This window comes from Oncorhynchus clarkii, chromosome 23 (genome assembly GCF_045791955.1).
Source record: "Oncorhynchus clarkii lewisi isolate Uvic-CL-2024 chromosome 23, UVic_Ocla_1.0, whole genome shotgun sequence".
Taxonomy (NCBI): Eukaryota; Metazoa; Chordata; class Actinopteri; order Salmoniformes; family Salmonidae; genus Oncorhynchus; species Oncorhynchus clarkii.
Window position 1 is genome coordinate 24,936,216 of NC_092169.1, and position 135,874 is coordinate 25,072,089.

At 42.2% G+C, this 135,874-nt stretch overlaps 3 protein-coding genes across 9 annotated transcripts; all 3 read left to right on the plus strand.

Annotated features, from left to right (window-relative positions):
• Positions 1–15,260: 15,260 nt before the first annotated feature.
• Positions 15,261–25,176, plus strand: LOC139381933 (CREB3 regulatory factor-like). 6 transcript variants are annotated; one of them, XM_071125809.1, is made up of 10 exons: positions 15,261–15,307; positions 15,907–15,984; positions 16,892–16,914; positions 17,154–17,270; positions 20,358–20,579; positions 20,954–21,515; positions 21,813–22,002; positions 22,253–22,326; positions 22,648–22,773; positions 22,872–25,176. In XM_071125809.1, exons 3-10 carry the CDS (start codon positions 16,906–16,908, stop codon positions 22,988–22,990), a joined length of 1,419 nt encoding a protein of 472 aa, XP_070981910.1. In that variant the 5' UTR covers positions 15,261–15,307; positions 15,907–15,984; positions 16,892–16,905; the 3' UTR covers positions 22,991–25,176. The 6 variants fall into 6 exon arrangements, with proteins under 6 accessions (XP_070981910.1, XP_070981911.1, XP_070981907.1 ...); XM_071125810.1 differs by having other exon boundaries at positions 17,158–17,270; XM_071125808.1 differs by lacking the exon at positions 15,261–15,307 and adding an exon at positions 15,618–15,667.
• Positions 25,177–30,479: 5,303 nt separating this feature from the next.
• Positions 30,480–73,475, plus strand: LOC139381384 (pyridine nucleotide-disulphide oxidoreductase domain 2). Its single transcript, XM_071124867.1, has 16 exons — positions 30,480–30,693; positions 51,052–51,071; positions 51,198–51,291; positions 51,509–51,582; positions 53,590–53,745; positions 53,975–54,128; positions 54,281–54,342; positions 61,821–61,918; positions 62,035–62,176; positions 62,433–62,567; positions 65,588–65,660; positions 70,269–70,422; positions 70,573–70,727; positions 70,922–71,028; positions 71,964–72,084; positions 72,612–73,475. The coding sequence occupies exons 1-16, from the start codon at positions 30,576–30,578 to the stop codon at positions 72,680–72,682; spliced, it is 1,734 nt and encodes a 577-aa protein (XP_070980968.1). The 5' UTR covers positions 30,480–30,575; the 3' UTR covers positions 72,683–73,475.
• Positions 73,476–82,847: 9,372 nt separating this feature from the next.
• On the plus strand, positions 82,848–132,128 carry LOC139381830 (uncharacterized). 2 transcript variants are annotated; one of them, XM_071125636.1, is made up of 15 exons: positions 82,848–83,044; positions 100,678–100,751; positions 103,193–103,270; positions 105,247–105,303; positions 105,460–105,651; positions 105,959–106,084; positions 112,602–112,647; positions 112,755–112,845; positions 114,686–114,827; positions 115,006–115,110; positions 116,731–116,821; positions 119,035–119,068; positions 129,010–129,190; positions 129,370–129,491; positions 129,944–132,128. In XM_071125636.1, the coding sequence occupies exons 1-15, from the start codon at positions 82,984–82,986 to the stop codon at positions 130,077–130,079; spliced, it is 1,536 nt and encodes a 511-aa protein (XP_070981737.1). In that variant the 5' UTR covers positions 82,848–82,983; the 3' UTR covers positions 130,080–132,128. The 2 variants fall into 2 exon arrangements, with proteins under 2 accessions (XP_070981737.1, XP_070981736.1); XM_071125635.1 differs by having other exon boundaries at positions 82,854–83,044; positions 116,731–116,896.
• The last annotated feature ends 3,746 nt before the right edge of the window (positions 132,129–135,874 follow it).

Here is a 135,874-nt window from a genome sequence, read left to right on the forward strand (position 1 = left end):
GCACACTCAGGATCAGGGCAGGCAGAGGTCAGTAATACAAGACAGTGAACAAACAGGGACAGGGGTCTGTGAGACAGAGGTTTGATCCTAGACACATGAAAAGTGAAGATGTATACGGAGGGTGCAGGGCAACAGAAGACAAACAGCAGAGGGGCTAAGAATCTTAGAGATGGGGAAAGGGCCGATAAAACGGGGGGAAAGTGTACGGGACTCCGCCCGAGACGATAGCGGGGAGGAGGGGTCTGGTGGCGGTCTGCCTGTTGCCGATTTGTGGAAGTGGTCTTGGGAGGAGCGTACTGGGCTCTCTTCTAGGTACGGCGAAAGTGGCGGATGAATATCTGGGCCCAGGGTACGCTGATCTCTGCCTCAGGGAAGAGCAGGAGCTGATATCCCATGGAACACTCCGAAAGGCGAGAGACCAGTGGCCGAGCAGGGAGAGTGTTTTTTTTGGCGCATTCCACCCACACGAGTTGCTGGCTCCAGGTGGTGGGGTTGGCGGAGACAAGGCAATGAAGAGCTGTCTCCAGGTCCTGATTGGCTCGCTCCGACTGGCCGTTGGACTGGGGGTGAAAATTGGAGGACAGGCTGGCCTACAACTCAATGAGGGTGCAGAACACCACCAGACGAGAACTGAGGACCGCGATCGGAGACCATGTCTACCGGCATTCCATGGATCCAGAAAACATGCTGCACCATGAGCTGGGCCATCTCCTTGGCGGAGGGTAACTTTGGAAGGGGAATATAATGGGAGGCTTTGGAAAACCTATCCACCACCGTAAAGGATAGGAGTGTTGCCATCTGATGGAGTGAGACCAGTGACGAAGTCCAGGGATATATGGGACCAAGGGCGCTGATGAACAGGGAGTGGTTAAAGGAGGCCAGCCGGAGCTTGCCGCAGCACAGGCGGTGACATACGTAGAGACGTCAGGAACCATGGTGGGCCACCAATAAATATCAATCCGGGAAGAAGAAGGGTGTGGGTGTGTTTCATGATTAACTACTTAAATCTAATTTTAGACCTTGCAGTGAAATGCTTACTTATGAGCACCTAACCAATAATGCAGTTTTAAAAAATACAGATAAGAACAATAAATAAATGTAACAAGTAATTAAAGAGCAGCAGTAAAATAACAATAGCGAGACTATATAAAGGGGGGTACCAGTACAGAGTCAATGTGTGGGGTAATATGTACATGTAGGTGGAGTTATTCAAATTACTATAGACAATAATAACAGAGAGTAGCAGCGGTGTATAAGGGGGGGGGGGAGCAATGCAAATAGTCTGGGTAGCCATTTGATTAGGTGTTCAGGAGTCTTAATGCTTGGGGGTAGAAGCTGTTTAGAAGCCTCTTGGACCAAGACTTGGAGCTCCGGTATCGCTTACCGTGTAATAGCAGAGAGAACAGTCTATGACTAGGGTGGCTGGTGTCTTTGACAATTTTTAGGGCCTTCCTCTGACACTGCCTGGTACAGAGGTCCTGGATGGTAAGAAGCTTGGCCCCAGTGATGTACTGGGCGGTTCGCACTACCCTCTGTAGTGCCTTGCGGTCGGAGGCCGAGCAGTTGACATACCAGGCAGTGATGCAACCAGTCAGAATGCTCTCGATGATGCAGCTGTAGAACCTTTTGAGGTACTGAGGACCCATGCAAAATCTTTTCAGTCTCCTGAGGAGGAATAGGTTTTGTCGTACCCTCTTCACGACTGTCTTGGTGTGCTTGGACCATGTTAGTTTGTTGGGGAAGTGGACCACACAACCAGGTCTCTTACCTCCTCCCTATAGGCTGTCTCGTCGTTGTTGGTGATCAGGTAATCAGCAAACTTAATGATGGTCTTGGAGTCGTGCCTGGCCGTGCAGTCATGGGTGAACAGGGAATACAGGAGCGGACTGAGCACGCACCCCTGAGGGGCCCCTGTGTTGAGGATCAGTGTGGTGGATATGTTGTATGCTACCCTTACCACCTGGGGGCGGCCCAACAGGAAGTCCAGGATATAATTGCAGAGGGAAATGTTTAGTCCCAGGGTCCTTAGCTTATTGACGAGCTTTGAGGGCACTATGGCATTGAACGCTGAGCTGTAGTCAATGAATAGCATTCTAACATAGGTGTTTTTTTTGACCAGGTGGGAAAGTGTAGTGTGGAGTGCAATAGAGATGGCATCACCTATGGATCTGTTGGGGCGGTATGCAAATTGGGGTGGGTCTTTGGTTTCTGGGATAATGGTGTTGATGTGAGCCATGACCAGCCTTTGAAACCACTTCATGGCTACAGACGTGAGTGCTACTGGTCGGTAGTCATTTAGGCAGGTTACCTTAGAGTTCTTGGGCACAGGCACTATGGTGGTCTGCTTGAAACATGTTGGTATTACAGACTCAGACAGGGAGAGGTTGAAAATGTCAGTGAAGACACTTGCCAGTTGGTCAGTGCATGCTCGCAGTACACCTCCTAGTAATCCGTCTGGCCCTGCGGCCTTGTGAATGTTGACCTGTTTAAAGGTCTTACTCACATTGGCTGCGGAGAGCTTGATCACATAGTCTTCTGGAACAGCTGGTGCTCTCATGCATGTTTCAGTGTTATTTGCCTCGAAGCGAGCATAGAAATAGTTTAGCTCATCTGGTAGGCTTGTGTCACTGAGCAGCTCTCAGCTGTGCTTCCCTTTGTAGTCTGTAATGGTATGCAAGCAATGCCACATCCGACAAGCATTAGAGCCGGTGTAGTACTATTCAATCTTAGTCCTGTATTGACGCTTTGCCTGTTTGATGATTCGTTGGCAGGCATAGTGGGATTTCTTATAAGAAATCCCGCTCCTTGAAAGCGGCAGCTCAGGCCTTAAGCTCAGTGCGGATGTTGCCTGTAATCCATTGCTTCTGGTTGGGGTGTACGTACGGTCACTGAGCGGATGACGGCGTCATCGATGCACTTATTGATGAAGCCAATGACTGATGTTGTGTACTCCTCAATGCAATTGGAGGAATCCTGGAACATACTTCAGTCTGTGCTAGCAATCACAGTACTCATGGTGTGATTGTGATAACATACAGGAACTCAAGTCCTTGTGTTCACCTGGCCTAGAATACCTCACAATCAAATGGCGACCATATTACCTCCCAAGAGACTTCTTTTCGGTTATAGTCACAGCCGTGTATATTACTGCAACGGCCCTCAAAGTACTTCACTGGACTTTATGCCAACTGGAAACCACATATCCTGAGGCCGCATTTATTGTAGCTGGGGATTTGAACAAAGCAAATTTGAGGAAAACGCAACCAACATATTGACTGCAGTACTCGCGCTGCTAAAACACTCGACCACTGCTACTCCAACTTCCTGGATGCCTACAAGCCCCTCCCCCAAATCTGATCACGACTCCATTTTGCTCCTCCCTTCCTGTAGGCAGAAACTCAAACAGGAAGTACCCATGCTAGGGACTATTCTATGCTGGTGTCTGACCAATCGAAATCCATGCTTTAAGATTGTTTGGATCACACGGGTTGTATCTGAGAATAACACTGATGAGTACACTGATACGGTGACTAAGTTTATCAGAAAGTGTATAGGAGATGTTGTACCCACTGTGACTATTAAAACCTACCCTAACCAGAAACTGTGGATAGATGGCAGCATTCTGGCAAAACTGAAAGCTCGAACCACTGCATTTACCATGGAAAGGTGACTGGGATTTTGGCAGAATACAAACAGTGTAGTTATTCCCTCCGTAAGGCAATCAAACAGGCAAAACATCAGTATAGAGACAAAGTGGAGTCTGTGGCAGGGTCTGACACAAACACTGACGCCTTGCTTCTGGACAAGCTAAACACCTTCTTTTCCCGCATTGAGGATAACACAGTGCCACTGACGCGGCCCGCTCCCAAGGACTGTGGGCTCTCCTTCTCCATAGCCGACGTGAGTAAGACATTTAAGCGTGTTAACCCTCGCAAGACTGCCGGCCGAGACTGCATCCCTAGCCGAGTCCCTTTAGAATGCGCAGACCAGCTGGCTGGAGTGTTTAAGGACATATTCAATCTCTCCCTATCCCAGTCTGTTGTCCCCACACACATCAAGATGTCCATCATTGTTCCTGTACCCAAGAAAGCTAAGGTAAATGAACTAAATGACTATCGCCCCGTAGCATTCACTTCTGTCATCATGAAGTGCTTTGAGAGGCTAGTTAAGGATCATATCACCTCGACCTTACCTGACACCCTAGACCCACTTCACTTTGCTTACTGCCCCAATAGATCCACAGACGATGCAATCTCCATCGCACTGCACACTGCCCTATCCAATCTGGACTAGAGGAATACCTATGTAAGAAGTCTGTTCATTGCCTGTAGCTCAGCATTCAACACCATAGTACCCTCCAAGCTCATCATTAAGCGCGACACCTTGGGTCTGAACTCTGCCCTATGCAATTGGGTCCTGGACTTCCTGACGGGCCGCCCCCAGGTGGTGAAGGTAGGAAACAACATCTCCATTTCACTGATCCTCAACACTGGGGCCTCACAAGGGTGTGTACTCAGCCCCTTGATGTATTCCCTGTTCACCCATGACTGCATGGCCACGCATGCCTCCAACTCAATATTCAAGTTTGCAGACGACACAACAGTAGTAGGATTGATTGCTAACAATAACGATACAGCTTACAGGGAGGAGGCGAGGCTCTGGGAGTGTTGTGCCAAGAAAATAACCTCTCATTCAATGTCAACAAAATAAAAGAGATCATCGTGGACTTCAGGAAACAGTAGAGGGAGCAACCCCCTATCCACAGCAACGGGACTGCAGTGAAGAAGGTGGAAAGCTTAAAGTTCCTCTGCGTACACATCACTGACAAACTGAAATGGTCCATCCACACAGACAGTGTGGTGAGGAAGGAACAACAGTGCCTCTTCATCCTAAGGAAGCTGAAGAAATATGGCTTGGCACCTAAAACCCTCAAAAACCTTTACAGATGCACAATCGAGAGCCTCCTGTCGGGCTGTATCACCACCTGGTATGGCAACTGCACCGCCCGCAACTGCAGTGCTCTCCAGAGGGTGGTGCGGTCTGCTCAACGCATCACTGGGGGCAAACTACCTGCCCTCCAGGACATCTACAGCACCCGATGCCACAGGAAGGCCAAAAATATCATCAAGGACAACAACCACCCGAGCCACTGCCTGTTTACCCTGTTATCATCAAAAAGGTGAGGTCAGTACAGGTGCATCAAAGCTGGGACTGAGTGACTGAGAAATAGCTTCTATTTCAAGCCATCAGACGGTTCAATAACCATCACTAACACATTAGAGGCTGCTACCTTTATACATAGACTTGAAATCATTGGAGATAACTGAGGCGATTCGATGAGGAGAAATTGCATGGACTCACTGTGGTTACCTGACACTCACAGGGCAATAGTTACTGTATTGTGGGTGACTCTGCCAATAGAGCTCCCATCCAGTGCTCTGACCTCCATGGGAATGGAGAGGAGTTGAGTGGGGATTCTCAGCTCTGACACCAGGGTAGTGTCCATAAAACTCTGGTCAGCCCCAGAGTCCGGTCACCCCATAGCAGGATGGCATAGCGAGGGGTACGAGTACTTGGAGATTAGAATTCTCTGTATGGCCCACCAGCGTCTTACTGATGAGCCTGGTCTTTTAGTTGACAGGTAGAAATTAAATGACCGGTAGAACCACAATACAGACATCTCTTGGCGTTCAGTCTGCTTAAATGTTCAGCAGGAGACAATCTAGCTCTGCCAAGTTACATAGGCTCCGGAGGAGGTGAGTCAGCAGACCTCGGTGATTCCCGAGGGAACTCGGGTAACCTCGGATTCTCTTGGTAATGGAGACAATAGGGACTTTCGGGATTACTCGGAGGGTGCTGTACTGCAGCGCCAGCTGTGACATCAGAGACTCTGGGTTCGCGCCCAGGCTCTGTCGTAACCGGCCGCGACCGGGAGGTCCGTGGGGCGACGCACAATTGCCCTAGCGTCTTCCGGGTTAGGGACGGCTTGGCCGGTAGGGATGTCCTTGTCTCATCGCGCACCAGCGACTCCTGTGGCGGGCCGGGCGCAGTGCGCGCTAACCAAGGTTGCCAGGTGCACAGTGTTTCCTCCGACACATTGGTGCGGCTGGCTTCCGGGTTGGATGCGCGCTGTGTTAAGAAGCAGTGCGGCTTGGTTGGGTTGTGTATCGGAGGACGCATGACTTTCAACCTTCGTCTCTCCCGAGCCCATACGGGAGTTGTAGCGATGAGACAAGATGGTAGCTACTAAAAAACAATTGGATACCACAAAATTGGGGAGAAAAAGGGGGGAAAAAACAAGAAAACGCAGGTATAAGTACATAGGGGAAAACGGGAGACACCTGCTGGGGGGTGGAGACAAGCACAGGACAGGTGAAACAGATCAGGGTGTGACAGGTAAGTCTCTAAGAGCTTTGCACACCTGGATTGTACAATATTTGCACATCATTTATTTATTAATTCTTCAAGCTTGCTTGTTGATCATTGCTAGACAGCCCTTTTCAAGTCTTGCCATAGATTCTAAATCAAAACTGTAAATACACCACTCAGAACATTCAATATCATCTTGATAAGTGTATATTTGGCCTTGTGTTCAGGTTATTGTCCTGCCGAAAGTTACAGTTGTATCCCAGTGTCTGTTGTAAAGCAGACTGAACCAGGTTTTCCTCTAGGATTTTGCCTGTGCTTAACTCTATTCCGTTTATTTTTATCCTGAAAAACATCCTAGTCCTTGCAGATGACAAACATACCCATAACATGATGCAGCCACCACTATGCTTGAAAATATGAAGAGTGGTACTCAGTGATGTATTGTGTTGGATTTGCCCCAAACATAACATTTTGTTTTCAGGACATGAAGTTAATTTCTTTGCCACATTTTCTGCAGTTTAACTTTAGTATGCATGTTTTTTAATATTTGTATTCTGTACAGGCTTCCTTCTTTTCACTCTGTCATTTAGGTTAGTATTGTGGAGTAACTACAATGTTATTGATCCATCCTCAGTTTTCTCATATCACAGGCATTAAACTCTGTTTTAGCCGTTTTAAAGTCACCATTGGCCTCGTGGTGAAATCCATGAGCAGTTTCCTTCCTCTCCAGCAACTGAGTTAGGAAGGACGACTGTATCTTTGTTGTGACTGGGTGTATTGAAACACCATCCAAAGTGTAATTATTAACTTTAGTAAGCTCAAAGGGATATTTAATGTCTGCTTTTTAAAGATCCATCTACCAAAAGGTGCCCTTCTTTGTGAGGTATTTGAAAACCTCATTAGTCTTTGTGGTTGAATCTGTGTTTGAAATTCACTGCCCGAATGAGGGACCTTAAAGATAATTGTATGTTTGGGGTACAGAGATGAGGTAGTCATTCAAAAATCATGTTAAACACTATTATTCCACACAGAGTGGGTCCATGCAACGTATATAACAGAGTCCATGCAACTTATATAACCTGTTTAACTAATTTTTACTCCTGAACTTGTTTAGGCTTGCAATAACAAAAGGGGTTGAATACTTAATGACTCAAGACATTTTAGCTTTTCATTTTTAATTAATTAGTAAAAAAATTCTAAAAACATAATTCTACTTTGACATTATGGTGTATTGTATGTAGACCAGTGACACAAAATATGTATTTAATAAATGTTAAATTCAGGCTGTAAGACAACAAAATGTGGAAAAAGTCAAGGGGTGTGAATACTTTCTGAAGGCACTGTTTGTGCATCAATTCAAAACACAACTGGAACTTTACTGACACCTGCTGGGTGAAGACAGACATTATTGGCATTCAGTCGGCCAAACAAAGCCGATTGGTACAGTTATATACTAATCATGATCATGATCATGATGATCATGATCATTACAGAAACAGGGCCAGAGGGCCAGAGCTGAACGGGGTGTGTAGAGGAGTTCAATGGATGCCCTTGGCTAACTTTAAATCAAAATAATTATCTTCTGTATAAAGCTTTGGTGAAGATAGGCCTAATCAGAATAAGATGGCAGTTAGAACATATGAATGCATTTGCTGCAGGGCTGGACTACCGCATTTGGGGACCCAGGGCACCAACCTCCAGGGGGCTCCCCCCCACCCCCCTTTAAGAAAACAGGTTGGGTGAGGGAGAATGAGACTGAGAGAGAATTTCGCTGTTTTTAAGCAAATTTCCTGTAATTCTACACATTTTGACTGACCAGGTGAATCCAGGTGAAAGCTATGATCCCCTATTGATGTCACCTGTTACATCCACTTCAATCTGTGTGTAGATGAAGGGGAGGAGACAGGTTAAAGAAAGATTATTAAGCCTTAAGACGATTGAGACATGGATTGTGTATGTGTGCCATTCAGAGAGTGAATGGGCAAGACAAAATATTTAAGTGCCTTTGAACGGGGTATGGTAGGAAGTAAGAAGTGCAAGACTGCTGGGTTTTTCATGCTCGACAGTTTCCCATGTGTATCAAGAATGGTCCACCACCCAAACACATCCAGCCAACTTGACACAACTCTGGGAGTCATTGGAGTCAACATCAGTCAGCATCCCTGTGGTACGCTTTCAACACCCTGATGAATTGAGGCTGTTCTGAGGGCAAAAGGGGGTGCAACTCAATATTAGTGGGGTGTTCCTAATGTTTTGTACACTAAGTGGATATCAAATATTACCCAACTACAAGTTGATGTGCAAAAACTTTTAAGTCTACATTTCTTTTCAGGGCTAGGTTTTATTTAAATGTTACCACCCATCAGTATTGCATTGTTTATTAATCAGACACACCTGCAAGTTTCTTCCTCTTCAAGAGTTGTGACCTAAAATAGGTCAATAGGTCAAGTTTAACTTCTTTTTGAGCTAATTGCGTGCCATATTTTTGCATTTTGGAACTCCACTCCCCCGTTACCTCAAGATGAATGGTTTTGACCATTCAAATCTACTGCAGATATCTACTGCAGCCCTCATCCTCCACATACAACACCCGTTCTGCCAGTACTTTCTTTTAAAGGTCCCCAAAGCACACACATCCCTGGGTCGCTTGTCTTTTCAGTTCGCTGCAGCTAGTGACTGGAACAAGCTGCAACAAACATTCAAACTGGACGGTTTAATCTCAATCTCTTCATTCAAAGACTCAATCATGGACACTCTTACTGACAGTTGTGGTTACTTTGCATGATGTATTGTTGTCTCTACCTTCTTGCCCTTTGTGCTGTTGTCTGTGCCCAATAATGTTTGTACCATGTTGTGTTGCTACCATGTAGTTGTCATGTTGCATTTCTGCCATGCTGTGTTGTCATGTGTTGCTTCCTTGCTATGTTGCTGTCTTAGGTCTCTTTTTATGTAGTGTTGTGTTGTCACCCTTAAATATATATATGTCTTCATTGGGGCGGCAGGGTAACCTAGTGGTTAGAGTGTTGGACTGGTAACTGAAAGGTTGCAAGTTCAAATCCCTGAGCTGACAAGGTACAAATTTGTCATTCTGCCCCTGAACAGGCAGTTAACCCACTGTTCCTAGGCCGTCATTGAAAATAAGAATTTGTTCTTAACTGACTTGCCTAGTTAAAAACATATTTTTTTAAACTACAGTGGAAATAACTTATGATGAACTTCACAGGGTGGTGAAAGCGCACAGTGATCTTGATGCTCTTTTCCAATAAATATTGAGGGTCTGATCTTGGTGACATGATGATCGATGCTTGACTATCATTTGACAAATAACCTTACTTTGCTACCTGACAACTTTACGGTTTTTACTTTTTCATTGCCGTTTATATTTTTAGTTTTTCCCATACTCAACTTTTTTTCATTCAACTTTTTGACCACCATTTCATTACGTTTGCAATCGCAACAAATAATCTGCTCAGACCCCAACCAAGGATCATCAAAAGTTGTGCTATAAATTCTCAAACAACACAAAGATTCCTAGATGCCCTTCCAGACTCCCTCTGCCTACCCAAGGATGTCAGAGTACAAAAATCAGTTAACCACCTAACTGAAGAACTCAATTTAACATTGCACAATACCCTTGATGCAGTAGCACCCATAAAAACAAAAAACATTTGTCATAAGAAACTAGCTCCCTGGTACACAGAAAATACCTGAGCTCTGAAGCAAGCTTCAAGAAAATTGGAACGGAAATGGGGCCACACCAAACTGGAAGTCTTCCAACTAGCTTGGAAAGACGGTACCGTGCAGTATCGAAGAGCCCTCACTGCTGCTCGATCATCCTATTTTTCCAACTTAATTGAGGAAAATAAGAACAATCCTAAATGTATTTTTGATACTGTCGCAAAGCTAACTAAAAAGAAGCATTCCCCAAGAGAGGATGGCTTTCACTTCAGCAGTGATAAATTCATGATCTTTTTTGAGGAAAAGATCATGATCATTTGAAGCAAATTACAGACTCCTCTTTAAACCTGCTTATTCCTCCAAAACTCAGTTGTCCTGAGTCTGCACAACTCTGCCAGGACCTAGGATCAAGAGAGAAACTCAAGTATTTTAGTACTATATCTCTTGACACAATGATGAAAATAATCATGGCCTCTAAACCTTCAAGCTGTATACTGGACCCTATTCCAACTAAACTACTGAAAGAGCTGCTTCCTGTGCTTGGCCCTCCTATGTTGAACATAATAAGCGGCTCTCTATCCACCGGATGTGTACCAAACTCACTATATGTGGCAGTAATAAAGCCTCTAAAATCAAGAATCTAAAATATAAAACATATTTTGATTTGTTTAACACTTTTTTGGTTATTACATGATTCCATATGTGTTATTTTAGAGTTTTGATGTCTTCACTATTATTCTACAATGTAGAAAATAGTACAAATTAAGAAAAACCCGGGAATGAGTAGGTGTGTCCAAACTTTTGACAGATACTGTATTTAGGCTACTAGGCTATGCTTGGCTACCTTGTAACAGAGATTTTGAAGGAATTCAATACATTCTATACCGTCTCTGCCTACCAAAACATGCACATTATTTAAAAATGAGTGAATTATCAACATGAGGTAACCCACGAATCACACAGTAAGTACGACCAATTTAAAATAGAACCCAAGAGCAGAAATGTCTGGAGAAACAGGGCGGGGTCAGCGGTGGGAATGGTCGGCGCGTGCTGACCCTGCTGAAAAAAAGTTTTCAATCGTGGGGCTTTCCAGGAATGTGCGGTTCGCCTTCAAAATTAAAGTTCCTCATTAATTGTGATATAAACGGATACAAATAGTGGAATCATGCCATATTTGGACTAGATAATGTTAAACAAGGTTGGGATGTTGTTACCTAATTTTTTATGGAATACAATAATGAATTAGTTTGACAATAAACCGAAAAAAACGGCTCTTATTGCAGTACTGTATTTTGTGCGTATTAAATATTCATATTGCACTGTACAGCCTAACCTATGTATTGTGCACCAATGAAAATGGGGGTATCAGCCTACTCAGTGACACCCACAGAACATAACTATTTAGAGTTTACACAAATATTAATGTCTTAGCTATTATTGCAGGACTTCGACTGCGGAAAATCACTTTTCTAGTCAGTCTATTGTGGTTATTGAACATTCATATTGAACTCTACAGCCTTACCTATGGATTGTGCACCCATGAAATGGGGTATCAGCCTACACAGTGGCACCCAAAGAACACAACTATGTGTTCTACAGCTGCACCATTGAGAGCATCTTGACTGACTAAATCACCACTTGGTATGACAACTGCTCGGCATCCGACCACAAGGCGCACTGGGGCCGAACTCCCTGCCATCCAGGACCTCTATACCATGTGGTGTAAGAGGAAGGCCCTAAAAATTGTCAAAGACTCCAGCCACCCAAGTCATAAACTGTTCTCTCTGCTACCACACAGCAAGTGGTGCCGGAGCACCAAGTCTGTAACTAAAAGGCATCTGAACAGCTTATACCCCCAAGCCATAAGACTGCTGAACAATTAGTCAAATGGCTACCCGGACAATTTACATTAAACCCCTTTATTATTTATTTATTGATATTAATTGTTTTGCACTGGCTCTATGCACACTCACTAGACTCTACCCACACACTCACACATACAACACTGACACACACATGCATATTGACGCCACACACACACACATAGACAAACTCTACATACGCTGATGTTACTATTTTTATTATCTATCCTAATTGCCTAGTCACTTTTACCCACATGTACATACTGTATTACCTCAATTACCTCAACAACCTTGTACCCCTGCACATTGACTCAGAACTGGCATCCTGTTCCCATTGATCATCCTTTAAATGTTTCTACAACTCCACCTGTGGTAAATTCAATTGATTGGACCTGATTTGGAAAGGGAAACACCTGTCTATATAAGGTCCCACAGTTGACAGTGCATGTCAGATCAAAAACCATGCCATGAGGTCAAAGGAAATGTACGTAGAGCTCCGAGACAGGATTGTGTCAAAGCACAGATCTGTGGAAGGGTACCAAAAAAATGTCTGCAGCACTGAAGGTCCCGAAGAACACAGTGGCCTCCATTCTTAAATGGAAGACGTTTGGAACCACCAAGACTCTTCCTAGAACTGTCCGTCCGGCTAAACTGAGCAATCGAGGGAGAAGGGCCTTGGTCACGGTGATGACCAAGAATCCGATGGTAACTCTGACAGAGCTCCAGAGTTCCTCTGTAGAGATGGGAGAACCTTTCAGAAGGACAACAATTTCTGCAGCACTCCACCAATCAGGCCTTTATGGTAGAGTGGCCAGACGGATCCCACTCCTCAGTAAAAAGCACATGACAGCCCACTTGGAGTTTGCCAAAATGCACCTAAAGACTCTTTGACCATGAGAAACAAGATTCTCTGGTCTGATGAAACCAAGATTGAACTCTTTGGCATGAATGCCAAATGTCACGTCTGGAGGAAACCTGGCACCATCCCTATGGTGAAGCATGGTGGTGGCAACATCATGCTGTGGGGATGTTTTTCAGTGGCAGGGAATGGTGGGTCCCCCAGGACAGGGGGCTGAGGGCCTAGCAGGCCTGGAAAGGGCCTGACAGGGCAGCGGATTTGGAACCTACTACTAAGACTGAAGACTGCAAGCCAGGTATGGTGGGAGGCTGTAAACCTAGCTGAGCAGGGAACTTATAGCTAAGCGCTATAGCCAGGTGGCTGGGTGCCTAGTGGGACAGGAGACCCAGGGCCTAGAACTAGGGCAGGAGGTTTGGTGTGTAGCCCTGAAGGAGCTGACTGCTTGCCGACTGATCAACTGAGGCCAGAGGCTGCTGACCTAGTTGGGCAGTGAACTTATAGCTTGATGGAGCAGTGAACTGAGGGCCGACTAGAGTTGGAGACAGCGAAACTATAAGGTTGGAAGCCTAGTGCTGATAACTTTGGACCTGACAGAGAAAGCGACTCTGGACTCAACAGGGAAACTGACTCTGGACCTGCCAGGGAAACTGACTCTGGACCTGCCAGGGAGGAAGGGAACTGTGTTGGACCTCTGCTTTAGCTGCAAGCTGTGGCTCCAACCTGGGGGGCTTGGGCTCTGGGCAAGGAACAGGGAGGGGCTCCTGAGGGATAACAGGTGGCGTCTTTGTGGCTGAAAGTTCCAGGATAGCAGACAGTTGAACCTTGGGCATCTGCCTCAACTAGCAGGGACTCCTCAAAGGGAGTAGAGGACTACTCTGAAACGGCAGCCAGAACAGTTCCCATGGCAGCGACTGACTGTGGCTCCACGACTGGACAGGGAGTCTCCTTGAGGTGTCTCTGACTTGAGGTGCACGGGTGGAGCCGTGGAGTACGTCCAGGTGCAATGATTGGTAGGAAATGAGATAGGTGACAGATCTGAAGGCCAGTCAGGTTCAGAAGGTCTTTTTTTAACAATTTTTTACAGCTGCTCTGAACGACCAGTTGAAAAATGGGGAGGGGTTGGGTTGTGGGCTCAAAATGCACCACTGCTCTTGAAAATACACCACTCATTGCTTCATGCTACAACACGCCACACCCATCAAACAGAGGAAACGTAGACTACCTGAAAGTTTGTTTAAGAACGCTGAATGATACTTTTGGGAAACGTGTCATTCAGTACAACCCGTTATGCAACATAGCAAACGTTCAATTGAACTGAACAAACCCCAGAACTGACTTTCTCATAGTTGTTCTACAAAGAAATGACCAAGCGTGGTTACTTTCTGAACTGATAAGAGTTAGTTTACAGTAATACAGAAATGATTGATATTTCAGTTGCGGTTGGGATATACTGACCAATTATCAGGAAAGTTTGGGATGTAATTTCCCTTAAAAATTCACCAGAAACAACATTTTCACAGTTATTTCTTTAAAAAAAAGTAATGCCCCTGGACCGCCCTAGACGGGTGCTGACCCTGAAACCCACTGACCCAGACCCACCCAATATGACAAAGTTACGCCCTTGAGTATAGCCGAGATGATGAGATTATCATGTACAACAGTGTGACATTATTTTTATTTGTCAAACGGCAGCCAAGCATCGATCATCATGTCACCAAAATAAGACTGTCAATATTTATTGAAAGGAGCATCAATCTCATCACTGTGTACTTTCACCATCCTGTGAAGTTAACCATAATTTATTTAATATGTAATAAGCTGCATGCTTTTCATGATGTCATTACATTTTTTTATTCAACATGTACTTCACTCACATAAAAAGGTTGGATGGTAATTGAAATAATATTTTGGACGATCGTGTGCATGCTTACAGGAGACTTTTGAAGTAGCCTAATCAAACTAAAGCATTGTCACTGGTTGTGTTTATGCCACATATAAAAGGCAATACATTTTGAATTAAACATTCAAATCACATGGCTTTTGCGCCATTTTGTACTCAATTTGTACTCGCCAATTTTGTACTCGCTTGAAAACAATAATGCAATTATTCATTGCATTGTGGTGTTGTAAGCTAGTCTAGGTAGAATAATTGTATTGTTCCTAAACAAGATCAATAGGGAGTTATTTAAGCTGCATGTCTTCACTGTTCTTTCATGCGCAATGATGCACCTGGCCTATCAGCTATTCCTATTTGTTCTTGTGACTTCATATAGACAATTGATGCAGTTTGAATAATTGTATGTGAGGTATTAGTTAGCCTATTGCAGATCTGGACCAACGATCCACCTACCACTATTGTCACCCCCCCCACACACACACAACATATTTCGAAATTTCCCTTACATTTCAGACATATCTGCTTCCACAAATTATATGACTGGTGTTCTCGTTTAATTTCCTTCCTTCCTTACTCTTCGTTCCTGAGAACAAATCCTACACTCTACCTTCACAGCTGATCCTGGATGGAACCATTTGGGATGTGAGGGGAATTATTTATCAAAAAGTTACACATTACCACGTTTAGAGGAAATATAGACTAGCATAATGAAATCTTGAACATGACTATGTTATTTTGATAACAGTAATGCAATACATGTTAACAACATACGTGTGTATTCATTAGAAATAACGAAAAAATTTTCCTTGTTGCCCTATGGCTAGACCATTCCAAAGCCAGCTGTTCATAACAATGACCAAATAATATTTAGCGACGATAGCCGTCTAGAGGACCACATTTCATTTATTTCAATTCGATTAATTTCTGCGGACTTGTGGAGAAGTAAATCGGTCTACAGAGATATATGTAACTTTGTACTTTTGACTGATGGAACAGTTGACTGTAAGTAGCCTAGCCTACTACAGCAAAGGTAGACATGGATCGAGCAATGTCCCTGTAGCCTAGTTAGGGTGGTTTTAATTTGTTGCGGCTCTTATGCCACTCAATGCGACTGATGACCTCTTCCTGTGTTCTAAACAGTAGCATCCCATGTTATAGATGTGTAGGACTTATAAAAATGGAATAGCGTTAATATGTTGCATCATATTTAGTGGTCAAACGTTTAACCTATTTTCTGTCAGAATCGCGGGACTGCGCGTTGACAGATGACGGGTGCGCGCTTCAACATAGGAAAATGTGACACACCGTCCATGCAGGAGGTAAGACAGCTGTTCGTTTAAAATAATGCATTTTCGTATCTTGAGTTTCAGGGACATTGTCAGGGTGATATTTTTTTTTGCCAAATTTGGTTTTAAAGGACTTGAAGGACATACAGCTAGATTTGGGTCTATGTATGAGAATAACAGTCAGTTTATTGTGAAAATATTCATCCGACAGCTGTCAAGTACAGAGGTTGCTATTGTCTTATTTCTTGGAAATAACTAGGCACCCCTCTCTTTCTTCCTCTTTTATTCACCACTTTAGAGTTCAACGGAACATTCTAGAATGCACTGAACAATTCCTTAGAGATATTTATTTATTGTGTGTGTGTGTGTGTGTGTGTGTGTGTGTGTGTGTGTGTGTGTGTGTGTGTGTGTGTGTGTGTGTGTGTGAGAGAGAGAGAGAGAGAGACAGTGAAATGACTGATTATTACTATTTTAGGGATCTGGGGCACAGGAGGTTGGCTGTGGATATTAGAGAGTCTTTCCTCTGCTCGCTCGCTTGCTCTGTGCTTATACAATGGAAACAGCAAACCTATTTTTTTCCTAATAGTTGTTTTAACAGTCCTGATAGTTGTTCAGAAAGTATGTGAACAATCATAGTATACATACATTATAATAAGTAGTGGTTCTTGATTGAATGACTCTCAAACTGTATGTAGCAGATCATCCCTTCTTTTCTCTACCAGCAATAAATACATTTTATGGACGCTATATGGTCTTGCTAAGGCATATGTCTTACTGCAGTGATAATTCAGCTGCTCTGTAACATTTTGTTAATGTTAAAGCTAACTCTCTGTCAGTCTATTATGAGATGATGTGAACTCTGACCTCTTGCGGTTTGTGTACTGATGATGAGGAAGCTAACTGTTCTAAACTGCTAACCCTTCCTTCTGCCTCTGACCAGGTCCAAGCACCACCATGCCTCAGGTACACAGCCTTGTTATACTTTGTTGTATTATACATTATACTTCATAATATAAAGATACTCCCATAGAAATAGAATGTATTTCTATGGATACTCCATGTCTAGTTGCTAGGTTACTGATGTAATGGGGGCTATTGTACAATATGAGAACTGATAGTCATCTGTCTTTCCCTCTCTCTTTATCTTTCTCTCTCTGGCCTCCTGCCCTTCTCTCTTTGTCTTTCCCCCACTTGCTCTTCAGCCAGGTAGCAGTGGGATGGAGCCTTTCTTTGGTGAGGCGTATGGGACCCATGGGTTATCAGTGACTTCAGAGCCATTCACCGTCTCTCCTACAGGGGGCAGCATAGAGTCCGATCAGGTAGGTGCAGGGGAAAACATTTTATTTTGGCCACGAGTCCTCTTGTCGTGTGACCCACATCTGAATCAGTCCCAAAATTACAGCAACCTTTGGAAGTGAATACTAGATAATACTAAACAATTGCAAGTGTCTTCAATTACATTTTTAACCTCTTCCTGACCAAGTCTGTAATACCCACGTTTCAAGCAGACCACCATAGTCCCCGTGCCCAAGAACGCCAAGGTAACCTGTCTAAATGACTGTCGCCCGTAGCACTCACGTCTGTAGCCATGAAATGCTTTGAAAGGCTGGTCATGGCTCACATCAACACCATCGACCCAGACACCCTGGACCCACTCCAATTCACATAACGCCCCAACAAATCCACAGATGATGCAATGTCTATTGCACCCCACACTGCCCTTTCCCACCTAGATGAAAGCTATAGCTATGTGAGAATACTGTTAATTGACTACAGCTCAGTGTTCAACACCATAGTGCCCTCCAAGCTCATCACTAAACTAAGAACCATGTGATTAAACAACTGCCTCTGCAGTTGGATATTTCACTTTCTGAAGGGCCGCCCCCAGGTGGTGAGGGTAGGCAACAACACATCCGCCAAGCTTACCCTCAACAAGGGGGCCTCTCAAGGGTGTGTGCTTAGCCCCATCCTGTACTCCCTGTTCACCCACGACCTTGTGACCGCACACGACTCCAACACCATCATCAAGTTTGCTGACGATGCGACAGTGCCTGATCACTGGTGACGATGAAACAGCCTTTAGGGAGTAGGTCCGAGACCTGTCAGCGTGGTGCCAGGATAACATCCTCTTTCTCAAGGTCAGCAAGACAAAGAAGCTGATCGTGGACTACAGGAAACGGAGGGCTGAGAACGCCCCCATTCACATCGCTGTAGTGGAGGCGGTCAGAGCTTCAAGTTCCTCTGTGTCCACATCACTAAGGACCTATCATGGTCCAAACACACCAACACAGTTTTGAAGAGGGTATGCCAACACCTCTTCCCCCTCAGAAGGTTGGAGAGATTTGTCATGGGCCCTCAGATCCTCAAAGTTATACAGCTGCACCATTGAGAGCATTTTGACTGGCACGTGACGAATAAAAATCGCGTAGCGTGTAAAAAGCGTCTGTCCTCGGTTGGAACACTCACTATGAGTTCCAAACGGCCTCTGGCAGCAACACCAGCACAGTAACTGTTTGTCGGAAGCTTTATGAAATGTATTTGTATTTGGCCGAGCAGCCGCACACAAGCCTTAGATCACCATGTGCAATGCCAAGTGTCGACTGTAGTGGCGTAAAGCTCACCACCATTGGATTCTGGAGCAGTGGAAACATGTTCTCTGGACTGATTAAATAATGGTCTGGGGCTGTTTTTCATGGTTCAGACTAGAGGTCGACCGATTAATCGGAATGGCCGATTAATTAGGGCCGATTTAACAAAAATCGCTTTAACGGAAATCGGTATTTTTGGACGCCGATTTAAAAATAAAAAAAATTGATATTTTTTAAAATCTTTATTTAACTAGGCAAGTCAGTTAAGAACACATTCTTATTTTCAATGACGGCCTAGGAATGGTGGGTTAACTGCCTCGTTCAGGGGCAGAAAGACAGATTTTCACCTTGTCAGCTCGGGAACCAATCTTGCAACCTTACAGTTAACTAGTCCAACGCAATAACGACCTGCCTCTCTCTCATTGCACTCCACAAGGAGACTGCCTGTTACGCAAATGCAGTAAGCCAACGTAAGTTGCTAGCTAGCATTAAACTTATCTTATGAAAACAATCAATCATAATCACTAGCTAACTACACATAGTTGATGATATTACTAGATAGTGTATCTAGTGTGTCCTGTGTTGCATATAATCTGACTGAGCATACAAGTATCTAAGTATCTGGCTGAGCGGTGGTAGGCAGAAGCAGGCGCGTAAACATTCATTCAAACAGCACTTTCATGCATTTTGCCAGAAGCTCTTCGTTGTGCGTCAAGCATTGCGCTGTTTATGACTTCAAACCTATCAACTCCCGAGATGAGGCTGGTGTAACCGAAGTGAAATGGCTGGCTAGTTAGCGCCAAAGGTTAATGAAATACAAATGGTATAGAGGGAAATAGTCCTATAATTACTATAATAACTACAACCTAAAACTTCTTACCTGGGAATATTGAAGACTCATGTTAAAAGGAACCACCAGCTTTCATATGTTCTCATGTTCTGAGCAAGGAACTGAAACGTTAGCTTACCTAGCACATATTGCACTTTTACTTTCTTCTCCAACACTTTGTTTTTGCATGATTTAAACCAAATTGAACATGTTTCATTATCTACTTGAGGCTAAATTGATTTTATTGATGTATTATATTAAGTTAAAATAAGTGTTAATTCAGTATTGTTGTAATTGTCATTATTACAAATACATTTTTTAAATTTAAATCGGCCGATTAATCGGTATCGGCTTTTTTGGTCCTCCAATAATCGGTAGCGGCTTTTTTTGGTCCTCCAATAATCGGTATCGGCTTTTTTGGTCCTCCAATAATCGGTATCGGTATCGGCGTTGAAAATCATAATCGGTCGACCTCTAGTTCGGACTAGGCCCCTTAGTTAAAGTAAAAGGAAATCTTAATGTTACAGCATACAATGACATAGACGATTTTGTGCTTCCAACTTTATGGCAACATTTTGTGGAAGGCCCTCTCCTGTTTCAGCATGACAATGCCTGTGCACAAAGCGAGGTCCATACAGAAATGGTTTGTCGAGATCGGTGTGGAAGAACTTGACTGGCCTGCACAGAGCCCTGAACTCAACCCCATCGAACACCTTTGGGATGAATTGGAACGCCGACCTGGAGCCAGGACTAATCGCCCAACATCATTGCCTGACTTCACTAATGCTCTTGTGGCTGAATGGAAGCAATTCCCTGCAGCAATGTTCTAACATCTAGTGGAAAACCTTCCCAGAAGGGTGGAGGTTGTTATAGCAGGAAAAGGGGGACCAACTCCATGTTAACGCCCTTGATTTTGGAATGAGATGTTCGACAATCAGGTGTCCGCATACTTTTGGTCATGTAGTGTATGTTTTGTCTCTGTGCTGTAGTGTGTGGTGGTGATGTTGGGGCCCCCAGCCCTGTCCCTGTGTCGAGGCCAGCAGCGTGGATGTGAGTTACTCAGTGATCTCTTAGAAGACTCTACCACTGATGACACACACACCTCCGAGCGTCGCTGGGATGTCTCGGCCCTAGATGACATTACACGCTATACCAAAGGCAGCCCAGAGAGGACTCCACCGAGCTGCGAACGCTCTTCCGTCTCACCTGAGGTAGGGGTTACTTATAACCGTAGATTACCCAGATTAACTTCATCACTGACCTTATCCATTAGATCGCTGGAAGTCACTCCTTAGGAACTCTGCATTTGGGGAATGTAAATCTAAGTCACCCTGGTTTAACGCTCGCACACATCGCACTGATTGTGGCTCTAGCGTTTGTCTGCCGAATGTTAAGAGTGCTGTGTTTTAGGGACCACCTGGTGTAGATGTCTGAGTGCCAACATTTTTCACGTGATTCTACATGTAAAATTGGTGCGCACTCGGTTCAAAAATTACGTTCAGAGATACTAAGTACTCTCGGCCAGCAAATGCTATTGTTGTGTCTGAGCCCTTAACCTCTACCTACTCTGTTTTGCTCTCCACAGGGAAGCAGAGAAGAACCATGGTTATCCCCGAGACTAGAGGGCAGGCAGCTGAGGAAGGCTGGACACCACCCCCTGACTGGGAGAGATCCAGGGCCCTGGAGCCAAGAGGCTAGAGGGCAGGAGAGTGAAGATAGGAAAGGGCTGCATCAGGTGGTTCAGGAGGAGAGGGTATCACTTCCTGTGGATCTGGAGGTCCACAGTGAAGAACATAACTACTCTCTACAGAGTGAGCTAGACACTGAGTCTAGTCAAGGAACAGACTGTGATATTGGAGAGGAGGAGAAAGGGGAAGAAGATGAGAAAGAGGAGGGGAGAGAAGCCATGGAGGAAGTGATGGAAAAGGAGGAGTTTCAGCCCCATGTGAGACCAAAAAAACGCTGGTGTTACTGGGAATGTAGTCTCTACAGTGAGGCAGACCTGGGGAGAGATGGAGAAAGAGATAGCAGGAGAGCCAAAGGGAGAGATGAGGGAAAGGATGAAGAGAAAGATGGAGTGGACATTATCTGGGGCCCTAGCACCCTACCCAGCACCATGTGCCTGATAGGGGGGACCTCCACCAATGGTGAGACCCCAAGGCCCACAAATGTACAATGGAATGAAAGATGTAAAACATTCGACATTAAATTGAGAACATATATGTCCATTTCAACAACCACGGTGTTGGAGACCCAACACTCTGGCAGTGTTAATTTATCAACACTCATTCGGTGGGTCACATATACACACTAGGAAATTCAGATGTAAAATGTACTGTCAGTTGCATATTGAGTGGTTGGTGAAGCATACAATTACATTTAGTAATTTAGCAGATGCTCTTATCCAGAGTGACTTACAGACAAAAACCCTGTGTGTTCCCTAGGTAAGCAAGGCCAGAGGAAAGCCCGTCGTACAGACGCCAGTGACCTAACCCCTAGCCCTGTGAAGCTACAGAGCCTGGGGGAGCAGCTCCACACACTCAGCTCTGCTCTGGAGGGCATGACTCCTGTCAGTGACCTGCCTGTTACTGCCAGGGCACCAACACGAAAGGAGAGGAACAAACTGGCCTCCAGGTACACATACACCCCGGGACACATGCATGCACACTGACTTTCCTGTCTAACTATAGAGACCTCATTTTCTGGTGGCTTTTCCACGCAGCACTTTCAGACGTCCATTTGATTTGCACAGCAGGATGTGTATAGCTACAGTAAGTGCTAGTGAGGGTGAGTGTAGTGGAGCATAAGTCCTGGCGATAGGTTGGTAAACTTCTCTCTCTCTCGCTCTCTCTCTCTCTCGCTCTCTCTCTCTCTCTCTCTCAAGAGCGTGTCGGCTGAAAAAGAAAGCCCAGCATGAGGCCAACAAAATCAAACTGTGGGGGCTAAACCAGGAGTATGGTGAGTATTTATGCCGATCATAATCGGTGACCCACCTAAAGCTGTTGTTATGGGGTCTAGTGGTGAACCACGGTGTAAAAATGTGTTTCTAGCCAGGACCATGTTTCAAGTAGTTGAAAAGTTCGTAATTAACCATTGGATTGCTAGACGTTCGTGTTAATTAACCATCTGTCTTATGTAACCATACCAAACGTAACATATCATACTAATTTGAGTGTCCCGTATTTACATTTACTGTGTTACATCTGGTCCTAAAGACCAGGCTGCCATTTTAGCTCCTTCAGTCAATCCTTCATGTCTCTGATGGTGTAATTTCTTCAGATTGCCTGCTGGGGGCGGTGCTGCAGATAAAGGAGCTGATCCACCAGAGAGTGGAGAGCAGAGAGGAAGAGACAGAGCGAGGCGCTCTGAGAGATCGACTGGAGGACATTCTGAAGGAATCAGCTGGTGAGTATGTAGATTGTTTGCACTTTCATGGGACCCTGTTAGTGTATGTTAATTGTGTGGATGTTTATGTGCTTCCATGTCTGTGTGTGTGTGTGCAGGGCCACGTGTAGCAGGTCGAGGCAAAGTGTTTGTAGATAGGATCTTGAAGAACCATGCCGGGGGACAGAGCACCAGAGAGACTCAGGGAGAAGGAGGGTCATCGGACCCTAGCCTCTAACCTCTTCTCCCCACCAGAGTCACTATCCTGTCCGCTTCTCCCTTCACTTCGCACTTTCTGACATGGAGAGGTAGGACAGATAGACGGACACACACACAACTCTTAGGTAGATAGGATCTGGGTGAACTGTCTTGTTAGGCTTGCACTGTATCTTGGTCTCTAGCTGCTACAGTATAGTTGATGAGTGTCTCAGAACGGTAACATATGGTGTGTGTGTTTGTGTATAAGGGAGTGTGCATGATTCCAGTGTATTTATTGCATTATGTACTGTAGTATACCCCATTGTGCCTAAAGGAAGACACTGTGTGCTGCTAGCTAGTTGTAGTTATACACTATGTATTCTCGGAGAACAGGGAGAGGAGTGACAGTGAATATGGTGCTTATAACAGTGGACACGATGAGTAAGCTGTTTAGCTTGACGTCCATTTAGAATTGTACTGTAAACCAAAAGGGCATGGATAAACAGACAGACGAGGGACGACTTTGGCATCATGTGAATGTTGCACAATGGTTCTCAAAGATGCTGCTTGCATGGTCGTTTTATGTCTCTGCTATCCTTTAAGGTAAATGCTATTTTTGTCTATCTCTACAGATCCTCTTTAAAACTGCTATCATAATGTACTGTACTGCTCTACAGATGAACCTGTGTAGAAAGGATGATAATAATAACCTTAAACCAGGAATGCGCAACTCCGGTCTTCAGGAAGGCAATGTGTTTACTGGTTTTAGTTTTTTCCTGCAAATCAGTGACTGACTTCTACCTGGGAAACCTGGGCCCATGTTCACAAAGTCTCAGAGTAGGAGGCTAGTTTTTTCCTTTTAGATCATAATGGATGGGATTCCATGGACAGGGGGGACCTGATCCTAAATCTGCTCTCCTACTCTGTGACACTTTTTTTGACATGGGCCCGGGCGTGTGTTCTCTCAGCAATGAGCGATATTAATTGATAAATTAAGTGCCACAGGAAGATAAGACAACCAGCGGACGCTGCTGCACCCCTGAATACCAGAGTTGTCCATCCCTGTCCTAAACCCACAGTACTGTAACTGTTAGATTCAAAGATTTGGATCTCTCTATCTAGGTCTATGGTACTTTGTGTAGCCTGTGCCTTTGAATGCTCTTTGAGAGTAAATACTAACACGCACAGAACCACATCTCTCTTTGCCTCTCTTTGTGCTACTAATATTTCTATATAATACAATATAGAAAACACAACTTCATCTGTGGTAAAAAATACTAATTTTATAACCCCTACAAACCTGAACGTTTACTATTCTATCTTTGCAAAAATGGAAGTGAGTACATCTTTCCTGCTGTGATTTCTGAGAGGAAAAGCATAGTGTACCCATTTGATGTGTAGTCTTTATAATCAATGGACCTAGAGCTTTCCTGCACTCATAGTCCTGTCATTGTACTTAATGTACTTGAATGTAGGAGCACAGTAGTCTATTTACTTGAACGATGGAGCACAGTGAGAAGTACAAGTTCCTGCTATAGCTTTACTAACACTGCAGTAGTCATGAACTGCCCTGCCACAGATGGCAATAATCCTCAATTGAATGGACGCTTGATCATATCCTCAATTAATCTCAAACAATAATTCCAAATAATAATGGAACATTTCATGACTGCCCACAAAAGTATTATGTCTTAACATGCATGCATAAACACACATGAAAAGAAGTGACATGTATGTTAACATGTCACAGCACAGGAACCATATAAAGGATCATAACAAAAAATGTAGTATCTTGCACATTTATTGAAGTTGATTTTCAAAGAAGTACTGTATATTGTGATCAAGGGAAAATATTGATCAGGAATGGATTTGTCTGGGAAATGACCATGTATGGAGTCATACGTCCTAACAGACCCGAGGCAGTCGTTTCAGAAAGCTGTGTATTGTCCAGTTATCTGCTAGGATAGTTAATCCCAGTCTTATTCAAGCTTTAGCCTATTCATCTGAGCTTGCAGTAGTTCTTATGTAATAAGCCATTTTGTTATGTGTGTTAACCCCTTTATGAACCATTTATTAGCTCTGACTGTGCATGAAAAATAAACAAACTAAAAAGATAGTGTTTTACAAATAGAACACATTGTTTTGTTCAGTCTGTGTAAATGTATATTTTACTATGTTGAAGCTGCTGCTATAGTATGTCAATAAAAATCTATATTCTTAAAATACCAAGTGTTTTATGAGTTGATTATATGATGTTTGCGCATTTCATACTATTTATACTGAATTGGAAAAAACAATGGGCTATGATCATCTTCAACAGGGACATCAATGTGAAATATGTCTGGAGTCTGGTCTGTATGCTGTATCATGTGAACTGTAAATGAGATATTATTTTGCATGCTCAGCAAAACCACACACACATAAAGGTACAACGGGTTCTCGTAGACATCGACCAGGTCATCAATGAAGATGGAGAAAACAAGTGGGCCGAGAATTTATCCTAGTGGTGCAGAGGCATTAGTGGGAGAAAGTTCTGAGGCTTGGCCAGACAATACAACTCTGCTAGATCTGTTGTAGAGGTAACTGCAGCCATGTCAGAAGCTGTCCAGATACCCCCTTGGAGCAGAGTTTGGTACATAGAGGGCCTAACCTCTGCACTATGGTGTTGGGTACATAGAGTTGGGGTATCGGCAGTTTGAGACAGTTCAAGGTTGAATTGTAGTGGTCTTGAGACTTCTGCTAGACTTTATTAATGCGTCCACATGTTATCTGGTACACGGGGTGATGGAAAGCAGATAGATTAGCAAATTCAGTTAGGTTAGTAACTTCAGTTAGGTTGGCAAATACATTGCAGTGCAGGGAGTGATGCTGTGTAAGGAAATGAGCTCCAGTTCTTCTCTCCTTGAGGAATATTTATCCTGTCCTGTCTGCGGCGACATCTTTAAGGATCCTGTCCTCCTGACGTGTAGCCACAGCATTTGTACAGTCTGTCTGCAGGAATGCTGGAAATATAAGGAATCTCTGGAATTTCCAGTTCACAGGAAAATTAGCTTATTATAGGAATTACCTCTCCCCAACACGGCTCTGAATAACCTGTGTGAGGCCTTCTTACAGGAGAGGAGTCCAAGAGCTTCAGCACGGTCCAAGGTGCTCTGCAGTCTGCACAGCGAGAAATTTAAGCTCTTCTGTCTGGAGGACAAGCAGCCCATCTGTTGGGTGTGTCGAGGGTAAAATAAACATACATCTCATGACTGTATGTCTGTAGATGAGGCTGCGCAGGGGCAGAGGGTAAGATAGGCATTGAGAAAAACATAAATGGGAATATCTCTCACTCTGTTTTCAACCAATACATTATAAACAAACACTTGGGGGATGTTTCCCGACACAGAATAATCCCAATCCTGGACTAAAAAGCATTTTCAATGGACATTCCCCATAGAGAACAAATAGTAATGGTGTCTTTTTGTAGGCACTAACAGAGGCTAACTCCGCCATGGCACGTTGGGCAAAGTCTATGGTGAAATTAATGTTGGAGGTGTTTTTGATGAAAGACGAAAATAAGGTCTGTGGTAAACACAGGTTTACAAGATCTTATAAATTTTGTTCTATGAGAATCTTCACATGCTAAGGTCACTTTTTGTGCATTTTTTGCCGTACATCCCAAAATTCCATGCTTTTCTCAAGTAACTTCCCCCATAGCAAAGCCCAATGAACCAGAGGTAGAAAATACTAACGCATTTCAGTTTTTTAGGACTAAAAACTGGCGAGCTCTATTGAGCTTGTTTCTTAGTCCAGGACTAGGCTTAATCAGTGTCTGGGAAACCGCACCTTGAACTACTTTTGTTGTCTGAATGAGTATGGTAGGTTTAAAATTCGATTTTGCTACATTCATTTCCTTTACTTGTTTTTAAATGGGAAATGTAATTATTGTGATCCTGGCATAATAGCTATTTTGTGTCGCAAAAGCAACAGGATTTTACCTGCTACACTGGAAGCAACATTTTTGGCCAGTGCAAGGTTTTATTAAAATTAATAGGAGTCTCTGCATAATGCATAGCGTAGCAAGCCAGTGAGTGCACATGGGGGCTTCTGACACTGAGATTTGCAGAAAGGAGTTCAAACAATACTCTCCTGTAAAATGAAGAGATTGTCTCCTCAGTGATGTTCTGTTTCATTTCAGGAGTAACTCCAGACTGCCCTGTAGCTCCTTCAGGAGAAGATGAAGGTCTTCAATGAAGTTAAACAAACCTGTGATCAAACAGAATAGCATATTAAGGTACACTGCCTTCGGAAAGTATTCAGACCCCTTGACTTTTTCCATATTTTGTTACGTTATTGCTTTATTCTAAAGTTGATTAAATACAAAAATGTCCTCAGCAATCTACACACAATACCCCATAATGACAAAGTGAAAACAGGTTTTTGACATTTTTGAGACTCGAAATTGAGCCCAGGTGCATCCTGTTTCCATTGATCATCCTTGAGATGTTTCTACAACTTGACTGAAGTCCACCTGTGGTAAATTCAATTGATTGGACATGATTTGGAAAGGCACACACCTGTCTATATAAGGTCCCACAATTGACAGTGCATGTCAGAGCAAAACAAAGCCATGAGGTCAAAGGAATTGTCCGCAGAGCTCCGAGACAGGATTGTGTCAAGGCACAGATCTGGAGAAGGGTACCAAAACATTTCTGCAGCAGTGAAGGTCCCCAATAACAAAGTGGCCTCCATCATGCTTCAATGGAAGAACCACCAAGACTCTTCCTAGGGCTGGCCATTTCAGTGGAGATACTACTACTACTTTTTGATAAGCGGTTTAGCTAAAAAATATGTCCATTATTATCGGCATACAGTCCCCAGTTATTGGCCACCTTACTCTTTTGTTCAATTACAAGATATATCCATTTAATTCTGTTTAAAAAAGAGACACCAACCTCGTATCCAAAGTATTTACTAGATGGTTGACTAGTTGGCTAGTCTTTGAGTTAAAAAAAAGACTTGCCTGTCAACTTTTAATTTCATTTCTTCACCAACATCTTCTTCAGTGTTTTATCCAAATAATGCTTCATTATTTGTTTTACAGATTAATCTTATGTTTTGAGAAAGTAGATAACAGGTTAATACTAACATATACATTTGAAGTCGGAAGTTTACATTCACCTTAGCCAAATACATTTAAACTCAGTTTTTCACAATTTCTGACATTTAATCCTGGTAAACATTTCCTGTCTAACATCAGCTAGGATCACCACTTTATTTTAGGAATGTGAAATGTCAGAATAATAGTAGAGAATGATTAATTTCAGCTTTTATTTCTTTCATCACATTCCCAGTGGGTCAGAAATGTACATGCACACAATTATTATTTGGTAGCATTGCCTTTAAATTGTTTAACTTGGGCCAAACGTTTCGGGTAGCCTTCCACAAGCTTCCCACAATAGGTTGGGTGGATTTTGGCCCATTACTGACAGAGCTGGTGTAACTGAGTCAGGTTTGTAGGCCTCCTTGCCCGCTCACGCTTTTTCAGTTCTGCCCACAAATTTCCTATGGGATTGAGGTCAGGGCTTTGTGATGGCCACTCCAATACCTTGACTTTCTTGTTCTTAAGCCATTTTGCCACAACTTTGGAAGTATGCTTGGTGTCATTGTCCATTTGGTAGACGCATTTGTGACCAAGCTTTAACTTCCTGACTGTTGTCTTGAGATGTTGCTTCATTATATCCACATAATTTTCCATTCTTATGATGCCATCTATTTTGTGAAGTGCACCAGTCCCTCCTGCAGCAGAGCACCCCCACAACATGATGCTGCCACCCCCATGCTTCACGGTTGGGATGGTGTTCTTCGGCTTGCAAGCCTCCCCCTTTTCCTCATAACATAAAAACAATTCAAACATAACGATGGCCAAATTTTTGTTTCATCAGACCAGAGGACATTTCTCCAAAAAGTTTGATCGTTGTCCCCATGTGCAGTTGCAAACCGAAGTCTGGCCTTTTTATGGCGGTTTTGGAGCTGTGGCTTCTTCCTTGCTGAGCGGCCTTTCAGGTTATGTCGATATAGGAAACGTTTTACTGTGGATATAGATACTTTGTACCTGTTTCCTCCAGCATCTTCACAAGGTCATTTGCTGCTGTTCTGGATTTGATTTGCACTTTTCGCACCAAAGTATGTTCATCTCTAGGAGACAGAACACGTCTCCTTCCTGAGCGGTGTGACGACTGCCTGGTCCCATGGTGTTTCTACTTGTGTACTATTGTTTGTACAGATGAACGTGGTACCTTCAGGTGTTTGGACATTGCTCACAAGGATGAACCAGACTTGTGGAGGTCTACAATGTTTTTTTCTGAGGTCTTGGCTGATTTCTTTAGATTTTCCCATGATGTCAAGCAAAGAGGCACTGAGTTTGAAGGTAGGCCTTAAAATACATCCACAGGTACACCTCCAATTGACTCAAATGATGTCAATTAGCCTATCAGAAGCTTCTAAAGCCATGACATCATTTTCTGGAGTTTTCCAAGCTGTTTACAGGCACAGTCAACTGAGTGTATGTAAACTTCTGACCCACTGGAATTGTGATACAGTGAGTTATAAGTGGAATAATCTGGCTGTAAACAATCGTTGTGAAAATGACTTGTGTCATGCACAAAGGAGATGTCCTAACCGACTTGCCAAAACTATAGTTTGTTAACAAGACATTTGTGGAGTGGTTGAAAACCTAGTTTTAATGATTCCAACATAAGTGTATGTAAACTTCCGACTTCAACTGTAGATGAAAGGGACTTCATCACTCACTGGAGACCTGAAAAGAACCTCACTCAGAGAACTGTGTATGTCAGTGTGTGGTTAGACAGCCAAATCCTTAAAATAGACCATAGAAATACCAAGCTAGTTCTGGGACAGTTGAAGTTGTACCAAAGGTTTTTATGCTCCTTGTTCTATATGTGGTTGTACTCTACACAAAACGTATTTTAATATGCTAGGTAAAAGTGTAGGCATACTGTCTTTATAAGAAAGTCAATATGATAGCCTATATACAGTAGAAAATGTTTGGTCTTTATAACAAACACACCCATCTAATCCTGGTTTCGAACCTGGTGTTCTGTACCACCAATTAACCCTTTTGTATTTTCCTTTTAACTTTGTAATGTAATTGTGGCATGAATCATTCATGCTGATATGAAAATATAAATGCATTTATCATTTTTACATTCCTATTAGCGTTTAAGCATTGCATTTTCGAACTGGCACTGATCACCCTCAATAGGATTTTATTGATGTAACAGTGGATAAAGGATTGGTCACACACTATTGTAGGAGAATGTATAAATACAATCCAGTTTAAATACAGTATAATAATAGAAAATCAACATTAGTAGAACTATAAGAAAATCAGTTCAGTCAGTTCAATTAATTGAAGTTTCCCCTACATGCTGATCAGTTTATGAGCTTTTATATAAACGGTTGGGATCTGGATTGGGCAATAATAAACTGATCCTGGATCTGTACCTACGGGAAACTATGCTCAAGTAGGTGGAGCTTGTACGAGTTCAGTTCGGGCTACAGAGTTGCGTGGAGCAAGGAAGAAAAACGAGGAATCCAGGAAAAGTACACCCAAGTTTGTCATGGCTGCGACGGTGTGGACAGGCCGTACTCGGCAGGCAGTGACAACCCTAGGGACGGTGACAAGAGCCAGTCACTCAGCTGTCAAGTCCCACTACGACGCGGTGATCATCGGAGGAGGTAGGGGGACAAGGGAGACTGGCAAAAGCTGCACCGGGCTGCATAGTGAATGACGCGGGCTTTCCGATTCTAGTGCGACGGTTACTTTTTTTCACGCCGCTTGTGCAATTTTATTGACACAAAGTTGCAGGAGCGCTATACTTGTTCAATGTTGCTGATCATTTGTACGTTTTGTTTAACGGCTTTCTTAACGGTACCCAAAACTTTATTTTATGAAAAAGTAAGATAGGCAGGCTACGGTAACACAACACTGTTATAGGCTAATTTGGAGTCGTTGGCCTCCATCTATGCATTGTTATTTTAATGCTTTGTTAAAAACAACCCAATTTTGGATGATTTTGTTACCCAGTGTTGGATAAATATTGGACACAACACACACTGGATTATTTTTACCCAGCTAGTTGAGTTGCGTGAATAACCCAAAATATTCACATATCTCCCTCACTAACTTTAAGCACCAGCTGTCAGAGCAGCTCACAGATCACTGCACCTGTACATAGCCCATCTGTAAATATCCCATCCAACTAACTCATCCCCATACTGTTATTTATTTATTTGTTTTGCTCCTTTGCACCCAGTATCTCTACTTGCACATTCATCTTTTGCATATCTATCACTCCCGTGTTTAATTGCTAAATTGTAATTATTTCACTACTATGGCCTATTTATTGCCTTACCTCCTTTATCTTACCTCATTAGCACACGCTGCATATACGTTTTCTGTTATTATTGACTATATGTTTGTTTATTTCATGTGTAACTCTGTGTTGTTGTTTTTGTCTCACTGCCAAAATTCAGTCAACCTTTTTTTTTTTCAAACTTTCTCATATGTCAACTAGAAAAGTATTATTTGGGCATCTTACCTAAAAAAAAGTCTGTGAAAGTAATTACACACACACACACACACACACACACACACACACACACACACACACACACACACACACACACACACACACACACACACACACGTACCTCCATAAAGTATTCATACCCCTTGACATATTCCACATTTAGTTGTGTTACAGCCTGAATTCAAAATGGATTAAATATATATATTTTTTTCTCACACCCATCTACACACCCTGTAATGACAAAGTGAAAACATATTTTTGCAAACTTATTTAAAATTAAATACAGAAATATCGTATTTACATAAGTGTTTACACTGAGTCAATACTTTGTAGAAGCACGTTTTGCAGCGATTACAGCTGTAAGTCTTTCTGGGTAAGTCTCTAAGAGTTTTCCACACCTGGATTGTGCAACATTTCCCCATTATCTTTTTCAAAATTCTTCAAGATCTGTCAAATTGGTTGTTGATAATTTCTAAACAACCATTTTCAGGTCTTGCCATAGATTTTCAAGTAGATTTAAGTCAAAACTAACTTGGTTACTCAGGAACATTCACTGTCTTCTTGGTAAGCAACTCCAATGTAGATTTAGCTTTGTGTTTTAAGTTGTAGTCCTGCTGAAAGGTAAATTAATCTCCCAGTGTCTGGTGGACAGCAGACAATACAAGGTTTTCCTCTAGGACTTTGCCTGTGGTTAGCTCCATTTTTTTATCCTGAAAAACTCCCCAGTCCTTAATGATTACAAGCATACCCATAACATGATGCAGCCACCACTATGCTTTAAAATATAGATATTGGTAGTCAGTAATGTTTTTTATTGGATTTGCCCCAAAAATAGCACTTTGTATTCGGGGCAAAAAGTGAATTGCTTTGCCAATATTTGTTTTTCGTTTGTTGCAATGTTAGTTTAGTGCCTTGCTGCTAACTGGATGCATGTTTTTGAATATTTTATACTTTACAGGCTTTCTTTTCACTCTGTCAGTTAGGTTAGTATTGTGGAGTAACTACAATGTTGTTGATCCATCCTCAGTTTTCTCCTATCAGAGCCATTCAACTCTGTAACTATTTTAAAGTCACCCGTGTTATCATGGTGAAACCCCTGAGTGGTTTCCTTCCTTTCCGGCAGCTGAGTTAGGAAAGACACCTGTATCATTGTAGTGACTGGATGTATTGATACACCATCCAAAGTGTATATAATAACTTCACAATGCTCAAAGGGATATTCAATGTCTGCTTTTTTACATTGGTATCCATCTAGCAATAGGTGTAATTTGAGAGGCATTGCTACCTATTCTTTGTTGTTGAATCTGTGTTTGAAATTCATTGCTCTGCTGAGAGACCGTACAGATAATTGTATGTGTGGGGTACAGAGATGAGGTAGTCATAAAAAATGGTAATGGTACAGGACGGCAGGCAGGGTCAGGTCAGGCAGAGGTTGGTAATCCAGAGGTAGGGCAAAGGTACAGGACGGCAGGGTCAGGTGCAGGCAGAGTGGTCAGTCAGGCGGGCTCAGATATCGTTTTCTGAAACGACCAACCAACTTGACAGAGCATCAGTGGCGACCTGTCATTCAGGGCCGGTGGGGCAGACAAATATTTTATTGAGTTAATAAAGCCACATACAAACATGGTCTCTTTCTTAAGGCAGCTCCAAAATGCAGGTGTTTCAGCCTAGCTCAGTGATTTCTGTGTGGAGGGGTAGCCAGCGGAATATACAGAGCGTAGGCTTTGGTAATCATCTCTAGTTGCGCTGAGATTGGCCCAGTGTTCTGTTGCTCATGGGGACACTATGTCACCGCATAATCTATTAGGAGTGCTAGGCAGTTCAAACTCCCTTTGGTACTGCCATAGATTGATGGCAAATCACGTTCTATCTACCGTAGCTTTGATTGGACTGATCATGTTACTTTCAAAATCTTAGCTCGGAAGCTAAACAAGCAGTGATCATCATGAATCATGTCGACAATCTACTGGCAAATCCTTTTCAAGCCTTGTCATATGAAGATAAATTATATATAAAAGGTATCTGTGCTCATTGGCCATTGGACATAAACATTACACAATAAGTCGGAAAAATCGCAAATTCAACAATGAGTGGTTTGGAGGGAATCAGTGGCTAACTGCAAGCGTTGCAAAGCAATCACTATTTGTCTTCCCCAGACTGCTAGTCGATGGAGAGGGTGTGTGGTAGAGGTCGACCGATTAATCGGAATGGCCGATTAATTAGGGCTGATTTTTAATTAGGGCCGAACACATTCTTATTTTCGAATGACGGCCTAGGAACGGTGGGTTAACTGCCTCGTTCAGGGGCAGAACGACAGATTTTCACATTGTCAGCTCGGGGGATCCAATCTTGCAACCTTACAGTTAACTAGTTCAATGCAATAACGACCTGCCTCTCTCATGGTGCACTCCACAAGGACACTGACAGCCTGTTACGCAAATGCAGTAAGCTAAGGTAAGTTGCTAGCTAGCATTAAACATATCTTATAAAAATTATAAACAATCAATCATAATCACTAGTTAACTACACATGGTTGATGATATTACTAGATATTATCTAGCGTGTCCTGCGTTGCATATAATCTGACTGAGCATACAAGTATCTAAGTATCTGACTGAGCGGTGGTAGGCAGAAGCAGGCCCGTAAACATTCATTCAAACAGCACTTTCTTTTTGTTTTGCCAGCAGCTCTTCGTTGTCCGTCAAGCATTGTGCTGTTTATGACTTCAAGCCTATCAACTCCCGAGATGAGGCTGGTGTAACCGAAGTGAAATGGCTAGCTAGTTAGCGCGCGCTAATAGCGCTGAGCCTTCTAGTAGTTGTTCCCCTTGCTCTGCATGGGTAACGCTGCTTCGATGGTGGCTGTTGTCGTTGTGTTGCTGGTTCGAGCCCAGGGAGCAACGAGGAGAGGGACGGAAGCTATACTGTTACACTGGCAATACTAAAGTGTCTATAAGAACATCCAATAGTCAAAGGTTAATGAAATACAAATGGTATAGAGGGAAATAGTCCTATAATTCCTATAATAACTACAACCTAAAACTTTTTACCTGGGAATATTGAAGACTCATGTTAAAAGGAACCACCATCTTTCATATGTTCTCATGTTCTGAGCAAGGAACTGAAATGTTAGCTTTCTTACATAGCACATATTGCACTTTTACTTTCTTCTCCAACACTTTGTTTTTTCATTATTTAAACCAAATTGAACATGTTTCATTATATACCAAATTGATAGGCTAAATTGATTTTATTGATGTATTATATTAAGTTAAAGTAAGTGTTCATTCAGTATTGTTTTAATTGTCATTATTACAAAAAAAAAAAAAAAATAGGCTGATTAATCGGTATCGGCTTTTTTGATCCTCCAATAATCGGTAAAAAAATCATAATCGGTCGACCTAGTGTGTGGTCCAAGTCTGGGTTGAAGGATTTAAAACATCTGTCTGAAATGGTCTCTTCATCAAGCTTAAAAGGACAAACATTCACTCACAACACCATGGGCCAGTAAAGGTAGAATAAATTGGCCATGCTGTCAATCCAGCATGACTTCTGCCGTGTTTAAAACAACTGGAAACTCGGAACTGGGAAATCTCAGACTTTAGTGAGCTCAAGACAACTGGGAACTCAGAAAACAACTAGCTCCAACTGGGAAAATACATTTTGAGCTGTCATCCAGCTCGGAATTCCAAGCCGAGACCACGGGCCTCTTACGAGCTCCGACCTGAAGATCACTGATGTCATGATCCGACCTTGTTTTTTTACGAGTTCCCCGTTCTCAAAGAATCTTTGATGCCACAAGAAGGGTAGCCGCACCACCTTCCTGTTCAAGTGAGCACAGCACAACAACTGTCAGTCCAAAAATGTCTTGTATGCTACTGTATAAATGGGCTATATGCTTTTCTTCACAAGGAGGTTATGTTATATAATGTTGTTGGGTCTGTAACCATGTTTGCCAGTGACAGTCTCTTTTCAATAAAAATAAAATGTTCAGTAATAGACCCGTGTATTTACAGTTGATATTGCGAGGGTGGTTTTGTTTGCACAATGCGCTCTCTGTGAGTCGGTATATTGTCTATAAAAGTGGATCCTTAGGATTGTATTTTCCTAGGCCTAATAAAATACTTAAAATGGTAGGTTAACCGCGTCTCTGTCTCTGTGTGTCTCTGTGTCCGTCTCTGTCTGTAGTGACTTAAAGAAGAGTAAAGTTAAATTCATCAAGATGTTGAGGCCTTATCTGAAATAACATCTATGTGAATTTCTGTCGGTGTCCATTTTGAAAGAGCTGACGGAATAGGCCTTATTCGTTGCAGCTTGTTTGCTTGCACTTGCTTACATTTAGAACTACAGTAAGTGTTAATGATATAAGAACAAACATTAAGAATTTACTGAACATCAATGTAACGTCTGTGTATGGTTCAAATGTTAACTCATGTTGGCGTTCGTTATTATTGAAGGACAAATCGGTTCTTATCGACTTACACAAATCCACAAGGTGTCAGTAGAAACCACATTTGTTTAAGCAAGTCAGCTATGGTTTAAAAAGTCAGTAAATGAGGTTGAATAAACTGTTTCGTTGCTAGATGATAGCCACAGGTGTAGCTGTGGTAATGAGTCACTCCATGGTGCTGAAGGAAAGCCCCGCTGTCAGACAGCTTTAGGCCTAACAGTTTGTGGGCACTGTTTGTCACCCTTATAGGGCAATTAATGTATTGTTTAGTGTTGTTGTTGTTTTTTAGCTTTGCTGGCATGCATCTTAAACAAATGGTTGAGTTTGCCCCACCAAGATTTACATGCTAAAATTGCCACTGCAGAGCATGAATAATAAATAAAAAAGTTCAAATATTGTACAATCCAGGTGTGTAAAGCTCTTAGTGATTTACCCAGAAAGACTCACAGCTGTAATTAAATAAAATCAGTTAAAAAAAAAACATGGATAAGAATAAGAGAAAAGTAACAAGTAATTAAAGAGCAGCAGTAAAATAACAATAGCGAGACTATATAAAGTGGGGTACTGATACAGAGTCAATGTGCGGGCGTACCGGTTAGTTGAAGTAGTATGTACATGTCGGTAGAGTTTATTAAAGTGACTATGCATAGATGACAAAGGTGATTATATCATTAACATGTATTGACTCAGGGGTGTGACATTTCTGTATTTAAGTTTCAATAAATTTGCAAAAATGTCTAAAAACATGTTTTCACTTTGTCATTATACGGTATTGTGTGTAGATAAGTGAGAGAAAAAATCTCTTTAATCAACTTTTAATTCAGGCTGTAACACAAAGTGTGGAATAAGTCCAGGGGTATGAATACTTTCTGAAAGCACTGTAAAGTAGAAACAAAAAGTATGATATACTGTATAGTCAAATGTACTACTATGATGATGATTATTATGTAATTCTGTTAGGTTCTAAATTCTGGTTCAATAATCTATACGGATACCAAAGAAAGCTCAGGCTAGAATTATTCACCTGACTGGGTTATGCAGCTGCAAGAACACATACAAAGTTACAAGCACATGTATTCATAACCTCCGACTAGGCCCCCCCCCCCTTCCCAGCTAGAACCCCCTTCGATGTCTAGAATGAACAATCAGTCTTTATTGCTGGGCAGGTGTTCTTACTCCTCCACACCTTTCACAGATTTTCATATCAGTCTGGAGAGGCCTTGAGTTAGGGAGTACACATTCTTGCAGTCCACTATCAAAAGTAATGTGAGCATTACATTGTGAAAGGCAATTACTTTATACAGAAATGTATTACAATGTGAAACATGTATTTCTAGATGAAACAATGATTAAGTTTGGTGACAAAGTGACTATGATTTTGTGTGTTGCACTCAGTCAATTGAAAATGTGGTTAAGAGTTTTGAAACAACTGCCTTTTTTGTTTTGAGTTGTGTAAATGTACCATATACTTGTGAAAATTTCACCAAAGCGATAAAAACTAATAGTAGATATTGAATATCACTTGACATTCAACATTTTAAAAAAATCCAATGGCAGGTTGTGAGCATGTTGAGAAGTATTTCAGTGTTAGTTTCATTATCCTTATACAGTACATAAGTAGGACATTTAATAGTAAATAAGGGTATTGTAAAGCAGTTGGCTACAGTAAAAACAGAGCACAGTGTTGTATGCCATTTCTGCCCGATGCAACATTGTACAACATCCCCTTTTCTACTTGACTTGTCAACTGATACAGTATCGCCTGTCTCTGTGTGATAAGAGACAGGCAATAATACCCGAGAAACCAGTGTTTGGAGGATATATTGGCATGGTGGTGTTAGTGCCGAGACGAAGTCCACTCATTATCTGAATTTCATTGATACACCGGCTTCTCCAAACACCGGCTTCTCCAAACATTTATTCATACTATTCCATCCTTCCACAATTAGGGCTGTTGCGGTGACTGTTTTACCGCCACACAGGCGGTCATGAGTCATGAAGGCAGTCAAATACCCATTGGTTCATTCTAAATGTTCCGTTACCATGCTGACAATGTTCTTATCCCTTGCTTTCTAGCTAGCCAACTTTGGCTAACAGAGTCATGCAAACAGTGCAGCCAAAATACCACCAAAGTAGCTGCATTTGTGTTGTTGTTTTTTTTCCACAATGATACAGCCATAACAATGAGCTAATGAAGCGCAATTTTGCCTGCCGTGGAACATTTGCTCTCTCGCCACTGTTGAAAGGAGCTAGCCAACTACACAGCTAACACAATCACTTAAAACTTAAGATGGAAAGACAGCAAACTAGCTGAATTTAATTTAATTTGACCTGTTTTTCTATTGACATTTCTTTGTACACATCCATAACAATGATGCTGATTCATGATTTTGACTGGCTGAGAAAAGTTGCCTGCCTGTCTCTCGTCCAAACTCCCGACAAGTTCATTACTATGAGACAGCTAGAGATCGAATTTCAATATTGAAACAATGTTGCAGATGTCAGAGAGACAGAAATGTTTCTATAAATCTCCTCTGTTGAAAACCAAACGCCAGTCTAAAAGAAATGGGAGATCATGTCTATTTGCTTTTTAGAGTGGAGCTCAAGTTTATAAATTGCCTTGCTTTGCTGATGAGACAGTGGATTACGCAGTGAGATGTTACAGTGAATATGCATTTCAACGTCATAGCCCAGGTGGTGGTAAGTTGTGGAATAGGTTTAAAATAAACGCCTGAAACTAGATCCCCCTACATAACTGTCCTTAACGAGAAAAAAATCTGTTCAAATCAGATTTATTTATATAGCCCCTCTTACATCAGCTGATATCTCAAAGTGCTGTACAGAAACCCAGCCTAAAACCCCAAACAGCAAGCAGTGCAGGTGTAGAAGCACGGTGGCTAGGAAAAACTCCCTAAAAAGGCCGAAACCTAGAGAGGAACCTGGCTATGAGCGGTGGCCAGTTCTCTTCTGGCTGTGCCGGGTGGAGATTATAACAGAACATGGCCAAGATGTTCAAATGTTCATAAATGACCAGCATGGTCAAATAATAGTAATCACAGTGGTTGTCGAGGGTGCAACAGGTCAGCACGGCCAGGTGGACTGGGGACAGCAAGGAGTCATCATGCCAGGCAGTCCTGAGGCATGGTCCTAGGGCTCAGGTCCTCTGAGAGAGAGAAAGAAAGAGAGAATTAGAGAGAGCATACTTAAATTCACACAGGACACCGGATAAGACAGGAGAAATACTCCAGATATAACAGACTAACTCTAGCCTCCCGACACATAAACTACTGCAGCATAAATACTGGAGGCGGAGACAGAGGTTCTCTTCTGCACTGTTCAACCAATCCAGTATATATGGCGTGTCGCCTTGTTAACGTCCAAAAGCGGAAGTCACAGGCTCTCTTTCCATTTCCCCTGAAAATTGTAACATCCGGTTGTTGGGGCATCTGCAGAGACTACTTGTGGAATAGACACTGGCTGGAATGCGGTTTTAACCAACCAATCAGCAACCAGTCTTTCCACTTTGGCCTATTGAAACACACTGGCTGATAGAGAATTATGATGTAGTATTTACAGCCACATCCATATATGATTTGGTTTTGCCTTACAACATAAATTGATGTCAGATTGATACATTCATGAGTTACACATATAGAAATCTACAGTGTTCAGCAGTTATCAATCTACATACATTAACTAGTGTCGTGTCTTTACTATCATTAAATTGAAGACTTTTAGTTTTTATCAAAGATTCTCTGTAATTAGTAGTACGCGATCAACTGATAAATCATGTAACTGTAATTAACTAGGAAGTCGGGGCACCAAGGAAAAATATTCAAATTACAAAGTTATCATTTCCCAAAATAACTTTTCAGATATTTTATCTGATCAATTAGTCTTCGAATTAATGAATTATTTACTTTACCTCACGTTAGTCTCATTCCAAACATCGTAAATTGTTGGTTATCTGCACAAACCCAGTCTTCACTATGAGTCGTCCATACATCAATTGTCTTAAATCATTTATTTATTACCAACTAAGTAATTCACAGAAATGCATAAACAAACAGTAAATATGGTTACAAGAAATTATAGGAGAATGTGTCCTAGTGGGCTAAACCGGCATGGCGGCTTGTTAGACAAAAGGGGAAGTGGGGGTCGACAAAGAAGTCACTACAGAGTGATAATTATAACAATTGAAATGCTAATCCTTTGCACATGAACGCTCACTTATTAGGGAACAATTGCAATCAATCAATATATTTACGCTCAGTGTGTCGTCGGGATCTTTGTTGAAAAGTTTGTTTCTGTTATAGAATTTTGTCCCTCTCTCTCTCTGTCTTGGCTAGAGGGGATAGTTTAGAGTGACATTCATTCAGTGTTTATAGAATGGATGTTTCGGCGGTTGTCGTTCTTCGCGTTCAATGATACTGAATTCCTAGCTGCAGACTAGTAATTAATATCAAAGACTTGTTCTTATTCTGTCGGTATCGATAGTCTAAGAGTTTAGCCACATGGTATGGTTAAAAGATTCAGCAATTGTCTACAACCTTCGTCCTCTCCTAATGGAGAAAAACATGATCTGGTGATAATTTCCCAAAGTTGGGTTTTATTCAGAATTGCTGGCTGATCCAACTTTGATGTAATTTCCTTAAAACAAGTCAAAATGAGGCTCAGTAGTGTGTGTGGCCTCCACGTGCCTGTATGACCTCCCTACAACGCATGGGCATGCTCCTGATGAGGTGGCGGATGGTCTCCTGAGGGATCTCCTCCCAGACCTGGACTAAAGCATCCGCCAACTCCTGGACAGTCTGTGGTGCAACGTGGTGTTGGTGGATGGAGCGAGACATGATGTCCCAGATGTGCTCAATTGGATTCAGGTCTGGGGAACGGACGGGCCAGTCCATAGCATCAATGCCTTCCTCTTACAGGAACTGCTGACACACTCCAGCCACATGAGGTCTAGCATTGTCTTGCATTAGGAGGAACCCAGGGCCTACCGCACAAGCATATGGTCTCACAAGGGGTCTGAGGATCTCATCACGGTACCTAATGGCAGTCAGGCTACCTCTGGCGAGCACGTGGAGGGCTGTGCGGCCCCCCAAAGAAATGCCACCCCACACCATGACTGACCCACCGCCAAAACGGTCATGCTGGAGGATGTTGCAGGCAGCAGAACGTTCTCCACGGCATCTCCAGACTCTGTCACGTCTGTCACATGTGCTCAGTGTGAACCTGCTTTCATCTGTGAAGAGCACAGGGCGCCAGTGGCGAATTTGCCAAACTTGGTGTTGTCTGGCAAATGCCAAACGTCCTGCACGGTGTTGGGCTGTAAGCACAACCCCCACCTGTGGACGTCGGGCCCTCATACCACCCTCATGGAGTCTGTTTCTGACCGTTTGAGCAGACACATGCACATTTGTGGCCTGCTGGAGGTCATTTTGCAGGGCTCTGGCAGTGCTCCTTCTGCTCCTCCTTGCACAAAGGCGGAGGTAGCGGTCCTGCTGCTGGGTTGTTGCCCTCCTACGGCCTCCTCTATGTCTCCTGATGTACTGGCCTGTCTCCTGGTAACGCCTCCATGCTCTGGACACTACGCTGACAGACACAGCAAACCTTCTTGCCACAGCTCGCATTGATGTGCCATCCTGGATGAGCTGCACTACCTGAGCCACTTGTGTGGGTTGTAGACTCCGTCTCATGCTACCACTAAAGTGAAAGCACCGCCAGCATTCAAAAGTGACCAAAACATCAGCCAAGAAGCATAGGAACTGAGAAGTGGTCTGTGGTTATCACCTGCAGAACAACTCCTTTATTGGGGGTGTCTTGCTAATTGCCTATAATTTCCACCTGTTGTCTATTCTATTTGCACAACAGCATGTGAAATTTATTGTCAATCAGTGTTGCTTCCTAAGTGGACAGTTTGATTTCAAAGAAGTGTGATTTACTTGGAGTTACATTGTGTTGTTTAAGTGTTCCCTTTATTTTTTTGAGCAGTGTACTATGTGGCCATGTGGCAGGGTCTTCTCAGGAATTTACGACCTCTCTCTGACCACAGCAGCCTAGTTGAAGGAGGCAAGGGGGAGGCAGGGAGAGGAGGATGGGGCTTGCTATACCCAAAGAGGGCAACGCCATGACACACCCCCCCTGGTGGTTTGGATCTTGTTTGTCCTGCAAGTTACAAATCAACATAAAATCATGAACATATGATGTCCTGTTTGTAGATCATTGTTGCAGTCCCCTCTGGTTGTTGAACTTGGTAGGCTTCTCTGAAAGCGGAGCAGTCCACCACAAGGATGGCAGTTGATGCCCGGTTGTTGATCGCCTTTGCGGTCCCTTCTAGGGATGTACCTTGGTAGGTTCCCTGGAAGCTGCAAAGTACCCCAGGGAGGGCCAGGGGATGTCCTGGTTGGTGATCGCTGTTGTGGTCCCCCCCCCCCCCCCTCTCTGGTGGTTTACCTTGGTAGGCTCCCTGACAGCGGGGCTTGCCGCCACAAGGATGGGCCGTGGATGTCCGGATTTGGGGTCGCCATTCCGGACCCGTCATCTGGTCGTCGTCCAGACTGGAAGATCTGGGAGGTAACTTAGGCAGATGTTAACAACGCACGCACACACACTCATGAAATATATATAATTATATTCATTCCCCAATGAGTGGCGTTGTGGCACTAAGTGATGGTTGTATGGGAACTTTGTTTATGGCTCTATCACTTCCTAAGTGTCAAAGGAACTGAACTGAAAAGGAATGAAAGCATAAACAAAAGATATACAAAATATAGTTCTCACACAAAAATCATCTAATTGGACTGTTCTGGTAAAATTACTATCATGGCATTGTCTCTAATGCCATATCTAGGGTTTTCCTACTTGGTGTGTTGCTTAGGCACTATCCTAAGTTGATCAGTTTATGGCTGTAGGGCACTAGTTTTGGGCAGTCTACCGGGATGACCTATGGACTTCTGGGAAGAAAACTGGTGAGTGCTGTAGAGTCAAAGGCCTAGAAGTAAATGTTCAACTTTACTAAGGCTGGTATTTTGCTTGGACCCTTAAGTGATCCTAGCATAAATCCTAATTGGATGTTCCGTTGTGCACATGAATGGAGCATTTTACTAGTTGTATTGTAGTTGAACCTACACATGGCAAGGAATGATTATTGTTGCCATTTGGTTTGGAGGTGGACAAGTCCACTGGACTTCCTTTACGACCAGTGTGGTACACCTCAGTACTATCTTAGATGTGTTCTAAGATAATCCCCGTCTAGGGGCATGTCTGCTCCTCACTGTTCTCATAGGGGAGTTTACAACTGGATTTGATTTATGCTCTGGCGGCCTCGTACGGTGTTGTCTGTATGCTCGACCCCCCCACGGCCTCGATGAGGCTGATCATGGGTCTGGGCTACTATTCCCCCCCTTTGTGTCTCGGGACCCCCCCCCCACCAGCGGGTGGTGTTGGTGTCCGAGGCGCAAACGAAAAGGTCGGACCCTATGTACGAGTTGTCAGTGGCCGCGTTATGAGAATGGCTGTAACCTTTCAACCAAATCTCCTTGTGTTTCAAAACGCTCAGTGGCTGTCGAGGCATGTCAATCACCACCGCGTCCGCGTGTGGCAACCTATTCAGTACCTGCGAACTGAGACGAGGATATCGGTCTGTGATATCGCAAAGTGTTTCACCAGTGGGAGTCATCGGGTCAGTTGCTGGACTGACGCCATTAGTATCATTGTAAGGGGTGACAGTCCCCAACAAAGTGGAAGGTGTATCATCGGAAGCAGAGTATACTCTGCGCATCAATGTTTTTCTTGCTGAGACGGCCGCAATGCTTGCGGAAGTGTCCGAAGGGCAAGAGGAGTTCATCTCAACTACCGTATTGCACAACTGCAAGGAGGAGGGAAGATGCGTATTCACAGAGACAGCTGGCTCGAAATCATGAAAAGAATGGTCAATCAGGTTGGCTGATGGAATGTGTCGCGATAATAATATCTCCTTGGATCGGATTCTGCCCCAAGAGGTTTCTAAACGTCTTTTTCCCAAGGGGTGCTTTCGACAGATACCCCTCGTGAATGACTGCGTTGCAGCTAGCGTTAGGGGAAGACAGTGTGGTCAGTGGAGAAGGCACTGTGGCCTGTGACCATACCTGGTTGGTTTTCCAATCCATCAATGGCAGTAACCGATCCATCAAGTCTGCTCCATGTAGCAGGGTTACAGTTTCGAGGCTGGTAACATACACAGGGTGAACGAGCGATACGTCCTTGAAGTGTAGTTTCAGCATGACTCTCAATGTGAGAGACGAGGTAGTTTGAGTGAACCCTCGAAGTGTAGGGTCGCATCATTCCATTTTTAACCAACGTTTAGTTGGCTTCAAAGCCCTTTTGAGATCGTAAAACAATGTTTGAGAGATGAGTGATATTGTCGCACCCGAATCAATTAGCGCATGACAAGTTAAGCAGTCCTCCAGGACTGTTTCCAGATATGGCCGTTTAGATTTGTGGTTAGTGGACATATTTCCCACAAAGTGGAGTGGTCGTTTGCAACGACGTGATGTGCCATTGCTGTTCATGGTGGAAGCAGATTGACATTTCCGATTTTGAGTGGGCTTGGCTTTAACGAAGCGTTTTACCTTTTTCTTCGCAACTTTTGTATCAGAGTCTATAGACAAAGCCCGGGGGCTTGTTTCTTGATCAAGCGGGCCCTGGATAGGGTCTTGAATGAGAGCGGGAGAAATTTGAACTTTAACGTCCTTGAATTGGGTGTTAATTCCTGCGGACCTGGTGTCCGGTAATTCCTTGTCTAGTCCTTGTGACTTATCTTCTACCCTTTTCTCAAATTGTTCTCGCTTTAGTTCTTCCCGTAGTGGAACTTCTGGAGAACATTGATCTACGTTTTGATCGTCCTTCAACCCTTTGTTACCCTTGTGCTCTGACACTTTTTGTGGGCTGGGTGCAGGAACGTAGTGAACAGGTCGATTGTAGCGGTAGTCATGTTGATGGCGACATACTTTACAGTTATTTCGACCGCAGAGGTTATTGGAATCATGGTTTCATGGTAGAAACTGTTGTTGTGCGTCATCTCTCAACGCTTAAATACCTGATAATGCACCCTCTAAGTGGGGTGAGTGCTCCTGGTCAAACTTCAAAACCGAGTGGTCAGGGCTCTTAGCGTTGTGAACTTTTGATGCCTCAAAAGCTGTGCTTGCAAGCTCTCTGAGTTGTAAGATAGGCAAGCCAACGTGGGCGGCAGGGCCCAAGTAGGTAATGAAGGTAGGATACATGTTCGACAGGAACATTTGTTTAAAAGGTAACAGGTCTTCCAAGCCTGTTTCAGTGAGTAGGCCAAAGTAAACTGAACGAAGCCTATGATTGTAAGCTTGTGGGTGTTCTTTCTGAGCTTGTTTGATGGTGTTAGCCAGTGAGCTATCGTGTTTGCAAGTCGCAGAACCACTGAATTCTAATTTCAAAGCTGTGGCAAGTTTAGCGTAGTCATTTAGCACGTGTTGCTGTTGTAGACGAATTAACCTTGTCAAGTGTCTATTCGACGTTCGCTTCAACAGGTAAACCCTGTCAGAACACGTAGCATTCGGGTAGCCATCCAACGCGTCCTCTATGTCAGCTAGGAACGTCTCAGTATCGTTTGGCTGACCTGGAACGGGGTCAAAGGAGGGGAAATTCTTGATGAGTTTGTCGATGTATTCCGCGCCAAGCGGGCGGAGAGGGTTGGCTTCATTCTGTGGAGAGATTGGGGCCGAAAGGCCAAGAGGAGAAGCCACGTCTTGTTGTTGTTGGCCAAGAGGCGCAATATTACTCAGAGCCGAATGGCCAAGAGGAGAAGACTGAGGGACACATGAGGGAGGCAAGGTCTGAAACCTATCGTCTTTACTCCTGTGAGTACAGGGCTCCGGTTGCTTGGATTGGTTGTCACACTGTAGAGCGCGACCATTCTGGACTTCCTCCAGATGGTACCTAAGGGTGGTATTCTGCTGCATTGCAGAGTCCACTGAGGCACTTAGAGTACTGATTTTGGACACGTGAGTGTCACACTTGCTCCTTTCGGTCTCAAACTTATCTATCATGGTTTGCAGATAGAGGTCTTGAGTACGGAGCGAGAGATTTAGTGATAAGATTTCCTCCGCTTGCTTAGAAATCAATATGTCCACCTTCATCACCTGAGTTCTCTCATCATTCATTTGGTCAGCGACTTCAATGAGTTCTGCTGATTTGTCATCCAACTTTGTCATTGTGTTCATTAACTGATCGTCTTTGGTCTGCAGCGTTTTGAGTAGAACCGTGTTACTTTGAGTAACGTTCAACAAAACTGCATGCATTTTATCAAGTTGAGCGCTCCTGTTTGTAGATAACTATTCAGATTTATCTAGTTTGGCGTGAACATCATCGTATTTAGTTTTGGCTAAATCGAGTTGTTCCTGTAGCATTTGATTTTGTTCCTGTAGAAGACAATTTTGTTGAAGAGCTTGTGCTTGTTCATCATCATACGTTTTTGCAATTACATTTAATTGTTCAGTTTTCAAGCGCAGTTCCATAGCTAGCAGAATTTATCAATTTTCTGCATTTGTCATTGGTTTCCCGGTTCTCTCCACCTGTCCCTTTATGTCTACCATTACCTGCGGTTGATTTTGGAAAGCGTTGTTGTCTGCTTTTCCACTAATGGCATAATTAGGGTTGGTATCGCTGCTGAGGTCAGAGATCAATCCATTTGCGGGTGGAAGTTCACTAATTAGCGGGCGAGTGGGGACTACCCCCTCTGATAGCTTGCACATTATTAGAACATTTTGAAAGGAAAAAATGTTTGGTTTTGGAATAGCTGCAAAGACGATTTTAATCTATTTATAGATGTTAATGAACCACCAGTACTGGACAGTACTGTGGAAATTGGACGTGAATGAATTTGCAAAAGCAAATTGAATGAATCAATGATAATGATTAAATCATACCTGGATAGGCTATCTGGGAATTAAACTTTAAATTAACCTGGGAAGTTGGTTCAATTTAGAAAGGTATGTTCGACAATTTAAATAAATAAATTGAATGAGACAATAATACCCAAGCAATTAGGTGCAAATGTTAGGTACATTTACCACTGTGGTACACTTTCCCCTCAGGCCAAAGCCATATGGGATTCCCGCTGGAGGCGGGACTGATTGATTGTGCTTTACAGAAGCATATTTTACTGATTGATCAAATTTAATGAATAATCAAACCTGAATAGGCTATCTGGGAATTAAACTTTAAATTCACCTGGGAAGTTGGTTCATCTAGGTTACTATTGCAAATTTTAAGCTGTCTCATTTAATTGGAAGAACCTAGAAAGGTATGTCCAACAATTTAAATAAATAAATTGAATGAGACCCATGCAATTGAGATTGCTGGATTATTTTAACGTGATCCACGTTTGGATTTCCAACACTTCTTTTAAGAGAAGTACTTTTTAAAATGTTTTTTTATTTTATTTCACCTTTATTTAACCAGGTAGGCTAGTTGAGAACAAGTTCTCATTTGCAACTGCGACCTGGCCAAGATAAGGCATAGCAGTGTGAACAGACAACACAGAGTTACACATGGAGTAAACAATTAACAAGTCAATAACACAGTAGAAAAAAGGGGAGTCTATATACATTGTGTGCAAAAGGCATGAGAAGGTAGGCGAATAATTACAATTATGCAGATTAACACTGGAGTGATAAATGACCAGATGGTTATGTACAGGTAGAGATATTGGTGTGCAAAAGAGCAGAAAAATAAATAAATAAAAACAGTATGGGGATGAGGTAGGTGAAAATGGGTGGGCTATTTACCAATAGACTATGTACAGCTGCAGCGATCGGTTAGCTGCTCAGATAGCAGATGTTTGAAGTTGGTGAGGGAGATAAAAGTCTCCAACTTCAGCGATTTTTGCAATTCGTTCCAGTCACAGGCAGCAGAGAACTGGAACGAAAGGCGGCCAAATGAGGTGTTGGCTTTAGGGATGATCAGTGAGATACACCTGCTGGCGCGCGTGCTACGGATGGGTGTTGCCATCGTAACCAGTGAACTGAGATAAGGCGGAGCTTTACCTAGCACGGACTTGTAGATGACCTGGAGCCAGTGGGTCTGGCGACGAATATGTAGCGAGGGCCAGCCGACTAGAGCATACAAGTCGCAGTGGTGGGTGGTATAAGGTGCTTTAGTGACAAAACGGATGGCACTGTGATAAACTGCATCCAGTTTGCTGAGTAGAGTGTTGGAAGCAATTTTGTAGATGACGTCGCCGAAGTCGAGGATCGGTAGGATAGTCAGTTTTACTAGGGTAAGTTTGGCGGCGTGAGTGAAGGAGGCTTTGTTGCGGAATAGAAAGCCGACTGTTGATTTGATTTTCGATTGGAGATGTTTGATATGGGTCTGGAAGGAGAGTTTAGAGTCTAGCCAGACACCTAGGTACTTATAGATGTCCACATATTCAAGGTCGGAACCATCCAGGGTGGTGATGCTGGTCAGGCGTGCGGGTGCAGGCAGCGAACGGTTGAAAAGCATGCATTTGGTTTTACTAGCGTTTAAGAGCAGTTGGAGGCCACGGAAGGAGTGCTGTATGGCATTGAAGCTCGTTTGGAGGTTAGATAGCACAGTGTCCAAGGACGGGCCGGAAGTATATAGAATGGTGTCGTCTGCGTAGAGGTGGATCAGGGAATCGCCCGCAGCATGAGAAACATCATTGATATATACAGAGAAAAGAGTCGGCCCGAGAATTGAACCTGTGGCACCCCCATAGAGACTGCCAGAGGACCGGACAGCATGCCCTCCGATTTGACACACTGAACTCTGTCTGCAAAGTAATTGGTGAACCAGGCAAGGCAGTCATCCGAAAAACCGAGGCTACTGAGTCTGCCGATAAGAATACGGTGATTGACAGAGTCGAAAGCCTTGGCAAGGTCTATGAAGACGGCTGCACAGTACTGTCTTTTATCGATGGCGGTTATGATATCGTTTAGTACCTTGAGCGTGGCTGAGGTACACCCGTGACCGGCTCGGAAACCAGATTGCACAGCGGAGAAGGTACGGTGGGATTCGAGATGGTCAGTGACCTGTTTGTTGACTTGGCTTTCGAAGACCTTAGATAGGCAGGGCAGGATGGATATAGGTCTGTAGCAGTTTGGGTCCAGGGTGTCGCCCCCTTTGAAGAGGGGGATGACTGCGGCAGCTTTCCAATCCTTGGGGATCTCAGACGATATGAAAGAGAGGTTGAACAGGCTGGTAATAGGGGTTGCGACAATGGCGGCGGATAGTTTCAGGAATAGAGGGTCCAGATTGTCAAGCCCAGCTGATTTGTACGGGTCCAGGTTTTGCAGCTCTTTCAGAACATCTGCTATCTGGATTTGGGTAAAGGAGAACCTGGAGAGGCTTGGGCGAGTAGCTGCGGGGGGGGGGGGGGGGGGGGGGGGGGGCTGTTGGCCGAGGTTGGAGTAGCCAGGCGGAAGGCATGGCCAGCCGTTGAGAAATGCTTGTTGAAGTTTTCGATAATCATGGATTTATCGGTGGTGACCGTGTTACCTAGCCTCAGTGCAGTGGGCAGCTGGGAGGAGGTGCTCTTGTTCTCCATGGACTTCACAGTGTCCCAGAACTTTTTGGAGTTGGAGCTACAGGATGCAAACTTCTGCCTGAAGAAGTTGGCTTTAGCTTTCCTGACTGACTGTGTGTATTGGTTCCTGACTTCCCTGAACAGTTGCATATCGCGGGGACTATTCGATGTTATTGCAGTCCGCCACAGGATGTTTTTGTGCTGGTCGAGGGCAGTCAGGTCTGGAGTGAACCAGGGGCTATATCTGTTCTTAGTTCTGCATTTTTTGAACGGAGCATGCTTATCTAAAATGGTGAGGAAGTTACTTTTAAAGAAAGACCAGGCATCCTCAACTGACAGGATGAGGTCAATGTCCTTCCAGGATACCCGGGCCAGGTCGATTAGAAAGGCCTGCTCACAGAAATGTTTTAGGGAGCGTTTGACAGTGATGAGGGGTGGTCGTTTGACTGCGGCTCCGTAGCGGATACAGGCAATGAGGCAGTGATCGCTGAGATCCTGGTTGAAGACAGCGGAGGTGTATTTGGAGGGCCAGTTGGTCAGGATGACGTCTATGAGGGTGCCCTTGTTTACAGAGTTAGGGTTGTACCTGGTGGGTTCCTTGATGATTTGAGTGAGATTGAGGGCATCTAGCTTAGATTGTAGGACTGCCAGGGTGTTAAGCATATCCCAGTTTAGGTCACCTAACAGAACAAACTCTGAAGCTAGATGGGGGGCGATCAATTCACAAATGGTGTCCAGGGCACAGCTGGGAGCTGAGGGGGGTCGGTAGCTGGGGGGGTCGGTAACAGGCGGCAACAGTGAGAGACTTATTTCTGAGTAATTTCACCACCACCAGTGATGCAGAATGCTGAAATCAAAGGGCGGGACTTCCGTTGCGCATGGTGCAGGAATTTAAACATTAAGTACAAGTACAATTACCACGATCCATTGAGGTCATATAGAGAGCAGCTGTTGCTTCAAAAGGTATCTCTACCTGAAAATACAGTATCTAAGTTATTGATAGTTGGTATTAAGTAGTCATAAAAGTATGCCTTATTTTGAAGAACTACAACATAGTGATTTTGTCAGACAGCAAAAGCAGCAGCTCTGTAGAGGTGAGATTACTTGGAATTAAATAATAAAGTAATTAAATAAAACAAATGTAATATGCACAACAACTGAAATATCTTATTGAAGAAATGTTATTAAATGATGGTTAATAAGTGATAAGCAGTAATGGGCATCACTACCATCATGGAACTTTTATTGTTTTATTCTCATAATGCAAAGTGCATTTAATGTTTAAATTATCAAAACTAAAATTGAAAAACCGTGATTATTTTTAAATAATCGAACCGAAACTGACCAAATAAACACTAATCGATCAGCACTAGTGGATGAGAAACAATGGACAGGAGCCAAATTAGATTAATAGTTTCTGCAAATGTAGATTTTGTCAATATATTGTTATTATCTTTATAAACAGATGTTTGACACTCATATCATTTTTCATTGTAGGACACAATGGACTGGTAGCGGTAAGTGGATATTTGCTTATCCAAATATATCCATCTCCATGAATGTGTGACATATCTCACTTAATTTGCGTGTGTGTGTCTACATGCATTATGTTAATAGTTGTGGGTGGGTGTGTGTATTCACAGGCAGCCTATCTGCAGAAGGGTGGGCTGAAGACAGCAGTTCTGGAACGCAGACATGTTCTGGGAGGGGCGGCAGTGTCGGAGGAAATCATCCCAGGTGAGGTTCACTCTCTCTGGTGACAGACTCCTGCTACAGAGGGTCCCTCTGGAGGTCATGGTAGTGCAGCAGGGTGTTCAGTAGAGTCAACACAGACACTAAAAGAGTAGAAAACCTGCTCTCACATAAAAAAAATGTGTGTTCTTATTGTAGAAGCTCAAGTTGTTTACTATGTAGTTAATGTGTTTCCTTTTCATGTCTGTATGTCTGTCTGCAGGTTTCCATTTCTCCCGGTGTTCCTATCTCCTCAGCCTGCTCAGACCACACATCTTCAGAGACCTGGAGCTCAAGGTGAACGACCAGCAATCATACTTGATATATCAGTGATCTTCTATGTAACGTCTATGGTGACCCACAGGGTTTGCATGCTTTTGAAAGAATGAACTGATCATTATGTCTTTGAATATTTAAATCAATCAGGTGTGGTACAGTGGCTATCACAAGTATTCACTCCCCTTTCATCACATTGTATTGTGTTACAAAGTGGGATTAAATTAATTTAATTGTCGTTTTGTGTCAACGATCTACACAAATTACTCTATAATGTCAAAGTGGAAGATGAATGAAAAATAAAACAGTAATATATCTTTATTAGATAAGTATTCACCTCCCTGAGTCAGTACATGTTAGAAACACGTTTGGCAGGGATTACATCTGTGAGTCTTATTAAGTTAGTCTCTAAGCGCTTTGCACACATGGATTCTGCAATATTTGCCCATTATTATTTAAAACATTCTCAAAGTTCTGTCAAGGTGTTTGGGATCATGGCTATACAGCAAGTCTTGTCATAGATGTTCAAGCTGATTTAAGTCAAAACGGTAACTAGGCCACTCGGGAACATTCCCTGTCTTCTTGGTAAACAACTCCAGTATAGATTTGGCCTTGTTTTTTAGGTTATTGTCCTGCTGAAAGGTCTGATGTAAAGCAGACCGAAGCACATTTTTCTCAAGGATTTTGCCTGTGCTTAGCTCCATCCCATTTCTCTTTATCCTAAAAAACTCCCCAGTCTTTGCCGATGTCAAGCATACCCATACCATGATGCAGCCACCACCATGCTATTCTGTGTATTTTATTATTTTTTATCTGTCATTTAGGTGATTATTGTGGAGTCACTACAATGTTGTTGATCCATCCCCAGTTTTCTCCCACCACAGCCATTGAACTCTGTAGCTGTTTTTAAATCACCACCATCCCTGAGCAGTTTCCTTCCTGTCCTGCAGTCCAGAAGGCCAACTGTATCTTTGATGTGTCTGGGTGGTTTAATACATCATCCACAGCATACTTATTAACTTGACCTTGCTTAAAGAGATATTCAAAGTCTGCTTATTTTTATTGTTACCCATCTACCAATCACTGCCCTTCTTTATCAGGCTTTCGAAAAGCTCCCTGGCTTTGTAGTTGAATCTGTGCTTGAAATTCAATAATTGACTGAGGGACCTTACAGATTAGTACAGTTAAAGTCGGAAGTGTACATACACTTTGGTTGGAGTCATTAAAACTCATTTTTCAACCATTCCACACATTTCTTGTTAACAAACTATAGTTTTGGCAAGTCGGTTAGGACATCTACTTTGCGCATGACACAAGTCATTTTTCCAAAAATTGTTTACAGACAGGGACCACGCAGCCGTCTTACCTCTCAGGAAGGAGGTGCGTTCTGTCTTCTAGAGATGAACGTACTTTGGTGGGAAACGTGCAAATCAATCCTAGCTGGAGGAAACAGGTACAAAAGTATCTAAAGTAAAATGAGTCCTATATCGGCCGCTCAGCAAGGAAGAAGCCTCTGCTCCAAAACTGCCATAAAAAGCCAGACCACGGTTTGCAACTGCACATGGGGACAAAGATCGTACTTTTTTGGAAAATGTCCTGTGGTCTGATGAAACAAAAATTGAACTGTTTGGTCATAATGACCATCATTATGTTTGGAGGAAAAGGGGGAGGCTTGCAAGCCAAAGAACACCATCCCAACCGTGAAGCACAGGGGTGGCAGCATCATGTTGTGGGGGTGCTTTGCTGCAGGAGGGACTGGTGGACTTCTGACCTAAGACAGAGATATTTTACTCTGATTAAATGTCAGGAATTGTGAAAAACTGAGTTTAAATGTATTTGGCTAAGGTGTATGTAAATGACCGACTTCAACTGTATGTATGGGGGACTTATTATGTATTATGTGAACTTATTATGCAATTTTGTTAAGCCAGATTTTACTCCTGAACTAATTTAGGCTTGACAAAATGTGAAATAAATCCAAGGGGGGTGAATACTTATGATTCCCACTGTATGTGTGTGTGTGTTCAGAAACATGGACTGAAGTTGTACATGCGGGACCCCCATGCCTTCACCCCAATGTTGGAGGGAGGGGTAAGGGGTCTCCCCCCTCGGTCTCTATTGCTGGGCTCAGACCTGGCCATGAACCAGAGGGAGATCGGCAAGTTCTCTGAGACAGACGCCAAGGTGGGTAGCAATATAAGATAGACAGCTTACTGTACAGATGCTGTTTATTGTAGATGTTAGCTCACTTAGCTCTATTAGCTAGTACTCAGTAGGCTACAGTAAAAGGAGGAAATGTAGGGGAGTAGTGATTGTTTCCCCCTCTCCTTGTTATGTGATTAACAGTAACTCTTTCTGTGCCTCTCCCTTTCCCGCTCCCACTCTCCCTCTTTGCCCCCCCCCCCCCCACCAGGCGTACCCAGAGTTTATAACCCACCTGGATAAGTTAGCGGTGGCCATCCACCCCCTCTTGGACTCGCCCCCAGTAGACATCGCAGGGTTAACCGGGGGGGCCCTGAGAAGGAGGATGGCAGCACTGAGGAGTGCCTTGCCCCTTGTCCAATGTGGTACTAAGTTGTTTTCCTACATGTTTGTAGGGTGAATAAACACAGCTGAAATGTTAAATAATGACTGTATTATTTATAATACAATACATCTGTTTTTTTATTTTTCAATATATTGCATAATAATACTCACCTTTTCTGTTGTGTGTTTACAGGCTTGAAACTGGGCAAGAACATTCCAGACTTCTATGAGATCATAACTGCACCAATAATGAAGGTTGATAGACCACCTATATCACTTTGTTTCCTTCACTTATCAACACTTCCATTTAGACTGTGATTAGTAGAATGATGTGAGTTGGCCTACTCACACTCTCCAGTACCACCCTCTTGCTTAACAGGCATGGTGTCCATTCAGACTGAATTTCTGCTCGGTAACTCCTGTGTTCCCTTTCAGTATATACTATGGGGAGTAAACAACCAATCATATTCACCTGAAGTAAACTAAAATCACTCCCAACGGGCCAATGGATGCAGAGTTTGCCCTCGGAAGCTCTGCCTTCCTGGCTATAATACCAGGGGTCGCATTAATTTCCTAGATTCTCAGCTCTTTAGCTCGCCTGAAGGAAGAATATGCAACGCAATTGACAAACTTTTCAGGTGTCGATCCAGCAGGACAGCTACTCTCAGACCCTGAAGTATTACGACAGCTCCTCTGGTGCTTTGTTGGGCCAGCCCTGTGTGATGAAGGTCACCAGCTTGGAGAGAGTGGGGTCGTCTGCTGATGCCTTCTGGAGCTCCTGCAGTGTTGGAGTGGAGTGGGGAAATCCCCTCGGCAGGGAGGTGAAATCACACAAACTCAATGGCAGGTTGGAGAAAAAACACTTTTCTCCATTGAGAGTGAGGTTGTGTTTTTGCCAGTGCAGTGAACACACTGTGTAGGTGCTCATCATGGACCCTGATGGTAGGCCTGTGAACAAAGATATCATTGAGGGAGATGGCCACCCCGGGATCCCTGCGAAAAAAGACGTCAAGATCTTTTGGAAGCAGCTGGGGGCAGAGCTGAATCCAAATGCCATGAGCTTGTAGCGGAAGACCCCTAAGTGGGTGATGAACGCTTTGAGGTTGTGGCTGCTTCAGTGTAGCAGCACCTGTAGGTATCCCTGGAGCTGTAGAACAGGGCAGTGAACTCTTCTGCAGGGGGTATTTGTCTGGGATGATGACCCTATTTGCTGCTCTAAGTTCCACACAGGTGGAATGATCTCTTTTTTACCACCACCAGCTTTGCGATAGAGGGGGATGCATCAATAGCCTCGATGATGTCTTCCTCTAGCTGGCACCGGAGCTCGGCATCGTTGTCTGCATGCAGGGCCAGTGGGACACAGCGTAGAGGTTGTATGACGGGGGTCTCTCCACTTGAGGGTGGGGCGACGGCGTGTATAGGGTCTGAGCAGAGTGGTCCGTGTCAGTGAGAGCAAGAGGCTGGAGAGGGGAGGCTAGATTTGCAGCAGATCCTGCAGTGGACTCCGCTTGGAAAGCTAACTGGAGTGCCTTTGCCAGTGACAAATCATCAGGTTCAAGTAACAGTCTTTCACGTACTTTCTTGTTGTTTGTATGCTCGATTAGTTGGTCATGTACCATTTCCTCCTGCAGTGCCCCAAATTTACACTAGCTAGCTAAGCCCCATAGATTTGCCACACACTGGTGTACAGACTCACCAGGCAGCTGATGGTGCCGTCGGAACTGAAACGGATGGAGACGGGCACTTTGGGGTGTAGAGAAGTGTGTCTCCTTGAGAGCCACAGCATCAGCAAAACCCGAGTGTCCCGAACACATGCTGTCCCTCTGCGCAGTGTAGCACCAGTGCTTTTAGCCTAGCGTCACTCACGTCTTGTAAGCCCAGTGCAGTAATGTATGTTTCAAAAGATGGAATCCATTGAGTCCATGGAACCGGGGGCTCACCAGGCAGAGCGAGGAAGGGAGAGGGTGGTGGTAGGGAAACCTTCAGCCATCCTAGTAGCCAAAGGTTTGAAGGTTAGAAACAACCACAGGTGTTAGAGCTAACTGTATTTGTTTAATCATAACGTCAACTGAACAATACAGAACGTGGGGTGTAGTAACATAACCCTAGGGTCAACCACTGTAACAATAACATCTTGCATGACTGTCCTACTGTACAGTCATGACAATTATCACTTGTGAATGATGTATTATCACTTGTGAGTGATGCCCAGCTTGTGCAGTAAGGCAAGAAACAGCGCATGCCTTTTTTGGGGTGATTTTTATTTCAAAGCATAGTCACACATCATGTAGCCTAGCCCATAGACCTATATATGTTTTGATAAGGTTTGTATCACAACTAAAGTGGCCAAATAACTCCAAACGTAGTGTATAAGCCTAATACCCCCTGGAACATGGTTAGAGGTTAGAGAGCACATAGCCTACAGAACCTAGTGAAATGTGTTCTTATAAACTCAGTAATTGCGCAATTGCGTGTGAAAACAGAGTTTTGACTGGACACTATCCTAGCATTCCCATGCTGTGGTATTTATTTCATTTTCATCATTTAACAGATGCTCTTATCCAGAGAAACTGAGGTTCTCTGGGCCTTGCTCAAGGGCAAATCAACAGATTTTTCACCTAGTCAGCTTGGGGATTTGAACCAGCAACCTTTCAGTTACTGGTCCAATGCTCTTAACCACTAGGCTACCTGCCTAGTCAAATCTTAAAATTAAGCACATTAATCCGCTTTAGAGGCGTCACAACAGACCCGGGTTCAATCCCGGGCTGTGTCATGATTGGGCAGCGCACAATTGGCCCATGATTGGGAAGCGCACAATTGGCCCAGTGTCATCCGGGTTAGGGGAGGGTTTGGCCGGGGGGGCTTTACTTGGCTCATCGCGCTCTAGCGACTACTTGTGGCGGTTGTCAGTTGAACAGTAATTCCTCCGACACATTGGTGTGGCTGGCCTCCGGGTTAAGCGGGTGGGTGTTAAAGAAGCTCAGTTTGTAATGCTCATGTCCGTTTAGCACAGTTCCAACTAGAGGTGGAAGAGAGAGCCCAAATTAGGCGAGAGACTCTCCAGTTGGAGATGTGTAAAATTGAGGCAGAAAAAGAACGAGAACGAGAACAGAGGCAGATGATGTTTAAAATGCGCCAGATGGAACTGGAGGCAGAGACAGCGAGGCTAGCCTTCGTTCCTACTGTGCCTGTTAGTGAGTCGTCCTCACCTGCTGTGTCCTCAAACACGTTTGACATTAGTAGGCAGATTGCCTTAGTACCTTTGTTCAGAGAGTCGGAGGTTGACTCCTATTTTTGTGTATTTGAGCGTATAGCCGTAGCATTGAAGTGGCCTGAAGAGGTATGGTGCCTATTACTTCAGTGTAAATTAACTGGTAAAGCCCAAGAGGTTTTGTCAGCGCTACCTCTAGAGGACAGTTTGAATTATGAAGTGGTCAAAGCTACTGTTCTTCGTGCCTATGAGCTTGTGCCTGAGGCATACCGACAGAGATTTAGGTCTCATAGAAAGTCTAGTAAGACTTATGTGGAATTTGCTAGAGACAAGGGAAATCTGTTTGATAAATGGCATGCTGCTAGTAAGGTAACTGATTTCAACTCTCTCCAGGAGTTAATCTTGTTGGAAGAGTTTAAAAATTGCTTACCCGAACGCATTGTAGTTTATCTAAACGAACAGAAAGTATCCTCCCTGGCAGAAGCGTCTGTATTGGCAGACGAGTTTGTGTTGACGCACAAGAGTGTGTTTTCGGCTCAAACTGAGAGTAGAACCACTGAGTTTCCTACCTTTAGCCCTAGTCGACCAGCAGTGGTATATCAAGCACGCCAGAAGACTGAGCGTTCCTGTTTCTATTGTCATAAAGTGGGACATATGATTAATGATTGCTTCCTGCTTAAACGCAAACAAGGGATGCCTCTTCGTGCCAAGCCGCCAACAGGTGTTGCTCTAATTCGTACGGTTGTGAGGTCTGCAACAAAACAGGTGCCTCAGGGTAACTGCAGTTTGAAAGTCTCAGTCCCCGACCGCAGTTATGAACCATTCATTTCCGAGGGGTTTGTGTCCCTAACGAATGACGAAGCGTCTCAGCGTCCGGTTAAAATCCTTAGAGATACTGGTGCGGCGCAGTCGTTTATATTGTCTGATGTGTTGCCCTTATCTGACGATACATACTGTGGTTCCAGTGTGTTAGTGCAGGGTATTGAAATGGGTTTTGTCCCCGTGCCATTGCACTTTGTGAAAGTACACTCTGAGTTAATCAGTGGAATATTCAGAGTGGGGGTACGTCCTATGTTGCCAGTGAAAGGTGTGACCTTTATAATGGGTAACGATATTGCCGGAGGAAAGGTAGTACCCGTATTGAAAGTATTGGATAAAAGTGACCACTCTCTCTCGAATGAGTTGGCACAGAGTTATCCACATGTGTTCCCCGCTTGTGCTGTCACTCGTGCTCAGGCACTACAAGAGGGTGACGTGATAGATTTGTCGAACACTGTTCTGTTCAAAGAGGATGATCAAGAGGATGGATTGTGTGATACCTCTGAGAAGCTGATCACCTCTGACAAACAGCCCAGGAAAGAATTAAAGAACGTTGAACTTATTGCTGATGCAATACAGTTACCAGTCACTCGTGAGCAGCTGATTGCTAACCAAAAGGTTGACAACAAACTTGCTAAATGTTTTACTAGTGTTGTCTCATAAGAAGAGGTGAAGAAGAAGAATGTGGCTTACTTCATTGATGGTAATCTCCTCATGCGTAAATGGAAATCCCATGTTGACGCGGGTGGAGATTGGAATGCTGTTTACCAAATAGTGATTCCTACAGCCTTTCGACAAAATGTGTTATCCCTTGCTCATGATCACCAGTGGTCTGGTCATTTAGGAATCACAAAGACGTATGATCGGATCCTTCGACATTTCTTTTGGCCGGGTTTAAAACAAGATGTGGCTCAGTCCTGTCGGACATGCCACTCCTGTCAGATAACAGGAAAACCAAATCAGGTTATTCCTCCCGCTCCTCTTTGTCCCATACCTGTCATAGGTGAACCATTCGAGCATGTGGTCGTTGATTGTGTCGGACCGTTACCGAAGACAAAATCTGGTAACAGTTTTTGTTAACGATAATGTACACAAGATGTACTACAAGATACCCCGAGGCTATTCCTCTGCGAAGGATTACAGCCCCTTTTCCTGCTCCCCCCATTACCGTGTGTTCATAAATAAACCCTGAGTTTGACGGTATTATATCAGTTGTCGTGGTTATTACGTTCACACTTTTACTTTGTCACAATTATAATTTGCATGAGTTATGTTACGCGTCTCATTACCATCCCCCCCTAGACTGTCGGGCCAAAAGGGATTCGTAACAAAAAAACGTAATGTTTTGGAGGACACGTGACTCGACCTTCGCCTCCCGAGCCAATTGCGGAGTTGCAGACAAGATCAAAATTGGCGAGAAAAAGGGGCTAAAATATATATATATTTTTTATGATAATGCAACTTTCTAATAGAGAATTACATGCATAATCGCATTTGCAGACTTATGTAAGATTGCCTATTATTCCTAATGTGATGAGTAGATTGGATAGTCATAATTTAGGCTAATACTATAACTCAATCACTGTTTGCAACAAAAATCAAATGTTCAATGATGGCTGAGCTCATGTAGCATAGAGCAGGCCTAGGCTATATCAGATACATTTCTTCTTTCTTTGCATGGGAAAAATGTGGCCTTTTAAAAACACATTTCATGCAATTCTACTACACTTTATATGACTGGAGACATTAGCAGAATATGTTTTATAGGACAAATTATAGGGTAGCCTACTGCTGACGATGACAAAAAGATACATAAAAACGACGTTGTCCATATAATAGGCCTACGAGAAGGGGCGATACTAATCGAATATGACATCCATCTAAACTGGAGGAGGAAGTTATTGTCCAAAAACAAACTTTTAAGTAGCACTGACCCAATAATGATAAATAGTGCATATGTGCAGTGTGCTTTCACTGGGGATATTGCAAATGCTCTCCGCCGGTGCCAATAAGATAGGCTATACTTTTTGTTCACTCAATTAAATTGAGAATTTAAGACAGATGAGTCTTTTCATTGTTTTCTCTTTACAGCAACAACCATTTTCTTTCCAAAATATGTTTTCCCACATTGTATTTTGAAATATTGCAATATGCCTGGCTTAGCCTTTATTTTTCACAGACAGTCGCAACTCAGCAATAATTTGCCCAAATTGCATTCGCTGCCTTTCCTTCTGGCTATAGGCAATTGATTTTAAACAATCCACAAACCTTACTTAAAAAAATAAGAATCAAATCAAATGTATTTATATAGCCCTTCGTACATCAGCTGATATCTCAATGTGCTGTACAGAAACCCAGCCTAAAACCCCAAACAGCAAGCAAGGCAGGTGTAGAAGCACGGTGGCTAGGAAAAACTCCCTAGAAAGGACAAAACCTAGGAAGAAACCTAGAGAGGAACCAGGCTATGTGGGGTGGCCAGTCCTCTTCTGGCTGTGCTGGGTAGTGCTGGGTAGAGAAAAGTACAGGCCTCTCTCATCTTTTTAAGTGGGAGAACTTGCACAATTGGTGGCTGACTAAATACTTTTTTGCCCCACTGTATACCGAGTGACTGACTGAAAGGGAGTATACATTTATGAATATAACTACTGTTCCCTAAAGGAGGGAACGAGGTATAACATATTTTGGGCCGCACCTTCAGATGATTTGAGCTCGCTGAAGAGCAGTAATGAATTGAGAAAATGAATGCGAGCCCCGGTATCATAGCTAAGAAGGCGGGGCTTCCGAGGGCACGCTCCTTACCCATTGGACCGTTGGGTGTGATTTCAGTTCTTCCTGTGAATATGATTGGTCGTTGAGTCACCCATAGTATGTTATACCTAGTTCCCTCCTTCAAGGATCAGTAGTTATATTAATAACTGTACGTTCTACTCTGTTTCTCAGATCCTAAACCAATGGTTTGAGTCAGAGCTGTCTATATATATAGCCCAGGAATGGGCCAAAATTCACCCAACTTATTGTGAGAAGCTTGTGGAAGGCTACCTGAAACATTTGAAAGAAATAAAAGCTGAAATAAATCATTCTCTCTACTATTATTCTGACATTTCACATTCATAATCTTAACCTTAACCTGATCTAAGATGGCAGTGTTGGACTAGTAACTGAAAGGTTGCAAGTTCAAATCCCCGAGCTGACAAGGTACAAATCTGTCATTCAGCCCCTGTTCCTAGGCCGTCATTGAAAATAAGATTTTTTTCTTAACTGACTTGCCTAGTTAAATAAAGGTAAAATAAAAAAAATAAGACAGGGAATTTTTACTCAGATTAAATGTCAGGAATTGTGAAAAACTGAGTTTAAATGTATTTGGCTAAGGTGTATGTAAACTTCAGACTTCAGCTGTATGTATGTGTATATATATGTATATATATATATATATATATATATATATATATATATATATATATATATATATACATATTTATATATATATATATATATATACATATTTATATATATATATATATATATATATATATATATATATATATATTCATATACATATATATTTTGCTACAATATTGAATAAGAATATTGGCTTTGCTGTCTAACCCTTCCTCATCTGATTCTAGTTGCGTCCATGTTGTAAAGCTTTACAGCGTCTTCTGTGCCTTGCTGAATATCTATACTATTTATTTTTAATTTTCAGATCCTGAACCGTTGGTTTGAATCTGAGCCTCTTAAAGCCACACTGGCTACAGATGCTGTGATAGGAGCTATGACCAGCCCTAACAGCCCTGGCAGTGGGTGAGACACACACACACATACACACCACACACACCCCTCTCAGAATTAAATAGAACGTTATATTGTATATATGTTTTGGACAATAATGTTTCCCCCTTTGTATCTCCCATCCGCAGGTATGTCCTCCTTCATCATGTGATGGGGGAGCTGGAGAAGGAGAAGGGTGCGTGGGGTTATGTGGAGGGGGGCATGGGAGGGGTGTCCAAGGCCATTGCTAGCTCTGCCCGCTCCCACGGAGCGGACATCTTTACTGAACAGGTCAGCTGGCTGGATAGGCACGGCTTTCACATTTGTTCTATTCTATAGTGATGTTCAGTTCATGTTAAACTGTAATGGTCCAGCTGATTTATAATCCAGTGAATAAACATACATACAGCCAGATAGGACAGATTTAATTTCCCCAAGAGTGGTTCCCTAGTTGGTAACTCAACCTTTTGAATTTAACAGCTAATGGAAAATATAATGTGTTCTTGTGTGATATCTGTGAGTGGGTGTGCATGCATATGGGTTACAGGATGTGCATCAGGTCTTGGTTGGGTCAGATGGCAGTGCCAAAGGGGTGGTCCTGAAGGATGGCACAGAGATCTACAGCAGAGTGGTACTGTCCAACGCTACACCCTACGTCACCTTTAAAACACTCACCCCTCAGGTAATGCATCTTACAGGTAACACACTTTCACATCTTAACACACCTCAAGACTGGTGATTAACTTTAATCTCCAGTCAGATTGAATATGAGACTGGCAATGTGAGACTATCCCGTTGGAGAACAAGCTCAAAATTCCATAGCTCATTCACAGTGCCTTCAGAAAGTATTCAGACCCCATGATTTTTTCCAAATTGGTTAGGTTACAGCATTATTCAACAAAATAATTCCTAATCAATCTACACACAAACCCCCACAATGACAAATCAAAGCAGGTTTTAAGAAATGTTTGCAAATGTATAAAAAAAACAACTGAAATATCACATTTACATAAGTATTCAGACCCTTTACTCAGTACTTTGGTGAAGCACCTTTGGCAGCGATTACAGCCTCAAGTCTTCTTGGGTATAACGCTACAAGCTTGGTACACCTGTATTTGGGGAGCTTCTCCCGTTCTTCTCTGCAGACCCTCTCAAGTTCTGTCAGGTTGGATGGGGAGCGTTGCTGCACAGCTATTTTCAGGTCTCTACAGAGATGATCGATTGGTTTCAAGTCCGGGCTCTGGCTGGGCCACTCAAGGATATTCAGAGACTTCCTGCGTTGTCTTGGATGTGTGCTTAGGGATGTTGTCCTGTAGGAAGTGGAACCTTCACCCCAGTCTGAGGTTCTGAGCGCTCTGGAGTAGGTTTTCATCAAGGATGTCTCTGTAATTTGCTCTAACCACTAGGCTACCCTGCCGCCCCAATTGTCTTAAATAATTTATTTATTAGTAACTAAGTAATTCACAGAAATGCATAAACAAACAAACAAGGTAAATGTGGTTACAAGAAAGGATAGGGGAATGTGCCCTAGTGGGCTAAACCGGCATCGCGGCTTGTTAGACAAAAGGGGAAGTGGGGGTCAACTGAGATGAGACACTACAAAGTTGATAATTATAACAATTGAAATGCTAATCCTTTGCACATGAACGCTCACTCATTCGGGAACAATTGCCATTAATATATATATTTACACTCAGTGTGTCGTCGGGATCTTTGTTGAATAGTTAGTTTCTGTTGGAGAGTTTTGTCTCTCTCTCTCTCTCTCTCTCTCTCTCTCTCTCTCTCTCTCTCTCTCTCTCTCTCTCTCTCTCTCTCTCTGTCTTGGTTAGACAGAAGAGTTCAGAGTGACATTCATTCATTTGTTATAGAATGGATGTTTCGGCGGTTGTCGTTCTTCACGTTCAATGATACCGAATTCCTAGCTGCAGACTAGTAATTAAATATCAAAGACTTCTTCTTTTTCTGTTGGTATCGATAGTCTAAGAGTTTAACCACGTGGTATGGTTAAAAGATTCAGCAATGGTCTACAACCTTTGTCCTCTCCTAATGGAGAAAAACATGGTCTGGTGATAATTTCCCAAAGTTGGGTTTTATTCGGAATTGCAGAAAAGGGGCTGTCCCAGGATGCCTGACCCTAACTGGGCTCAGGGACGGTCCTCTGATTTAGTTCAAATCAAAAGGGAATTGTATTTTCCTTCATTAAACAGTCCAAAATCATATTACACAATTTTACAAACAGTATCATACTCACTCATCTTATACAACAATTAGATGTAAACCTCATATCTGAGGCTATTAGATAAACAGCGTTATGGTAATGTGGCCACACCGTCTCCCATGAGCTTCCCCAAGTTGTAACAAACGGACCAGTTCGTAGCTGGATTCTTCACTGATCTTTTATACTTTCTCTGGAACATGAAATTTGTTCGTACCTCAAGTTCTGTGAGGTGGAAGAAATTCCTTTGTGCTCTATGAAAATTTACTCTGCCTCTTATACTATGAGGCCATGTGGCAGGGTCTTCTCAGGAATTTACGACCTCTCTCTGACCACAGCAGCCTAGTTGAAGGAGGCAAGGGGGAGGCAGGGATAGGTGGATGGGGCTTGCTATACCCAAATAGGGCAACGTCATGACATGATGCTGTCACCACCATGTTTCAATGTAGGGAGGGTGCCATGTTTCCTCTAGACATGACTCTTGGCATTCAGGCCAAAGAGTTCAATCTTGGTTTCATCAGACCAGAGAATCTTGTTTCTCATGTTCTGAGAGTCTTTAATTGTCATTTGGCAAACTCCAAGTGGGCTGTCATGTGCCTTTTACTGAGGAGTGGCTTCCGTCTGGCCACGGCCTGATTGGTGGAGTGCTGCAGAGATGGTTGTCCTTCTGGAAAGTTCTCCCATCTCCACAGAGGAACTGTAGAGGTCTGTCAGAGTGACCATCCCGTTCATGGTCACCTCCCTGACCAAGGCCCTTCTCCCCCGATTGCTCAGTTTGTCCAGCCGGCCAGCTCTAGGAAGAGTCTTGGTGGATCTAAACGTCTTCCATTTATTAATGATGGAGGCCACTGTTTTATTGGGGACCTTTATTGCTGCAGAAATGTTTTGGTACCCTTCCCCAGATCTGGGCCTCATGTCGGAGCTCTACGGACAATTCCTTTGACCTCATGTCTTGGTTTTTGCTCAGACATGCACTGTCAACTGTGGGCCCTTATATAGACAGGTGTGTGCCTTTCCAAATAATGCCCAATCAATTGAATTCACCACAGGTGAACTCCAATCAAGTTGTAGAAACATCTCAAGGATGATCAATGGAAACAGGATGCACCGGAGCTCAATTTGGAGCCACAAAGGGTCTGAATACTTATGTAAATAATATATATAATATATATTTTTTTTTCTTCATAAATTTGCGCAAAATTCAAAGAAACGGTTTTCACTTTGTCATTAAGGGGTATTGTGTGTAGATTGCTGAGGATTTCTTTTTTATTAATCCATTTTAGAATAAGGCTGTAACATAACAAAATGTGGAAAAAGTCAAGGGGTCTGAATACTTGAAAAAGTAGGCTATTGAAAAGACAATAGCCTATATACATTACTTTCAGGAAGACAACAAAAATTGTTCAAAAAATATTGTACTCAGAAGTGTAATATCGTGTTTGTGTCCTCTTACCTTAACCCTAACCCTTCTGTTTTGCTTCTCACAGAGTGCTCTTTCTCCAGCGTTCATCAAAGCTGTAGATCAGATAGACTACACCTCCCCTGTCACTAAGATTAATGGTACGACCCTTATCTTATCTACCTCATACTTTTATTTTGTGTTGAACTACCTTTTTTTCTCAAGTACTTACTGAACTTAAGTACTAAAGTACTTACTTTAAGAAACCCTTAGCGTACAATTTCTGTAGCCACGAGGAAATCGAATTAACATAATAAAACTAAATCGCCATCAGAATTTGTCTGATTAAACTAGAGATATCTGTTTTTTTTGCATGGACTGTGTCTCAATCCACTGCCCTTCCGCATTTGTTGTGAAAGTTGGCAGAGCTAGAGTGGTGTTTGTCAGACCATGAGACCAAATAGGTCTTCTCACAAAGTTTTATCAGCTGTATGGGTGGCTGGTCTCAGAAGATCCATCAGGTGAAGAAGCCGGATGTGGAGCTTACACACACGGATGTGGAGGTTACACACGGCTGGCGCCGTTACAGGTAATCTGCGGTTGTGAGGCCGTTTGTACGTACTGCAAAATTACATTGGGAGACTGCTTATGGTAGAGAACTTAACATTAAATTATCTGGCAACAGCTCTGGTGGACATTCCTGCAGTCAGCATGTCAATTGCACGCTCCCTCAAAACTTGAGACATCTGTGGCATTGTGTTGTGACAAAACTTCACATTTTAGAGTGGTCTTTTATTGTCCCTAGCACAAAGTGCCCCTGTGTAATGGCCATGCTGTTCAATCAGCTTCATGATATGCCACACCTGTCAGGTGGCGGGATTATCTTAACAAAGTAGAAATGCTCACTAACAGGGATGTAAACAAATTTCTGGCCAAAATTTGAGATAAAAAATATTTTTGTGAATATGGAAAATTTGGGGGATCTTTTACTTCAGCTCATGAAACATGGGACCGACACTTTACATGTTGCGTTTATATTGTTGTTTTGTACATGTAAAAAATTAAATAAAAATAGTTTCCTGCTCTTTCTTAGATCTCTCAGATATAGGACAGACACTTCAGAACAAACTTCCTTTTTATTTTTGGGGGGACTATCTGTTGTTCCATGTACTGAATCTGTTATTCAATGCATTTCTATTGGCTAATAGCAGTAATGCAAAATTCAATGTTTCATCCCCAATTTTTTCTTATAACTTTAGTATATATATATATACAGTGCCTTGCGAAAGTATTCGGCCCCCTTGAACTTTGCGACCTTTTGCCACATTTCAGGCTTCAAACATAAAGATAAAACTGTATTTTTTTGTGAAGAATCAACAACAAGTGGGACACAATCATGAAGTGGAACGACATTTATTGGATATTTCAAACTTTTTTAACAAATCAAAAACGGAAAAATTGGGCGTGCAAAATTATTCAGCCCCCTTAAGTTAATACTTTGTAGCGCCACCTTTTGCTGCGATTACAGCTGTAAGTCGCTTGGGGTATGTCTCTCAGTTTTGCACATCGAGAGACTGAATTTTTTTCCCATTCCTCCTTGCAAAACAGCTCGAGCTCAGTGAGGTTGGATGGAGAGCATTTGTGAACAGCAGTTTTCAGTTCTTTCCACAGATTCTCGATTGGATTCAGGTCTGGACTTTGACTTGGCCATTCTAACACCTGGATATGTTTATTTTTGAACCATTCCATTGTAGATTTTGCTTTATGTTTTGGATCATTGTCTTGTTGGAAGACAAATCTCCGTCCCAGTCTCAGGTCTTTTGCAGACTCTATCAGGTTTTCTTCCAGAATGGTCCTGTATTTGGCTCCATCCATCTTCCCATCAATTTTAACCATCTTCCCTGTCCCTGCTGAAGAAAAGCAGGCCCAAACCATGATGCTGCCACCACCATGTTTGACAGTGGGGATGGTGTGTTCAGCTGTGTTGCTTTTACGCCAAACATAACGTTTTGCATTGTTGCCAAAAAGTTCAATTTTGGTTTCATCTGACCAGAGCACCTTCTTCCACATGTTTGGTGTGTCTCCCAGGTGGCTTGTGGCAAACTTTAAACAACACTTTTTATGGATATCTTTAAGAAATGGCTTTCTTCTTGCCACTCTTCCATAAAGGCCAGATTTGTGCAATATACTACTGATTGTTGTCCTATGGACAGAGTCTCCCACCTCAGCTGTAGATCTCTGCAGTTCATCCAGAGTGATCATGGGCCTCTTGGCTGCATCTCTGATCAGTCTTCTCCTTGTATGAGCTGAAAGTTTAGAGGGACGGCCAGGTCTTGGTAGATTTGCAGTGGTCTGATACTCCTTCCATTTCAATATTATCGCTTGCACAGTGCTCCTTGGGATGTTTAAAGCTTGGGAAATCTTTTTGTATCCAAATCCGGCTTTAAACTTCTTCACAACAGTATCTCGGACCTGCCTGGTGTGTTCCTTGTTCTTCATGATGCTCTCTGCGCTTTTGACGGACCTCTGAGACTATCACAGTGCAGGTGCATTTATACGGAGACTTGATTACACACAGGTGGATTGTATTTATCATCATTAGTCATTTAGGTCAACATTGGATCATTCAGAGATCCTCACTGAACTTCTGGAGAGAGTTTGCTGCACTGAAAGTAAAGGGGCTGAATAATTTTGCACGCCCAATTTTTCAGTTTTTGATTTGTTAAAAAAGTTTGAAATATCCAATAAATGTCGTTCCACTTCATGATTGTGTCCCACTTGTTGTTGATTCTTCACAAAAAAATACAGTTTTATATCTTTATGTTTGAAGCCTGAAATGTGGCAAAAGGTCGCAAAGTTCAAGGGGGCCGAATACTTTCGCAAGGCACTGTATATATATATGTATGTGTGCACACACGCAGTACCAGTCAAAAGTTTGGACACATCTACTCATTCAGGGGGTTTTCTTTATTTTAAAATGTTCTACATTTTAGAATAATAGTAAAGACATCAAAACTATGAAATCATACATATGGAATCATCATGTAGTTAAACAAATCAAATATATTTTCTCTTTTAGATTCTTCAAAGTAGCCATCCTAGATGACAGCTTTGCACACTCTTGGCATTTTCTCAACCAGCTTCTTGGGGAATGCTGAGCACTTGTTGGCTGCTTTTTCTTCACTCTGCGGTCCAACTCATCTCAAACCACCTCAATTGGGTTGAGGTCAGGTGATTGTGGAGGCCAGGTCATCTGGTGCAGCACTCCATCACTCTCTTTGGTCAGATAGCCCTTACACAGCCTGGAGGTGTGTTATGGGTCATTGTCCAGTTGAAAAACAATGATCGCCCCACAAAGCGCGAACCAGATGGGATGGCCTATCACTGCAGAATGCTGTGGTAGCCATGCTGGTTAAGTGTGCCTTGAATTCTAAATAAATCACAGACAGTGTCACCAGCAAAGCACCATCACACCTCCTCCTCCATGCTTCACAGTGGGAACCACACATGTGAAGATCATCCGTTCAGCTACTCTGTGTCTCACAAAGACACGGAGGTTGGAACCAGAAATCTCAAATTCGGACTCATCAGACCAAAGGACAGATTTCCACCTGTCTAATGTCCATTGCTCGTGTTTCTTGATCCAAGCAAGTCTCTTCTTCTGGATTAATTGTCAGAGTAGAGGACCTTATGCATTTCAGGTAAAATAATAAACCAATGTTTATATCCCAGGACAAATGATCTAGCAACAGCAAGGTAGCTAGCTAAATTGCCATGAATGTTTCATGTGTTTCGACCTGTCCATAAATTAATATAGTTGGTTCAGAGTTTGTTTACATTTTTTAACCTGCGTGTCCTGATCCCATCCGGTGTGGATGAACAAAATCAACATGCGTCTCATTGTCGTCACACGTCATCAGAGTGCGCATCTGAACACTGTATGCTGGAAAACACCCGGTTGTTATTTTTGATTAAAACAAAACCGCTATTAATTAAATAAGATTTTGAAACCTGTTTTTGCATGGATTCCGCGGCGCGTTTAGCTTTAAACAACTAGGAACCACCGCTAACCAAACAACAGTGCTAGGTGGCTGTACTACAGACACCGGTCGTCGTCGTGGGAAAGAAACCAACCTGGATACTAAGGAGATCCTGAGGGAAATCGCCAAATACCAACAGCTTTACACGATGGAGGAACAACATACTCCATCATGGAAAGATCCGACTACCTCGCAAAAGAACTCTACCCCGACAAAAGAAAGAAAAACAGATTAATCTACAGACACGGACGATTTACTTACAGTTGAAGTAGAGGCTAGTGCTCCGGCTGGAATCCATGCAACACTGGAAAAGTTGTGTGAGGAGGTAGCAGGGCTAAGGGGGAGTATGGGGTTTAGCCAGAGTGAAATTCTCACTCTCCAAGGAGAGAACAAGGCACTCAGCCAAGGTAAAAATCCACGATTCCAACATGGATTGTCTACTCAAGGAAAACGTGGTGATGGATTCACTGCTAGTCATACAAAGTCGTAGCATGCGTGAAAATCTAATGTTTTCTGGGATTCCTTAGGACGCATCCAATAATCCAGATGGTGCGATCAGAGAATTCATGTAATCCGCCTTGAAACTTCCTCTAGATAATTCACTGGGATTGATGATCCCTAAGCCAGGGATCATCAACTAGATTCAGCCGTGGGCCGTTTTTTTCTGCAGTGGATGGTTGGGGGGCAGGAACATAATTACAAATAACTTGGACCCATTCTTCCTAACAGTGGCAGTGGATAAGCTTCCTAACTTTTTAGCGGCCCCCACACCAGACGGCAAGCCTGGCCCACACCACCAGTGTTCTATCCATCTCAACTGTGAGAGTGTGGAAGTGTTACAGACAGCCTACGAAGACTGCAAGGAGGGACGGCCTTCGTTCAGGTAAACACAGACACGCACGTACAGACTCACACACATCCAGGGACCCACACAAGTGCATACAGGTTCACATACCACACACACACACTCACTCACTCACTCACTCGCTCACTCACTCACTCACTCACATTCTTCCTTTTCTCTCCCCTACAGGCCCATGATCGAGATGACCATTCCATCGGTGTTGGACCCAACTCTGGCGCCCCCTGGTAGTCATGTGGTGTTACTGTTCACCCAGTTTACACCATATAGTCTGGTGGGAGGGAGAGCGTGGACAGACCAGGACAGAGAGGCCTTTGCAGACTCCGGTTAGAACACACACACACACACGTGGAAACACTCTTAGAGCAGTTGTCACTGATGCTAGTAACAGAAACATTGTCACTCACACAGAAATTCATCATCCTCACAAGATTTTGTATAACATTTTACTGCTCGTCACAGGCATTATTGAACTTATATGAAACTGACTATGTCTCCGTGTGCCTGTGTATCTGTGTAGTATTTAGCTGGATTGAGCAGTATGCCCCTGGGTTCAAATCCTCCATTGTTGGCAAAGACATCCTGACTCCCCCCGACCTGGAGAGGATATTTGGCCTAACTGGAGGGGTATGTGTGTGTGCTTGTGTGTGTGAAAATATCTGTGTATGCAGTGTGTGTGACGGTTCACATCCACAATGTACGTGCATATCAATATTTCAAGTCAATTTTATAATAGCTAGTAGTAGAGTAGATAGTATTCCACTGGGAAGTAAGTAGCATGTATTTATACAAAGTTCTGATTTGCACACCACCAAACACCAAACCACAGGCTCTGAACCAGGAAGTGATTTATATAGGAGCATCTCTCTTCTTCCTGCTTTCCTTTTGTCAGAGAGAGTGTGTGTATGTGTGCTAACTAACGGCATTGAACGGTTTATGGTTACGCCAACAGTTACCATGATACTGTCCATCAGAATCAAAGCTCATATCTGGTATTCAAAGTAGTTCAACCACTTGGGTCTGCGGTATTTGTGTAAGTGTTTCTGGTTCATGGCTCATTTTGCATGCTTAAACTACTGTGCACTTTTACACTGCTGCTTTCACAAAGTCGATGAATGGACTCTGAAAGTGCAGTTTAAAGACTTAAGTCTAAGACTAGTGCAGTTAGTAAGTCCCAAGAGTATTACCAGCTTGACTATGTTCTCATCTACTCATTCACGGACTCAATTCCATTTCTCCTTATTTTATTCAGTCCTGTTCTTTCCATTCTCTCAGTTCCCCATCAGGGAACAACCATAGAGACATGGAGGAGTGAGTCAAAGCCCCTGTCTTCTTAGTCATGCCTAAATGAGAAGTGGGGTTAGCAAAGTTATGCCCTAAACCTTACCCTTACTGACCCCCCCTATTCTACTTTAATGGCTAAGAGGGTGGAAACTCCCCCTAGCCCATGATCACCAATCCAATGCTTTTAGATCATTGCAGGGAATTGAACAAGAGTGCACTTCAGGGAGAACAGGGCAAATTGGACTTATTTATGTAGTATGGTATTTTATCCTCCACAGAATATCTTCCACGGAGCAATGTCATTGGATCAGCTCTACCTCGCTCGACCTCTGCCCTCCCTTTCAGACTACCGTTCACCAATCAAAGGGCTTTATCTTTGTGGCAGTGGCTCCCATCCAGGTTTGTGATTGGTCGTAATTGGTTTATTGGAATTCTATCCGATGCCAGCTCCTAGTCATTCTAGAGTGTGTGTGTACCGATGTAGGATCTTCATTTAAGCCAGTTTGCTACAGTGGGAAAATAATCCTGCAGCAACAGGAACTGTGAATTATTATGTGGATCATAATGAATTGATATTTTTGAAGAGGTTGATACATTTTTCATTGGGCAAATCCAGGCTGAAATGTCAAAATGGAAATTACAAACTTTGGAAGCCTTTTTAAACTCAAATACAGTAAAAGTTTGCAAATAAATTCTCAGCAAACAAAGAGTGATCAAATGGAGATCCTATATCTATCTCTGTGTGTGTGTGTGTGTGTGTGTGTGTGTGTGTGCGTACGTGCGTGCGTGCGTGCGTGTGCATTCACTCTTGCATGTGGACCAGTACAAAAAAAAAGAAAATGCACTCTACTGTAAGTCGCTCTGGATAAGAGCGTCTGCTAAATGACTAAATGCCAATGTATTAGTGTGTGTGTGTTTCTCCTAAGGTGGTGGAGTGATGGGGTCTCCAGGGTGGAATGCTGCTCTGGCTGCCATGGCTGACCTGAAACGTGGCTGAAACCTTAACCTTAACCTTCTGACGGGATGAAGGGCGGGAGATTTGGACGTCCATGCCAATACCTTAACACGGCCCTCCCAGTTGTAGGAGCTTCATAGCCCGGTGCACCGTTTGGGCAGTTTTTAAATTTAGGAATACTGAAATGATTTCCAATGTGCAAACTCTTCCCACCCGGTGCCCTTGGTTAGCTAAAATGAACACTCTGTTTCTAGAGGAACGATCTCAGATCCACAAACCTCAACTCTCAATGAAGAATCACAGATCTCCATCCATTTCCATCCACTTGTATGGTACTGTGACACCATGACACACACGTCTTTTATTAAACATTCAACTGATTCCGACTGATGACATCCCAAAGTGAAGCTAATTCAATCCTTAAGCATACTTGAATTCTGGAATAGAACATGAATGACTTAACAAAAGCTCAAACTCAAAAGCTCTCAGCCTAATTGAAGAAAAATAATGTGCACTCCACATCAGTGTTTCCCAACTCCAGTCCTCCTGTACCCCCAACAGCACACATTTTTGCTGTAGCCTTAAAGAAACACACCTGATCAACTCATAGAGGGCTTGTTGATAAGTTGACGAATTGATAAGGGGGCTTTATCCAGGGCTACATTTGGGGGTACTGGAATTGGTATACACTGCTCTACGTGACACACTCAATTAATCTTCAAAGAGGTAAACAAAGCAGAAGTAATAGTACGACATCAATTACTCTTTTGATTGTGTTAAACATTGAAATGTATGTGTGTTTTGTGAATAAAACTTACCAGAGGAATCTTTCAAATCAATTTCTATTGCTTAAACATTTTATGAACATTGCACAAAATTAATCTAGCTGAAATGGCATGCAGATGTGCAGCTATCTCTTTGTCTCTGCCAGTGTCATTCTGTCTTAATTGAATATTCTGGTCCAAATTAAAACCATGTTTTCAGATTGACAGAATTGTTTCCATCCTATCTATTAAATGATGATATATCATACAACAAGTAGGAATCCATAGAATTACATAGTCATTTCATAGGACATCTGTGAGGAATCTCTGTCACTCAATGTTGTGTTTTTAAACACCCATCTATAGGTTATTACAGCAGGCCTATGTGTGTTATGGATCACCAAGCACTTAATAATTATGGTAATTGAATGCATTTACATTAACATATGGCTATAGTTGCTTTATGTTGAGTCTACAAGAACAATTCTTCAACATCTTGAGTTTAAGGCTGCTTTCCAGGCATTAAACTAGGTTTGAGAATCCCCCAACAGTCCATGTAAATTAGGGTGTAACTGTAAGGGGTTGGGAGTAGCATAGGCTAAATAGTAAATTAAGAACTATGCTGTGTTCATAACATTTTGTAAATTTGTAAATACCTGCACAGGACTGGGAAAAGTCCCCTTGAACGCCGCTACAACTGGTAATGACTACTGGGAAACTACAATCTATAATCTCTGATTGTTATTACAAGAAAACTTAGAAGGAAATTAGGAAAAAATATAGTTAAAATGTACATTCACCACCATTCAAAAGTTGGGGTCACTTAGAAATATAATTGTTTTTGAAAGAAAAGCAACAAAAAAATTGTCCATTAAAATAACATCAAATTGATCAGAAATACAGTGTAGACATTGTTAATGTTGTAAATTACTATTGTAGCTGGAAATGGCTGATTTTTTTAAATGGAATATCTACATAGGCGTACAGAGGCCCATTATCAGCAACCATCACTTCTGTGTTCCAATGGCATGTTGTGTTAGCTAATCCAAGTTTATCATTTTAAAAGGCTAATTGATCATTAGAAAACCCATTTGCAAACAGCTGAAAACTGTTTTCCTTCTTTAGACTAGTTGAGTATCTGGAGCATCAGCATTTGTGGGTTCGATTACAGGCTCAAAATGGCCAGAAACAAAGACCTTTCTTCTGAAACTTGTCAGTCTATTCTTGTTCTGAGAATTGAAGGCTATTCCATGCAAGAAATTGCCAAGAAACTGAAGATCTTGTACAATGCTGTGGACTACTCCCTTCATAGAACAGCGCAAACTGGCCCTAACCAGAATAGAAAGAGTGGGAGGTCCCGGTGCACAACTGAGCAAGAGGACAACTACATTAGAGTGGCAACTGGCAGCTTCATTAAATAGTACCCGCAAAACACCAGTCTCAACGTCAACAGTGAAGAGGCGACTCCGGGATGCCGTCCTTCTAGGCAGAGATCCTCTGTCCAGTGTCTGTGTTCTGTTCCCCATCTTTTTTTTTCTCTTTAAAGTTTTAGTAGGTTTTCTTGTTTTTCAATCAACCAACAAAACACATTCCACATTCACAGATGTGACAGACTTTAAAAATATATATACAATAATAAAACAAATAAAAACATAATAATAAAAAAAACTTTAAAAAAACTTGCAGCAGCACTATCAAGTTTCTTATTAGCTATTTCCAGCCTTAGCTGAGACGACAAGCAAATAATTTGTTTTTACAGCACCTTACACAACATGTATCTGTCCATTTCCCTAATCACCCCATTCACTCTGTTCTATTTGAAATATAGTTGATTAGTGGAGACCAGAGTCTATCAAACTTGGGCTGTCTCTTGCGGAGGTCATAAGTGAGCTTTTCAATAGGGAGAAAGTCAACAATCCGGTCAATCCACATTTTAAATGTAGGAGGGGTATTAGAAGCCCACAATAGAAGAATACATTTCTTAGAAAAGTATGTGTTAGTCATAAACACATTTTCTATGTCAGGATCAAGAACAAAGTACTGATGGGCATTAAGAAGATAGATACACGGGATCATATCAAACTGTACATCTAGTATTTTCTGTATGTATAGATTGCCAAAATCTGGCAATCTCTCTACAGCTCCAAAATACATGCATATAGGTTCCACTTACAGAGGTACAGTTAGGAGAAATATCTGTTTTCACTCTATGGAGTCTCATTGGAGTATAATAAAATGTGTACAAAAATGTTTTTTTTTACATTAGTAGAGGAGCAGTATACCCTGTCGCAAACCTCCGCCTCCTCTTGGAAGTAAATGAGGAAATGACATGTCTAATATAAAGATATATTTTTTTTTTATGGATCTTGGCACATTGAATTCACTGCAGAGCTCTTGAAAGGATTTCAGTATAGTGGTTTTCTGATGAAATAGGTCTGAAAAGGTCCTGATCCCTAGAGTATGCCAAAGATTAAAGGCATCACTCAGGGCTTTTGGCAAGTCTGGGTTGCATACTATAGGCGAGTGAGAACATATTTGGGAGGAAATGCCCAGGTATTTCTTACAGCCCTTCCACGCTAGTAGGGTGCTGTAAATCACAAAGGTTTTGGCTATGTTGCCCACTTCACTAAAGTTATTAATGAATATAATTGAGCTTAGGGGCAATGAACCACAGGATTGGGCTTCTATCTGAATCCACGTTGAGTCTTGTCTGTTTGTGATCCATGTTAGCATGTTGCGGATTTGGGCAGACCAGTAATACATTTGAAGGGAGGGAAGGGCAAGACCACCCTTAGATTCAGGTTTCGATAGAGTGGAGAACTTGATCCTAGGTTTTTTATTGCCCCATATAAATTTGGTGATGCTCTGGTTAGTTGTTTTGAAAAAGGAAACTGGAAGATAGCATGGGAGCATCTGAAAAAAATAGTTCAATCTAGAGAGGATGTTCATACGGATGACATTAATTCTTCCAACTAAACTAATTGGGAGGGAGATCCAGGTTTGGAGATCATTCTTGATTCGATCCATGAGTGGAAGATCATTTTCCTTGAAAAGGCTATTCAGATCTGGTGTTACGAAGATCCCAAGGTATTGAAACCCCTGTGTCTTCCATTGGAACGGACACAGTGTCTTCATAGAGCTGGTGAGTGTAAGATTGAGAGGGCAAACAGTGGATTTGTTCAAATGTATCTTATATCCTGAACACTTGCCATACTGAGCAATTGTGTCTAAAATGGGAGGGATTTCTAAGGGTTGGATATGTAGAGCAAGACATCATCCGCGTAGAGCGAACTCTTGTGCTGCAGGCCACCTGCAGAAACACCCATAATACTTGGATTGCTCCTTATCAACTCTGCCAGAGGCTCCGCCCCCAACAAGTAGAGCAGGGGGGACAGCGAGCACCCTTGTCTTGTGCCCCGTCCCAAAGGGAATCTGTCAGGGTTCAGTACGTTAGTAGTCACCATGGCATTTGGATGAGAGTATTGGGACTTAATTCATTTAATAAAGTTCGGGCCCATATAGAACTGAGAACAGTAAGCTCCACTCCATCCTGTCGAATGCCTTCTCAGCATCCAGTGAAGCCAGCAGGACAGGGGTCTTCTGTGCGTTTACTTGATCAATAATATCAAAAGGACAGCAAATGTTATCAGAAGAGTACTTGTCTCTAATAAATCCAGTTTGGTCCACTTTTTTGGGGGGAAGAAGAGTGTCTAGTCTTTTGGTGAGCAATTTGGTAATTATTTTGTAGTCAAAATCCAACAAGCTTATGGGCCGGAAGGACGAGCAGGATAGAGGGTCCTTGTCTTTTTTGAGCAACACTGTAATGCAAGCTGTGTGTATAGAGTCTGGGAGAACTCTGTTTTTGAAAAAATCATCCAGCATTGGCATGAAAATAGGGCTAAGCTGGAGCCAAAAAGCTTTGTAGAACTCTGGGGAACTCATCTGGGCCTGGGGACTTATTAGGTGGCATGGAGGTAATTGCCTCTAGGACCTCCTCAGGAGTGAAGGGGGAGTTGAGATCTTCTTGGTCGGTCTCTGATAGTTTAGGTAACGAGATTCCCTCTAGGAAGGAATGGAGTTCTGCCTCCGTATGTTTTCTCTCAGAAGTATATAGTTTGCAGTAAAAATCATGAAAAGTTAAATGGATCTTTTTTGGGTCATATGTGACTTCGTCCTCTGCTGTTCGCATAGCCATGATTGTACACTCTGACTGCTCTTTTTTTAATTGGTAAGCAAGCAATCTACTAGGCCTATTTCTATACTCATGGAATTTCTGTTTAGTAAAGAAAACCTTTTTTTTTTTTTTATCTCCCGGGTATAGTCCAAGTTCAGTTCGGCTTTGGCTGCTTTAAGTTGACTCCAGGAGGTGCTGTCTGGGGATTGTTTATGCACTTTTTCACAGCGTTCCAGCTCCTTCTCAAGATCTAGCCTGTGTGCTTCCATTGCTTTTTTCTTAGAGGAAGCATATGCAATTAGATGACCTCTTAGTGTGGCTTTGGCAGCGTCCCACATTGTGGCCAGAGAAACAGGAGAGTCTTTGTTGTCTTGTGTGTAGTTGTCTATCCATGTAGTTACCAGTGTATGGAACGCTTCGTTTGATAGTATGGAGGTGTTGAATTTCCAGCTCTTTGACCTCGGAATGTTTTTGCAGAGGTCAACTAGTCAACGTCATCGAACAGTAATCGAACTCTAGTGCAAGTCATCTCTGGGTACAGGTGGATAATAGTTAATAAACGGTGTACATAAAATAACAATCTCTGAACACCCCAGCCGAGTTCCCAAACAACTCGACATATCCCGTTGAATCTATTACCCCCCGCTCAGTCTCAATTCTGTGTTCCGAGAAAAAAAACCGGGAACAACGCACAACGTCTCTCCCTCCCCACCAAAGAAATGCCTCATCCTCTCCGCCCCGCATTGAGTGGCGTGATAACAAGACCACATTAAAAAAGAGGGAGAAAATAAAATCAATATCCCAGCCTACATATACCTCCCCCAAAGGACATAAGGCTAATCATTTGGACCAAATAAAACAGAAATGTTGAGGCAAATCCTTAAGAGGGATCTATAGGATAAGTTGTTCATTTTTATTAAAACGTAATATCAACAGGATAAGGCCATAGGCATAAAATTGACACATTGAGCTTCTCGTTAGGTCTGTAAGTGTGTTGTAATCAACAGCCTATAAATGGTGGAGGCCTACGTGAAAATGATAACTACAAATAATAATAATTTAAAAAAAGGGAAATAAAAGTAGGCTGAAACTTTAGTAGGCCTAGGTTAGGCTATAGAGCCTATCCCTCTCAGCTAAAAGAAAATAAATATAAATTAGACAGCTATAATGGCATTTAGCGGGGCGGGTGGGTCTTTGGATGGCAGCTATATGTTGTCTTACCTCCTTAAGTAATTACAGTAATCACTTTTAGTCATTGGTCCATTTCTCAGGGACCAGGATTGTCCTTCAAAAAAACGTTTTGCCTCTTCGGGAGTTTTGAAGTGTCGCAGGGCTCCTTGGTGAAGAATCCTTAGCTCATTTGGGTATTTGAATCCCCTAAAGATGCCTTGGTGAATGGAGTATTTCTTCTCTCTGCGCTTTCGACGTATTCCAGCTGACAGGACCTGGTGTAAAGTGAGTTTGGTGTTTCCCACTATAATGGTGTTGATTTTTGCTGTCTGTAGGATTCGTTCCTTGACGGTGAATCTCAGGAAACGTATGGTGATTGTGCGAGGCGGTTGTCTGGCTGCTGGTGGAGGCCTCAGTGCTCAGTTCTATGGGCCTGTTGGTGGACAGGTGGAGCCACTCGGGAAGTTTGTCTTGCAGGTAGCGGATCAGTGGCATGTTTCCCTTTTCTTTTTCGCCCAGATTTAATAGAACACAAATATTCCTTCATCCCCTGTTTTCCAGGTCCTCTGTTGTCTCTTCCAGATGCTCTATTTTCTTTTTAGCATATGCTATTGTTTCCATGACGTCTGTCAGTGAGTTTTCCATGGATAGGATTCGCCCCTCTGCCTCATCCAGGCGCCCGCGTTGATGGTTATCTTGTTGTTGATGTCAGGCAAAGTATTTTCCAGGGTTGTCACCTTGCCCCCTATCGCACTGAGCTGAGAATTAATGCCATCTAATTTGATGTTGTGTTCTGTACGTTGGGATCTCAGCTCAGAAAGGATGTATTGAGTGCGAGGTTGGCATTTGTTGGGCCTCTTGCTCCTGGCTAATAGCGCTAGCTTTTTATGAAGCTAGCTGCTTCTTGGATGCTTTTTCCACCACTAATGCTCGAGTCCGGGTAAAAATGTTGCCTTTTGTAGCCGCCATGACGTTTTGACTAAAGCTAAAGGAGTTTGAACTTGAAGTGGAGGTAAGATTAAGAATTGGAAACTACTTGTGCGGAGCTCTTAGTTCATGCGGCCATCTCGTTCAAGGGTCACGCGATCCCCCTGTTTCCCATCTTAATCTTTTCTTTTTATTGGCCAGTCTGAGATGTGGCTTTTTCTTTGCAACTCTGCCTAGAAGTTAAGCATCCCAGAGTTGCCACTTCACTGTTGGCGTTGAGAATGGTGTTTGGTATCCAGGCTACTGGTACCCGGGCTAGCTTAATCTCAGTTGAGTTAACTAAAAAAAATCACTTTTTGAAGGTACTCTTCCTGCTTCTAGATTCTATTTCTATGTGAAAAACTTCTGTAAACATTAAACATGCTTAAAAATCGACCTAGAATCATGAAGAATATTGCAAATCTCAAAGCCCAAAAGGTAGGCTACCATTATGTCAGATTGTGAAATGCACATTCAAATACATTTCTACCTGTCTGTAGAAACATGGCCTGTAAAAACACACAGAAAAAATTCACATGGACCAGATTGACTCACTCTCCCCACTATTTATTGTTTGTGAGGATTCACCCTCTTTAGATAATTATTTTGTAACTTATCCGCACCTCAAACGCTGTAGTACCAGTATGCAAATCAGTGAGCGAAATGAAAGGCTCTTTTCTCCAATGCGATTCGGTTCCCGACGTTCACCAAAAAGGTCAATTCAAAAAGAGCAGTTCATTTGCGAACTACCCATCACGAGAGTGAGGATGAATTACCTGCAGTGGCAGGTGCGGTGTAGAACGCCGAGTTCGGGCCTAGTCCCGATGAATACAAGGATGATTCTGGCCCAGTTGGAGTGAGATTTTTGGAGAGAATGGATCGTTGCCTTCTGGCTGATCCATATGTGGTGTCCGGATTAGAGGTCGACCGATTATGATTTTTCAATGCCGATACAGATACCGATTATTAGAGGACCAAAAAGGCGGATACTGATTAATAGGTCGATTTTTAAAATGGATTTGTAATAATGACAATTACAACAATACTGAATGAACACTTATTTTAACTTAATATAATACATCAATAAAATCTATTTAGCCTCAAGTAAATAATGAAACATGTTCAATTTGGTATAAATAATGCGAAAATAAAGTCTTGGAGAAGAAAGTAAAAGTGCAATATGTGCTTTGTAAGAAAGCTAACGTTTCAGTTCCTTGCTCAGAACATGAGAACATATGAAAGCTGGTGTTTCCTTTTAACATGAGTCTTCAATATTCCCAGGTAATAAGTTTTAGGTTGTAGTTATTATAGGAATTATAGGACTATTTCCCTCTATACCATTTGTATTTCATTAACCTTTGACTATTGGATGTTCTTATAGGCACTTTAGTATTGCCAGTGTAACAGTATAGCTTCCGTCCCTCTCCTCGCTTCTCCCTGGGCTTGAACCAGCAACACAATGACAACAGCCACCATCGAAGCAGCATTACCCATGCAGAGCAAGGGGAACAACTACTAGAAGGCTCAGAGCGAGTGACGTTTGAAACTCTATTAGCGCGCTCTAACTAGCTAGCCATTTCACTTCGGTTACACCAGTCTCATCTTGGGAGTTGATAGGCTTGAAGTCATAAACAGCGCAATGCTTGATGCACAACGAAGAGCTGCTGGCAAAACACAAAGAAAGTGCTGTTTGAATGAATGTTTACATGCCTGCTTCTGCCTACCACCGCTCAGTCAGATTATATGCAATGCAGGACACGCTAGATAATATCTAGTAATATCATCAACCATGTGTAGTTAACTAGTGATTATGATTGATTGTTTTTTATAAGATAAGTTTAATGCTAGCTAGCAACTTACGTTGGCTTACTGCATTCGCGTAACAGGCAAGTCTCCTGGTGGAGTGCAACGAGAGAGGCAGGTCATTAGTTTAGGGTGCCAAGCTTTTGGTCATGTCGTATCAGTGTGTAGAAGGGAGATTCCTAGATGTGAGAAGTGTGCAGGAGGGCATGAGACAAAGGAATGTGTATTGTCAGTGGAAAAAGCTATGTGTGTTAACTGTAGGGGTACCCATGGTGCTTGAAATCAGAAGTGTCCGGTGAGAGAAAGGCAGGTTGAGCAATGAAGAATAGTAGAGGAAAAGAGGTACAGGGCAAGGGATCCTAAGAGGCTCCATGTGAGTAGGCAGAGGCCAATAGAGAGTGATAGGAATAACGTGTTTCAGTAAGGTTGGCTTCTTAGCGTTCAAAGACATGGTTATCAACTGTATCTCAAAAATTGAACATAAATAACAGAAAATAGATGTTGTGGTGGCAGCTGCAGAGAAGTACTCCGGTGTACAAGATTTTATTGCAGAGGAGTTACAAGGTGTGTTGAATGATAGCGTCCCTTCTTCCCAGGCTGCCGGCCTGGTGTAGGATCAGATAGGGCCAAGAAGTGCAATAGTGGTGAGGTTTTAATAGGTGTAGAGTTAAGGTGTCTGCATGTTTCCCAGCTGAAACAGTTCGGTAGAGTTTGTGCTTATATTATGACATTTTCTGACTTTTTTTAGTTTTGGACTTCGGTGATGTTTTTTTCCGGCTGTTTAGGCAGACAACATTTTTTCTTGAGGCAAGTGATTGGTCAACACTAGGGATTCTCCAATAAATTCTTTGTTGTCATTCAACGAGACAAAGTTTTCATGCTCATTTTTTTTATTGAAAAATACTGCACCAAACATCTTAGATGTAGATGTAAAATTAGATGTTAGATGTAAAATTGTGTGACTAGGCTCTTTTAAGCAAAAACTTCAAAATGAATGACCGATTTCTTGTGTTATCTTAGATTAATTCTGTCAATTTTGAGGAAGTGTATGCTGGCTATAGCATCTCTTTTTTTAAGCAAAAGTATTTTAAGGTAGTATGGGAGCATACTCCTTTGGTTCAGCTAATGTTAGCCCGAGTTCAGCTAGGTGCCAGCAGGCTGACGCATTTAGTTGGTAGGGCTTTTATTTAAAAACAATTCTGTCCTCTTTTTGTCACAAAGTGTAATGAATTCCAGAACAGTAGGCAGAAACACAGGGTAAGTAAGATAAGAGAAATACTGGCCTCACACTCCAGTACAGTAGGTGGCGGTGTAGACGATCCGCCAATTCATATTTGTAGAAGAAGGAAGCCCTGACAAAACCTCCCAGATTCCCGCAGACAGCGATTGTTCCCATGTTCTATTCGTGTTTACTTTGTAACAATGTGTTTGGTTTTATTAACGGGTATTTGAGACGATAATGCTGGATGGTGGTCGCAGTCATGCGGTTCACACGGGACATTTGCAGGCTGCTGGGGCTTGGGAGCGGTAAGAAATCTCCACTTTTTCCCAACTCTTCGAACTTTCCTCCATAGTCGGCAAACACTTCACACCCTGGTTCGAACCTGGCCTGTATCACAACCGGCCGTGATCGGGAGTCACATAGGGCGGCGTACAATTGGCCCGCGTCGTTCGGGTTAGGGGAGGGTTTGGCCGGGGTAGAACGTTATTGTAAAGTAAGAATTTGTTCTTAACCGACTTGCGTAGTTCAATAAAGGTTAAATTAAAAATAATATTTCGCCTTGGAACTATGATATTAAAAATATCAGGGAGTGTTTGTAACGTGCCAAGTTACACGGGTAGAATAGCTACTTTGTAACAAAGTTCGGCTCTTTTGCTGCTTGTTGATGATTAGAAGTTGAAATGCATTAAAATAATAGGGTTTACACATGCCTGTCCACCTAGCCTTTTTTGCTACATTGGTCTAATGTGGTGGTCGACCGAGCGAAGGGGCAACTCTCACAGTGGTAAATGTTGGTTTGATTCGATATTCGGACCTTCAAACTTCAATAGCCGGCGAACGGTCTGAGCTACATACCTCCGGGCTGGCTCTTTATGAAGGAATACAGGTGTACAACATTGCACAGGATTTATTGTCCCGATTTTAACCCGAGTTAAATAATCTCACACAGCAACGTTGTAGGCAGCCTCGAGCACTGTCAATGCAACTAGTTAGGGACCGTCAATAAAGTGCATTATCACAATATTACATTTTCAATAGCTGTTTCACCATGTGACTTAGCAACCTAATTTTAAACATTCCCTTATTCCTTACATAGAGGCAAGTTGCACAACTTTTTTTAGTTCTCAAATATTCCTAAATTTGTATTTATACAAAATCACTTAAAATGCAATAGCTCTTTGACCATGTGACCTAGACAACACAAACCAACTTTGGAATGTTCACAGGGTAGGGACACATTGCATACCCTTTGGTTTTCCCATTTAAGTGCATATATCAATATTTGAAAATGCAACATTTCAATAGCTCTTCAAGCATGTGACTTAGCAACCTAATGTCAACTGTCCATTATTTGTTATATAGAAAGGCATGTTGCACACCCTTTAGTTTCCTCATTTAATGATTCCTACATAAAAAATATATATTATAAATACAGCACTTAAAATTCAATAGCTACTTGATTACATGACATAGGCACCTTAAAACAACTTTGTATTGTTTACAGGATAAGGGCACACATCGCACAGCCATGGATTTCCCATAAAGCACCCAACTCTGACTCCCTCAGTTCCACACACCAATAAGACGTTGTGCTCTGCAAAGTTGAACCGCCAGGTTTTGTGCGTTCTCAAGTGTTGTGTTGAACAGTTTGTCAGATTGTCACCTCTTACCTGGACTACTGCAACACTCCTCTCTATAGCCTCCCTGTCAACCCTCTTCAATGTGTTCAGAATTCTGTTCAGTGCTCACCCTGAAAGGTACATGGTTTTGGTGTTGCCGTTAAGGCTCAATATTTTTTCAGGCATTCTGATGGGTAAGGGCAAAATATGGTGTTCTCCCTCCTCTGGTTCCTTATCTAATGTTATGGTATAAAGTAAGACTGTTGACCATTGGACTTTATGCTACCTTTCACTATTGTGCACGTTGTCTCAAAGGTTTAATAGCATTCACACTCGTTGTTGGTTTCTCTATCCTTGAATCCTTAATTTTACACCAATGGAAACTTCCCTACAACCACACCAAAACCTGGGAAAATATCACATCCACTCCAACTCCTATGCTCACCTACAAATCTCTCCATTTCCTGGTTCTTTCTCACCTCTGACATGCTTCCCACCTAAATCCCCTGTCACTCACTCTACTCATCTGACTCTGGCTTATCACCCCCAACAAGGCACCTGCAGTGCCTTGAGCTCTGCTTCACTCCTCTGAAACTCCTGGACCATTCATCACACCATTTGCATATTTAAATCCAGACTCACAAAACAGTGCCTTTGGAAAGTATTCAGGCCACTTTACTTTTTCCACAGTTTGTTAGGTTACAGCCTTATTCTAAAATATATATTTTTACCTCAATCAATCTACTCACAGTACCCCATAATGACAAACTGAAATATCACATTTACATAAGTATTCAGACCATTTACTTAGTACCTCGTTGAAATACCTTTGGCTGCGATTTACAGCCTTGAGTCTTGGGTTGTACACTTGTATTTGGGGAGTTTCTCATATTCTTCTCTGCAGATCCTCTTAAGCTCTGTCAGGTTGTATGGGGAGCGTCGTAGCACAGCTATTTTCAGGTATTTCCAGAGATGTTAGATCGGGTTGAAGTCCGGGCTCTGGTTGGGCCACTCAAGGACATTCAGAGACTTGTCCCGCAGACACTCCTGTGTTGTCTTTGCTGTGTGCTTAGGGTCGTTGACCTGTTGGAAGGTGAACCTTCGCCCCAGTCTGAGAAGCAGGTTTTCATCAACGAGCTCTCTATACGTTGCTCTGTTTCTTTGCCTCAATCCTGACTAGTCTCCCAGTCCCTGCTGCTGAAGAACATCCCCACAGCATGATGCTGCCACCCATGCTTCACCGTAGGGAGGGTGCCAGGTTTTCTCCAAAAGTGATGCCTGGCATTCAGGCCAAGGAGTTCAATCTTGGTTTCATCAGACCAGAGAATCTTGTTTTTCATGTTCCATGCGGGCTGTCATGTGCCTTTTACTGAGGAGTGGCTTCCGTCTTGCCGCTCTACCATAAAGGCCTGATTGGTGGAGCGCTGCAGAGATGGTTGTCTTTCTGGAAGGTTCTCCCATCGCCACATATGAACTCTGGAGGAACTCTGTCAGAGTGACCATTGGGTTCTTGGTCGCCTCCCTGGCTCAGTTTGGCCAGGCGGCCAGCTCTAGGAAGAGTCTTGGTGGTTTCAAACTTCTTCCATATAAGAATGATGGAGGCCACTGTGTTCTTGGGGACCTTCAATGCTGCAGAATTTGTTTTGGTCCCCTTCCTCACACAATCCTGTCTCGGAGCTCTACGGATAATTCCTTCGACATCATGGCTTGGTTTTTGGTCTGAAATGCACTGTCAACAGTGGGACCTTATATAGACGACGGGTGTGTGCATTTCCAAGCAATTTAATTTATCAAAGGTGGACTAAAATAAAGTTGTAGAAACATCTCAAGGATGATCAATGGAAACAGGATGTACCTGAGCTCATTTTCGAGTCTCATAGCAAAGGGTCTGAATACTTATGTAAATAAGGTATTTCTGTTTTAATACATTTTTAAAAAATGCTTTAAAGCTGTTTTCACTTACATTATTGGGTATTGTGTGTAGATTGCTGAGGATAAAAAAGTAATCAATTTTAGAATAAGGCTGTAATTTGGTAAAAGTCAAGGGGTCTGAATACTTTCCGAAAGCACTGTATGTTACCCTCCACCCAGTCTCCCATTCCTTGCAAGATCCCAACAAATATATATTTTCCTCTGCTAGCCTCTATACACTGGCTTCCTGCTAGAGATGATTTTCAAGGTTTTACTGTTAAATTAACTTATTCCTACTTATCTCTGATTTTAGTCTTGCCCTACATAATGTACCTACACGTACACTACTACGCTCACAAAAAGCAGGCCTTCTTATTGTCCCTAATTTCAATGGAAACAGCTGGAGGCTGGACTTTCTCCTGTAGGCTGCCTCTTTTATGGAATGGTCTGCTGATCCATTTGAGGGAAGCAGAATCGAAGTGAGCATGCCCATCTGTTTCTCCTTACACACATTGATTGATGTTGTTGTACATTTCTCTTTCTTGGTAGAGCACAGTTTTTACCTAGCACCAAATGTAGTTCACCTATAGGGACAAACAGAAGTAGACTATGTTCTACTTAGCACTTTTTCTCTAAGAGTATACATCAATAATTCACTCTCATTTGCCGTTCAGTATGTTGCAGGAATTATGTAATTTGTCAGTTTGTCAAATGTTTTGTTGAATTGAATATTTAAATCCAATTTCTAGTGGTTTATTGCTCTTTCAAGTCCTTCCGTAGTTTGATAATGAAAGGCATTGTGGTTAATCTCTTCTATTACTCTGACTCCATAGACTCCTGAAGTTTAATGTTGTGGTGATAAATGTGTCCTATGATTTCACCGGCGGGAATAGATGCATCTTTCTTCTTTCTAGTGATTCAAATCACTTTTATTTGATGATAATGAACATCCTGATCTATCCAAACCGATATTGAAGGATGACAGAAATGGGTACTAATGCTGGCAGCTACAGACTTGAGGTATAAGTTAGGACAGAGGGGGAGATGACTGAGTCAGGTTTCCAGTTTAACATTTGTTTATTTTAAAATGTTGACATTTAGCTGTCACTCTTATCCAAAGCGACTTAGTTAGTGCATTCATCTTAAGATGGCTAGGTGGGACAACCACATCTCAATAATAGTAAGGAGCATTTTCCTAAATATAGTAGCTATCAACAAAGTCAGTGGGGGTGGTGGTGAAAGAAAATGCACGTGTTAGTTTACAAAAGGGGTGCTGTGGGATTATCTAAGATGCTTTTTTTTTTTAAAGAGGTAGGGTTTTAGATGTTTTTGGAAGATGGGTAGGAACTCTGCTGTCCTAGCTTCAGGGGAACCAGGGAAACTGGTTCCCCATAGGGGTGCCAGGACAGAGAAGAGCTTTTATTTGGGATGACTGAGACCTGCCTCCCGTAGTGCTCGGAGGACCAAGAGACCAGAGGTGGCAGAATTTAGTACTCGGGTTGGGGTGTAGGGTTTGAGTATAGCCTAAATGTTGGAAGGGGCTGTTCCTCTTGCTGCTCCATGTACCATGGTCTTGGAAGTTGATGCAAGCTTTGACTGGAAGCCAGTGCAGTGTGCAGAAGGAGGAGAGTGACATTGGAGAACTTGGGAAGGTTGAATACCAGGCAGGCAGCAGTGTTCTGTATCAGTTGCATAGGGTTGATGGTACAAGAGGGGAGCCCGGTCAACATCGAGTTGCAGTAGTCCAGACGGGAGATGACAAGTGCCTGGATTTGGACCTGCAGGGTCGTACTCTATGGATGCTGTAGAGCATGAACCTGCAGGAGTGAGTCACTGCTTTGATGTTTTCAGAGAACGACAGCGTGTTGTCCAGGGTCACAACAAGGTTCTTTGGGAAGGGGACACTGTGGAGAGGTCTTGGTGCTGGCAGGCCTTACCCGGGAGGAAGAGCAGTTCTGTCTTGTTGGACTTGAGGTGGTGGACCGACATCCAAGCTAAAATATCTGCCAGGCACTCGGAGATGCATGTCACCACCTACACTACTGTTCAAAAGTTTGGGTCACTTCTTGTTTAAAAAAATAAATAATTGTCAATTAAATTAACATCAAATTGATCAGATACAATGTAGACATTGTTAATGTTGTAAATTACTATTGAGCTGGGAGCTGCTTTAAAAAAATAATGTAAAAAATAATATATGGAATATCTACATAGGTGTACAGAGGCCCATTATCAGAAACCATCACTCCTGTGTTCCAATGGCACATTGTTAGCTAATCCAAGTTTATCATTTTAAAAGGCTAATTGATCATTAGAAAACCCTTTTTGCAATTATATTAGCACAGCTGAAAACTGTTCTGATTTAAGATGCAATAAAACTGGCCTTCTTTAGGCTAGTTGAGTATCTGGAGCATCAGCATTTGTGGATTTGATTACAGGCTCAAAATGGCCAGAAACAAAAAACTTTCTTCTGAAACTCGTCAGTCTATTCTTGTTCTGAGAAATGAAGGCTATTCCATGCGGGAAATGAAGGCTATTCCATGCGAGAAATTGCATATAAACTGAAAAGCTGGTACAACGCTGTGTACTAATCCCTTCACAGAACATTGCAAACTGTCTCTAACCAGAATAGAAAGAGTGGAAGGCCCTGGTGTTCAACTGAGCAAGAGGACAACTACATTAGTGTCTAGTTTGAGAAACTGATGCCTCACAAGTTCTCAACTGGCAGCTTCATTAAATAGTACCCGCAAAACACCAGTCTCAACCTCAACAGTGAAGAGGCGACTCTGAGATGCTGGCCTTCTAGGCAGAGTTGCAAAGAAAAAGCTAAGACTGGCCAATCAAATGTTTATTTTTTTAAAGATTGGCGAAAGAACACACACTGGGCAGAGAAAGATTGGAGTGTTATTGACAGACTAATCTAAGTTTGCGGTGCTCGGACCACAGAAGAACATTGAGATGCAGAAAAAATTAAAATATGTTGGAGTGCTTGATGCCATCTGTCAAGCACGGTAGAGGTAATGTGATGGTTTGGGGGTGCTTAGGTGGTGGTAAAGTGGGAGATTAGTACAAGGTTAAAGGGCCTTCCTTCAAGATCCAATTGGCTTCAAGGAACAAATTCCTCCAACAGGACAATGACCCAAAGTACAGCTCCAAAGTATGCAATAACTATTTAGGGAAGTAGCAGTCAGCTGGTATTCTGTCTATAATGGAGTGGCCAGCACAGTCACCAGATCTCAACCCTATTGAGCTGTTGTGGGAGCAGCTTGACCGTATGGTACGTAAGAAGTGCCCATTAAGCCAATCCAACTTGTGGGAGGTGCTTCAGGAAGCATGGGGTGAAATTGCTTCAGATTACCTCAACAAATTGACAACTAGAGTGCCAAAGGTCTGCAAGACTGTGATTGCTGCAAATTGAGGATTCTTTAACAAAAGCTAAGTTTGAAGGACACTTTCAATTAAAAATCATTATTTATAACCTTGTCAACGTCTTGACTATTTCCCATACATTTTGGAACTCGTGCAGAGCCTTTCATGGAAAACAAGTACTTTTCTAAGTGACCCCAAACTTTTAAACGGTAGTGTAGGTGTCAGAAGGGTGGGAAAGAGAAAAGTATGCAGATGACACTCAACTAGCAATAGGAGAGATCATTTTGAGGGTATGATGGAGTGATTTGGTGAGGGCCTAGAATCGAGCCCTGGGAGACAACAGTAGTGAGTGCGGTGCAGTGACAGATTTTCTCCACGTCACCTGGTAGGAGCGCACTGCAGGTTAGGGTGCAATCCAAGAGTGTGCAGAGCCTGAGACGCCCAGTCCCTGAGCGGGTGGAGAGGAGGATCTGATGTTTCACTGTGTTGAAAGCAGTGAATAGATTTAGGATGATGAGAACAGAGGGTCAGCTTTGGTAGTGAGGAGAGCCTCTGTGACAGAGAGGAGAGCAGTCTTGGTTGAGTGACCCCTCTTGATGCTTGACTGGTTAGGGTCAAGAGAATTGTTCTGAGAGTGATAGTGATAGAGTTGGTCAGACAGCACGCTCAAGTTTTTTGTGAAAGGATACTGGCTTATATTTGGACGTCGGAGTGGTCGAATGTTGGTTTCTTGAGGAGGGGAGTGACTCTGGACGTTTTGAAGTTAGAGGGGATGCAGACAGTGGTTAGTTGAGGAAAGTGAGGAATGGGAGGAGGGGACGGGGTTGAGCGGGCAGGTTGTCGGACGGCTTCTTTCAAGGTAAGAAGACGATAAAGTTGTACATTTTTCATAGAACTATCCCTTTAAATGTCTGCAAGGGGCCCAAACAGACTACAATATTAGCCGTATTATGCCACGATTTTGCCGTCCCATGTTCACGTTTTGGGCATATTCTTAGGTCGTAAACTATTGTCGGACGTCTTGGCTCATTCACTGTGACGGGATCTAGGTCTGCCAATTTAAGAGCCCCTACGTGTGGTTGTAGGCTCCGACAAAGTTCTGTCAGTGCCCGGAATGTTTTTCCTTTCTTGTGTATTGTGGCTGGTCTTCTGAGCCGATCCCGGTGACTGACCAATAGGAACAGGGCCTGCACGGAGTATGCCTACCATAATACGATTATTGTGACTTGTTAGATTAATATAATAGTTAAATGTAAATGTTTAGATGCTTTGCAAGAAGAAAAATTTCCTTCATCTTGTTTACATGACACACCTGAATTCAGGCTACCTGATGGGATTTTGGTACATGCAAACAATTGGCAATCAAAATAAATGTTTACTACAGCGACCTTGTTGTTATTGGGAAGCCTGTTTTGATTCTGATTTCAAACCTGTACAGTTTATGTGAATTAATGTGAAGATGCATACTTTCAGTTTTTCCAAACTCTCTTCACTCGGGCATAAGCATAGAGGGAGGCTTGCGCTGCTGGAGCTGGCACATGCGGAGATCAAATACACCTTTGCATTTGACACAGCCTACATCGGCTGACGTAGCCTCGCAAGCCAATCACTGAATGTGACGACCGTACTGAAGCAAATTGTACAGTCTGGCCAGCTTGATATCAAGATTTTATTTTGGTAACGTGAAATTATCATAAAATAATGTACAGTGTAGGAAGGCCTTAAGTGTGCACTCGGACTAGGGAAGGAATTCTTGCCTGAGTTCATAGTCATGATATGGCTGTGTGGGGACCTGGGAGTGAGCTGTAAGTACAGTAGGTGATAAGTCAACCAGCTCTTCAGACTAGAGGTCGACCAATATTGATTTTTCAACGCCGATACCGATTATTGAAGGACCAAAAAAAATCGATACTGATTAATTGGACTTTTTTAAAAATTTATTTATTTTTTATTTGTAAGGATTACAATTGCAACAATACTAATGAACACTTATTTTAACTTAATATAATACATCAATAAAAATAAATTTAGCCTCAAGTAAATAATGAAACATGTTCAATTTTATTTAAATAATGCAAAAACAAAGTGTTGGAGAAGTAAAAGTGCAATATGTGCCATGTAAAAAAGCTAACTCTTGAGTTCCTTGCTCAGAACATATATGAAAGTTGGTGGTTCCTTTTAACATGAGACTTCAATATTCCCAGGTAATAGGTTTTAGGTTGTAGTTAATATAGTATTTATAGGACTATTTCTCTCTATACCATTTGTTTTTCATATACCTTTGACTATTGGATGTTCTTATTGGCACTATAGTATTGCCAGTGTAACAGTATAGCTTCCATCCCTCTCCTTGCCCCTACCTGGGTTCGAACCAGGAACACATTGACAACAGCCACACTCGAAGCAGCGTTACCCATCTCTCCACAAAAGCCGAATGTAAAATAAGAATGTGTTCTTAATTGACTTGCCTAGTTAAATAAAGGTATAAAAAATCGGCACCCCAAAATACCGATTTCCGATTATGAAAACCTGAAATCGGCCCTAATTAATCGGCCATTACGATTAATCGGTCGACCTCTACTTCAGACCTCCCCTCCCAGAACATTTTTGTTGACTTTGTCCATGTTCAGCAATTGTAGGGCTGTGACGGTCTTAGAATTTGAGGTTATGGTAATTGGACAGGCAAATGTACACTGTAACCGACGGAACAATTTTGTTTGCACACTTATTTACATGGATATGCTTCTTAATTAAACCTATTTGAAACGAGCCATAACTTTGTTATTATCATGGAATTGCATTGTTATTACTTAAACAATAAATTAAGAAATGCCAGGTTGGAGAGGATCTATGGCATTTTCTTATTGACAACATTAACCCTTTCACACGTACCATCACACAGGTGTGATCATTCTATAGTGGTCCCTGAAGCGTACGATCACACCCGTGGGATGTAGAACGCTTATTTAGAACGGCAAGTTTTAAATGACGCAACAATCAGTATTTGAGTTGGCCACACTTTTTTCAGAAACTATTTACCCAAACACAGTTCTTACAATGTTTTATGTCCAGAATGTGAGCAGTTTATTTTTGGATGCAATGTTCAGATATTCACAGAAGTATCTATAGCATAACACAATCATCCAAACCTAGCGCTAACTGAGGAAAGATTGACGCAACACAAGCGGTTATATTTGTGTAACTCTCGGCTGTCAAACTACAAAATGAATTCGCTGATATCAATTACTATTTATAATTAGTCACATCACGGGTGAGCTAACCATTGATCGAAATAATTGAGTAAAACACTTTCTAGAAATCCAAATTAATCCGACGATTAGTTTTAGCGCGCCACCATGCTTTCTTTCCTCACAGAAACCTAATCTAAGAGAAGGCGAGATGAGTTTGGTCTGTTTTATAGTATGCATTTTGAAGGGATGTGTCGTCCACCGTTATTCATATCCCACCATTCACTTCCTGAAGTTCTCAAAGAATTTGTGAACCCTTACTCACCTCATTTTGTTATATCATCTTTGGTCCGACAGACGATTACGTGAAACCCAGAATGCATTGTATGACAACAAACATGGCTCCACACACATAGCTAGAATTAGCTTAGCTCATCATAATCAGAACAACCTTCAAAAGTATTTTACACACACGATTACAATCTATTCAAGAATCGGAATACATGATTTATCACAGTTACTTGAAAATGTGAATAAAAAAGTAAATATAGCAATAATTACCACACACAATAGTGTTAGTGATTTATTGATACAAATGGCGTGTGCCAGCAGTCAATCACGTAACCTCTCACTCTCACTCGGAGCCATTCAGTGTTGTTTATGTATGTAGCTAGTGAGCTAAGCTGTAGTATTAGCAATGTCTTTCAAAAAGGAGACGTCTCACAAACGTGGATAGTCTGGATATTTTAAAAAATTCTGACAGTCTGAGTATGAAAGTCAGGAATCAGATACTGACAGTGACAAGCTGCCCCCCCAACCTTGAGAACCCTGAATCTGAGGACCCCTTGTCCACTGACAAAGTCCCAGTTCCATTTGAAGATGCTGGTGGTGATGGAGGCAGACCGACAATGGATGAAGTACAGGAGTTCTGTGGTAGCTGGAAGTCTGACAGCCATTTCACCCCTCCTGGCCCTGCTGTTTGCTTTGATGAGTCCCTGTCTGGAGTGCAACGCCCCTTGCCATTTCCATCTGAGGCAAAGTGCTTCAAGTTGTTTCTGACAGAGGAGCTGATGGGAGACATAGTAGAGACCAATCGCTATGCCTTGGAGCTACAGGAGAAGAGAGAACCAGGAGTGGGGGGGACAACTACAATTAGTGAAATGCATACCTTCCTGGTGACAGTCCTCATGGGGATAGTAAAGAACTCCCTAAGAGAATACTGGAGCACAGATCCTATGTTTGCAACTCCCTTCTTTGCCACCCTCTTTTTCCCAAGACCGCTTCCTAGTTCTGCTGTGATGACTGCATTTCATCAACAATGCTACTGCCATCCTAAATGACCCATTATACAAAATAAATGTCAACAACTGGCAGTGCAGTAGCATGACAAACAAGACATCCATGTCCTCTCCACTGTCCATAGAGCAACCATGTCGGCCACAGAGAAGAGGGAAAGAAAATCAAACCAGACTGCATGCTTGACTAACCTCAAAATGGGGGTGGTGGATAAGGCGGACATGATAAACAGCTTTGTGGAATGTACTCCGAAATTGACCAAGTGGTACAAGATGTTTTCCCAGGGTAGCTTCAAATTACAACAAGCCAATGCTTCTGACACAATTAGCATTGTTTTACAGAGCTAATAGAAGAATGTAGCTAGCTACATAAGCACGATTTAATATAACACCATAAAGGTTATGAAATGAGTAACGTTACCTCCCGTGTCCGCGGTTATAAGGAATATACACAAATATTATGCTACAGTAATGACATAACACGACATGCAGAAACTATTATAACGTAATAAGGCACTTACTTTGATAGAAACGCACACATTTCCAAAGTTGTTATTGGTAATAAAAACAACTACGACTGCTATGCAGGCAACAGATGGGAAATGTGCAGGCCAAGAGATGAGCAAATGTCTGCAGACTTGAACTGCACAAACAATTGGGAAGTGTTTGGGGAATTTTGTCCGGGTCAGAAATGTCAAAATTAATTTGTCCGTAAAAGTATAAATTACTACTTTTTATGTGAGTAAATGAATGAGGCAGGACACCACAATTCAAACTGTTCTTAGAAAGAAAGAAAAAAACTTGCTGGAAAATAATTTGAAATGGACAAGTTGAAAACAGCCTATAAATAAAAACAGGCTGCGTGCCTTGATTTGAGGGCAGTGTGGATTAAATGTACTGTTGCATAACAATCACATTCTGGAATGTTCTAACATCACGTACATAAAAAAACTTGCACTGGGGCGACCGTTCGAGATATTTGGAGCTCACGCATGAAAGGGTTAATGGAGTCCAAATAAAGACATGCCTACAATGTCATTTTCTGCTGGCTTTCCTGCATTTAAAAAAAATTCAATACACCACCTATTTCGATGCACGAAACCATTCAAACGAAATCTCATGGGTTTTCTCCCACTTTATCAAAAATATTCGCATACGGTCACAAACCCTACTGCTGAGGTCATTTGATGGCATTGGCATGAACTCAGCAAAAAATGAAACGTCCTCTCACTGTTAATCTGGCAAAATCAAAAGTATCAGTCAGTGTCTGGTGTGGCCACCAGGTGCATGAGGTACTGTAGTGCATCGCTTCCTCATGGACTGCACCAGATTTGCCAGTTCTTGCTGTGATTCTTCTTAAGAAATGGATTCCAGACAGGCTACTTTAAGAAACTTTCTGAATGGACAAATAGGCCTATAGAAAGAATCAGTGAACTGTTATTTGAATGGATGTTAAGAAAAACAGACTTCATTGACTTACTGTGTGAGGTGAAGAGAACTTAATGGCAAGTCCAGCTTATTAGTGGTGGTGAGTTGAAGACAACGGCTCCATAAACATTATTCCGTGTTGCCCTGACTTCCTAGTTAATTACATTTACATAATTTGTTAAATCAGGTAATATTAGAGAATGTATTTTATGAAATAGCATATCATGTCATTTAATCCATAGTAAAGACTTTTCTCTGTCCTGTTAAATTGTTGACGGAGCGTGCACCTGAGCACGCATAAAAGTACCTGGTCTGCTTCATGCAAAATGTAGAAAAGTGCCCACACTGCAATTTTTAAAAATCTTACCTAGATACCACTTACCATTAGAATGCATTGACGTCTTACCAAGACAAATTATTTTAGTGCACTGGCAGAACATTTTGCTGACTTTAACATAAAACAGGCTTGAAACAAGTCAGGAGTATCTTAAAACAATAGAAATGATCTTGATTTAGCTTACCCAGAAAATGCATCAACACAAAACAAGTCAACTTAATTAGCTCAATACAAAAAAAGGTCTGAAGTGCATTTGGGGATGTCTCTGTTCTCATCATCTTAAATCTATCCACAGACATCCCCAAATGCACTTCAGACCTTTTTTTGTATTGAATAAACTCTTAAAGACCTGGTAATCTTTTATATCAATAGCAGTCAATTATTAATCGTCACCTTATTCAGTCTGTCTTATCTTCACGAACACTGGCTAACAAGTTGAATCAGCAATACAACATTTGGTTTAATTATTATTGACTAAATACCTAAATAATCACACAGAATGACATACACAAGATGGATCATACATTGATTACTAATTGTCATACAAGAAAACGTCCCTAGTGGACGAAACAGATATGACGGCTGGTTACACAAAGAAAGGGGGTTGGGTTTGAATGAAAGCGTGGGAAGACTGAGGAACAAAAGGATTGGGTCTCTATCGGACCTCATGAAGCAATGCTATTGTAAATAGACTGTTATGCATTCTAATTAACCGCCCATTTGGAGAAGGAAAATGCAATAAATATTTACTCTGAGCTGCGCTTCGATAGTTTGGTCGTAGATGGAAGGCTGGGTTGCCCAGCAGAGATCTCCCTTGTCCTTTTGAAGAATATGTATTGTGTTAGAACGGATATGTGGTAGTACCCTGTCTTAAGAGATTGTCCTTTCCTAGCCCACATATACAGCTGCTGCTGATGACAACTCGACATCTAGGATGTATCACTTCTTTAGTGAATAAGAGTAAAGTTCATACCAAGTTGCCATACTATAAGCTCTGGGAACGTTATTTTTCCAAACATAAAAATAGTGCCCCCTAGCTTCAAGAGGTTAACATAATTGCAAAAGCGATTTCTAATGATCAATTAGCCTTTTTAAAATGATCAACTTGGATTAGCTAACACAACGTGCCATTGGAACACAGGAGTGATGGTTGCTGATAATGGGCCTCTACGCCTATGTTGATATTCTATGAAAAATTAGCCGTTTCCAATTACAGTAGTCATTTGCAACATTAACAATGTCTACACTGTGTTTCTGATCAATTTGATGTTATTTGAATGGACAAAAACATTTGCTTTTCTTTCAAAAACAAGAGTTTCTAAGTGACCCCAAACTTTTAAGCGGTTGTGTGTTAAATAAAAAAAACATTTCACCGCTAAACTTACTGTGAACGTTTCAGTTCTGTGTTAAGAGCTTCACTGTCTGTTGCCCAGTTAGTTAAAAGGGGAAGATGTCAATTAAAAGATCCATCCTATCTGGCCTTGTGCCTTCTCTGAATCGTGGCATTGAACGCTTTAGCAGGATTCTTTCTCTTCACAACTGGCTACTTGATTATTGCAGCTCAATGGGCGTAACTTTTTATTGACAATTTCGATGCCTTTTGGAAACAACACATTTTATAAGGATGTGATCCACTCAAATCATTTGGGTTCCTGCATCCTTTCACAGCATAAGTTAAAATTGAGACAATGATTTATCGATGACCCAAGCCCAGCTGACTTAATCCCTACCATAGTGACGCTGCATTGTCATAATGCTTCAGCAAATAAATATCAACATATCTACTTCTGCTAAGCTTCCCAGTAAATCAATGGAAACAAGTAAGCATCCCAGAAGAAAAGTGCTCAAAATAGCCCACGTTAACATATGTAGATTAAGTAACAAGGTTCATTAAATCAATAATTTGCTAGTAACAGATGGCATTCATATTCTGACTGTCTGAAACTCACTCAGATATTGCCTTTGATACAGTGGTAACAATACAAGCTTATAACATTTACAGAAATGCCAATGGAGGTGTTGCTGTTATATTCAGAACCACTCCTGTAAAGCTTAGAGAGGATATCATGTTAAATACTGTTGAAGTAATATGACTACAGGTTCACCTGCATCACCTAAATCCCATTATTGTGGGAAGCTGCTATAGACCACCAAGTGATAACTGTCAGTATCAGGATTTAATGTGTGACTTGCTTGAAAATGTATGATCTCAACAGAGAGGTGTATTCTCTGGGTGATTTTAAATATTGACTGGCTTTAATCAAGCTCCCCACCCAAGAAAAAGCTTAAAACTGTAACCAGTGCCTGCAACCTGGTTCAGGTTATCAGTCAACCTAGCCGGGTAGTTACAAACGGCACAGGAATGAAATTGTTTTATTTTTTATTTTTCACCTTTTATTTAACCAGCTAGGCAAGTTGAGAACAAGTTGTCATCTACAATTGCGACCTGGCCAAGATAAAGCAAAGCAGTTCGACGCACAACGACAGAGTTACACATGGAGTAAAACAAACATAGTCAATAATACAGTATAAACAAGTCTATATACGATGTGAGCAAATGAGGTGAGATAAGGGAGGTAAAGGCGATGGTGGCAAAGTAAATACAATATAGCAAGTACAACACTGGAATGGTAGATTTGCAGTGGAAGAATGTGCAATGTAGAAATAAAAATAATGGGGCGCAAAGGAGCAAAATAAATACAGTAGGGAAAGAGGTAGTTGTTTGGGCTAAATTATAGTTGGGTTATGTACAGGTGCAGTAATCTGTGAGCTGCTCTGACAGTTGGTGCTTAAAGCTAGTGAGGGAGATAAGTGTTTCCAGTTTCAGAGATTTTTGTAGTTCGTTCCAGTCATTGGCAGCAGAGAACTGGAAGGAGAGTTCAGTGCCTGTGGATCAGTGCCTGTGCCTTGGAGCCAGTGGGTTTGGCGCTTACAGGTCGCAAACTATGTGCAGATATTGGAGGCTATTGTGCACATTTATGGTCAGTTTTACAAGGGTATGTTTGGCAGCATAAGTGAAGGATGTCATCGCCATTGAGCTAGTTATCATAGTAGCAGTAAACTGCAGCCAGCAAGTGATATGATTGATGAAGAGATATGTGAAAGGGAGCGGTATTACAGCCTCGCTCTATCAAATCATAGCAGTAGGATAAAGTTACAAGCCCCGAAAACCACAGTTTTGGGACTAATATTGTGTATAAGAGGTCATACAAATAGCTGAACTAGACAATTGAGTCGTTAAAAAATAAAAATAAAAAATTGTCCTGGCAGCTGACCTTTAGAATAAGGGATTGTCAGCTCTATTCATTGCAATTTTATATAAAACATTTCACAACATTTGCCTGCTGTGCTATTGGGAGCGGAAAAACTTTGCCGATAGTCACTCTACAAAAAATTTTTTGTTTCAAGTTTAAGTCACTAATAATGAGAGGCATGCAATAAGCAGATGGCTATGTTCCCTGTTAGCAAAGTCATCTGTGGTATTAACTAGCTGACAGCTATCTAGCGGGCTAGGATAACATGGTGCTAAGTTATCAGATGGGAGATAATTGCAAATATAGCTAGCATTAACTGGTTATCATTTTGAAAATTAAAACATTGTTATCTGCCTGCTTGTTTGCAGCCAGCATAAGCGCCCATTTCTTGACAAATAGCTGAACTAGACAATTGAGTCGTTAAAAAAAAAAAAAAAAAAAAATTGTCCTGGCAGCTGAGTTTAAAAAAAAAATTTTTTTTAGAGGTGTCCTGACAGCTTAAAACATTGTTACTTGTTTCATAAGCATCCGTGATCACATTGTGATGTTACATTGAACCATTTGCATTGAATAGATTTTATATTTTCAAACTAACAGCAGTCCCTAAATTATGCTAATATGTCCCAAATGAAAGGCAAACCGATTGTCATCTGTAGCACCAGATTAGCCAAAATAAGCTCAATAACGCAATGCGTGCACACTCTCCTACTGAATATCCATTCACCTGTGTTGTTAGTATGCCATCTTAATTTACCCATTTTATCAAGAGATTGATCGTTCAAATAAAATTATTACCATTAGGTTGGTTAAAAACAAAGTCAAATTTGTTTGATTTCAAAAAATATAGGTTTTGTCTGTCTCTGGCAAATTTTGTCATCAACATTTTCTAATTTAATATTGAATATCTGCCTAAAATATCGACCATCGGCCTCCTTGACCCCCAAAAATCGTCATCGGCCCTAAAAAAGTTCATATCAGTCGTTTTCACACACGGCTCATTAGTCCACTGAGATCAACATGGGGCATGGTGTCACAGCCAGGCTATCACTGAAAAGCTAACTGCAAGCCCTGCAAAGTTTATCTCTGTGTAAGGTTATCTTATCAAGGACATGTTTCTAAACCAGTCATATGTCCACCTCTTGACTGCCATTTCACTTCTTTTGAATGCCCTCGTTTTGGTCGTCTATTGTTCTCATCAGAATTCAGAGCTTGTTTGAAATGTAAAAATAGAAAAGATTGACTCTGGTTTGCTTAAGGCACGCTTCGACAGTAAAAACAAAAACGGTTCTCCTTCTGCATAAGGAAGTGTTCAGTCATAAGACTTTTGTGTGGGACTGACTGACATGAATCAGACCTCAGTGAAGCCGTGACCTCGTTCAAACCTTTATTTGACTGACCTTTCACAGTTCAGATGTTGAAGTTAGCCTGGTTTCTAACCTAATCGATGTCTGGTGTAGAGAATGGGTTATCTTTGAGCATGTAATGTACAAATAGAACCCTGATGTACTACTTAATGTATGTTGTGCTTTTTACCCAGAAACCTCCAGTGCTCAGCACCAGGAGGAGATGGAATGTGGAGCAGTGACCTCTGAGCCCACCGACATCACACAGGTAAGGTAATGATGTCACACTGTCCAAGGTAAGGACATGTTACACTGAAGGACAAGGGGCTGTATGTTTGACAGTGTTCGGTGCATTGTGGTCTTGAAGTTTGGCTAAAAGTATGTGGACAACACTTCAAATTAGTGGATTCGGCTATTTCAGCTACAACTGTTGCTGACAGGTGTATAAAATCGAGCACACCACTATGCAATCTCCGTAGACAAGGGCAGTAGAATGGGCTTTCTGAAGAGCTCCGTGACTTTCAACGTGGCAACGTCATAGGAGGCCACCTTTCCAACAAGTCTGTTCGTCAAATTTCTTCCCCGCTAGTGTTGCCCCAGTCAACTGTAAGTCAAATCAAATTGTATTCGTCACATGCACTGAATACAACAGGTGTATTCCTTACAGTAAAATGCTAACTTACAAGCCCTTACCAACAACACACAGTTAAGAAAAATAGGTTTTAAGTAAAAAATAAGAAATGAAAGTAACAAAGAATGAAAGAGCAGCAGTAAAATAACAATGCGAGGCTATACCGGGGTCATGGTACAGAGTCGATGTGTGGGGGCACCGGTTAGTCGAGGTAATATGTACATGTCGGTAGCGTTAAAGTGACTGCATAGATAATTAACAGAGGATAGCAGCAGCGTAAAGGGGGGGGGGGGGCAATGCAAATAGTCTGGTTGGCCATTTGATTAGCTGTTCAGCAGTCTTAAAGGGGTGAGAAGCCTTTTGAACCTCAAATGAAATTTGATTGGTCACATACACATGGTTAGCAGATGTTAATGTGAGTGTAGCGAAATGCTTGTGCTTCTAGTTCCGACAATGCAGTAATATCTAACAAATTCACAACTACCACCTTATACACACAAATGTAAAGGGCTGAGTAAGAATATGTACATATAAATATATGGATGAGCGGAGGCCGTGCGGTATAGGCAAGATGCAGTAGATGGTATAGAGCAGTATATACATATGAGATGAGTAATGTAGGATATGTAAACATTATTAAAGTGGCGTTATTTAAGGTGACTAGTGATACCTTAAGTCCATTTATTAAAGTAGCCAGAGATTTGAGTCTATGTTGACAGCAGCCTCTGTTAGTGATGGCTGTTTAACAGTCTGATGGCCTTGAGATAGAAGCTGTTTTTCAGTGTCTCGGTCCCAGCTTTGATGCACCTGTACTGTCCTTACCTTCTGGATGATAGCGGGGTGAACAGGCAGTGGCTCGGGTGGTTGTTGTACTTGATGATCTTTTTGGCCTTCTTGTGACATTGGGTGCTGTAGGTGTCCTGGAGGGCAGGTAGTTTGCTCCCGGTGATGCATTGTGCAGACTGCACTACCCTCTGGAAAGCCTTGGGGTTGATGGTGGTGCAGTTGCCATACCAGACGGTGATACAGCCCGACAGGATGCTCGGGCTGTAGACTTGTAGAGAAAACAGTCTATGACTAGGGTGGCTGGAGTCTGACAATTTTTTGTTCCTTCCTCTGACACCGCCTGGTATAGAGGTCCTGGATGGCAGGAAGCTTTGCCTCAGTGGTGTACTGGGCCGTACGCACTACCCTCTGTAGTGCCTTGCGGTTGGAGGCTGAGCAGTTGCCATACCAAGCAGTGATGCAACCAGTCAGGATGCTCTCGATGGTGCAGCTGTAGAACCTTTTGAGGATCTGAGGACCCACGCCAAATCTTTTCGGTCTCCTGAGGGGGAATAGGTCCTTTTTTTTTCAGATGGAAAAGTGCAATAGAGATTGTAATTTTTGGATCTGTTGGGGCGGTATGCGAGTTGGAGTGGGTTCAAGGTGTTTGGTATGATGGTTTTGATGTGAGTAATTTCATGGCTACAGATGTGAGTGCTACGGGTTGAAATTAATTTAGACGGGTTACTTTGGCGTTCTTGGGCACATTGACTATGGTGTTCTGCTTGAAACATGCAGGAATTAGACTTAGTCAAGTAGATATTGAATGTCAGTGAAGACCCTTCCCAGCTGGTCAACTCATGCTCAGAGTATACATCCTGGTAATTCGTCTGGCCTTGCTTCCTTGTAAATGTTAACCTGTTTAAATGTCTTACTCCCATCAGCTACGGAGTACGTGTTCAGTCATCCGGAATAGCTGGTGCTCTACTGCATGGTTCAGTGCTTCTAGCTTGGAAGCAAACGGGAGGTATTTAGTTCGTCTGGTAGCTTGCGGTTGGTTTCCCCTCTGTAATCTGTAAAAGATTGCAAGCCCTGCCACATCCGATGAGTGTCAGAGCTGGCATATTAGGATTCTATTTTTTTCCTGTATTGATGCTTGGCCTGTTTGTTGGTTCGTCGGAAGGCGTAGCAGGATTTCTTATAACCATTAGGATGCCTTTAATCCATTGCTTCTGGTTGGGAAATGTACTGACTATCACTGTGGGTACAACATTATCGATGCACTTAATAATGAATGTGTGTGTTAAGAACAGGACATCAGTGGAGAGGACTGTCTGAGCGAGGAGGAGAAGGCAAAACGCAGAGCGGCGCGACGCAGAGCCAAGAGGAAGGTGAGCAACACACATGCACATTAATTCATACATACTGTACATACGCACACACTTACTCCTATCTATCTATCCATCTATCCATCTATCCATCTATACAGTGCCTTGCGAAAGTATTCGGCCCCCTTGAACTTTGCGACCTTTTGCCACATTTCAGGCTTCAAACATAAAGATATAAAACTGTATTTTTTTGTGAAGAATCAACAACAAGTGGGACAACATTTATTAACATTTATTGGATATTTCAAACTTTTTTAACAAATCAAAAACTGAAAAATTGGGCGTGCAAAATTATTCAGCCCCTTTAAGTTAATACTTTGTAGCGCCACCTTTTGCTGCGATTACAGCTGTAAGTCGCTTGGGGTATGTCTATCAGTTTTGCACATCGAGAGACTGAAATTTTTTCCCATTCCTCCTTGCAAAATAGCTCGAGTTCAGTGAGGTTGGATGGAGAGCATTTGTGAACAGCAGTTTTCAGTTCTTTCCACAGATTCTCGATTGGATTCAGGTCTGGACTTTGACTTGGCCATTCTAACACCTGGATATGTTCATTTTTGAACCATTCCATTGTAGATTTTGCTTTATGTTTTGGATCATTGTCTTGTTGGAAGACAAATCTCCGTCCCAGTCTCAGGTCTTTTGCAGACTCCATCAGGTTTTCTTCCAGAATGGTCCTGTATTTGGCTCCATCCATCTTCCCTGTCCCTGCTGAAGAAAAGCAGGCCCAAACCATGATGCTGCCACCACCATGTTTGACAGTGGGGATGGTGTGTTCAGGGTGATGAGCTGTGTTGCTTTTACGCCAAACATAACGTTTTGCATTTTTGCCAAAAAGTTCAATTTTGGTTTCATCTGACCAGAGCACCTTCTTCCACATGTTTGGTGTGTCTCCCAGGTGGCTTGTGGCAAACTTTAAACAACACTTTTTATGGATATCTTTAAGAAATGGCTTTCTTCTTGCCACTCTTCCATAAAGGCCAGATTTGTGCAATATACGACTGATTGTTGTCCTATGGACAGAGTCTCCCACCTCAGCTGTAGATCTCTGCAGTTCATCCAGAGTGATCATGGGCCTCTTTGCTGCATCTCTGATCAGTATTCTCCTTGTATGAGCTGAAAAGTTTAGAGGGACGGCCAGGTCTTGGTAGATTTGCAGTGGTCTGATTCTCCTTCCATTTCAATATTATCGCTTGCACAGTGCTCCTTGGGATGTTTAAAGCTTGGGAAATCTTTTTGTATCCAAATCCGGCTTTAAACTTCTTCACAACAGTATCTCGGACCTGCCTGGTGTGTTCCTTGTTCTTCATGATGCTCTCTGCGCTTTTAACGGACCTCTGAGACTATCACAGTGCAGGTGCATTTATACAGAGACTTGATTACACACAGGTGGATTGTATTTATCATCATTAGTCATTTAGGTCAACATTGGATCATTCAGAGATCCTCACTGAACTTCTGGAGAGAGTTTGCTGCACTGAAAGTAAAGGGGCTGAATAATTTTGCATGCCCAATTTTTCAGTTTTTGATTTGTTAAAAAAGTTTGAAATATCCAATAGATGTCGTTCCACTTCATGATTGCGTCCCACTTGTTGTTGATTCTTCACAAAAAAATACAGTTTTATATCTTTGTTTGAAGCCTGAAATGTGGCAAAAGGTCGCAAAGTTCAAGGGGGCCGAATACTTTCGCAAGGCACTATATATATGTATGTATGTATGTATGTATGTATGTATGTATGTATGTATGTATGTATGTATGTATGTATGTATGTATGTATGTATGTATGTATGTATGTATGTATGTATGTGTATACATACACATACATACACATACATATATATACACATACACATACACACACCAAATCTTCCTGAGCCATAGTGTTTGGTTAAAAACTGTGAGGGACCTGCTCTGTCCATAGTGAACCACATATTTAGCACCCAATCTGTGTATCCTGATGCTGTTACTATGTTCCTCTCAGCGTCGACGGGAACGCAAGAAGCTGGAGCAGGTGAAGAAGCCTGAGGGCACTGACCAGGTTAACGACAAACCAATATTACATGTATTCTGAATTAATCTAAATTATGTGATGCTTAACAGCCTCATTTACAATGATCAGAAAAAATGTCTGTATAAAAAGGAATGGACAGTTTGCATTTCAGCTAATTTATGATATGCTCTCTCTGTTTTCCAGGATGTGGAGGATGATGGTAGATCTGAGGAGGAAGAGGATAAAGATGAGAGTGAGTCTGAGGTGGAGGTAGAAGAGGAGGTAGAGAAAGAAGATAAAACAGCCATCCCTCGCTCTAAGGAACCCTCTTCCTCATCGCCAGCCCCCTCGGGAACTAAAGGACCCCAGAATACCGCTGCACGAACATCTGAAGAGGTAGGGACAGATTGACTCGTTCATTTGGGCAAAGCAATGGCGTAGGTGCCTGGTCCTAGATCTATTTGTGTTGTGGCACCTTAATTGGGGAGGATGGGATCATAGTAATGGCTTGAATGGAATGGTATCGAACACATGGATTCCATGTGTTTGATACCATTCCAATTACTCCATTCCATCCATTATTATGATCCATCTTCCCCAGGCTAGTTTTTAGGGGAGCTGTGTGTATTTGAGGAGTCTTCATATACAAGCTGATAGGGCACCTTAGTAAACCATTCTCTCTCCTTCTCCCTCTCTGCTGTAGGAACTGGAGTGGGATGTGAGCAGTGCGTTCTTTGCAAACGCTGCCAGCCACATCCGGCCAAAAGGCATGACCAAACCTGGCGCCAAGTCCAAAGAGAATAAGGAGAATGAGGGCAGAACCAGAGAGGTAAGTGGACCCTGAGTTCTGAGATGTCTACATTGCTGACGCGTTGCTATCGTAAGAGTGGTGATAGCCACTATAGCTAGCTAACTAGAGATTTGCTGTGGTGGATGGTTTGTCAATAGCTGTCAGTCTGAGGTGTTGGGGCCAAGGATCGCTAGCTACTTTGGTAGCTTTAAGTTGCTATGGTAGGAGTGTTGTTGGCTAAAGATGACTGGCTAGTTACTTTCTGTGGTAGATGTGTTGATAGTGCAATGGCGCCGGAGAAGAAGGCTGACGTTTTACGTGTTTATTTGCATTGTTTGTAACTTAGTTGTAACTTAGCTTACTTATTTTGTACGTAATGTTGCCGCTACCGTCTCTTATGACCGAAAATAACTTCTAGACATCAGGACTGCGATTACTCACCATAGACAGGCAGAATCCTTTTTTTTTTCTTTAACGAGCCCAACGCGAATGATATACTGCTTTCTCGGGAACAGGCCCAGATCCCTGTGATTTGCGTGGAGAGGAGGCGGAGAAAAGGGGGCCAGAGGGCGGGCTGCCTTCAGCGAATTCGTAGGAGATCGAATAAACCCCTATTTCCTTCCATTCTGCTAGCAAATGTGCAGTCTGGAGAATAAAATCTATGACCTACGCGGGAAGATTAAACTACTAACGGGACATATAAAACTCTATCTTATGCTTCATGGAGTCGCATGGAGTTGTGGCTGAACATACAGCTGGCTCGTTATACACTGTACCGGCAGTTTAGAACAGCTGCGTCTGGTAAGACGAGGGGCAGCGGACTATGTATTTTTGTCGTTGGCTTCATCAATTAGTGCATCGATCGTCCCCACAGTGACCGTACGTACATCCCCCATCCAGAAGCCATGGATTACAGGCAAACATCCGCACTGAGCTAAAGGCTATAGCTGCCACTTTAAAGGAGCGGGACTCTAACCCGGAAGCGTATAAGAAATCCTGCTATGCCTTCCTGTTGAACCATCAAACAGGAAGTGTCAATACAGTACTAAGAATGAATCGTACTACACCGGCTCCGACGCTCGTCGGATGTGGCAGGGCTTGCAAACCATTCCAGACTACAAAGAGAAGCACAGCCAAGAGCTGCCCAGTGACACGAGCCTACCAGACAAGCTAAACTACTTCTATGTTCGCTTCGAGGCAAATATGATGACTGATCACGCTAGATGACTGATCACGCTCTCCGCAACCTATGTGAGGCAGATCTTTCACCTGTTATGGCTGCATCCCTTGTTCTCAATTTCCGCCTGAAGACTAATCTAACTGTCTGTAGCTCAGCCCCAGAGGCAAGGATATGCATATTCTTGGTATGATTTTACTGGAAACATTCTGAAGTTTGTGGAAATGTTAATTGAATGTAGGAGAATATAACACAGATCTGGTGGAAGAAAAGAGAAAGAAAGAGCATACGTTTTCTGTTTTTTATTGTTGTAGCATCATCTTTCACATGTACTAGAATAGGATGCTGGAGATAATTTTGATGGATAACACAAGAGGGCAACTGTAGGTGTGCAAAGTTTCAGACTGATAACTTCAGAAATGGGTGAGCTACATGACATTTTGCATGAAGTCACCCAGGTGTCCCACACAAGTTGCCCAAATGTACTTAAGTGGCCGAATAGGTGAAATGACCTATAACTATATACAACAATGCAAATAACTATATCCAACATATCAAAAAGCAATTCTAACACAATTGTTTTAAATAAAAATGTTTACATTTTTTTTTGAAAAATAACATTAAAAAAAACAGGGGTAGACCGTTTGGAAGTCCTCTACACAATATTTTGCTGCCTGTGCCATGTCCCATAGCAGTCTCTTTCTGATGTAAAGCAGAGGCAAACTGAACAAGTGGTGCAGGTGATGGGGGACTTCATGCGACACAGAACACAACGACGCCTCCATGCTGTGCCCTTTTGGCCCTGAGGCACAGTCATGCCTGCATTAATGGACTGTGGCATGTGAACACCACTGGAGGCAGGAGTAGAGGGGGCAGAGGTAGAGCGGGCAGCTTGGCACCGGGGGCTCCCAGTCGGAGTCGCTATCACTGTGAAAGAAAACAAAAAACATTATTTGTATTGTATGAGCCTTTTATCATCACATAAAATAAACATATGTATTGTATAGAGCAGAGGGAACAGTCACAAAGGTGAAGTGCTGTTCCATTCAACTCCGGCCATTGTTGTGGGCCTGCCCTCCCCCCAACAGCACCCAATGGCTATTTCATATGGAAATGGAGAGGAGTAGCAGGCGCAGTGGCCAGGTGTGTGATTGCTGTTCTACTCCATTCCATTTGAAAATGGAAAATATATATATCTGACATGGAATATATATATATATATATATGTATATACACACAAACAAACAATACACACACACACACACACACACACACACACACACACTTTAGCCAATGTGTACTTTACACATTTCATCACACATTTCATTGAAAATTGCAATAAATATATATATTTTTGCACAAAAAAATATATATATTTATATTTCATAAAACGGCATTAGCACCTACCCGTCCAGAAGTACATCCTGTCCTTGCAGAAACAGCTCCTCAATGTTTGAATCATAACACTCAAAGATTCCTCAAACAAAAAATCTGTCTCACTTTCCCGATCAATCCCTTCTATAATCTGGTGCAAATCTGTATACTTAGACTTCGCTTTTCCTGATTTATTCGCCATGGTGTATTCAATGAAATCGTTGAAAAAACACTTTCCAAAATACTACTTTCCAAAACACTGCTGTGCGTAACAAGCGTGACTGCAACAACTCTGATGGTCAAGGCAAGGAATGAAGTTCGTTACGCATGCGTTTACAAACAAGGGATTGTGGTCCAACCCATAACCATCACATACTGGTGTTTACCTCAGCTCATGGGCGGTCTACCCAGCTAGATTTCAAGAAGATCATTGGGCAGAAATACAGTCAATCAACGAAGCTTCGCTGATATTATTGGTGCGCAATGAAGTCATTGCTCGTTGTCTTCAAATCAGTTCACTTCGGTCAAAACTCCCCGCAAAAAAAACAATCAAGTTTGGCTGTGTTGCAAACATCCAGAGGTTTGCACTGAAACCAACTGACTAGATAAATGATTGTTTAGTGTGTGTAATTACGTCGAATGCTCCGTAAAAAGTTGATAAGGTTGGAATTCACGACACAAACGGTTTACAAAATGTTACGTTTTAGGCTATAAAAATAGATTTTATCAAAGAAAACGGAAATTAATTTGATCACTGGGACCCTCAGGAAGAGACACGAGCAAGATATCAGAATATAAGTCATAATTTTACCTTCAGATGTGAATGTGTCAATACTGTCATGGCAGAAAACGTTTTTTTGCTGATCGCTCTTCTCAAACAAAAGCATTGTATTTGTTCTCTGTAATAGCTATTTTAAATCGGAAAACATAGTTTGATTACCAAGTTTCTAATCTTTTGAAGGGTGTAAGACACTTGCATTTTCAAGAATGTTTAATGTTACGACGTTGTATTTTTAGTTGTCACTCTGAAATTTCCCCTGATGTTGATCCCTGTACGGGGATCGCAGCCATAAGAGGTTTTAAACAAAACAACATTCTCGTAGTACACAGATTACCAGGACGTGTACTGCGAGCATGCACTGACCAACTGGCAAGTGTCTTCACTGATATTTTCAACCTCTCCCTGTCCGAGTCTGTAATGCCAGCATGTTTTAAGCAGACCACCATAGTGCCTGTGCACAAGAACACTAAGGTAACCTGCCTAAATGACTAAAGATCAGTAGCACTCACGTCTGTAGCCATGAAGTGCTTTGAAAGGCTGGTCATGGCTCACATCACCATTATCCCAGAAACCCTAGACCCACTCCAATTTGCGTAACAGATCCACAGATGATGCAATCTCTATTGCACTCCACACTTCCCTTTCCCACCTGGACAAAATGAACACCTATGTGGGAATGCTATTCATTGACTACAGCTCGGCATTCAACACCATAGTGCCCAACACCATTATTACGTTTGCCGATGACACAACAGTGGTAGGCCTGATCACCGACAACAAGAGGTCAGAGACCTGGCCGTGTGGTGCCAGGACAACATCTCCCTCAACGTGATCAAGACTAAGGAGATGATTGTGGACTACAGGAAAAAGAGGACCGAGCACTCCCCCATTCTCATCGACGGGGCTGCAGTGGAGCAGGTTTAGAGCTTTAAGTTCCTTGGTGTCCACATCACCAACAAACTATCATGGTCCGAGCACATCAAGACAGCTGTGAAGAGGGCACAACAAAACCTATTCCCCCTCAGGAGACTGAAAAGATTTGGGGCGGGTTCTCAGATCCTCAAAAGGTTCTACAGCTGCACCATCGAGAGCATCTTGACTGGATGCATCACTGCCTGGTATGGCATCTGCTCGGCCTCTGACCATAAGGCATTACAGAGGGTAGTGCGTACAGCCCTGTACATCTCTGGGGCAAAGCTTCCTGCCATCTAGGACCTCTATACCAGGCGGTGTCAGAGGAAGGCCCTAAAAATTGTCAGACTCCCTAGTCATAGACTGTTCTCTCTGCTACCGCATGGTAAGCAGTACCTGAGCGCCAAGTCTAGGTCCAGGAGGCTTCTAAACAGCTTCTACCCCCAAGCCATAAGACCCCTGAACATCTAATCAAATGGCTACCCAGACTATTTGCATTGCCCCTCCCCACACCACTGCCACTCTTGTCATCTATGCATAGTCACTTTAATTAAATCTGCCTGCATGTACATACTACCTCAACCTCCCGGTGCCCCCTTACATTCACTCTGTACCGGCACCCCCGCTGTATATATTGTTATTTTTTTACCGCTCCTCTTTATTACTTGTTACTTTTATCTCTTATTCTTATCCATATTTTTTTGAATTGCAGTGTTAGTTAGGATTTCACTAAGGTGAAACCTGTTGTATTCAGCGCATGTGACTAATACATTTTTGATTTGAAATGGCATGGGTGACTAAAACAAATTGTTACCATTTTTACAACAATAATGCAGGCACTAGGGATTGGGTTGTGAGCATGAGGGTCTGGGCAGATGAGATGTTTGTAAGTTGTTGTTTATATGAATGTTCGTTTTTGGAGTGTAAAAAAAGGGACATTATAAAGAAATAAAAATGAAACGTTTTTATGCTTTTACATTTAACCCTGCCGCAGCTATTTTAGATAATTGTAGTCTTCGTTGTAATCCTCAAATACCTTTTTTCTCTTAGTCACTTTTTAGTCATTATCAGTTGACTTCAACTCTGCAAAATTGTTGTCTAGTTTTAGTCACAATAGCTGGTGTGCACCCCCCCCCCCCCCCCCCCTCCCCCATTAAATTATTAATATTTACCTCTAGCTTCCATCGTGTACATTCAGATAACCTTGTCCAACTCGGCCTACTATCCCCCCAGAAATATTGCTATTGTTGCAGATTGTAACCAATGCCAGCCATAATTAACTATATGGCTATAAGCCTTGGCTACAGGTTAAAACATTTACAGCTCTGAATTTATTCCCATAAAAATTGGCATGAGAAGAGGATAATCTGAGCTTTCCAACAATGCCAGAAGTATTAATGTACGCCTAATATTCAGCAAATAGCATTAGCTCTTCCAATAATAAAGCAACCACAACTCTCATTTGGACTGCGTGAGTGGCAACAAATATGAATAAAAGCACACAGCAAAATAGAGCTTATGATGTGATCAGAGCAAAAATGGCCTATTAGAAAGCAAAGATTATCAAACACCATTATTATTTCTAATTGTGGTAAGTTACAATTTTAAGTGTCATTGTGGCACATCAGTTCAAAAGAGAGAAGAGTGATTGAAGTGACGGCCTTGGAGCTGTGTGTGTGTGAGTGAGAGATGGGTCTGCATAGAGAGGACTGCGTTAGTCTGCAAAGCCATGCATGCTAATGATGGAAAAGAGCCTCATGCCAAATTGAATGTCCATTAGTCTCACGTGGAATTCTCTTCTCATTACGTTTTAGTCATTTCTAATCTTAATTTTTATGTTATTGTTGACGAAATTAACACTGCCCTGCAGCCTGTTAGATTTCACCCTGACTGTGGGTGACTTGTACAATTTTCACTTCAGCCACTCGGTTTACTTTAAAAGACTGGTATGTCCTAGAAACGTTGTTACAGCATGTAATGTAAGATTATTAATATTCTTATACAAAAATATTTTCTTAAGTAGGCAAAAGACAAAGTGTTACATTTATTCTCGGTCTCCACTAGTGTTGATGGCTAGTTGTTGGCTGTGCAGGTTCAATGTTCTCCCTAAGGAGAGGTGAATTCTGAACATGGAAGGCATGATAAACACTTCTTTGGAATGTTTGAGTTTTACCTCGTATAGTCTCTCTCACGCACACACACACACACGGCTGCCTAAGTGTGCAGGCTAGAGCACGGTCACTCGTGTCGCTGAGTCGGAAGTGATCAACAATTTGATCGATTTATAAATTATTTCTCTGGTTTTGGTCTAGGTGAATGAAACGGATGCTGTGACTAAGAGAAGTGCCTTGTTGACAGGTGAGTGTCTATGTCCATCTAGGTTACACTCACACACACAACTTGCTGTGCAAACATGCTCAGATTTTGTTTGTATACTTGAGTCTCTGACTGTGTGTGTCCTGTAGAAAAAGGGATCAAGCTGGTCCAGGAGGGCCAGTATTCTCAGGCAGTCAGTATGTTTACAGAAGCCATCAGATACAACCCAAAGGATTACAGGTAATATCACACCATTACCTGTTGTACATTATATCACTCACTATTAGTGCTGAGCGATTAACTGAAATGCCGGTCATTTTTTTTTTTTGGGGTGATTGGAGAGTACTTGCTTCGAGCTATTGGTATTCAGCAGTCATAAAAGTATGCCTTATTTTAAGAACAACTAAAATAGTAATTTTGGAAGACCGCATAGACAGCAGCTCAATAGAGTTGAGTTGATGACTTTAAATGAAATAATAGTAGTCAAATAAAAACATTTTGATATACACAACTGAAATATTTTATGAAAGTAATGTGAAATAATCATGGTTAATAAGTGATAAGCAGTCATGGGCAGCCACTACCATCATGGGACTTTTATTAATTGTTTTATTCTGTTACAGCATTCAACCCACAATGCATAGTGCATTTAAAAAAAGATACAGTTGGGCAAAAAAGTATTGTCAGCCACCAATTGTGCAAGTTCTCCCACTCATCTTTTTAAGAGGCCTGTAATTTTCATCATAGGTACACTTCAACTATGACAGACAAAAGGAGGGGGGAAAATCCAGAAAATCACATTGTAGGATTTTTAATGAATTTATTTGCAAATTATGGTGGAAAATAAGTATTTGGTCACCTACAAACAAGCAAGATTTCTGGCTCTCACAGACCTGTAACTTCTTTAAGAGGCTCCTCTGTCCTCCACTCGTTACCTGTATTAATGGCACCTGTTTGAACTTGTTATCAGTATAAAAGACACCTGTCCGCAACCTTAAACAGTCACACTCCAAACTCCACTATGGCCAAGACCAAAGAGCTGTCAAAGGACACCAGAAACAAAATTGTAGACCTGCACCAGGCTGGGAAGACTGAATCTGCAAAAGGTAAGCAGCTTGGTTTGAAGAAATCAACTGTGGGAGCAATCATTAGGTGTTGCCCAGCAACAGCCCCAAAACATCACTGCTCTAGAGGAGATCTGCATGGAGGAATGGGCCGAAATACCAGCAACCGTGTGTGTGAACCTTGTGAAGACTTACAGAAAACGTTTGACCTCTGTGATTGCCAACAAAGGGTATATAACAAAGTATTGAGAAACTTGTTATTGACCAAATAATTATTTTCCACAATAATTTGCAAATAAATTCATTAAAAATCCAACTGTGATATTCTTGATTTTTTTTTCTTCTCATTTTGTCTGTCATAGTTGAAGTGTACCCATGAGGAAAATTACAGGCCTCTCGTCTTTTTAAGTGGGAGAACTTGCACAATTGGATGGTTGACTAAATACTTTTTTGCCCCTGTGCATGTGTGTGGTGTGAGTTTAGTGGATAGACCATATGGTTCAAGCGTTAATAGCCTAATTCATGGAAAAAGTGTCTAAACAGTGGCGTTTTCAATTAACTCTGCAATGCTTCAAACTATTGAATTTGTCTTTATGCGCCAAAACATTAACAACAAAGACCTATTCGACATAGTAAAACCAATACGTTTGAAATACAAATATTAAGGGTATTTCATGCTGAAACCCTCATATTAAACACCAATGGTGTTCACTCATCTTATTTGATTATTTTGTATGTTTTACGTGATAAGATCAGACGGCCAAAGAATCTGAACTACCCAAAAAGGCCACTAGATGTCAACTGATAAAATGTAAAGTTACCCAAATTCTGGTAGTTTACTGGTAAACGTTGAAAGTTTCAAGTAATATATTCTCCCTTTGCAACCTGACCTCTAACGCCAATACGCTTATTATATATCCGACATCAATACATTGGCAGAAGTGTATATGACATTGATAAATAACAACAATTTTTCCTCTATCTCTATGCATATGTCTGTTTGTCTATATCTCTAGGTTCTTTGGGAACCGGTCGTACTGTTATAGCTGTTTGGAGCAGTACCCCCAGGCCCTGTCTGATGCTGAGAGGTCCATCCAGCTGGCAGCTGCCTGGCCTAAAGGACACTTCCGCAAGGGCAGCGCACTCATTGGCATGAAGGTGGGCCACAGACTACATCACTTTCATGTTCTGACCTGTCCTATTCTATTGTCATGTATTGTAATCTATTCTATAGGACGCATATTCTGCATTTACTGGTTTTTCAACAGTTCTATCATTTTTATGCCGGCCTTTTGTGTCTTTACCTCTGAACGTGTGCATGTGTGGGTGTGTGTAGAGGTACAGTGAGGCGGAGAAAGCCATGGAACAGGTGCTGAAGCTGGATGAAGACTGTGAGGAGGCCGTCATAGATCTCTTCAACTGCAAAGTCTTACAGCTTATGGTACACACACGCTCACTCACACTCTTGTTGAATCCCAAGCCACCACCTTGCCCCTACCAACACTCTTGGACTGTTGCTGACGAAACTCAGAGGGTGTCTTCCAGAGAGTGGTGAGGGGATCAGTTAACCCATCAACTTCGGGACTCACTCGTGGCTTGAATGATACAATTCATGTTCCACTTTAAAATAATAAAACAAGCATGAAATTCGAATGAACAAATCACCCCTGTTGTTTTACAAGATGTTAACCTCAGTAACAGTTAAAAACGCTTGCATTGGACATTTATCAATTAACAATTAAGTACTGTGATTGTTTTCTATCAAAATGGTAAAAAAAAAAAAAAAACCTTCTCAGCAAAGAGCAATTTCTCAAGCAAGAATTTCGCTAAAACTATCTGGGAGTGGTCTGAGTGGGGAGGAGGAAACTGAAAACTAGCTGTTATTAGCAGAGAGGTTTGGAACGGTCTATTAACTGATTCACCTCCTGACGATTGCACCAGGCAGGGCAAAACTCTATCCCACCACACTGAAATCTCAGGCGGTCTTTTCAAACAGCTCTTACACTCCAAGGACATCATAATTTTCACAATTTTACATATTATCCCAACCTCATCGTGTTGGAACATCAAATTTTTTACTGCACAGGGTCGTTAAACATTTAATTTTAGAGGCATTTAATCTGTTATGTATCAACTCTGGAAATCAGACAAACAAATGCATGGGACATATAATTAGGCACACCTCCATTCTCCACACCTCCATTCTTTTGTATCAAATTATGTGTCAGGATAGCACTTCGCTCTGGAGCCTGCAGCCTTGCTGGCCTGGCCAAAGTGGCTACCGGAGGAGGGTCTAATTAGCTCCGTCACCCTTGATAATTTTCACTCCCTCAGCTTTGGACACTTGTGCATATGGCGGAGGTGCACTTGAACGCTTAAGTGGAGGAGCAGGGAATGATTTTGGATTCAGCCGCTCGCTCGCGCGCGCGCGCGCGCACACACACAGCCTTTTCAACTTCAGAGTGCTACATCAAATATTAATACACACACAATTCAAGCCTGCGTACACACGTGCTGATGTGCTGTCCATGGTCACACAACACGTATGTGAAATGGCAGCGTATGGTTATGTTCTAGATCTACTAAATTGGCTAATTTCCTTTCCTTCATGACAAGCAGCTAAGGACAGGATGACTGGAGTTTAGGTCAGGTTTTCAACTCTCCCCTGGGACCCCCAGCCGTTCCATGTATTTTAACTACATCACATTTGATTCAACTTGCTAACTAATAATCAAGCCATTGAATAGGTGATCAGGTGAGTTAGTTCAGGGCTGCAACAAATTTGTGTAACATCTAGGGGTGTTACTGTTCATGCACTTATGAGTTTTAGGGTGCATCTCAATAGTCTAAAGTGGTCTCCTACATCTGCACTGATCTGAGAACACAGGACAGGGGAAAGCATTGTGCTGCATTCATAAGTTTACATTTAACTCTCCAATCACTCTCAAAGCAGACAAGGAGAGGAAGCCACTAGACTGAAGGGATGGATCTGTAGTCTTGCCTCCTAACTCTCTCTCTCCTCTCTCTCTCTCGCTGTCCCTCCTTTTCTCGCTCTTTCTAGGAGCTGGGTTTTGAGGAGATGCAGAGTGTGTTGCTGCTGGAGAGATTCACCAGTGTACAGGCTGTACTGGCTTCACCTGAGGCTTCTAGGGGTGAGGACTGGGGCTGTGGCGGTCATGACATTTTGTCGGCTGGTTATTGTCATGCAAAAGACTGCTGGTCTCACGGTAATTGTCGTTAATTAGGATAAACACGATTAGCATTTCCAGGCCTCCGCACACAAGCCGTTGATGCGTGCCTTTCAAACATCTACATTTAAATCAATTTAATATACACATCACAAATATTTATTTTAGGTACGTCTAAAGAAGCATTATGATATAGGATTTTATAGTTAAAATAATATAATTGAACTTAGCTGAATAAAATAGAAAGGCACTTGCATTGGAATTGCAAAAAAATAGCCTATAATTTGAAACAGGTCCTATATGTTAGATTTATTTGCCAACAATAGTTGTAAATGATACAAACTTTACTCTTAGAAATCAAAACATATATGGGCTGCATGATGCGACTATAGGCTATTGATGGTTTGAGAGAGAAAAAAGCTTGTTCTGTTCCTTGTCTCAGCCTGCACACGATGGTCTCTCATAAAATTATCTTATTTTTGCTATTCTCAATTTATTATTGTCTTTACTAATATTTAAAGTTAGTTTCTTAATTTAGAATGGCCCATTATCAAATGGGCAGGGGTGTAACAATGTCATCCATATGCACTCGAATAGCTGGTTTGTTTTTCAATCATGTCGGTTATTTCACTCCACGCCTTAAACACCGTTAGAGGAGCATGCATCCTCTCGCTGCGCGATCCAAACCCTGTATGCCATGGGCTCTCCAACCTTTTTCCTGCAGCTACCCAGTTCATTTGGGAAACCAAGGGAAATCTGTTCTGGACCATCGATAGTAGCATGTTTTCACAACAAAAGAGAAGAGAAGAGAAAGGAATGGAGAAGGAGATGGAAACAGTGGTGAGATTCTGTAGCTAAAAGGAATGTCAGCCTATTAATTCTGAAAATACAAGCATCGCCTAGGCCCAGACTCATGGATAAAAAGTTTGGAGCGTAGCATCAGGTCCATCCAGTATGCATAATCATACGGTCCACGCTCAAAGGCAATTACTAGAATTTGTTTAATTTTGAAGTATAGGCAAGACCATTTATGTGCCAAAGACATCTTAAATCGTGTGTGAAATGCGGTAGGCTGTGTTGTTTAACACAATAGTTATTTTTTTTAAAATGTTTTGGTGGTTGGCTTCGGCTAATAGGTGTATGTGCATAAGCTCTAATATGCGTATGGGTGTTTTGAATTAATCATCACCTTAGAAAGCACTGTTCATTTTGTTAGGTTTTGAAACAACATCCACAATGACCATATTTTACACTCAGTTTCAAACAGTTGTTGAACTTCTTTCTTCAAATTGATCAATCACAGTGAGGTGAGTTTTAAAAGCACATACTGTTTTGATGGGTTTGTCATTTTCGATTCCATTTACATTGATGTCAGAGCGGTTAAAGGGACAATAGAGCCCTGAGTACCAGGCCAGTAGCCTGGGGCGGCAGGTAGCCTAGCAGTTAAGAGCCAGTAACCGAAAGGTCGCTGGTTTGAATCCCAGAGCTGGCAAAGTGGAAAAATCTGCCGTTCTACCCTTTAACACCCCTTATAAGATCTGGTCGCCGGGTGCCGACGACATGGACGTCGATTAAGGCAGCCTCCCCACAGATACAGCGCTTTCCATGCAGAACTTTCCATTAGTGACCTGATGGTTGTTAGCGAGTAGGGTATTACCAACGCATGTCCAGAGTGCATAAGAGGAGATACCATGACTCAACGGTCACGTGGAATTTTACTGCGGTTATGACTGCCGGTGTGGCAGTAATACGGTCACTGCAAAAGCCCTAGTTACGACGCTCTCACACACACACATTTTAAAAACTTTATTTGAATCCACAAATTACTTTACATTTGAGAAGGATTCAAACATTTCAAAGTACATGGCTATCTGGACACTTATGGATATAGATAGGCAGTGTAGCTCTGTAGAACGTTCTATGTCACCTGACATGGAGCAGTACCTTGCTAGCTGCTTTGTCTTATCCAGGCACAAACACCACCCACCCACCATCTAGGCTGTGCCAGTACATGCAATTTCTCGTCTAAACCTAGAGGGCAGCAATGTCAGGAATTTGTCTAATTTCAATGACTGGGAAAGAAAGCAACACATTTTCTAAGTTATTGCTCTGGAATGTGAAGGTTGCACATAAATGTTTTTTTTAAATGTAAATTCATTTGTCTTCCCTCTCCTCAGTGGTGAGCCAGGACTCCTCATTCAGCCTGCCAGGGTAGGTGGATATTAGCCAATCATGTTTACCCTAAAGGGGTCATGGCCCCTGATTTTAAAATATAATAACATATACACTATCGTTCACATTTATGGGGTCACTTAGAAAATACCTTGTTTTCCATGATAACATATAAGTTGCAAAATTAATAGAAAATATAGTCAAGATGTTGACAAAGTTATAAAGAATGATTTTTAATTGAAATAAAAATTGTCCTAACTCTGCTTTGCTGCAAATGGAGGATCCTTTGACGAATCACAGCCGTGCAGACCTTTTGCTTTCTAGTTGTCAATTTGTTGAGGTAATCTGAAGTTGGATTGGCTTGATGGTCACTTCTTACGGTCAAGCTGCTTCCACCACTACCTCAATAGGGTTGAGATCCGGTGACTGTGCTGGCCACTCCATTAGAGACAGAATACCAGCTGACTGCTACTTCCCTAAATAGTTATTGTGTAGGTTGGAGCTGTGCTCTGGGTCATTGTCCTGTTGTAGGAGGAAATTGGCTCCAATTTAAGCGCTGTACACAGGGTTTGGCATGGTGTGGAAAATTGGAGTGATAGCCTTCCTCCTTCAAGATCCTTTTTAACCTGTACAAATTTCCCACTTTACCACCACCGAAGCACCCCCAGACCATCACGTTGCCTCCACCATGCTTGACAGATGGCATCAAGCACTCCTCTAGCATCTTAATTTTTTCTGCGTCTCACGAATGTTCTTTGTGATCCGAACACCTCAAACTTTGATTCGTCTGTCCATAACACTTTTTTCCAATCTTCCTCTGTCCAGTGTCTGTGTTCTTTTGCCTATCTTAATCTTTTCTTTTTATAGGCCAGTCTGAGATATGGCTTTTTCTTTGCAACTCTGCCTAGACGGCCAGCATCCCGGAGTCGCCTCTTCACTGTTGACGTTGAGACTGGTGTTTTGCGGGTACTATTTAATGAAGCTGCCAGTTGAGGACTTGTGAGGCATCTGTTTCTCAAACTTGACACTAATGTACTTGTCCTTTTGCTCAGTTGTGCACCAGGGCCTCCCACTCCCAATTCTATTCTGGTTAGAACCAGTTTGCGCTGTTCTGTGAAGGGAGTAGTACAAGATTTTGTACAATATGCAATTTCCTGCATGGAATAGCCTTAATTTCTCAGAACAAGAATAGACTGATGAGTTTCAGAAGAAAGTTTTTTTTGTTTCTGGCCATTTTGAGCCTGTAACCAAACCCACAAATGCTGATGCTCCAGATACTCGAAACTGGCCGTCTTTAGACTAGTTATTACTTCTTTAATCAGAACAGTTTTTAGCTGTGCTAACATAATTGCAAAAGGGTTTTCTAATCAGTTAGCCTTTTTAAAATGATATACTTGGATTAGCTAACACAACATGCCATTGAAACACAGGAGTGGTGTCTGATAATGGGCCTCTACGCCTATGTAGATATTCCATTAAAAAAATATTCTGTTTCCAGCTATAATAGTCATGTCTGTATTTCTGTCTAAACTGTATTTCTGATCATTTTGATGTTATTTTAATGGACAAAAAAATTTGCTTTCTTTCAAAAACAAGGACATTTCTAAGTAACCCCAAACTTTTGAACGGATATATATACAGTGCCTTGCGAAAGTATTCGGCCCCCTTGAACTTTGCGACCTTTTGCCACATTTCAGGCTTCAAACATAAATATATAAAACTGTATTTTTTTGTGAAGAATCAACAACAAGTGGGACACAATCATGAAGTGGAACGACATTTATTGGATATTTCAAACTTTTTTAACAAATCAAAAACTGAAAAATTGGGCGTGCAAAATTATTCAGCCCCTTTACTTTCAGTGCAGCAAACTCTCTCCAGAAGTTCAGTGAGGATCTCTGAATGATCCAATGTTGACCTAAATGACTAATGATGATAAATACAATCCACCTGTGTGTAATCAAGTCTCCGTATAAATGCACCTGCACTGTAATAGTCTCAGAGGTCCGTTAAAAGCGCAGAGAGCATCATGAAGAACAAGGAACACACCAGGCAGGTCCGAGATACTGTTGTGAAGAAGTTTAAAGCCGGATTTGGATACAAAAAGATTTCCCAAGCTTTAAACATCCCAAGGAGCACTGTGCAAGCGATAATATTGAAATGGAAGGAGTATCAGACCACTGCAAATCTACCAAGACCTGGCCGTCCCTCAACTTTCAGCTCATACAAGGAGAAGACTGATCAGAGATGCAGCCAAGAGGCCCATGATCACTCTGGATGAACTGCAGAGATCTACAGCTGAGGTGGGAGACTCTGTCCATAGGACAACAATCAGTCGTATATTACACAAATCTGGCCTTTATGGAAGAGTGGCAAGAAGAAAGCCATTTCTTAAAGATATCCATAAAAAGTGTTGTTTAAAGTTTGCCACAAGCCACCTGGGAGACAAACCTAACATGTGGAAGAAGGTGCTCTGGTCAGATGAAACCAAAATGGAACTTTTTGGCAACAATGCAAAACGTTATGTTTGGCGTGAAAGCAACACCCTGAACACACCATCCCCACTGTCAAACATGGTGGTGGCAGCATCATGGTTTGGGCCTGCTTTTCTTCAGCAGGGACAGGGAAGATGGTTAAAATTGATGGGAAGATGGATGGAGCCAAATGCAGGACCATTCTGGAAGAAAACCTGATGGAGTCTGCAAAAGACCTGAGACTGGGACAGAGATTTGTCTTCCAACAAGACAATGATCCAAAACATAAAGCAAAATCTACAATGGAATGGTTCAAAAATAAACATATCCAGGTGTTAGAATGGCCAAGTCAAAGTCCAGACCTGAATCCAATCGAGAATCTGTGGAAAGAACTGAAAACTGCTGTTCACAAATGCTCTCCATCCAACCTCACTGAGCTCGAGCTGTTTTGCAAGGAGGAATGGGAAAAAATGTCAGTCTCTCGATGTGCAAAACTGATAGAGACATACCCCAAGCGACTTACAGCTGTAATCGCAGCAAAAGGTGGCGCTACAAAGTATTAACTTAAGGTGGCTGAATAGTTTTGCACGCCCAATTTTTCAGTTTTTGATTTGTTAAAAAAGTTTGAAATATCCAATAAATGTCGTTCCACTTCATGATTGTGTCCCACTTGTTGTTGATTCTTCACAAAAAAATACAGTTTTATATCTTTATGTTTGAAGCCTGAAATGTGGCAAAAGGTCGCAAAGTTCAAGGGGGCCGAATACTTTCGCAAGGCACTGTGTATGTATGTATATATATGTATGTGTATATATATATATATATATGTATATATATATGTATATATATATCACCAGTCAAAGGTTTGGACACCTACTCATTCCAGGGTTGTTTAAAAAAATATATATATAATTCTGCATTGTAGAATATTAGTGAAGACATCAAAACAATGAAATAACACATGGATCATGTTGTAACCAAAAAATTGTTAAACAAATCTAAATACACTGCTCAAAAAAATAAAGGGAACACTTAAACAACACAATGTAACTCCAAGTCAATCACACTTCTGTGAAATCAAACTGTCCACTTAGGAAGCAACACTGATTGACAATAAATTTCACATGCTGTTGTGCAAATGGAATAGACAACAGGTGGAAATTATAGGCATTTAGCAAGACACCCCCAATAAAGGAGTGGTTCTGCAGGTGGGGACCACAGACCACTTCTCAGTTCCTATGCTTCCTGGCCACTTTTGAATGCTGGCGGTGCTTTAACTCTAGTGGTAGCATGAGACGGAGTCTACAACCCACACAAGTGGCTCAGGTAGTGCAGCTCATCCAGGATGGCACATCAATGCGAGATGTGGCAAGAAGGTTTGCTGTGTCTGTCAGCGTAGTGTCCAAAGCATGGAGGCGCTACCAGGAGACAGGCCAGTACATCAGGAGACGTGGAGAAGGCCGTAGGTGGGCAACAACCCAGCAGCAGGGCCGCTACCTCCGCCTTTGTGCAAGGAGGAGCAGGAGGAGCACTGCCAAAGCCCTGCAAAATGACCTCCAGCAGGCCACAAATGTGTCTGCTCAAAAGGTCAGAAACAGACTCCATGAGGGGGGTATGAGGGCCCGACGTCCACAGGTGGGGGTTGTGCTTACAGCCCAACACCGTGCAGGACGTTTGACATTTGCCAGAGAACACCAAGATTGGCAAATTCGCCACTGGCGCCCTGTGCTCTTCACAGATGAAAGCAGGTTCACACTGAGCACGTGACAGTCTGGAGACGCCGTGGAGAACGTTCTGCTGCCTGCAACGTCCTCCAGCATGACCGGTTTGGCGGTGGGTCAGTCATGGTGTGGGGTGGCATTTCTTTGGGGGGCCGCACAGCCCTCCATGTGCTCGCCAGAGGTAGCCTGACTGCCATTAGGTACCGAGATGAGATCCTCAGACCCCTTGTGAGACCATATGCTGGTGTGGTTGGCCCTGGGTTCCTCCTAATGCAAGACAATGCTAGACCTCATGTGGCTGGAGTGTGTTAGCAGTTCCTGCAAGAGGAAGGCATTGATGCTATGGACTGGCCCGCCCGTTCCCCAGACCTGAATCCAATTGAGCACATCTGGGACATCATGTCTCGCTCCATCCACCAACGCCACGTTGCACCACACTGTCCAGGAGTTGGCGGATGCTTTAGTCCAGGTCTGGGAGGAGATCCCTCAGGAGACCATCCGCCACCTCATCAGGAGCATGCCCAGGCATTGTAGGGAGGTCATACAGGCACGTGGAGGCCACACACACACTACTGAGCCTCATTTTGACTTGTTTTAAGGACATTACATCAAAGTTGGATCAGCCTGTAGTGTGGTTTTCCACTTTAATTTTGAGTGTGACTCCAGACCTCCATGGGTTGATAAATTAGATTTCCATTGATAATTTGTGTGATTTTGTTGTCAGCACATTCAACTATGTAAAGAAAAAAGTATTTAATAAGAATATTTCATTAATTCAGATCTAGGATGTGTTATTTTAGTGTTCCCTTTATTTTTTTGAGCAGTGTATATTTTATGTTTGAGATTCTTCAATGTACTCACCCTTTTCTTTGACAGCTTTGCACACTCTTGGCATTCTCTCAACCAGCTTCATCAGCTTCATCAGTCACCTGGAATGCATTTCAATTAACAGGTGTGCCTTAACTTAATTTTTGGAATTCATTTTCCCCTTAATGCGTTTGAGCCAATCAGTTGTGTTGTGACAAGGTAGGGTAATATACAGAAGATAACCCTATTTGGTAAAAGACCAAATCCATAATATGGCAAGAACTGCTCAAATAAGCAAAGAGAAATGACAGTCCAGCATTACTTTAAGCGGTGAAGCTAAGTAAATTCAGAAAATGTAAAGAACTTTGAAAGTTTCTTCAAGTGCAGTCGCAAAAACCACCAAGCGCTATGATGAAACTGGCTCTCATGAGGACCGCCACAAGAAAGGAAGACCGAGTTACCTCTGCTGCAGAGAGGATAAGTTCATTAGAGTTAACTCGACCTCAGATTGCAACCGAAATAAATGCTTCAGAGTTCAAGTAACAGACACATCTCAACATCAACTGTTTAGAGGAGACTGTGTTTAATCAGGCCTTCATGATTGAATTGCTGCAAACTACTATTAAAGGACACCAATAAGAAGAGACTTGCTTTGGCCAAGAAACATAAGCAATGGGCAGTAGACTGGTGGCAATCTGTCCTTTTGGTCTGAGTCCAAATTTGAGATTTTTGGTTCCAACTGCCGTGTCTTTGTTAAACTATCGTGGAAATTTAGTACTGAGTGATATTTGGTAATTTCTTCAAATAATCATCATTTAATATCGATGAATTATTGCAATAATGAGGCTGGTCGATCCACCCCACTCTTGAGTGTTGGACCGAGGAACCTAACCTTTACACAAATGCAGAGTACTATATATAGTTGACGTTAACAATGCTCAGTCATGATTGGTTCACCCCCCCCCTCTCATGCAGACCAAGGAGCATCATAAGCCACTCCTGTCGTTATCTGCAGGTGGGTTGTTGTCTTAACCCCACCCTGTCTTAGTTTCCCAGATTATCCCGACCAAGAAATTATCCCAATCTGGTGAGATTTATCAAAACCAAACAGGACAAACACCTTCATACATCACTCAATACATTTCTATATATCACTTAGTTTGTAAACTTCAATCCAAAACCCTCAAGACTGGTAATTCCCCCACTTTGACACGATTCACATAGTGACTGTGTTTAAAAACAATACTACAAATTCAAATTACTACCCTTAATAACTCCCCCCAAAAACATTTCTACCCATAAACTTCATAGTAAAAATAGACTAGAGACAGGTCTATCCTTCTCGTGGTTCTATTAGTTATATAACTTCTCCTTAATTATCAGTATTATAAATTACACTTTAAATCATCATCGAATGTCTCTCGGCATTCCAGGGAGGGCGATTAAACCACACTAGAAAGGACAGAGGTCGGAGTTTATTCAAACTCTTCAAATAAGTGTTACTTTCTCTAATTAGACCAATTATCTAAAAACATTTCATATCCCAGGTTTACACTAAGTTTCTCCAGTACATTCTTTTATCAAAATAATTTGCGTGTTCAAGTAAAACTGAAAATAAAAACTTGTGCCCCTTTTAAGCTACCTCGGCACTAAACCCTACTAAACCCAAATGAAATAGAACACTCACAATAAATCAAACATAGCATTTTAAAAAACACCAACAAATGTGTGGGTTCTTGAAACTGGTAAAAACAAACAGAAATGGTCAGGCCTTATTTAATGAACTCCTCTTTGCCTTCAGATAGCTTTTTATAAAACTGCTGTATTTCACTATACTAATCATAATCAGCAACCCAAAGGTTTTAAATACAAACAAAACATGATGATAATAAGTCCATTGTACTCCCTCCCAATCACGGCTGGATGTGATGCAGCCTGGATATTCAATACTCATTTCAATCTAGATTAAACAGATTATAATTTTTATAATACAATATCTGCTGGATATTCCCTTTTTTACTTCACACTCATTAAATGTCTATTTTAAGATGAACCTGTAATGCGCTAAATGTAGAAAATACATCAGCCAAATCTTAATTAAGCCAAACAATTCAAATTTGAAATTCTTACTTTCCAATTTACCTACTTTCCTTTGTTACCTTCACTAGTCTACTTTTTTTCCCCATTAAACTCAGAAAGCCCTCTACAATCTCAACTGTACACTACGTCTGTTTTTCTGTCTAACGCTATGTTACCAGGTAAAAACATAATTTTGTTATTATGGTCAAAACAAACACTTCTCAGAGGCCACTTTAATTACACTCATCTCTTCCTCCCTTTCGTCAATTCAATAAATATATTTGAAAATAAAACAAATTCTTGAGAGATTAAAACTCCTAGTGTTTTCCTGAGTTGCATTGTTTGAATCTCCCAAATATGTTCTCTTGTATCGGCGGTTGCACTTTACCATATAATACCTCGTGACCCTGCTCTACCACATAGTTTACTACCACATAGTTTACTACCACATAGTTGCAAGGGTGATTTAGAGACAATGAGGAATTGTTCTAAACTCCTCCTGGCTACCTCGGATAAACCCACCACATATTGTCTTTGTAATTCAGTCTTTAGCTCATTTGTCAGCTCAAGCCATCTCTGGTGACCATACGCCCAGATTAGCTGCATGGAACTAGTGGAGATCATAAAAACAGAGACACTAACAGGACAGAAATATAATTATGTTTATTAAGCATTAATTGCTAACTATTAATATCAAACAATTCAGGTAAATTACATTTTTCTATCGCAAGATGCAAAGATTGGGTGAACGGATGATCTCCGCATATGTGGTTCCCACTGTTAAGCATGAAGGTGGTGGTGTCGGGCGGGGTGCTTTGCTGGTTTATTTAGAATTCAAGGCACACATAACAAGCATGGCTACCACAGCATTCTGCAGCGATATGCCATCCCATCTGGTTTGCGTTTAGTAGGACTATCCATTTGTTTTTTAGCAGGACAATGACCCAACACACCTCCAGGCTGTGTAAGGGATATTTGACCAAGAATGAATGTGATGGTGCTGCATCAGATGACCTGGCCTCCACAATCACCCAACTTCAACCCAATTGAGATGGTTTGGGATGAGTTGGACTGCAGAGTGAATAAAAAGCAGCCAATAAGTGCTCAGCATATGTGAGAGCTCCTTCAAGACTGTTGGAAAAGCATTTCTCATGCAGCTGGTTGAGAGAATGCCAGGAGTGTGCAAAGCTGTCATCAAGGGAAATGATGGCTACTTTGAATAATATAAAATGTATTTTGATTCGTTAAACTTTTTTGCTTACTACATGATTCCATATGTGTTATTTCATATTTTTGATGCCTTCGCTATTATTCTACAATGTTGAAAATAGTACAAATAAAAACCCTTGAATTAGTTAGTGTGTGTGTGTGTGTGTGTGTGTGTGTGTGTGTGCGTGCTTACAGTGGCAAAGTATGTGAACCCTTTGGAAATACCTTGAGTTCTGCATAAATTGGTCATAAAATTTGATCTGATCTTCATCTAGGTCACAACAATAGACAATCTGCTTAAACTAATAAAACACAAACAATTATACATGTTCATGTCTTTATTGAGCACACCGTGTAAACATTCACAGTTCAGGGTGGGAAAAGTATGTGAACTGCCCTCGGTCATACCACAGCATCTCAATCGCATTGAGGTCAGGACTCTGACTGGGCCACTTCAGAAGGCGTATTTTCTTCTGTTGAAGCCATTCTGTTGATTTACTTCTGTGTTTTGGGTCGTTGTCCTGTTGCATCACCCAACTTCTGTTGAGCTTCAATTGGTGGACAGACACACTAACATTCTCCTGCAAAATGTCTTGGTAATCTTGGGAATTCATTTTTCCATCAATGATAGCAAGCTGTCCAGGCCCTGAGACAGCAAAGCAGCCCCAAACCATGATGCTCCCTCCACCATACTTTACAGTTTTGATGTTGGTGTTCTGTGCCTTTTTTTCTCCACACATAGTGTTGTGTGTTCCTTACTAACAACTCCACTGTATGTTCATCTGTCCACAGAATATTTTGCCCGTAACACTGGAACATCCAGGTGCACTTTTTCAAACTTCAGACGTGCAGCAGTGTTTTTTTTATTTGGACAGCAGGTGCTTCTTCTGTGGTGTCCTCCCATGAACACCATTCTTAAGTGTTTTGGGTATGGTAGACTCGTCAACAGAGATGTTAGCATGTTCCAGAGATTTCTGACACTAGGTTTCTTCTTATCCTCATTGAGAATTCTGCGCAGTGCTCTTGCAGTCATCTTTGCAGGACGGCCACTCCTAGGGAGAGTAGCAAGAGTGCTGAACTTTCTCAATTTTTATAGACAATTTGTCTTACCGACTGATGAACATCGAGGCTTTTAGAGATACTTTTGTAACCCTTTCCAGCTCTGCAAGTCAACAATTCTAAGATCTTTGTTTGAGTCATGGTTCACATCAGGCAATGCTTCCTGTGAATACCGAACTCAAATTTTGTGAGGTTTTTTTATGGGGCAAGGCAGCTCTAACCAACATCTCCAATCTCATTGTTTGGACTCCAGTTTAGCTGACTCCTAACTCCAATTAGCTTTTGGTGTAGTCATTAGCCTAGAGGTTGATACTTTTTCCAACCTACACTGTGAATGTTGAAATAATGTATTCAATATATACAAGAAAAATACAATTTGTGTTTTAGTTTAAGCACACGGTTTGTATATTGTTGTGACTTAGATGAAGATCAGATCAAATTTGACCAATTTATGCAGAAATCTGGGTAATTCCAAAGGGTTCACATACTTTTTCTTGCTACTGTATATGGATGGATGGAGAGATTGGTATGTATGCATGCATACCTTTTTGATTTCTGTGGGTGTAACACGACGACTGTGTGGACGTAAGTGATGTCTTTTCCCTATTCGGTCTCACTTTCTTTCCTTCAGGTCCTTGTGTGCGTCTCTCTGGGTGGGGAACGTGACCACTGAGATTGCTGAGAAACACCTGTTGGACCTCTTTCAAACCTATGGGGAGATAGACAGCATACGAGTTATCCACGAGCGGTTCTGTGCATTTGTCAACTTCAAGAACGCCAACATGGCATCGCGGGCCATGGAGAAACTCAACGTGAGTGGCCTTCTGTGACATAAGATGCTGTGGCCTCTTTTCTGTTTTGTATATTGTAGTTCTTGTTAACTTTTTCTTGACATTTTATCTTTCAGATTCTTACAAAAATGCACAATGAAGTATTTTCTATTGATCTTAATGTATTTGTATTTTATGGGTGTATGTGTACTCCCTCGCAGGGCTACAGTATAGAGAACACAAGGTTGGTGGTTCGCTACCCAGACCGTAACACCCAGAGGGTTCTGCCAATCCCCCTCAAGAGTAGCCCCCCCGCATCGCAACAGGCAGCTGCTGCTACTTGGTAAGGAACCACACCCTTATAAGGCTGAGATATGCAAAAGGTAAAACGGTGCCACTGGTTGCCCCCAGGCGCATTTATTGTTTTGTTTTTGAAAAGGAGATGAGCATCCAGCAACGTAATAAAAAGAAAATGTGGAAGACAGATTTTCAGTTGAATGCATTGTTGTACAACTGACTAGGTATCCCCCTTTCATTGTTGTAATACCGTAAACAGATGTGGCTGTTTCACTGCAACTTTAAAGGATAATTCATAATTCCAAGTTTTTGCCTATTTCAACAACGTAGGTAAATCAAGAATAAGCTAAACACTTTGTAATGGTGGAATAGTTATCATTTAAAAAAAACTATAAACCAAAAGGAAATCAGTTGAGGATGAGCCTACTTGAAAATGGGTATAATTTCATCCCAAAATCACCTCTACATAACATTCCAACCTTTTTGCCCCTTTTCCAGTCCCAGACGTCGTGGCCCAGTGAACGGAGATGAGTGTTACTTCTGGAGGACCACTGGCTGCCATTTTGGGGACAAGTGTCGCTACAAACACATTTCCGAACAGAGGGGCAAAGACAGGAAGCCCTGGCAGCCCTGAGCACAGTTTCCTCCCCACATCTGGGCTTTTATAGAAACTGGATCATTACGAACACTGACTGAGCCGAAGGACTATTAAATTGGGCCATGTTCTCCCCTCAAGGACAGCAGGAGAACTGTTGTTATGGAGGACAATGTTAAGACTAATAAAATGGTGGACACCATAAAATGGTGGACACCATCATTAATAAGAGCGTATTTTGACTAATAATGGACCAATTAACAGCCGTTCCCCTTGACCACAGCTCGGTGTTTAGGCTCATCATGGGAACCAACCTCAAAAGCTCTAAGCCTTAAAACCTTATCAGCCTTTACAGTTAGCATTCGTTAGCCTAACCAGCCATGGCCTCTCTAAATGAGTCTAGTTCAAGGCTTAGAGGAAGAAAGGTGTCATACATTGTCAAGATTCTCTAGGAGGAGCTCTCCTTTCTCTGCTTTGGTGAAGGTAACCAACTGAACAATTTTCTATGACCTCTCTGTTCGATCATTTATCTGATTTGAGTCTTGATCCTGGGAAAGTGAAAATGGGTGCTGTTTCTCTAGTAAGGGCAAGCTGCAGTCTCGGTCCCTTCAGCCCTGGCTATGCTATGCTATGCTAATCTACAGCCACTACTGTCTGGGTTTTGTGGCCTGTGCTGTCCTTGTCCTCCTTCTCTCATTTCCCAACCACATCTGTCTTACCGTGCCAATACCGTCAGAATGGAATAGGCCCTCCACACCAAAGGAGACCCAGAAGCCATGCAGCAGATTCACCCTGACGTTTCAGTTCCTCCCTAAAAGGATGGTGCCTCCCTTCCACTCTGACTTGGTGCTTAGTAACCTTATAATAGTATAATGTTAATTAGGCACCAAATGTGAGAAAACAGACACAGGGAAGGACTACCTGGATTTCTCCAAAAATAAATGTTCCATTTCCAAACATTTTCCTTGGCATGCCCTAATGAACATGACCCAGTGCTTGATCTACCCTGGGCTATGGATCTGTGCTATTGGCCTTAGCTATGTGGTCCATTGCAATGTGCACAAACCCCATAATGAAGATCTAAAGAGAGGTTGGGGAAGTGAGCAGTACCACCAAATTCCATAAAGGTAACTTGTTCTTCAGTGTATTAATGTGTGTTTTCATTTTACTACTGTACCCGATGGCCAACCACAAATGCACACTGAATCTGTTGGGTGATTTTTGACACTGAGAATTGATTGACACCTACTTTTCTGTGTTTGTCAAGGTTTGAGTAATTGTAGCTATTTAGTAAGCTAGTTTTTAAAACATCTGGGGAAATAAGCCTCTTGTTTCTTGAATGAACCAAATTGATTTTTCTTGCGGTTTCCATCTACCATCTATTCTCTAGAACAAGCACCCTCTTTGTCCTATGAAGGGACAGAATCACTGAATTTACACTGTATTCGGAGGGTATTCAGACCCCTTGACTTTTTCAATATTTTGTTACTTTACAGCCTTATTCTAAAATTGATTGATTGTTTCTTTTCCCTCAATCTACACACAATAATGACAAAGTGAAAACAAGTTTTTCATTTTTTTTTTTTTTTAAACCGATACCTTATTTACATTATTATACAGAAGAGGAGGTTCTGCTTTTCTGTGGTTGCCTTGTTTCCAGCCACGTAGAGATTGGTCAAAGCAAACAAAACTTCATATTGGGGAAAAAGTCACATGAGAAACCACGAGAATATTACCTTTTAAACGACTCGCAGAAGTGTATTTTTTTGTTTGTTTCATGACCAAGTACACAGTATTCACTCATTTGGGCCAATGCATGTTTAATAATTTTGATAGAAATACTTAATTGTTAATTTCTGTGTGGTGACCACTTTTTTTTAATTTGGTGTGGTTTTAGTAAAGTAGTCCATTTCTTGAGACCCTATTTTTTTATTTAATTTTTTAAATGATATCCCACAAAATCGGTATACGCACAACTGTTCAACTCAGGCACTGTAATCTCTGTTTATGCTAAATCTACCAAATATTGTGTTAAACTATTCTGCACTGCCAAAGAGTCCTTTGTAAGTCATACATTTATTTGAATAATTTCAGCCTCTGTCTTTATTTTTCTGTTTTCGTCCTGCCGTTATGGTGTATGTAAATCAGTGGTGTCATCACGCACACACCCTATTCTATTCACTGTTTTCATGGAACAACTGTCCTATTATATATTCTGCACTTTGGTTATTTATCAATTTGTATAAAATATGGTTAGGCAGACCTTTGAATGTGTGTGTGTGTGTGTGTGTGTGTATAGAGGTACAGTGATGCAGAGTAACAATTGGAACAGCTTCTGAAGCTGAATTGAGATTGAGGAGGCTGTCGACGATATCTTCAACTGCAGCTCATGGTTAAACACACACGGATGACTGATAGCGGGTTAGAAGTATACGGGCACAGTGATCCTGGTTCCTCTAGGTTTCTTCCTAGGTTCCTGCCTTTCTAGGGAGTTTTTCCTGGCCATCGTGCTTCATCTGCATTGCTTACTGTTTTGGGTTTTAGGCTGGGTTTCTGTATAGCACTTTGACATCTGGTGATTTGAAAAGGGCTTTATAAATACATTTGAGTGGTGTGTAGTTTAGCTTGCTTAACACCAGGGGGCATAATGGCATCTATTAAAACAACTCAATCCAAATAGAAAGGAGAGTGGCATTTGTAGCTGGATTGTAAATGTTATTTTCCAAAATAGGTATTGAGATTTTAGTTTGCTCCTTTAACTAGCACTCGCAGTAACTGCAGAGCTTGATCATCACACGCAATGACGCTGACGTGTGTGTCAGTCACTTACCTGTATGTGAGCGAGATGGAAGCTGACGGTGGTTAGTATTTGCATGGAGGATCGATGGATGGTGTGTGTCACAGATAAAATCTCGTTTTGGTGGATGATCGATGAAGTAGGGAGAACCACTCTAACCAAGGGGAGAATGATAGACGTAGACTACTGTACTATTGGATGCGTGCTGCATACCCTATTTCTTAAGATGTTTAAAGCACCCGTCTGACCCTCCATACAGTGTGTGTTACAAAACTCTTACGAAAGCTCTGGGCAGGAGGTGGTGTCATTTGGATAGACAGTATGTATTCATCCATGTATGCTCTGCAACAGGAGGCTGAAAATATTTGGCATGGGCCCTCCAGATCATCAAAAGGTTCAACAGCTGCACCATTGAGAACACATTGACTGGCTGCATCACCACTTTTTATGGCAACTGCAAGGCACCCGACTGCAAGTCCCTACAGAGGGTGGTGAGTAGGGCCCAGGGACACCACATCGAGCTCCCTGCCATCCAGGACCTCTATACCAGGCGGCGTCAGAGTAAGGCCCCCAAAAAATTCAGCCTCCAGCCATCCAAGTATTTATTGATCTTGTCACTATTTCATTTTTTTTTAAATCTTAAACTCTGCATTGTTTGAAAAGGACCCGTAAGTAAGAATTTCACTGTTAGTCTACACATTTTATTTTATTTGATTTGCCTTGGCAGAGCAGGGCCAGGCTGCATCATTCGAGAAGTGATGAGATAGTGAGCGCTCCACCACAGCAACTAGCTATACTGTTAGTGTGTGTCTCATTCTTACACACACACTGTCCTCCCCTTCCTCACAAATTGTTAGGTCAGCTGTTCGGTGCAAATACATGCATGTGCGAACACGTACACACGCATGCACACACTATTCTCAAACAGTCGGTTCTTTGTCTTCACACACCAGCATTCCTGCCTGTACCTCATTTCTCTCTCTCTTTTCTGTCATCCATCAAGTAGGATCTCAATCAAATGTATTTCTAAAGCCCTTTTTTACATCAGCCGCTGTCACAAAGTGCTGTACAGAAACCCAGCCTAACACCCCAAACAGCAAGCAATGGAGAAGCACGGTGGCTAGGAAAAACCTCCTTAAAGGCCAGAACCTAAAGAGGAACCAGGCTCTAAGGGGTGCCCAGTCCTCTTCTGGCTGTGCCGGATGGAGATTATAACAGAACATGGCCAAGATGACCAGCAGGGTCAGATAATCACAGGGGTTGTAGAGGGTGCAACAGGTCAGCACCTCAGGAGTAAATGTCAGTTGGCTTTCCATAGCCAATCATTCAGAGTTAGACAGCAGGTGCGGGATGAGGTAGCACTTACAGTGAACTGGTCAGGGTCAATAGCCACAGGCAGAAACAGTTGAAACTGGAGCAGCAGCATGACCAGGTGGACTGAGGACAACGAGGCATGGTTCTAGGGCTCAGAGAGTGAGAGAAAATACACACACTTAAATTCACACAGGACACCGGATAAGACATGAGAAATACTCCAGATATAACCAACTGACAGTCCCCCGACACAAATTATTGCAGCATAGATACTGAAGGCTTGAGACAGGAGGGGGTGGGAGACACTGTGGCCCTGTCCGATGATACCCCCATACAAGGCACAGCCCCTACACCCCTAGGGGGATATCTTCAACCACCAACCTACTACCCTGAGACAAAGCTGAGTATAGCCCAAGAAGACCTCCCACACGGCACGAACCCGGGGGGGGCAACCCGGACAGGAAGATCACGTCAGTGACTCAACCCACTCAAGTGACGCACCCTTCCTAGGGAGGCATGCAAGAGCACCAGTAACCAAGTGACTCAGCACCCGTAATAGGGTTAGAGGCAGAGAATCCCAGTGGAGAGAGGGGAACCAGCCAGGCAGAGACAGCAAGGGTGGTTCGTCGATCCAGTGCCTTTCCGTTCACCTTCACAACCCTGGGCCAGACTACACACAATCATAGGACCTACTGAAGAAATGAGTTTTCAATAAAGACTTAAAAGGTTGAGACTGAGTCTGCGTCTGTCACATAGGTAGGCAGACCATTCCATAAAAATGGAGCTCTATAGGAGAAAGCCCTACCTCCAGCTGTTTGCTTAAAAATTCTAGGGACAGTTAGGAGGCCTGCTTCTTGTGACCGTAGCGTATGTGTAGTTATGTACGGCAGGACCAAATCAGAGAGATGTAATTCTTTGTAGGTTCGCAGTAAAACCTTTATCAGCCCTAGCTTTAACAGGAAGCCAGTGTAGAGAGGCTAGCACTGGAGTAATATGATTTTTTGGTTCTAGTCAAGATTCTAGAAGCTGTGTTTAGCACTGACAAAAGTTTATTTAGTTCTTTATCTGGGTAGCCGGAAAGTAGAGCATTCAGTAGTCAAATCTAGAAGTGACAAAAGCATGGATACATTTTTCTGCATCATTTTTGGACAGAAAGTCCTTGAAATATTCTTGATATCTTCGTCAAAAGAGAGATCAGGGTCCAGAGTAACACCGGGGTCCTTCACAGTTTTATTTAAGATGACTGTACAACCATCAAGATTAATTGTCAGATTCAACAGAAGATCTCTTTGTTTGTTGGGACCTAGAACTAGCATCTCTGTTTTTTCCGAGTTTAAAAGTAAAACATTTGCAGCCATCCACTTCTTTATGTCTGAAACACAGGCTTCCAGGGAGGGCAATTTTGGGGCTTCGCCATGTTTTATCGAAATGTACAGCTGTGTATCGTCCTCGTAGCAGTGAAAGTAAACATTTTATGTTTCCGAATGATGGCACCAGAGGTAAAATATATAGTGAAAACAATACTGGTCCTAAAACGGAACCTTGAGGAACACTGACATTTACAGTTGATTTGTCTTCTGACAAACCATCCACAGAAACAAACTATCTTTCCGACAGATAAGATCTAAACGAGGCCAGAACTTGTCCGTGTAGACCAATTTGGTTTTCCAATCTCTCCAAAAGATTGTGGTGATCGATGGTATCAAAAGCAGCACTAAGGTCT

What these genes read in the sequence shown, in the direction of transcription:
- LOC139381933 (XM_071125806.1), top strand. Translation starts at nt 15,931, where the DNA reads ATGACGGGTGCGCGCTTCAACATAGGAAAATGTGACACACCGTCCATG. An exon ending in AGGAGGTAAGACAGCTGTTC is followed by an intron (nt 16,000 to 17,153) that starts GTTTAAAATAAT and finishes CTTGCTCTTCAG; the next exon opens with CCAGGTAGCAGTGGGATGGA. An exon ending in GCTCTTCCGTCTCACCTGAG is followed by an intron (nt 20,580 to 20,953) that starts GTAGGGGTTACT and finishes TGCTCTCCACAG; the next exon opens with GGAAGCAGAGAAGAACCATG.
- LOC139381384 (XM_071124867.1), top strand. Translation starts at nt 30,576, where the DNA reads ATGGCTGCGACGGTGTGGACAGGCCGTACTCGGCAGGCAGTGACAACC. An exon ending in CGCGGTGATCATCGGAGGAG is followed by an intron (nt 30,694 to 51,051) that starts GTAGGGGGACAA and finishes TTTTCATTGTAG; the next exon opens with GACACAATGGACTGGTAGCG. An exon ending in AGAGGCCTTTGCAGACTCCG is followed by an intron (nt 70,728 to 70,921) that starts GTTAGAACACAC and finishes GTATCTGTGTAG; the next exon opens with TATTTAGCTGGATTGAGCAG.
- LOC139381830 (XM_071125635.1), top strand. Translation starts at nt 82,984, where the DNA reads ATGGTGGTCGCAGTCATGCGGTTCACACGGGACATTTGCAGGCTGCTG. An exon ending in ATGAGGGCAGAACCAGAGAG is followed by an intron (nt 106,085 to 112,601) that starts GTAAGTGGACCC and finishes GTTTTGGTCTAG; the next exon opens with GTGAATGAAACGGATGCTGT. An exon ending in GCAAAGTCTTACAGCTTATG is followed by an intron (nt 115,111 to 116,730) that starts GTACACACACGC and finishes CGCTCTTTCTAG; the next exon opens with GAGCTGGGTTTTGAGGAGAT.